This window comes from Bombina bombina, chromosome 1 (genome assembly GCF_027579735.1).
Source record: "Bombina bombina isolate aBomBom1 chromosome 1, aBomBom1.pri, whole genome shotgun sequence".
Classification (NCBI taxonomy): Eukaryota; Metazoa; Chordata; class Amphibia; order Anura; family Bombinatoridae; genus Bombina; species Bombina bombina.
This window is the reverse complement of record NC_069499.1, coordinates 617,622,109-617,766,287: the sequence shown is the minus strand read 5'-3', so window position 1 is coordinate 617,766,287 and position 144,179 is coordinate 617,622,109.

The window sequence follows — 144,179 nt, the reverse complement described above, 5'->3', positions numbered from 1 at the left end:
AATATGGTCAGCCTACCTATAGCCATATATGGGAGGAGAAGTATTTGTTTAAAATATTTTTACAAACATATTCCTCATCTAAAATATGCGCATTACACACAGAGATTGATTTGGTTACACTTTTACAATAAGATAGAATAGAAAATGAAATACATGTGCTGTCAACATTACAATAAGATTGTTTATTAATAAGATTATATGTCCTTGTTCATGTAAAAAGGACAAAAACGCTTTAGATATTGAAATCCATTCATTAACAATTGTGCTCAGCATCACTTAAAGGGACATGATTTTTATTTTTAAAAAGAGGATACACAGAGACAATACTAGTTCAATAAAATGAACACTTTACAGGGATTATATCATTGTATCAATCCTCAGATCATTTGTTAAAGGTGCATCAATTCATGCAGAGTTTATAAACACACACATGGATGTGAAATTTGAAATATACATATATATACACAAATAACAATCTATATATACATATATAAAAGAATTACTATGGTAAACATAATCATGCAATGATAAAGCTTTTAGAAAAATATATAAAGACAAATAATAAAATTACATTGGAGATGTTAATCTTAAAGTCATTTACAATTGTATTACATATATGATTCAGGAAACACCATTATTTTTGGTAGGTCCCTTTAAGGATCAACCAGATAAACTAGAGATTTCAATCAATGACATGAATAAGGAGGACAAAGAATTGTGCAATGACATGTCTTTTATTAGTATGTCAGAAAACATCAACAACGTTTATAAATAATCTGGTAAAGATCAGGAAAATTGGAGCCATATGACAAGGTAACAGAGTGCATCACAGTCCATGAAGAGAGTTGCCAAGGGCCAGCATAGCCCCATTGGAGACATATGACAAGGTAACAGAGTGCATCACAGTCCATGAAGAGAGTTGCCAAGGGCCAGCATAGCCCCATTGGAGACATATGACAAGGTAACAGAGTGCATCACAGTCCATGAAGAGAGTTGCCAAGGGCCAGCATAGCCCCATTGGAGACATATGACAAGGTAACAGAGTGCATCACAGTCCATGAAGAGAGTTGCCAAGGGCCAGCATAGCCCCATTGGAGACATATGACAAGGTAACAGAGTGCATCACAGTCCATGAAGAGAGTTGCCAAGGGCCAGCATAGCCCCATTGGAGACATATGAAAAGGTAACAGAGTGCATCACAGTCCATGAAGAGAGTTGCCAAGGGCCAGCATAGCCCCATTGGAGACATATGACAAGGTAACAGAGTGCATCACAGTCCATGAAGAGAGTTGCCAAGGGCCAGCATAGCCCCATTGGAGACATATGACAAGGTAACAGAGTGCATCACAGTCCATGAAGAGAGTTGCCAAGGGCCAGCATAGCCCCATTGGAGACATATGACAAGGTAACAGAGTGCATCACAGTCCATGAAGAGAGTTGTCAAGGGCCAGCATAGCCCCATTGGAGACATATGACAAGGTAACAGAGTGCATCACAGTCCATGAAGAGAGTTGCCAAGGGCCAGCATAGCCCCATTGGAGACATATGACAAGGTAACAGAGTGCATCACAGTCCATGAAGAGAGTTGCCAATGGCCAGCATAGCCCCATTGGAGACATATGACAAGGTAACAGAGTGCATCACAGTCCATGAAGAGAGTTGCCAAGGGCCAGCATAGCCCCATTGGAGACATATGACAAGGTAACAGAGTGCATCACAGTCCATGAAGAGAGTTGCCAAGGGCCAGCATAGCCCCATTGGAGACATATGACAAGGTAACAGAGTGCATCACAGTCCATGATGAGAGTTGCCAAGGGCCAGCATAGCCCCATTGGAGCCATATGACAAGGTAACAGAGTGCATCACAGTCCATGAAGAGAGTTGCCAAGGGCCAGCATAGCCCCATTGGAGACATATGACAAGGTAAAAGAGTGCAACAGGCACAACAATAAACAGAAAAAAAGGCCAAATGGCAACCATAAAAAAAACATCAACATGTGGATGGAGGATTCTTATCTGCGCCCTTGGAGCATCTCCAGATCCTCCACTTACTGGTCATCCCCTTCATCGTCCTGTGCATGTCCAGCTACAGATTCAAGCATTGAGTTCCACCGCCTCATCTGACGTAGAGTCATATGCTGAACCTGTAGCTGGGCCTGCATGGTGTCGGCCATCCCTCTCAGGACAGCTGCGTTCCTCAACACGGCCTGCTCTATGCATGCTAGACCTTCGAGCGTGAGCCATGTTGAGTCACAGCCTAAAATAAAGAAAAAATCAAATATTAATGATAATTGGCTAGGAGACAAATTTGGAATCCTGGGAGGGATCCAAACAATTGGGGTGCGCTGGAAAATGTATAAATCAGTCAGTGCACAAACCGTCAATAAGATGATTAGATAGATAATGCCAAATGGCTCCTGTGAGACGAGAAGAATGGAGTAAATGCAGTTCCGTGGTGGCTGCTGTTCCGTGATGGCAGCTCCTCTGATCCTCAGTGTGGGGATTCTGTAGAATTAGAGTTGAAAAAGAGGGTGCCACATAGCGTAATAAAGTTTGAACAAAATGCAAGTTGAAATGAATCAAAAATGCTTACCAAATGAATATGCACCGTACTATGACCGGTGCTGACAATCCGACTAACACTCACAGTGGTTAGTACACTGGTGTCTGTAGTATACTGCGTCTGGATGAAGGTCGAGTGATTCTGTCTGACTCCGTGTTGGGTCAATCACTTTCTTTACCAGCGTGATATTGCTATTTTAGATTCACACTGCAAACAATGTGACAGACTTTGACCCTTGCAACTTGAAGATAAAAGCAAAGGACAACTTCCGTGAAAGTAAAAATATATTTATTCCATACAAGTACCGCTACGCGTTTCTCGACCGTAACTGGTCATTTCCTCAGGCATGAAATAATGGATACAATTGATACAAAGTAAAAGCCTTATATGCAGGTGTATTTTAAAAACGGAAGTTGTCAAAGATCTAAAATAACCAATGATAGCTTAGTCGACACGGTGAGTATAATTACCCCTGATTACAGATTCAACTGTGAGTTAACCCATAAAACTGTTAAAAAAGGTCTAATATGACTGTTTAATCTGACATCAAAAAAGAAAAAAACATGGTATTTTGTTATCCATATTGATCGTGTCTGTGTTAGAGTATAAATATGACTGTTTAATCTGACATCAAAAAAGAAAAAAACATGGTATTTTGTTATCCATACTGATCGTATCTGTGTTAGAGTAAAAACTACTAAAAAGAGAAAAAATAAGAAAGAAAAAAAGAAAATAATGCTGGTTAAAAAGGAGAAAGAGTGTTAATAGTTTTGGTTTGAATCTGTAAAGTTTTTTTGAGAAAAACCGAGAGATGTATTGTTGCAATGAATGTATTGGGTATGTATGGCTAAAAGTGTGTAAATTACAAGAGAGGTGGGATTACCCAGCCCTAGGAGAAAAAGAAAGAGGGCGACACATAGCGTAATGCCGATTTTTTAAAAAAATATATAATGTATTAATTTTATAAACTTGTATAATATATAAAAAATGTTCTAATCTCAAATTTACTGGATGTGTGAGGGAGTGATAAGTTTGATAGGAATTCTTCTTTGAAATAAATGTGTGTTAGTGACTTAATTTTAATAGATCACTATGGAGTCCCTATGATACTAAGGCATGATGAATGAAATAAAATCATGGTGTCTGCGGATTTTTGTTTGATTTGATGAATACCCTGTATGTGTTGGGACTTGTGAGAATGAATGTTAATGCAGTCCTATGTGACCGCTGTTTAAACTTATTAAGATAAACTCTATGTGGACCTATGTTATAGAGTCCTTGTATAACTTAGTGATGATGTATGCAATCGTAGTGCTGTGTGCACCTTTGAGTGCGTGTGTGAGATAGTGTGTAAATATTGTGAAAGTTGGTACATCGATCTGTGATGTCAGAATATAATTGCTAATAGAGATTCTGGTTAATGTGAAAATGGGATGCAATATGCGTGTATGAAAAAAGTTTTTCGAAGTTATATTGTACTGTAGTGACCGTGTTAAAAACACTGGCCAATATCGATCATATGATGCCGATAAAAAGAAACATAAAATAAAGGAATCATTGTTACATAAAACAAATGTGCAGGGGGATAGGGACCTGTGTGTCTAAAAGTGGTGTGTATGTGGAAATATTAATGGAATAGGGGATCCTGCTCATGTGATGGATATCTTTTTTGATGTCAGATTAAACAGTCATATTTATACTCTAACACAGACACGATCAATATGGATAACAAAATACCATGTTTTTTTCTTTTTTGATGTCAGATTAAACAGTCATATTAGACCTTTTTTAACAGTTTTATGGGTTAACTCACAGTTGAATCTGTAATCAGGGGTAATTATACTCACCGTGTCGACTAAGCTATCATTGGTTATTTTAGATCTTTGACAACTTCCGTTTTTAAAATACACCTGCATATAAGGCTTTTACTTTGTATCAATTGTATCCATTATTTCATGCCTGAGGAAATGACCAGTTACGGTCGAGAAACGCGTAGCGGTACTTGTATGGAATAAATATATTTTTACTTTCACGGAAGTTGTCCTTTGCTTTTATCTTCAAGTTGCAAGGGTCAAAGTCTGTCACATTGTTTGCAGTGTGAATCTAAAATAGCAATATCACGCTGGTAAAGAAAGTGATTGACCCAACACGGAGTCAGACAGAATCACTCGACCTTCATCCAGACGCAGTATACTACAGACACCAGTGTACTAACCACTGTGAGTGTTAGTCGGCTTGTCAGCACCGGTCATAGTACGGTGCATATTCATTTGGTAAGCATTTTTGATTCATTTCAACTTGCATTTTGTTCAAACTTTATTACGCTATGTGGCACCCTCTTTTTCAACTCTAATTAATGATAATTACACAACAGACAAAATAAAAAGCAAAGATACATTGTCATCATAAAGACAAATAATTCTTTACATTAATTTGTTGACATTGATTATTTACACATGAAATATGTTATTCAGACAGACCTAAACCATTAAATGGACATTTTAATCCAACATGTTGTCCCCTTTAATTGGTTTTTGATGATCCACTTTTACAGCTTGAGTGTCTAAAATCTTGTTAAAGGATTTACATTGTACTTACATTAGCAATTTTAAGATTTTAGTTATACTGTGGTAGTCACACCTATCCTTAAACATTTTGGCGTTGAGGACAAGCTGTGTAAACATTGCAACCAGAAGAAATTACATTCCCACTGGGTTATACAAGAGATAATGTATGAACATTTGTACATAAATTTTTGGATCCAAATAGTGGTGATTGGTATATGTAGTGATATCAAATTAAAGGGACAGTAAACCTAAATATTTTAGTTACTGATTCAGATAGAGCATGACATTAAATAGAATTATTAATTTACTCGTATTCTTTAAATGTTTGAATTCTCGAGCTATATTTTAAATGCAAGAATGTAAGTTTATAGGGCAGGCCATTTTTGGTTATCAACTTTGGTTGTCCCTGCTGATTAATGGATACATTCATCCAACAATAAAGAAATGATGTACAGATTTTTTTGGAAAGAAAAAAAAAAAGGCATTTCTGTGTTTCAATAAAGATAGCAAGAGAATGAAGAATAATTGATAAGAGTATTAAATTATAAATTGGATTAACATTGCATGCTCTATTTGAATCACAAGAGAAAATTTTTAATTCAGTGTACCTTTAAGTATCTTATAATGTTGATTTTGAATGATACTTACAGCTGTGCCTGGGAAGGACAATCCGACACCCAGGATAATGAAGGTTGAGACAGGGGGGAGGGATGGGATTGGGTTGGGGAGGGATGGGATTGGGTTGGGGAGGGATGGGCTGCTGCTCTGGGCTAGCCCGTACAGCTGGGGAGTGGTGAGTTGGGGGCTGGGCAGCTGGGGTAGCTGTACGGGCCAAAAGACGGGAGAGCGGTGAAGGGGGACGAAGGGGCGTTTTTTGGGAGGGACAGGATAGGAAAAATGGGAAGGGCCGGGAGGGTCTGTGGTCTGTGGAGGGGCAGGGGGCTGGGCAGGGGACTGGGCAAGGGGCTGGGCAGGGGACTGGGCAGGGGACTGGGCAGGGGAGGAACAATGATGACCAGAAGAGGAGGATCCATCTGAAATAAATATTATAAATATATTAACATCTCATACATCATGAAATCCAATCAACGCATTTCAACTTGATTATGTTTGCAATATACTTAGAAGTGTGTTTGAATTTCTAAACAATGATGACATGAGGATATGGTATGCATATAGGCACTCAGATGAATATCAATGACTGTCTGCACAATTATAAAATTATTATTGTGGTTTGGCCTAGAATATGCATGTGATATCATGATGGCATGAATTTAAAATCCAAATATTTAAACAAATCCAAGCATATCTTCATGCTGCCTGATATATAAAGGGGGCAGTAGTGTATTTTAACAGACAAATAATATTCCTTTTTAAAGTGAAAAAGCTGTAGACTTTGAATGTCTTCAATAAAATGATTTCCAATAAAGCAACATGTTGGAAACATGTTAGATATATTTCACATACCATCAGACTTCAAGGGAGCCTCTTCCTCCTCCGTCCCACATGTTAAATCAATCTCTGTAAAACATAACATGTTGTGTACACGTTAAGATCAGATATTATAACATATGTTACTGTTGCTCAAAGACACACATCAATGTTGCATTAAAGATATACACACCCAAAGTTATGATTTACATCATTTTGATGGTGCATACAAATGACATTAGATTTGTTTTTCTCAATGATTCACATTTTCAATTTATTGTTTGTATTAATTTTAAAATCCTAAAAGCATAGTACATAGAACATTTAAGATTTCTCATGTGTGTATCACTTGATGATTGTTGTCAAAAATGAACATGGAAACAAACATATGCTATACATCTTCTGAATAACAAAGATGTAGACTAAGAAAGTTTTAATTCTTAATCTTTCAATATTCAAATAAAATTAATATATAATCAGAGGAGGAAATTATATGTTTGTTTCAAATGTTATGCTTCATCAGAATCATGCTCATAATATTGATTACCAATACACATTCAATGACATATAAATGAGTCAATGGACTTACCAGAACACCGCAAAGGCAGCTCTGTGTCGGTGCTGGATTCCTCTGGGCTCCCCACACCAACTCTCTCTATGAATGATATAGATATATATTAGTGAACACATTTGGGATAGCACTAAATCACATCTGTATCGATTTCTAAGAATAATCAACTTGAAAATGTGAAGAATAGAGCAGTCATTAGCAAAAAAAATGCTTGATTGAATCAAGGGGATTCTGTCAAAAATGGTGTATTGAACATATGTTTAATTTCTGACTATATTAGACATCAAACTCATCTCATACGATGCTATTGCATATCTAAATATACCCATTGATCAATGTTCTTAAAAGAATACACACAAACCACATTTTGAATAACAGCTGTTGACAAATATAAACAAAGACATGTGGCACATCGAGCCATTTGTGCAATGTACAGTAATCTTGTTTAGGACACAACACATATTGATCACAATACCAAACCAAATTGATTAGTACAAATATGTAATCATGGTGCTGTTAGAGTATGCTTATATCTATAAAGTAACTCCAACAGTGAATATGTTAATTAAATATCAATATTGTCTAATCCAAAGAATGTAAGGATTAATGAATCTATTGTTTATAAAAAGGGACACTGACATGATTTATTTCAATCATTGATTTCACTGTTCAAACTGTTCCAAATTATTTTATATTGACTCCTATTATAATTTTAATGTTGCTACATTTTAATCTTAAAGGCAGATAAGCAATATTGGATTCAATATTGTTTCTGGAAGGTATCCACCAATCATCAATAAAAACCCAGGTTGGTCAACCAAAATTGAGCTGCAGATAAACGTACATTCTTGATTTTAAAATACATTTAGCAATAGAATATTTCACATATGATTATAGTATTATATTTAAATGTTGATTAATTTTGCATGCTCTATCTGAATGACAACATTAATAATTTTAGCTCAGTGTCCCTTTAATATAAAAATATATTGATTTGACAATGTTGGTGTTAATGAATTCTCTACTCCATATGTTGATGTAATGAATGGGATTGAGTATGCAATTCCAATCTAATATGTTATTTAAGGATATCCTAAGAATTATTTAATTTTCATCTATTAAAGGGACATGAAGCTCTAAATGTGTAATTGTATACTTTTGGAAACTATGTACTACTGTTATCTGAACACATGATTTTAACTTTTGACAAAATGACAATTTATGCATAAAAAAACAGCCGGATAATACCAGTAATGCATTGTTTAACCTAAACCAAAATCAATATGTTTTTAGAAGAACTAAAACAATAGACTGAACCAATGTAGCTCATAAAATGTTTAAACAAAACAATAAAATCACGTTTAAAAAACATTCAATGTAAAATTTAGTTGGCATGTCCCTTAAATGACGTGATCAATTTCAAAAATGGAATCTATATTTTTAAAATCAAAACATATGCAAAAGTGTGTGAATTTTTTAAAAATGTATACAAATAAGATTAAGCAATACACAAGGGAAGAATATAAATTGGACATTCAAAGTATCTTACATTAAAATTAAGACATCCAGAATAGATGGGATATCTTAAATTCGATAAAAATTAAGAGTAGTCTTACAATGTAATCCTATATTGTTTATTTTTTTATTCTTATTTGTAAATATTTTAATAATCCATTTTGCAGATACATATAAATATTGAACAATGTGGATTTAGTATGTAATGTTCTGTCCATGTTTCTAAGACAAATGTCAATTAAAATGAGACATACCATGCTGTGACAAGCCCTGGCTGGAGGATCCAGCACCAACATCCAGATCTGTAATATATTAAATGAGGATTGGATATCATTAATACAAATCATGCCATGTTTAAAATCTTTACATTATTAGCAAATCAATTAAAAACTATTAATCTTTTGGTAGTCCCATGAGTTAATTGTTTCCTCAATTAAATTCATGATAAATATATCCTGTACTCCTATTTTCAATTAGTTGTGTTGTTTACTGTAGCTTTAATTATTTTTTTGTGTTATTTCATTCTCATCAATTGATGGGCATATGTTATTATTTATTTTGATTCTGCTATTTTTTTATTTATTATGGATAATATTGAAAATAAGAATACTGCATTCTTCACATATATAATAATTCACATTTCATTTTGACCAACATGTGTAAAGCAATGCCACTTACAGCAAACCCATGTTAACGTGTATGCGCAATTCTAATTTTCGCGATCATTTTGCAATGATTCCAAGCGGAATTACGCATCCGTCATTTGACCAACATGTATAAAGCAATGCCACTTACAGCAAACCCATGTTAACGTGTATGCGCAATTCCATTTTCGCGATCATTGCGCAATGATTCCAAGCGGAATTACGCATCCGTCATTTGACCAACATGTATAAAGCAATGCCACTTACAGCAAACCCATGTTAACGTGTAAGCGCAATTCCATTTTCGCGATAATTGCGCAATGATTCCAAGCGGAATTACGCATCCGTCATTTGACCAACATGTATAAAGCAATGCCACTTACAGCAAACCCATGTTAACGTGTATGCGCAATTCCATTTTCGCTCTGTGACGCATATTCTGTAGAGAGCAAGAAACATCATTCCTATTTCATGTGTCACTAATCTAAAATCATATATCTAAACATCATATGTAGTGTATGTTGTGAGATCTGTATTGGTTTAGTATCTGACTATATACACATTTTTTAAAAATATAATCAAATATTAAGATATTATATGAAGTTGGATAGTTACCTGGTTCAGATTCTCTATCAGCTCCTCCCAGGCCACCAGACGGAGAAGCAGCTGCCCTGGCCCCCGGGTCAGGACTTTCAGATCCAGCAGCTGGGAGGGAAGAAGAGGAGGCCGAGGATGGCGAGGATCTGAATCTTTTGGGGACCCGGAGAGTGAGGAGCTCGCATAAAGTCACCTCATAAGGGAGTAGGTAGAGTTTCTGCGGGGCCTCTCTTTTGCCCCCTCTTTTACGGGCTTGTACCCACTCCCTTATGATGTTGACTTTTTTTGTCAAGCGCAACCTCATATCTCCGAATCTCCTCATGATCTGATACTGGGTCCTCTGGATGCCACACACCAATTGAACCGCATTGGTGATAGACTCCCAGAGGGCCTTCTTAACAGGTGCATCTGTCGACCTCCTCTTGTTCCCAAACAGCTGGGGATAAAAGTCCTGGACGGCGTGGACCAGTGCAGCGCTCTCCTGCTTGGTAAACTTGGGAGGTTTCATGCCTGCCGAGATGTTTGTAGATAGAATAATATACCAGCAGGCATTAGAGAACTGACAAAGATGGCAACGTGTAATGGACTTTTATATGGTGAAGTAAACATGAGATGCACCATGGGACAAGTTATCTGTACATCTGATTGGATAAAAGTTTGAAATATTGTTATAATGTCTGTGAGACCATCCTGACTCAAGTTGTGTTTGTGTGATGAACTCTGATTGGCCGTTCCTTAATGTTTCATATCTTAGCAAATTCCATACACATACCTCCTGGTGGTGCTGTTACTTCATTTTTCATGTAGAAGTATTTGTAACTCATGGGCCTGTCATGCGGATATGTGTGACGCAGATTTAATATCCGTGATCCGTTAAATATTAATGTTTAAATTCTCTTTAAAATCTAATACTGTCAGATTATTAAATGTTGTAGACATTTTTCGGTTTCATAACGGTCTGTTTCTTTAATACAAATACACATTTAATATTGTATGTCTTTATTGTTCATAAATCAATTTGTTGACTTATTGTGAAGTATTGACATTGCTCTCTTAAATGTATTTATAATGCACATTGATTGTGTGCTATTGCGTGACATTAGACTCTAATGTTTAAAGATGCAAATCTGGTGTTTCAAGATACGTTTCCCACGCAACATTTCTGAATGTTCAAATTCAGGTTATAATGTCAGTAACTTGGATAATCTGTTTATAGATGTTAAACTACAGGTTTGTTTGTTATTAGTAAATAAACCTCGAGCTTGTATTTGTCTGAACTGCTCATATATGTTATTGTGCAATGGCGTCTTTATTTTTAAATAGACATTACAAACAAACAATTGTATCAAATGATCTGTAGAGATAGAAAATTGTTTAGACTTTAAAATGTAACTCAATTTATCTTTGTATTTAGATATCCTCAACATAAGAAATTTAAATGCACATGGTTGAGCCAATCACATAAGGCATCTCTGTGCATCCACCAATCTTCATCTACTGAGCCTATCTCGATATGCTTTTCAAGCAAAGTATGTCAAGATAAGAAGAGAAGTAAATACACTCTTTAAATCTCTTAAAGGGACACTGTCCAAACAAATGTAGCGTTCGTGATTCAGATTGAGCATGAAATGTTAAGCAACTTTATAATTTAATCCGATTCTCAAATGTTAAGAATTATCTTGTTATCTTTCTTTGCAAATCAATAATGATATTTTAGATTACGGACAATTTTGGCGAAAAAATTGGGTTGTCCTTGATGATTGTTGGATAAATTAATCCACCAAAAAAAAAAAAAATCTGTCCAGAGTACTGAAGCAAATAAATTATCAATTTAATGCCTTATTTTTAAAGTAATGATAGCAACATCACGAGGAACATTGATAATATGAGACAATTTATAAAGTTGCTTAAAATAGAATACTCGTTCTGAATGTATAAATCATTAATTTTTTAACTGTCTCCCTTTAAGTATATTTTGAGTTCATGTCCCTTTAAGGAGACATTTCACAATAATGCTTGAAAAATCCTAAACCTAGGCACCTTCCTTTTGCAAAATTAGTATAACATATGAGTAAAGCATATTTAGATTAACTTCTGGATTGTTTTACACACTGACTGAAATATATATTGTAATGGATGTATTTCACAGTCTTCAGCTTAGAGAAACATTAAGCTATATGTTATTTATGCTTTTTGGATAAGATTATAATATTTGAACAACTTAATATGTTTTGTTATTCAATCATTAGATTGTAATTATATATATTCTTGGATTAAATACATATCTACATAGGCTATTTTGAGGCTGATTGTTGGTTGCACATAGATGCCTTATGTAATTGACTAAGATATGTGCATTGATGTATCTTTTTCTAAGTATATTTAAAGACTGAATGTAATTCTATAGTACTTTCTAAATATGTTTAAATTATTTTATGATTTTTTAAAATTCAATACACTATATACTTTGTGAATGTCCCTTTAAGGACCAAAACATTCGGAATGTTGATTTAACATTGTCGAAAGAAACTAAAGGGGAATGAAAATTATATATAGATATGTGATGTCTAACCCAAGAGGTAAGATTTTAAAAACTACATAATATTAATAACTATAGTTAAATGTCCCTTTAAATGACTCCACTAGAAAATAAAATCTATTAACATAGCATCCAATAACTAGCTTGTGCAAAATATGAAGTTAAATGACCTACCATTTTTAAATTTATAAATTTAATAAAATAATGTTTTTAGATCCCTAAGGAAGATACAAGATCTTATAAAATTAATTTTACATTTAACAACACTGTCACTTTAATGTAAGTGAACCACTTCCCCTTCTTAAAAGTGAAACTAAAATATTTATGTCAAATTCTGACTACATATCCGAAATTATTTTAACATCTAAGAATTTCACAAGAAAGGCATCGATGGATCTCACTCCCCAATTAATTTAAAAAAGATAGTTTAATTTAATATTCTCTGAATCAGTGGATTTTCTAAAATGAATGCATAATTTGATCTTATGCATGTGCTTATCAAATAGACAACTACCAGTCATGGGAGTCAAATTGTTTTTTATTGACAGATTATATGGATATTTATTATAATCTGTTCAAAAGAGGGTATTTAATAATAAAATGTTGATTATTACCATTTAAAAATAAAATGTTTTTTTAAAAAAAACAAAAAAATATTCCTGGAAGTCATCAGATGACAATCTGAAATTAAAAAACAAAATTTTACAAAGTTAATACACACGTTGTAAAATATTCATAAAATACATTTACAATCATCTTGTGTCTATGCTCTAACTGTGTGCATAATTTTATCAAGATATTTATGAATTAAATATTTTGATTAAAAACCAAACAAACCATACACCATTATATTATGTAATAAAAAGTAAATTTAGATATCAGAATTTCTAATTATACATAATAATGTATATTACATTTCAATAATAAATATATATGTATGCTGAACATAAATGTAATATTTCATGTCCATTCAAATACCTCTATATCAACTATAATATGTATTCCTTTTTCTGATTGTGATCCCTAAATATCTAATTATGAACAAAGTATGACTAATGTATGTAAGCTACTAATATTCGACATTCTTGCTGTGATTCTTAACTAGCATGCATTGGTAAACCAACCTGGATAATGCATGGTCTTTGAAAGTCAATTCAGGGGTAAACAGTTGATCTTCAATAGGTGTCTTATTCATCATTTCAAAAATAGAGGACTGTGAAATACCATCTAAAAATTAGAAAATAATCTAAGTGTCTGATTGTGATCCCTAAATATCTAATTAGGAACAAAGTATGACTAATGTATGTAAGCTACTAATATTCGACATTCTTGCTGTGATTCTTAACTAGCATGCATTGGTAAACCAACCTGGATAATGCATGGTCTTTGAAAGTCAATTCAGGGGTAAACAGTTGATCTTCAATAGGTGTCTTTTTCATCATTTCAAAAATAGAGGACTGTGAAATACCATCTAAAAATTAGAAAATAATCTAAGTGTCTCCAATAGGATGCCTCCACAGCCTTATTCTATCAAATAGTTGGCACTTACCATGTGAACATGTCTTTGAATGGTTTTCAAGGTCAGCAGATTTGAAAGATAATGCCAGACATGATCCCATTGGTATTCTTCAATTTCAATCTTGTCTTTTTCCAATGTCAGTCTGGGAATTCTTCACTGTCATTCTTCGAATTCTTCCCTTTCAGTCTTTACATGAAGTCATCTCCCTAATGGCATAACATTGTTTTTTAAAATTACTACTACAAGTGTGTGAATCAGTTCTGTACCCCTCTCCCACCCCCCATTTCTGAATAAATTTCTGTCACTAGCTTACTAAGCGTGTGTAGCATCTTGTGTTATGTTCTTTCAAGTGTGAAGATGAGTCATATTGAGCAGAACGGACCTCTAATGTGTGACATTGAACCATAGTCATGCTAGAGGATAGTTATGCTAGAGGATCCCTTTCTGAGTATTTAAATTTTAAGTAATGTGTAAACTAAATACTAGTTTAGAAAATGTATGCCATATGATGTATTTGTGTACAATTCATGCCAGCAACAGTCCATACATTTATACTTACCAGCTGATGTCCTCTTTAAAAACCAGGTGGCAAAGACTCGCTACAGGACCCAATGACCAGAGCATCACCTATATTAATAAATGAAACACATTTTTAGCATTTGATGAACAATCCTAACATGTTTGCACAATTCTCTACTTGTCATTTCCCTAGAGTTCACGTCTATTGACAATACTCCATTCTAACTTCTATTATTTACCGTCTAAAGTGGCGGTTGATGATGTCTGCTCTGACATTGAGCCCCTCGTCCCGGAATGGCCCCTCTAGAACAGGATCATCCTCCTCATCTCTGAGGAGGTTTCGGTGCACCTTGATGCCCTGCAGCATCCCAGCCCGCTGTTCAATATTATGCAGGACACTACAGGCTATAACGATCTTAGCCACCTTCTTTGGGTTGTACTGGAGGGCTCCTCCCGACCTGTCCAGGCACCTGAACCTCATCTTCAGGAGCCCAAACATTCATTCAACCACCTCCCTGGTTCTCTTATGAGCCCTATTGTAGCTCCTCAGACACATCAGTCGGGCTACGCAAGGGGGTAATAAGCCAAGGCCGGCTCATGTACCCAGAATCACCTATAAATGAACAGAACATAATTCAAAATGAATCCTCAAAATAGTATTTGGAGTCCAATAAAAGTTTTTGTACACGATAATCCACTAACAAATGTTTATTTTTTAAAAGAATAATCTAGTTCAATATTATTCTCTATCTTCCCATTTCAGCTAAGACATGCTACATATGCGTATTTCTCCAAAACCAGACCTTGTGTAAAATGGCAACTAAATGGTTACATTGCATTCTCTATCTGAGCATTTAAGGTAAGACATGCTACATATCTGCATTGAACTAAAACTAGATATTTGCGGAAAGAGACAATGACATGGTTAAATTGCATTAGCTAATATCTTTCCATTTCAGCTGACATGCTACATATGCGTATTTCTCCTAAACCAGACCTTGTGTAAAATGGCAACTAAATGGTTACATTGCATTCTCTATCTGAGCATTTAAGGTAAGACATGCTACATATCTGCATTGAACTAAAAGTAGACATTAGCGGAAAGAGACAATGACATGGTTAAATTGCATTAGCTAATATCTTCCCATTTCAGCTAAGACATGCTACATATGCGTATTTCTCCTAAACCAGATCTTGTGTAAAATGGCAACTAAATGGTTACATTGCATTCTCTATCTGAGCATTTAAGGTAAGACATGCTACATATGTGCATTGAACTAAAAGTAGACATTAGCGGAAAGAGACAATGACATGGTTAAATTGCATTAGCTAATATCTTCCCATTTCAGCTAAGACATGCTACATATGCGTATTTCTCCTAAACCAGATCTTGTGTAAAATGGCAACTAAATGGTTACATTGCATTCTCTATCTGAGCATTTAAGGTAAGACATGCTACATATCTGCATTGAACTAAAACTAGATATTAGCGGAAAGAGACAATGACATGGTTAAATTGCATTAGCTAATATCTTCCCATTTCAGCTAAGACATGCTACATATGCGTATTTCTCCTAAACCAGACCTTGTGTAAAATGGCAACTAAATGGTTACATTGCATTCTCTATCTGAGCATTTAAGGTAAGACATGCTACATATCTTCATTGAACTAAAAGTAGACATTAGCGGAAAGAGACAATGACATGGTTAAATTGCATTAGCTAATATCTTCCCATTTCAGCTAAGACATGCTACATATGCGTAATTCTCCTAAACCAGACCTTGTGTAAAATGGCAACTAAATGGTTACATTGCATTCTCTATCTGAGCATTTAAGGTAAGACATGCTACATATCTGCATTGAACTAAAACTAGATATTAGCGGAAAGAGACAATGACATTGTTAAATTGCATTAGCTAATATCTTCCCATTTCAGCTAAGACATGCTACATATGCGTATTTCTCCTAAACCAGACCTTGTGTAAAATGGCAACTAAATGGTTACATTGCATTCTCTATCTGAGCATTTAAGGTAAGACATGCTACATATCTGCATTGAACTAAAAGTAGACATTAGCGGAAAGAGACAATGACATGGTTAAATTGCATTAGCTAATATCTTCCCATTTCAGCTAAGACATGCTACATATGCGTATTTCTCCTAAACCAGACCTTGTGTAAAATGGCAACTAAATGGTTACATTGCATTCTCTATCTGAGCATTTAAGGTAAGACATGCTACATATCTGCATTGAACTAAAAGTAGACATTTGCGGAAATAAAAATAAATGGTTAAATTGCATCCTATAGCTGAACATTACGCTAACATTACAAAACTACAGTGGCAATTGTCAAACTAATTAACCATGTTGTGCACAAATACTCACCAACGAGATAACCAGGGGGCATTTGTCTTTCCTCAAACGGTCTCCACAGGGACGACTGAGCGAGGATGCGGGCATCATGACAAGCTCCTCCAAAATTCGCACACACGTGCATAATCCTCATCTGTGCGTCACAAACATACTGCACGTTGAGGCTATGAAAATGTTTGCGATTTCTGAAGGGCAAGTCCTCAATTGGAGCAATCAGCGCAATGTGGGTACAATCTATGGCTCCCAAGACATTGGGCAATTGAGCAATAGCAAAGAATTCCCGCTTCAGGCGCCTCCAATCACCATCATTCTGTGGGAATCCTATGTATTGCTTACTGATACGTACCATGGCGTACAGAAAGTTATCAAACACCACAGAGAATGTACCTTGAGACAGGCCATGCATGTACATTTCTCCGGATTGAAAACTCCCGGAGGCCAGGACGTATAGACAACTTAGCATCTTACTCATGGCGGGAACAGCAGTCCTTATTCTTATACGTGGCTCCAAATGAGGTTTAAGAAGATCGTAAAGGCCAATGAGCTGTTCGCGATTGAGCCAATACTTATCATAAACCTCAAAGTCGCTCATGTTTTCCAAGGTGGGTCTCACCCTGTAGACACGAGGACCTCGAACCAGACGACCCCTTCGTCTCAGTCTGAGCCGCCGAGGCTGCCTGATTCGATCAACAGCTAGTTCGCCAATAGCAGCACCAGCAGCGTCTACCATGTCATCGTCATCCATCTTTCAGAACAGCGTAACAAGGTATGCACTTGATCTGATGTGGATCACAAGTGATGCTTTGGCCATGTTGTTTGGGGGATTTATAGTACAATTAGTCCAATGGTAGTGAGTTTGTAATGATTGCTAATTGTATTCACTTATTTGTATGTGAGCAGCGCGAATGCGTTCACAGTGGGCGTTTTTTTTTTTGTTTGCTGAAATGTTGTTTTCCCCCAATGAATCTCAATGTGAAAGTGTCAAATATCACACATACAGTGCATGTTTGTAATGTTTGATCATATGCGTAATCAATATTTATTAAACGCGATCTTATAGTAACAAGCACACGTCCAGGCTAACATGAATGAAAGTGCATAGTTGTGTATAATGTGCATCGAATGTGATCTATCAATGTTGTTGCAATATTGTTTGTAAACGATAAAGTAACAGCTGCCATCTGTAGTATTGTATATATAAGTGATTGCCGAGCTGTCAATATTGTATGCGTCCCATTAAAATGGCACTAATACTGAATAACTTCCGGCTGTCATCTGTAGTATTGTATATATAAGTGATTGCCGAGCTGTCAATATTGTATGCGTCCCATTCAAATCGAACTAATACTGAAGAACTTCCGGCTGTCATCTGTAGTATTGTGTATATAAGTGATTGCCGAGATGTCAATATTGTATGCGTCCCTTTAAAATCGCAATAATAATTCTGAACTTCCGGCTGTCATCTGTAGTATTGTATATATAAGTGATTGCCGAGCTGTCAATATTGTATGCGTCCCATTCAAATATCAATAATACTGAATAACTTCCGGCTGTCATCTGTAGTATTGTATATATAAGTGATTGCCGAGCTGTCAATATTGTATGTGTCCCATTCAAATCTCAATAATACTGAATAACTTCCGGCTGTCATCTGTAGTATTGTATATATAAGTGATTGCCGAGCTGTCAATATTGTATGCGTCCCATTCAAATGGCACTAATACTGAATAACTTCCAGCTGTCATCTGTAGTATTATATATATAAGTGATTTGCGATCTGACAATATTTCTTAATTGTCCCATTCAAATCGCCCTAATAATGCTGTTCCAAACTGTTGTTTACGTATATGTTGTATTGTAGTATTGAGTGTTAAATTTCTGAAAGGGGCGGTACAGTCGTGAATCTGTAATGTGTATGGTTGAATCTTCTAATGACGTCATCATATTATTAACCTGCCTATGTAGTTCTGAAATCCTCATGTTGTTGTATTGTACTACATTGTTATTGTGTGCTGAATAAAATATAAATGTGTGCTTTGTGGTTGCGTGATGGGTGATGCGTGTTATGTACATGTACGTATATATTGTGATTGTGTCCCACATATGCTGACTTCTATATAGCGGTCTGGCATTGTTGTTACTTCCCATAAAGTGACATCTGTAATCTGGTGTAATGATGTTCTTCTTGTACGTAATTCCTAATGGTTTATTGTGATGGAATCATGATGTTAAAAGTACAGTAAAATCCATATGTTCTGTTTTGTGATTCCTAGAGCGAATGTAATGTGTTTTTCCCCCATCATTTGAATGCACATGTATGAGTGAATGCTAAAAGTAATGTATGTGCATCCATAACTGATCATGTGTTAAGCCTATGTAGATATGCTGTTGCTGCAAGCATATGAGTTGAAGAAATGAAATGCAATAATAAAGGTATATGAGAGGTGTTTCCCATTGTGTACTGTTTGTGAATCCTGAAATGTTGTAATTTTTTTTGTGTCTGTTTAAATGTGATTTTATTTGTAAAAATGTTTGTTACTAGTGATGTTGATTTGTAGTTGATGTAATGTAAAAGTATGAAACAATTTAATGCTGTTGTGAATATTCAATAAGTAAAATCCATAAGTCCACCATAGGGAAATAGTCATTTCTTGATCTATTTGTCATAGCTGGGTGTAACGCAGATAAGCATGTATTTTTTTCCTATTTCTAGCGCTGGTATTTGGAGTTTTTTTGTCTACGCTATTTGCGTGCATTAGGGAAATCTGTCTGTTGCGTGCACGAGCACGTCTTCCCCATAGAAGTCAATGGAGGCTCCAAATTTTGGTTAATTTTTTTTCAAAGACTGGTTTTCCTCGTAAAGTGAGTGATGTCATGAGTTGTGTGAAAAAGTAACTAAATCGTGTTCATTTTGTAATTAATAACTTGTGTATGTAATGTGTTGTATATTGTTTGTATGCATCGATGAGTGTATGTTTGTGATAATCTTATTGGTTAGATGTAGGTATATGAGGGTCTTTTCCCGTGTGTCAATGTAAGTCAATGGCAAAATGGATTTGTGTTGTTTTTTTTCTAACACCCGAGATCTCGCAACTTTGATCCTTTGTATTTTGATGAAAAATTATTAAATCTGAAAAATAAAGATAGTGTAGTGTTTGTATGAGTGTAAGTGTACTTTGTGTAATATTTGTTTTGTGATTCGTGGATGTTTATTTTGTCGGTAGATGTTAACTACTGGGTCAGAGCTGTCAGTAGAGATTTGTGCGTTGGGTGATTTTTGAGTGTCGGTAACTAAACTCTAAATACCGGAGTCCGTAAAAAACAAGCGTTAGGAGCCTCTAACGCTGGTTTTGACGGCTACCGCCAAACTCTAAATCTAGGCCTTAGTTAATAATAGAAATATTATTTAGATTTATTTAATTAATATTTAAGTTAGGGGGGTGTTAGGGTTAGTGTTAGACTTAGCTTTAGGGGTTAATAAATTTATTACAGTGGCGGCGGTGTAGTGGGGGGCAGGATAGGGGTTAATAAATGTATTATAAGTGGCGACGGTGTAGGGGGGGCAGATTAGGGGTTAATAAATTTAATATAGGTTGTGGCAGGGTCCGGGAGCGGCGGTTTAGGGGTTAAACTATTTATTTAGTTGCGGCGAGGTGCGGGATCGGCAGGATAGGGGTTAATAACTTTATTATAGAGGGCGGCGGTATAGGGGGGGCAGGATAGGGGTTTACTAGGTATAATGTAGATGGCGGTGGGCTCCGGGAGCGGCGGTTTAGGGGTTAATACATTTATTATAGTTGCGGCGGGGTCAGGGAGTGGCGGTTTAGGGGTTAATATGTATAGAGTAGCTTGCGGTGGGCTCCGGGAGCAGCGGTTTAGGGGTTAAACACTTTATTTAGTTGCAACGGTGTAGGGGGGGCAGATTAGGGGTGTTTAGACTCGGGGTACATGTTAGGGTGTTAGGTGTAGACAGCTCCCATAGGAATCAATGGGATGTCTGGCAGCAGCAAACTTGTACTTTCGCTATGGTCAGACTCCTATTGATTCCTATGGGATCCACCGCCTCCAGGGTGGCGGTTTGAAAAACAGGTACGCTGGCCGTAAAAGTGCCGAGCGTATCTGCTAGTTTTTTGATAACTAGCAAAAGTAGTCAGATTGTGCCGCACTTGTGTGCGGAACATCTGGAGTGATGTAAGAATCGATCTGTGTCGGACTGAGTCCGGGGGATCGAAGCTTACGTCACAAAATTCTACTTTTGCCGGTCTCTAGCCTTTGATAACTAAGGCGAATCAGCCTCGCCACAAATACGCTGCGGAATTCCAGCGTATTTGAGGTTGACGGCTTGATAACTAGGCCCCCATATCTACATAGGCTCACCAGATGATCATTGATGGATGCACATACATGCCTTTTGTCATTTACTCATACATGTGCATTGATATTATGGCCAAAAAACACATATAAACAATGAACACATTTACATCATACAACTACATTGGAAGGTTGCTTAACATTAGATTCTCTCTATGAATCATGAAACATAAAATATGGATTTAGTGTCCCTTTAACATCATGATTCACTCATAATATACCATTAGGAATTAAGTACAATAAGAACAGATCATTAGAAAATATTACAGCTGTCACTTTTTGGGAAGGAACAACAATGCTATACTGCTCCATATAAGTCAGCATATGTGGGAGAGAATCACAATACATACATATGTGTACATAACATGCATCACACAACAGCAAAGCACACATTTATATTTGAATCAGCACACAAAAACAATGTTGTTAAATACAACAACAGAATGAGGATTTGCTAACTAGACAGGCAGGTTGCTAATATGATAACATCATTATAAGCTTCAACCATACAGATTACAGCATTGGGACTGTACCGCCCCTTTCAGAAGTTTCTCACTCAATACTACATATATGTAAACAAGAGTTTGGAAGATCATTATTATAGCGATTTCAATGGGACGCGTATAATATTGACATCTCGCGAATCACTTATATATAGAATATTATAGATGTCAGCCGGAAGATCTTCATTATTATTACAATTTCAATGGGACTTGTAAAATATTGACATTTCGCCAATCACTTATATATAGAATATTATATATGTCACCCGTTACTTTATCGTCTAGAAACAATATTGCAGCAACATTGATCGATCTGATTCTATGCCATGTCTATGCACACATTATACACAAGTATGCACTTTCATTCATGTTAGCGTGGACGTGTGCTTTTACTATAACATTACGTTCAATAAGTATTTATTACGCATATGAACAAACATTACGAAGGTGCACTGTATATGTTACATTTTACACTTTCACATTACGATTCATTGGGGGGAAACAAAATTTCAGCAAACACCTAAAAAAAATGCCCACTTTGAAAGCATTCGCGCCGCTCACATACAATCAAGTGTATACAATCAGCAATCATTATGAACACACTACCATTGGACATATTGCACTATAAATCCCCCAAACAACATGGCCAAAGCATCCCTTGTGATCGACATTGTATGAAATCGCTTTTGTGTTTTTGCATACCTTGTTACTTGTGTGTTTGCTCTTCTGCTTAGCTTGGCAAATATGGATGATCCGCAGTTAGTTGCTGCTGGTGCACGAGTGGTGTTCAATAGAATCAGGCGGGCTCGGCATCTCCAAGAGAGACGTAGGGCTCGTCTGGTTAGAGGTCCTCCTGTTCACAGGGTGAGACCCACCTTGGATAAAATGAGTGACTTTGAGGTTTATGACAAGTATAGGCTCAATCACAAACAGCTCATTAGCCTTTACAATGTTCTTAAACCTCATATGCATGGGCTGGCTCAGGGTACCTTCTCTGTGGTTTTTGACATCTTTCTGGATGCCATGGAATGAGTCAGTAAGCGTTACATAGGATTCCCTCAAAATGATGGTGATTGGAGGTGCCTGAAGAGGGAATTCTTTGCAATAGCTCAAATGCCTAATGTCTTGGGAGCAATAGATTGCACCCACATTGTGCTGCGTGCTCCAGAAGATGACTTGCCCTTCCAAAATCGCAAACACTTCCATAGTCTCAACGTGCAGTTTGTTTGCGATGCACGGATGTGGATTATGCAGGTGTGTGCGAATTTCAGCGGGGCTTGTGATGATGCCTGCATCCTCAGACAGTCGTCCCTGTGGCGGCAGTTTGAGGGCAGACAGTTTCCCCCTAGGTGGCTCGTTGGTGAGTACTTGTGCACAACATGGTTAATTAGACAATTGCCACTGTAGTCTTCAAAAACAGTTGTGTTTGTGTGATGTGTAAAATGTGCAGCTCTAGGATGCAATTTAACCATTTCTCTCTCTTTTAGCAAATGTATGGTTTATGTGAAATAAGCATGTGTAGCATGCCCTAGCTTAAATGGGCAGATATAGAATGCACTTTAACCATTTAATTGTCTCTTTCAGCAAATGTCTAGTTTTAGCTCCAAACAGATATGTAGCATGTCTTAGTTTAAATGGGCAGCTCTAGGATACAATTTAACAATTTCTTTCTCTTTTAGCAAATGTCTGGTTTATGCGAAATACGCATATGTAGCATTCCCTAGCTTAAATGTGCAGATATAGAATGCGCTTTAACAATTTAATTGTATCTTTCAGCAAATGTCTAGTTTTAGCTCGAAACAGATATGTAGCATGTCTTGGTTTACATGGGCAGCTCTAGGATGCAATTTAACCATTTCTTTCTCTTTTAGCAAATGTCTGGTTTTTGCGAAATATGCACATGTAGCATATCCTAGCTTAATTGGGCAGATATAGAATGCGCTTTAACCATTTAATTGTCTCTTTCAGCAAATGTCTATTATTAGCTCCAAACAGATATGTAGCATGTCTTAGTTTAAATGGGCAGCTCTAGGATGCAATTTTTACTATTTCTTTCTCTTTTAACAAATGTCTGGTTTATGCGAAATAGGCATATGTAGCATGTCCTAGCTTAAATGGGCAGATATAGAATACGCTTTAAACATTTAATTGTGTCTTTCAGCAAATGTCTAATTTTAGCTCCAAACAGATATGTAGGATGTCTTAGTTTAAATGGGCAGCTTTAGGATGCAATTTAACCATTTCTTTCTCTTTTAGCAAATGTCTGGTTTATGTGAAATACGCAAATGTAGCATGTCCAAGCTTAAATTGGCAGATATAGAATTCAACCATCTAATTGTCTTTCAGCAAATGTCTATTTTAGGGGATTTTCGTGTACGCAAATTAATTGTATTTTAATATAATAATATGAACTATATTTTTAACATTTGTCATTTTGTTTTGTTCATTATTTATAGGTGATTCGGGTTACATGAGCCGGCCTTGGCTCATTACACCTATACATAACCCCACGGACGAGGCCCAGGAGCGCTACAATCGGGCGCACAAGCGGACTAGGGCTGTAGTGGAGAGGATGTTTGGGCTCCTCAAAATGCAGTTACAATGCCTAGACAGGTCTGGAGGAGCCCTCCAATACAGCCCTAGTAAGGTGGCGAAGATCGTTATAGCCTGCAGGATCCTGCATAACATTGCACAGCGGGCTGGGGTGCTGCAGGCCATCCAGGTGCCCCGAGACCTCCTCCAAGATGAGGAGAACGACCCTGTTCTAGAGGAGCCATTCTGGGACGAGGGGCTCAATGTCAGAGCAAACATCATCAACCGCAACTTGAGACGGTAAATACTAGAAGTTATATAGGAGCATTGTGAATATGTGTGAATTTTAGGGAAATGAGAAGTAGACAATTGTGCAAACATGTTAGGATTGTTCATCAAATGATTATAAAAAAATATAATTTCATATTATTATTATCATAGATAGTTTAGACATCAGATGATTCTGGCATTGGGTTCTGTAATGACTTCGCCACCTGGTTTTCAAAGACAACATCAGATAGTAAGTAAATAAACAATATATGGACTGTGGTTGGGGGGAATTTGGCACAATCAGCCATCATATGGCATGCATTTTAATGTAGTATTTAGTTTACCTAATACTAGATTTTTGGATACTCAGAAAGGGATCCTCTAGCAATTAATACTATATGCTTCCAAGTCATATTCCAAGTCATACATCAGAGGTTAGGTCTGCACAATGTATGATTCAGCTTCACACTTGATTGATAGAACATAACACAAGATTCTACACACGCTTAGTAAGCTAGTGATATAAATAGTTTCAGAAATGGGGGGATGCAGAACTAAGTCACACACTTTTATTAATTATTTGAATAACACTTTTTCTTCCATTAGGGAGATGACTGCATCTAAAGACTGAAAGTGAAGAATTCAAGACTGAAAGTGAAGAATCAAAGACTGAAAGTGAAGAATCTCAGACTGAAAGTGAAGAATACCAATGTGATCATGTCTGTGGCATTGTCTTTCAAATGTGCTGACCTTGAAAACCATACAAAGACACGTTCACATGGTAAGTGGCAACAATTCTATGGAACAAGACTGTGGATGCATCCTATTGGAGACACATAGATTTAGTTTTATATTTGTTTTTTAGATGGTATTTCACAATCCTCTATTTTGTAAATGATGAATTAGACACCTAATGAAGATAAACTGATATTTTAAAGATGATTCCCTTTCAAAGACCATACATCCAGGTTAGTTTGCACAATGCATGCTATTTAAGAATCATAGGAGGAAGAATGTTCAAAGAATTAGGAATATATACATGTCCTATATTAGAATATGTTTAATTTAGATGCATTACCCCTACTTTGTGCTAGAGAGGACTCAGATTCTGACCAATCAGACAAATGGATACATTTTATAGTTGATATTTAGGTATATTATTTGAAGGGACATGAAATATTACATTCAATTATGTTCCTCATACAATCCAATATAAATATATTATTAAAAATTGATATGCATTATTTTGTCTAATTTTAAATGCTAATGTGTAATTCAACTATTGATTAGACAATGTAATGGAATTCATTTCAAATTATGGATAGATATAGATTTCAAGTATGAACCTGTTTTTAATATCCAGACAAAAAATACATGTTAGAGCATAGACACAAGATTATTTAACAATTATTAGCTTTCATGAATATGCTAAGACATGTGTTCATTAAATAACCTAAATGACTAATGGTTTTAATATTTATTTTCTTTCTTTTTCAAAGTTTCATCTGTGATGAATTCCCTATTTTTTTTTTTTTTGTAAATAAATTTATTTTCATAATATCTATTTTTCTATGTAATTTTTTATACATATTCTTTGAGACATATCTATATCACAGTAAGATAAGAAGAAATATATCCATCTAATATTCTGACATGTAAACAAAATATTAGTCCCATGACTGTTAAAGTCATCTTTGATGCCTGATATCAAACATACTAATTTTGTTTAATGTATTGAATGAAAAATATCAACACAGCTTATTCAGATAATGTTAAAGTCAAGTATCTTACAACATTTAAGTTGGAGTTAAATACATCCATCTATGATTTTATTGTGTGATTTATAGATGTTAAAATCAGAAAATGTTTATGAAGAGGATATGTAGTATAAATTATACATAACAACTTTGTTCATTTCACTTTTAAGAAAGTGTTTAAGTTACATTAAAGTGACAGTGTAGTTTAATGTTAGATTTACATTCTACTCTCTATAATCTTTCTTAGGTATCCAAAAACATTCTTACACTAAATATAGGTTATTATTTTTAAGGTAAAATGTTAGAAATTATCTTTAAATAAAACGTAAGTTCACATTTATACCAAGCTAGTTATTGTATGCCATATTGATTACTTTTCAGCTCTAGTGGAGTTATTTGAAGGGTCAGTTAACTATAGATATATCAAAAGATAATTTCTAGCAATTATACTCTTTACCTGTTGGATAGATATCACATATCTTTAGGTATTTCCATTCCCCTTTAGTTTAGTTTATTTCTACAATGTTAACTACATATATTCCTAATGGTTTTGTCCTTAAAGTGACATTAAAACCAAAATAGAATTTAAAGATTCAGAGAGATGATACAAATCTTTTAAAACAACATTTAAATGTATTTCTATTATCTAATTAGATTCAGTCTTTTGATATCCTTGTTAAAGAAATAGCAATGCAAATGCATTAGACAATGACACAAGGCATCTATGTGCAACCATCAATCAGCAGCAACAGAGCGTATCTAGATATGATTTTCAGAAAAGAATATCAAGAGATAAAAGCTAATGAGCTAATAGAACAAAATTTGACGTTGTTTTAACATTGATTATCCATCTAAATCAGGAAAGAACATATAGCTTAATGTCCCTTTAACCCCTTAACGACCAAGGACGTAAGCCACACGTCCTCAAAAAAAATACAGTTATTGACCGAGGACGTGTGGCGTACGTCCTTGGTCTGGAAAGCAGCTGGAAGCGATCCTGCTCGCTTCCAGCTGCTTTCCGGTTATTGCAGTGATGCCTCGATATCGAGGCATCCTGCAATAACCCCCCTTGGCCATCCGATGCAGAGAGAGCCACTCTGTGGCCCTCTCTGCACCGGACATCGGTGGCCGGTATCGTTGGTGGGTGGGAGCAAGTCTTAGAGGCGGGTGGGCGGCCATCGATGTGCCGAATGAAGTGGAGGGGGGCGGGATCGGGGGCGGGACAGACAGGAGCGCGCACGGGAGCACCCGCATGCATGGGGGTGGTGGGCGGGCACGTGCACGGGCGGGAGCGGGAGGGAACCGCTACACTTCAGAAAAATAAAGGGTGTTAAAAGTAAAAAAAAACATTAAAATAAATAAACAAATAATCTAAGAGATCTGGAAGGGGTGGGGGGTTGATCTGGAGGGGGAGGGGGGGGAGCTACAGAAAAGGGCAAATAAATAAAAAAAGCACTTTTTTTTTACTAAACTGGGTACTGGCAGACAGCTGCCAGTACCCAAGATGGCGCCCATTAAGGCAGAGGGGGAGGGTTAGAGATCTGTTTGGTGGGGGATCAGTGAGGTTGGGGGCTAAGGGAGGATCCTACACAGTAGCATATGTAAATATGCTAAGAAAACCCCCCAAAAAACCCAAATATAGCTTTTATTTTAGTACTGGCAGAGTTTCTGCCAGTACTTAAGATGGCGGGGACAATTGTGGGGTGGGGGAGGGAAGAGAGCTGTTTGGGAGGGATCAGGGGGTCTGATGTTTCAGGTGGGAGGCTGAGCTCTACACTAAAGCTAAAATTAACCCTGCAAGCTCCCTACAAGCTACATAATTAACCCCATCACTGCTAGCCATAATACACGTGTGATGCGCAGCGGCATTTGGCGGCCTTCTAATTACCAAAAAGCAACGCCAAAGACATATATGTCTGCTATTTCTGAACAAAGGGGATCCCAGAGAAGCATTTACAACGATTTGTGCCATAATTGCACAAGCTGTTTGTAAATAATTTCAGTGAGAAACCTAAAGTTTGTGAAAAAGTTTGTGAAATAGGGAACGTTTTATTTTATTTGATCGCATTTGGCGGTGAAATGGTGGCATGAAATATACCAAAATGGGCCTAGATCAATACTTTGGGTTGTCTACTACACTACACTAAAGCTAAAATTAACCCTACAAGCTCCCTATAAGCTACAGAATTAACCCCTTCACTGCTGGGCATAATACACATGTGGTGCGCAGTGGCATTTAGCAGCCTTCTAATTACCAAAAAGCAATGCCAAAGCCATATATGTCTGCTATTTCTGAACAAAGGGGATCCCAGAGAAGCATTTACAACCATTTGTGCCATAATTGCACAAGCTGTTTGTAAATGATTTCAGTGAGAAACCTAAAATTGTGAAAAATGTAACGTTTTTTTTAATTTGATCGCATTTGGCGGTGAAATGGTGGCATGAAATATACCAAAATTGGCCTAGATCAATACTTGGGGTTGTGTACTACACTACACTAAAGCTAAAATTACCTCTAAAAGCTCCCTACATGCTCCCTAATTAACCCCTTCACTGCTGGGCATAATACACGTGTAGTGCGCAGTGGCATTTAGCAGCCTTCTAATTGATAAAAAGCAATGCCAAAGCCATATATGTCTGCTATTTCTGAACAAAGAGGATCTCAGAGAAGAACTTACAACCATTTAAGCCATAATTGCACAAGCTGTTTGTAAATAATTTCAGTGAGAAACCAAAAGTTTGTGAAAAAATTAGTGAAAAAGTGAACAATTTTTTGTATTTAATCGCATTTGGCGGCAAAATGATGGCATGAAATATACCAAAATGGGCCTAGATCAATACTTTGGGATGTCTACTAAAAAAATATATATATATACATGTCAATGGATATTCAGAGATTCCTGAAAGATATTAGTGTTCTAATGTAACTAGCGCTAATTTTGAAAAATAATGGTTTGGAAATAGCAAAGTGCTACTTGTATTTATGGCCCTATAACTTACAAAAAAAGCAAAGAAGATGTAAACATTGGGTATTTCTAAACTCAGGACAAAATTTAGAAACTATTTAGCATGGGTGTTTTTTGGTGGTTGTAGATGTGTAACAGATTTTGGGGGTCAAAGTTTGAAAAAGTGTGTTTTTTTCAATTTTTTCCTCATATTTTATATTTTTTTTACAGTAAATTATAAGATATGATGAAAATAATGATATCTTTAGAAATTCCATTTAATGGCGAGTAAAACGGTATATAATATATGTGGGTACAGTAAATGAGTAAGAGGAAAATTACAGCTAAACACAAACACCGCAGAAATGTAAAAATAGCCTTGGTCCCAAACGGACAGAAAATGAAAAAGTGCTGTGGTCATTAAGGGGTTAAGGTAAAGTTGTATGAATACAGCCATTGGAAGATATTTCATTCACAGTGGAGCAGGTAATACAAATATGCTTTATTCTCATGTTATCCTAAGTTTGAGAAATGGAGATGCATAGGTTTATGATCAGCAAAGCATTTCTAGGAAATATCTACTTAATTTAAAGATTGCATATTAGCTCATTAAAGGGACGGCAATTAAAAAAACATTTCTTTAAGGATTCTGAAATAAAATATCTTTGTAAATATTAAAATGTACTTATATTATCTAATTTCCTTCATTATTTTGATATACTTTCCTTTACAACCATATCTAGATATGCTCAGTAGCTGAAGATTGGTGGATGCACAGAGATGCCTTGTGTGATTAACTCAACCATGTGCATTGCTATTTCTTCTGTAAAGGATATCTAAAGAATAATCAAAATAGATTGAGTTGATTTAAAATTTTTAAAAATGTATTCTCTCTGGATAAAGAAAGAAAATATTTTGGTGTAATGTCCCTTTAAAATTAAAGACGCCATTGCTCAATAACATATGTGAGCAGTTCAGACAAATCCAAGCTTGAGGTTTATTTACTAATAATGAACAAACGTGTATTTTAATATTTAAAAACAGATTATCCAAGTTCTGTCAATTTATAAATACAAATTACACATTTCAGAAATATAGTGTGGGAAACATATCTGGGAACACGAGATTCGCATCTTTAAACATTCTCTTCTAATGCCATGCACTAGCACACAATCAATGTGCATTATAAATACATTTAATAGAGCATTGTCAATACTAAGTCATGATATTTCTTGAATAAACAAAAAATACATACAATGTTTACTATTTTCCAATAAAATTTATTTAGAGTAAATAAAAGATTAAACATCGAAATGTGTAAAACATTTACTAATGTGACTGGATTATATTTACTAAAAATCAAACAGATATCAAATCTAAAATTAATATTTAACGGATCACGTATATTAAATCTACGTCACACATATCTGCATAACAGTCCCATGAATTACAAATAAGTCTACATGAAAAATATAGTAACAGCACCACCAGGAGGTATGTTTATGGAAGTTACTAAGATATGAAACATTAGAGTATGGTCTCACAGACATGATAACAAAATTTCAAAGGTTTATCCAATCAGATGTACAGATACCATGTCCCATGGTGTATATCATGTTCACTTCACCATATAAAAGTCCATTACACGTTGCCATTTTTGTCAGTTCTCTAATGCCTGCAGCAGGCATGAAGTCTCCCAGGTTCTCACGGGCGGAGAGTGCAGCACTGGTAAACGCCGTCGAGGACTTCTATCCGCAGCTGTTTGGGAACAAGAAGAAGTCGACGAAGCAGAGTATTAGAAAGGCCCTCTGGCTGTCTATCACCAATGATGTTAATTTGGTGTGTGGCATCCAGAGGACCCCAGATCAAATCATGCGGAGGTTCGGGGATATGAGGTTGCGGCTAAGCAATAAAGTCGACCAAATATGGGAGTGGGTAAAAGGCCGTCGGAGTGATGGAAAGCAGGATCTACCCCCACGGAAACTGTACCTGCAACCTCATCACTTTATTGGCCCTCCTCAATCTCCGGGTCCCCAAAAGATTTTGATCCCCTCACTCAACTTCTTCTTCTTCACTCCCAGCTGCTGGATCAGAAAGTCCCGACCCAGAGGCCAGTGAAGCTGCTTCTCCAACCGGTGACCTGGGAGTAGAAAGTCTAGAGACTGAACCAGGTAAATATCAGACTTCATATAATATATTAATATTTGAGTAGATATTTAAGCAATGTGTATATAGTCATATATTCAACCTATATAGCTCTCACAACACACGCTACATATGATGTTTAGCTATCTGATTTTAGATTCGTCAAACATGAAATCTGAATGATGTTTCTTGTGCTCTCCAGAATATGCGTCATAGAGCGAAAATGGTATTGCGCATCCATGAAATGCCAATCATCCGCCATTTTATACATTGACTATCGAATCATACAAAAGTTATAAATATTAATTTGTATCATTCAATATTAACAAATATACAGTTGGAATCTCGTAATACACCCAACTGAAAATATATTTGAAGTCTTTAGAAATGATACTCATCACACTATTATATCCAAATCAATTCTGAATCACGGATGCGCAATTCCACTTTGAATCATTGCGCAATGATCACGAAATATAGAATTGCGCACACACGTGAACATGTGTTTGCTGTAACAGTGGCATAACTTTAGATATGTTGATCAGATCACGGATGCGCAATTCTGCTTTGAATCATTGCGCAATGATCACGAAAGATAGAATTGCGCACACACGTGAACATGTGTTTGCTGTAACAGTGGCATAACTTTAGATATGTTGATCAGATCACGGATGCGCAATCCCGCTTTGAATCATTGCGCAATGATCACGAAAGATAGAATTGCGCACACACGTGAACATGTGTTTGCTATAAAAGTGGCATAATTTTAGACTTGTTGTTAAAATGTATATGTTAATTAGTATATATGTGAAGAATACAGTATCCTTATTTACAATCTTCTACATTATAAAAGCTATACTAGCAAGATCAAAATAACAATTTAACAATCTCTATCAATTGATGACAATGCAATAAGACACAAAATGACTTAAAGCGACAGTCAACAACATAAAAGATTGAAAATAAGAATACATGATCTCTTTATTTATAAATTAATTTAGGAAACAATGAACTCACGTGAATATAAATATAATTTTACTTTGTCAACTAGAATATAAAAATATGATTGTTCGTGTCCATGGCCTGATTTGTATTAATGATATCCAATCCTGATTGAATATTTTACAGATATGGATGTTGTTGCTGGAACCTCAAGCCTGTGTTTGTCACAGCGTAGTATTTCTCATTTTAATTTACATTTGTCTTACAAACTTGGACATAACATTACATAATCCATTCACATTGATCTATATTTATATGTATACTCTCTCTTTTCTTGTTATTTTCAAGGAAGAATCACAAATCAGAGTTGGAATTCCATTGTAATACAAATCTCAATTTATGAGTATTTGAAGATATTCTTTCAATTCTTGATATCTTCATTTTAATGTAATCTTAGGGTCATGCCCATTTAATATTCTGCCCCTGGGTAGTGCTTGACATTTTTGGGCTACATTTAGACAACATCAACACATTTTTACATATGTGCAGATTAGAGAAATATACATCTCATATGCTTTGATAATTTTTTTTATCATTAAAGGGACATGAAAACCAACATTTAACTTTTATGATTTAGACACAACATGTGATTTTCAAAAAAATTATAAATTTCTTCTATTATCTACCTTGCTTCAGTCTATTGTTATCCTTAGTTGGAAATCATATCTAGGTAGGCTCAGGATCAGCAATGCATTACTGGGAGTAACCTGCTGATTGTTTGATGCACAAAATTGCTTATTTTCATTTGTTCCACACATGTCTTCAGATAACAGTAGTGCATAGTTGCTCCTTAATAAAACTTTCAAAGACAATGAAGCAAACTAGAAAACAAAAAGTATATTTGAAAGGTTTTTAAAATCACAGGCTGGATTTGAATCCTGCAAATTAATACAATTACACATCTGTAGTTTCATGTCCCTTTAAGAGCAAAGGATAGTTAAAGAATCCTTAAATTACATATTTGATTGTAATTGCATGCTCCATCCCATTCATTACATCAACATATGGACTAGACAATTCATTAACAGCGACATTGTCAAATAAAGATATTTTAATATTTAATATTAAAGGGACACTGAACACTAAATTTCTCTTTTGTGATTCAGACAGAGCATGCAATATTAATAAACTTTCTCATTTACTCCTATAATCAAATTTTCTTCATTCTCTTGGTATCTTTATTTGAAATGCAAGAATGTAAGTTTAGAAGCCGGTCCATTTTTGGGGAACAACCTGGGTTGTTCTTGCTGATTGGTGTATACATTCACCGACCAATAAACAAGTGCTTTTCATGGTTCTGAAACCAAATATTGCTTAGCTGCCTTATTTTTCAAAGAAAGAAAGCAAGACAAGGAGGGCAAATTGATAATAGGAGAAAATTAGAAATATGCTTAAAATTGCATGCTCTATCTGAATCACAAAATTAAAAGATTTGGGTTCAGTGTCCCTTTAATAATAAATATCTTCATTAATCCTTACACTGGATGAAACAATATTGATATCTATATCAAATATTCACTAATGGAATTCCTTTATATGTAAGCATACTCTAACAGCACCATGATGACATATTTTTACAAATATCTTCTGTTTTGCATTGTGATAAATATGTGTTGTGTCCTAAAACAGATTACTGTACATTGTACAAATGGATCTATGTGCCACATGGCTTAGGTTCGATTTGTCACTATTTGTTATTCCAAGTGTTGTGTGTGTGTATTATTTTCAAAACATGGATCAATATTTATATTTAGATATGTCATAGAATCATATGAGAAGAATTGGCTGTCTAATATAGTAAGAAATCAAACATATGTGAAAGACATAATTTTCTTTACAATCACCTTGATTAACTCATAAATTTTTGGTTCATATTAGTGCTCTATTCTTCACATTTCTAAGTATATTATTTGTTATATTCTCAACTAATGTGATTTAGTGATGTCGTGTTCAGTAATATATTTTAATATCATTAATAGATGTTGTTGTTGTGGCGAGCATAGAGGGATCCAGCAGCAATGGTGACCTGCCTTTGCAGGATTCTGGTAAGACTCATTCATATGTAATTGAAGGTGTATTTTTAATAAATATTATGATCATGATTCTGATGAAGCATTCCATTTGAATAAAACATATAATTTACTCCTCTGATTATATATATTTTTTTTTATTTATTAAGATTAAGATCTCAAAGCTTCTTAGTCTACACCTTTGTGCTTCAGAACATGGCTAGCATATGTTTATTTTTAGTATAAATTTAGACAACAATCATCAAGTGATACACACATGAGAACTCTTAAATGTTCCATGTACTCAGCTTTTAACAATATTTTAAAAATACAGACACTAAAATTTAATTATTACTCATTGATAATTACAAATCTAATTTCATTTGTATGCTCCATCAAAATGATGTAATTCCTAACTTTGGTTCAGTATCTCTTTAATGCAACATTGATGTGTGTCCTTGAGCAACAGTAACATATGTAGGATTTTAACGTGTATACAACATATTATGTTTTACAGAGATTGATGTAACATGTGAGATGGAGGAGGAAGTGGCTCCCTTGGAGTCTGATGGTATGTCAAATATATCTAACATGTATCAAACATGTATTATTGTTTAAAAAACATTCTCTTGAAGAAAAAGAAAGTCTACAGCTTTGGCACTTTAACATTTATTATTCCATTATTTTAACAATACACTACTGCCCCCCTTTCTGTATCATGCAGCATGAACATATGTTTGTATTTTTCGTAAATTTATGTATGATTTTTCATTAATGACATCATGATGTCACATGTATATTTCATGCAAAACCACAATAATCATCTTCTGATTGTCCAGACAGTCATTGCTATTCATCTGAGTGCCGAGATGCAGACCATATTCTTATGCCATCATTGTTTCTAAATTGTAAACCACTTCTAAGTATACATAAAACATAATCATGTTAAAATGTCCTTGATTTAATGATGTATGAGATGTAAATATATTTAAAATATATTTATGTGTAGACTGTCAATTTCAATCCAACAAACATTAATATTCCACAAAATTAAAGCATGCATTGATGAATGTGTCTATTAATATTGGGATGACATACATTTAATCCTAATGTAAAAGCGAGATTCACAACATTAATAGGAAATTTGAATCAGATAGAGATGATTATATTCTTAATCGATAATATGAATGGTAGTATCTACTATGTATATATTCTGAAGAGTAATTGATTGAAGCATAAAGCTTAAAATTAGACCATTAAAGATTACAAAGGCAATCACTAAAATATATATGTAAATCAGTGTTTACCTGGTTTAAAACGCTAGGTGGAGTGGCTATTTCTACACACTCCCATATTATTCAATTTTTGAATATTCTGAAATCAATCGACGGGCAACTCTATTGCATTTCAATCTCAAATGCATACATGCATACCGAAATATTCTCCAAAATATATATTATCAATTCCTAAATATTAACACATAATGTTGACTTTGATAAATATGATTTGTAATCAATTTATGAAATAGTACATGAAAAATAACAGTGAACATTCTGAGTTTAAAGGATCTATTAAATCTTCTAAGTAATTATATTTGTTTCCAATCAATCAATAACTTAAAACATAGTCATTATTGTGACTTTGTATAAATATTTTATGAGAACAAGAATCCAGACTTTAACTAATGTAGAATCTTTCTTTATTTCAAGATAAAATATTTACTGATCTCATATATGTCTATTTTTTATATATTTCTGATGGACCTTTCACTACTGGGCATCAGCCTCCTGCCCCTCCCCAGTCAGAAGCCACTCCCCAGCCCCAAACCACTCCAAGCCCTTCCCAATACTCATGTCCCTCCCAAAAAACATCCCTTTGCCCCCCCCCCTCATCGCTCTCCCCATATTGCCGCCCGTACAGCTCCCATACCTGCCCAGCACCCAACTCACCAGGCCCCTGACTCCCCAGCTGTACGGGCTATCCCAGAGTGGCAGCCCAATCCCATCCCTTTCCCCTCCCCTCCTGCTCCAGACTTTTACCCCAGTCCCCACTTTCATTGTCCTGGGTGTCAGATTGTCCTTACCAGTCACAGATGTAAGTATCATTACAAATCCACATTATAACATACTTTCTTAAAGGGACATTATAGTGATATAATTAGACATAAATTGATTTTTTTAAATCAAACATTTTTTGATAAACCTTTTCTTTATTTGATTAATCTAAATGTTTCCGATCTTCAGTTTTGTGAAATCAACATCCACATTTTTGAATATATAAATGATATTGCTTAGATGTTGTATATCTATTCTGTATATATGACAATATTTTGTATTTGTTATCACTACCCTTTTCACAGTGTGTCATAAACCAAAGAAATATATTTTTCAAGATTGAGAGGGTTTTGGTTTTGTGTTAAGATCTTAAAGAGACAGTATACTATAAAATAGTTTTTCCCTTAATGTGTTTACAATTAGTTTTTGGACCAGCTGCAGAGTATAAAATGTATGCAATTTGCTTGTTAAGGCTTCTTTGTGTATATGAATTAGCTGATTTTGTGTTTTGAAGCCAAACCTAATAAAATGGTTTGAACTTGTAGGTATTATCAGATCTCATTACTTTCTCCTATTTTGAAAATATACATGCTTCTTTATCTCATATCACTCCATATACCAATTACCAATACTTGGATAGAACAATTGAAAATTAACTTTTTCTTACCTTATCTCTTCTATAACCCACTGGGAGTATAATTTCTTCTGCTTGCTGTGTTTACACAGCTTGGCCTCGAGACCAAAAGTTTTAAGGATAGGTGTGGATACCACAGGCTAAATAAACTATTTCAGATGCCAATGTTAGGACAATGGAAATACTTATAAACAATTTAATACACTCCAGCAGGTAAAGTGGATCATTGTGAACCAAAGGGGAGAATATTTTTGAGTAAACTGTCCCTTTAATGGTTTATCTATGAAGAACATATTTAATGTGTAAATATTCTATATAGAATATTTAATTATAATAATGATTTGTCTTTTTATTATTACAATGTCTCTTTGCTCTCTTTTTATTATGTGCTGAAATTAACAATAATTTTCCTACTTTATTTTTGTTTAGGTTGTGACTCAGCATGGTTAACGCTAGAGGCTATAGCACATATAGAGTAGACCATGCTGAGGAACAGTCTGTTGCTGGGAAGGATGCACAACACCATGCATACCCAGCTGCGGATACAGCGCTTGACTCTAGAGCGCGTTCTGCGTCTAGAGTCAATGCATGAATCCGCAGCTGGTAATGCACAGGACAATGAGGGTCGTGCTGATGCCCCATAAGTGGAGGATCCAGAGTTGCTCTGAGGGCACAGATACGAATCCTCCATCCACATGTTAAATTTTTTTGATTTATTGTTGCCATTTGGCCTTTTTTGTTTTTTTGTTGTGCCTGTTGTACTCTTTCACCTTTTCAGATGGCTGTGTTGGCCCTGTCAACTCCCTCCAAGGACTGTGATACACTATGGCACCTTGTCAGATGGCTCCAATGGGGCTGTGTTTGCCCTGTCAACTCCCTCCAAGGACTGTGATACACTATGGCACCTTGTCAGATGGCTACAATGGGGCTGTGTTTGCCCTGTCTACTCCCTCCAAAGACTGTGATACACTATTGCACCTTGTCAGATGGCTCCAATGGGGCTGTGTTTGCTCTGTCAACTCCCTCCAAGGACTGTGATGCACTCTTTCACCTTGTCAGATGGCTCCAATGGGGCTGTGTTGGCCCTTGTCAACTCCCTCCAAGGACTGTGATACACGATGGCACATTGTCAGATGGCTCCAATGGGGGGGGGGGTTGGCCTTTGTTTGCCCTTGTCAACTCCCTCCAAGGACTCTGAAACACTATGGCACCTTGTCAGATGGCTCCCATGGGGCTGTGTTTGCCCTGTCAATTCCCTCCATGGACAGTGATGCACTCTTTCACCGTGTCAAATGGCTCCATTGGGGCTGTGTTGGCCCTGTCAACTCCCTTCAAGGACTTTGATACACTGTGACACCTTATCAGATGGCTCCAATGGGGCTGTGTTGGCCCTGTCAACTCCCTCCAAGGACTGTGATGCACTCTTTCACCTTGTCAGATGGCTCCAATGGGGCTGTGTTGGCCCTTGTCAACTCCCTCCAAGGACTGTGATACACGATGGCACATTGTCAGATGGCTCCAATGGGGGGGGGGGGTTGGCCTTTGTTTGCCCTTGTCAACTCCCTCCAAGGACTCTGAAACACTATGGCACCTTGTCAGATGGCTCCCATGGGGCTGTGTTTGCCCTGTCAATTCCCTCCATGGACAGTGATGCACTCTTTCACCGTGTCAAATGGCTCCATTGGGGCTGTGTTGGCCCTGTCAACTCCCTTCAAGGACTTTGATACACTGTGACACCTTATCAGATGGCTCCAATGGGGCTGTGTTGGCCCTGTCAACTCCCTCCAAGGACTGTGATACACTATGGCACCTTGTCAGATGGCTCCAATGGGGCTGTGTTTGCCCTGTCAACTCCCTCCAAGGACTGTGATGCACTCTTTCACCTTGTCAGATGGCTCCAATGGGGCTGTGTTGGACCTTGTCAACTCCCTCCAAGGACTGTGATGCAATATGTCACCTTGTCATATTGCTCCAACAGGGCTGATTTATTAATATCACTTTTTGTAACGTTATCTTATTTCTTTATGTTTTATGAATTAATATATTATTTGTCCTCTTTATTCATGTCATTTATTAAAATCTATATTTTATGTGGTTAATCCTTAAAGGGACATGAAACCACAAAATGGTCTTTCATGATTCAGATATATAATACAATTTTCAATAAATATAATATTTACATCTCTTATTTAATTTGCTTCATTTTCTTGATATACTTTGCAGAAAGGTTTCTCTTTGCAAGATCATGATTAGCAGAGAACTGAGATTCTAGATGTAGATTGCTTGTTGTATGTATATATATATATATATATATATATATATATATATATATATATATATATATATATATATATATATATATATATGTTGTTTTTGGCACATCCATGTGTTCATTTATAAACTATTCGTGAATTGATGCAACTTTAACAAATGATCCCAAGATTATTAAACTGAGATAATCGATGTAAATTATTAATTTGATGGAAATAGTATCCTCTCTGTGAATCCTGCACTTAATTGTTTGTATTTCATGTCCCTTTAAGTGATGCTGACCACAATTCTTAAGGAATGGATATTCATTTCTAATGTATTTTTGTCCTTTTTACATCAATATAGACATTTACTATTTTTAAAACAGACTATTTTTTGAATGTTGACAGCACATGTATTCCAATTTACTTATATCTTATTGTAGTAGTCTAACAAAAGCAATCACTGTGTGTAATGCGCATATTTTAGCTGATTAATATATTTCTATTACTAATGTTTCTCTTTAATGATCCAACGATATATTGCTAAAGGTAGGCTGACCATATTTCAACTTGAATAAGTGACACATCTGATAAATAAACTTATCATTATTCTTATTCCAAATAAATCTTTAAACATATCTGAAAACATCCCTGACATATGTATTTCTCATATGTCCCTTTTTAAAGCGTAAAGATGGAACACCATAGCTATAGGTAACATATAATGTATAACCAATCCCTATTTTCATAATGTATCTCGTAGCATTATTTCTCATTTAAAGGGACATGAAACACAATCTATTTTCTCATTTATGCATAAAATACGATTTTTAAAGAATTTTCTTTCCATAAATTCGCAAATTTGCTTCAGTCTCTTTGTATCATTTGTTTAAGGAGCAGCAGGACACTACTGGTTTTGAAATAAACACATAGGTGAACCAATGACAATTGGTATATCTATATATGTAGCCACCAATCAGCAGTTAGAACATCATATTTTTCTGCTCTTGAGATAACCTCTAAACACATTTCATCAAAAGATTAAAATTAAATTTGAAACTGAAGTTCAAATTGCAATGTCGTACATAATCGTGTGACATAAAATGCTTGCTAAATAGTTAATAATCCTCTGATTCTAATTAAATATATCCTTATTACCAACAATGGATTCTATTTCATATATCACAGTATTACGTTATCTAGCATGACATTCATAGATAACAATATAGCACATACTAGTTTTTAAAACATGAATATGTTTCTTATTGACATGAAAAGCTGTAAAATGAGTTCTTGGATTGGATGCCATTTTTATGTAATCTCGGATGCGCCATGTTGCTTAAGACGTCACATGCCAAGCTGTAAAATGAGTCCTTGTATTGGCTGATGTATTGGCAGATGAGCATTTGATTGGCTGGCGTTTTTACGCGATCTCGGATGCGCCATGTTGCTTAAGACGTCAAATGCCAAGGTGTTAAATCCATCTGATTGGATTACGTAGTCCCAAAATATTTGATTTTGCACGTAACCCACGTTTGTGAATGAGAAGACAAGTTTAAAACCATGACGAGTATGGATTGTGTCAATCATGTACATTGTTGAACCATAGTTGATAAAGAACACAAAAATCTATTTTGATGGCTGTCTCATTGAAGAAACGAATGAAGGCAATATGTTTTCATGCATAATATATTTTGAGGCAAGCGCAAATCCATGAATATACTCCATCTTGTTTAATATGTTTGTCAACAATATTTTCCTTTTTCTAAATAATTACTGCGTTGTGTTGAATTTTCTACATATCTAATTCCTAAAGATGCGCTTTTGTATTTGAATCAAGTAATCAATATGCATTGACCTTTATCATATGATAAATATATGAGATGCCTACTTAATCTAGATGTAATGTCCTGGGTCTCTTTTCTTAAAGGGACATTATACCCTCATTTTTCTTATCATATATATTTTGTAGATCTATTTATATAGCCCATATTTTTTATTTTATTTTAAATGTATAGTTTTGCTTATTTTTAAATACCATTGCTGTGATTTTCTAACTCCTAACCAAGCCCCAAAGTGATGTGAATACCATCAGGTACTTTCTCCAGCTTTTTCCTGTTTGTGTAAAAGGTCTTTTCATATGCAAAAGAAGGGGGAGTGGGGAGTGTCTTATTTCCCACTTGCAATGGGCTTTCCAGCTAACTTTTCAACATAGCTAAACTGAGAGTTTCTAAGTAAGTCTTTAAACAGTTTTCTCATGGATTTTTATATCAGTATCTGGGCATCTTGTTCTTTATAGTAGTGTCTATTACATGCAGTTCTATGAAAATGAGTGTATACTGTTTCTTTAATATAAATGCTCAGTATTGTGTCATGTATGACTTCCACATTGTTAATCTCCAAATATATTACTGTGAGCATAAATTTCTAATGTAACTCTTAAAAGGACATGAAACCAGATTCCTTCTAAATGAAATGTCTTTCTTAAATAATTCAAACAAACACTATAATGTATCTTTAAGAAAATAGACTTCATTTAACACGTCTAGAGAAATATGGCATACAGGCTTAGTATCCTATTCAAATATTTTCTTGTTTGAACAAGTACGTGTAGATATACCAACAATCCCTAAGGATTAGTATATGTTAGCATATGTTCTTGTTTAAAGGGACAGTCAAGTCAAGCAAAACAGTAATGATTTAAATCTCAAAAAATGCAATTTTTTAAAATATATCTCAAACTTTTATCACCAATTTATCTTAGTTCTCTTGGTGTTCTTAGTTGATATCTAAACCTAGGAGGTACATCTGCTAATTTTTTCGAGCTTGAAGAGTGCATCTAATCTGAATGCATTTTGACCACTAGAGGGCATTTTTTTGTGTTTCATATAGAAAACATTGAGCTCATGCAGTATAGTTGGATTGATCAGTGATTGGCTGAAATGCCGGTCTGTCAAAAGAACAGAAATATAGAAAGGGGATAAACCTAAGCGCCGGAAGGAAAAACCTCTGGGCCTGGGGGCGGGTGACTCCTAGCTAGTACCCTAAAAGGAGAATGTATGAAAAGGTAGTAAACCCAGGCGCCTACCCTAAGGAGGCTAAGGTAAAAGAGTCAGATGAAGTAAAATAAAAGTGATTCCACACAGAAACCACTTAACACAAAACACTTCAATAAGAAATTATATAGCACAAATAAAAACAATGGTATGGTAATAAAATACACTTCATGGATCCATGAGTGGGAGATATAACCTTCAATGTATAATAATAAAAGTACAGCCTTCCATTTATAATAATAAAAATACAGAAATGCACAGCAATAAAAAAGTTCAACAGCAATAAAAAAGTTCAGAATTGATTCAGCAATAAAAAACAGTAAAGAACAATAAAACAATGGTGGTAGTCCTACTCTTCAAAAAATCAAATAAAATAACAGGTGTAAAAATAGTGTAAAAAATGGTGTAGAATATGGTGATAAAAAAAGTGTCAGAGTCCACAATAATTCACAGAAAAAATGTGTCAATAGTCCACGATAATCCACAAAAAATATCGAATTGATGAAGGTGGTTCAACCACCTAGGTGCTAAAAGAATCCAATGATGAACAAGTGAAAAATAAATCCAAATAAAATAGGTTGATATCCGAAAAATAATAAGGAGTCAATATAGTGAAGAAAGGGCGTAGAAATAAATGTCAATCCCAAAATAAATGTCAATCACAAAATATAAATCACAAAAATATATAAGTGGTGCGGTGAGAATACAAAGTCTGCAATCAAAGTGCCATATTGAAAAGTGATCCAAAAAAAAGGAAAAAAGGAAAAAATATTATAAAGACAAATTCGATCCACCTGTGAAAAAAAGAACAAAACAAATATAGTGTAGATGGTCCTTTAAGGTTGACAATAATAGAATAAGACTTACCAGTGCTGGTCTACGCGTTTCGGCCCATGCTAGGCCTTTATCAAGACTGGTTTGTAGGTGCTGGATAGTGGCCTTATACATGGTCAATGACCGGATATAGCAAAATTTGTTTACTTCCGGTTTCGTTATTTTCGTTATCTTTTATATAACCAATAAGTATAATGTATAGATTTGTTATGATTTTGTTACATGGGGGTATTTGTATAGTTTGTAGTGCGACTGGAGTAGCTCTGAACCAGATCTACTCAGTCTAAATCTTGCCTGGTGTTTGATACTATGTTAAGATGATTATTTGATACTGTGTAAAACAAACATTAAAAGCTAGAAATATTAAATACCTGAATAATGTTCGCACTGTATTTTACTGTATGCATGTATTTATAAAGTTACCCTGAATAAATTCTTATATATTATCTACTAAATATCAGATATCTGTCTTTCATATAACGGATTGAAATTATTATACTTCTAGTAAATTTAAAATTCTAGTAAATTCATACTTACAATTTTTACTTACATTTGTTTTACATTTGTTTTACACAGTATCAAATAATCATCTTAACATAGTATCAAACACCAGGCAAGATTTAGACTGAGTAGATCTGGTTCAGAGCTACTCCAGTCGCACTACAAACTATACAAATACCCCCATATTCTTACAACTATCTTTTTAGTTAGGTGGTTTTCTTTGAGGTAAAACCACAGTTTGTAGTGCTTTCATTGCCGCTAAATTCACACCATCATTTAGGGTTAAATTGATAGTTGCTCTTCTAAAAGCAACTATCACATTTGTCCACTATGATTTTGTTACAACAGAAAGACCAAGAAGATTTTATAAACTTAATACTTTTATGAATTACTGGGTGTCATGATGAATGTTTTTAGCTCCGTTTTGATTTGTGACGTCACTTCCGGTCCAAGGTTACTAGTTCGATCTGAGAATAATAATCGGAGGAATATAGTTTGTGGGAGTCAAATGGGATTTCACAATGGTGTATTTTTGGTGATATACAACTATCGATTGAAAATTGCTACAGTTGGCTAACAATAACTAGGTCCGTGAACGGACCAACCTGATTGGTCGTGACGTCACGACATAGGGTATGCGCCTCTAATTGGATGAAAAAAAGGTGTGTCTGAGGTTCCTTAGTTGTTAATGGCATATCATAAAAGTTGCATAATTGGCCCTTTTTAAAGGTGTGTGGCTTCTTCTCTTATTTCATTGGCTGGGAGGGTTCGCTTTGGGACAAGAAAGAGATAAACATAAATATGCAAAACATCTTTATTTTGCAGCGGTATTACATATCATCTGGGCGGAAGTAGACCCCCTCAGATTTAGTATGGAGAGTGTATTATATTGGATACATGGGATATGTTGGTTAACATAATGTTACATAGCGGATAATCCGTTGTCCCTGTTCCGATTTGTACTGAGAAGAATCTTGTAGGTTGCGCACAGAGGAATCTATTCTCTAGCAATTTACTCAATGTGATTTTCAATTTTTTTAAAAATATAGAGTAAGAACTGAGAAAGAGAAGGGGCAGATCTAAAAACCTGATTCTTAAAAATATCTAGTGACGACCTCACTGAAGGGAATTTGTTCCCATAAGAATTTTATAGACGGTGGTCGATTTATAAGTAAAAAGTAAATGAACAATAGGAATTATACGGTGCTGACGGTTTGGAATAATAAATTCAGGCGGTATTACGTGCCCATAAGTAAACAATATGATTAGTAAGATGCTGACGATTTTTGGGTATTAAATGCGGGTAGTATTGAGTGCCAATACTTGGATACCCAGTTTATTAGTGCTCTCATGGGAATAGGCTAGGCCCTAATGGAATGAACTCAAATTACTAACTTTGTAAAATATAGGTTACAAGTTGTAATACTAAAAAGACTAACAAGTTTGCTTCTAAAATGATGGATCTAGAGAGGTCATAAGAAAGTGAATGCAAATAAAGCAATGTAAATCGGTTAAGAAAATAGGTTAGGGGACCTATTTAGTGTCTGACGAAAATATATCAGAGCGAAAATAAAAACATTAAAATATTAAAATAGGGGACTGGATCGAAACAATAGAATGTGTTTTCCTCATAAAAGCTCTTACTAGAGGGCCTACACGGTTAAGAATAAGTAAAAAATCCGGATTCAGAACTTAAATGAGGGCCAGGGGTATATAATTGGGAGGTGTGAGAACTTTGATCTAAATCAGCCTAGATGGTGAACAGCTAATGGAAGTGTAATAAAAACTTTTCTTCCCAAAAGAGTTCTTAAAATTTTTTATAAATATAAACTGTAAGTGCAAAATAATGCAAAATTTTAGAGAGGGGTATAAATAGGAACTCTCTATTTAGTGGTTTACTCAATGAGAGTCGTTTGTTGAAAGAAACTACTATTAATTTCAGACCATATTGAAAAGGTGAGACAGATCTTCTTTATTATTAAGACCTCTTGGATACAGACAGTCTAAGTTGAATATCCACCTTTATTCAGCTGTGAGGAGTTTCTTTTCATAATGTCCTCCTCTCCAGTCTTTTCTAATCTTCTGTATTCCTAAAAAGGTGAGTTCTTTTGTGTTTCCCTTATGTTTATCAGCAAAATGTTTGTATAGGGCCGTATCGGGTGTTCAATTTTTCAATCAATAGCAAGTGCTCACGTATTCTGTCCTTCAAAATTCTCGAGGTTTGGCCGACATATTGTAGGCCACATGAGCATTGTAGCATGTAGATTATACCTTTATCCTGGCATCTGATTAAGTCATTAATTTTGTAGACTTCTTTAGTGTTGTAACAACTAAACGATGCTGCTTTAATGCCTCGCTTGCAGGCCTTGCATGATAAACATGGGAAGAACCCTTTAATTTCTTTTCCGAATACATCTTTTACTCCTGTGGTTTTTTTCTTTGGTATGCTTGGGGCTATTCTATTTTTAAAATTTTTGGTTTTCCTATACATGAACCTTGGTTGTGTAGGTAGTTTTTCACCTATTACATCATCGTCCTTCAGAATGCCCCAATGTTTTCTGAATATATTTTCAATGATGCTTTTATTACCTCTGTATTCTGTAATCATTGGAATATTCAGCATTTCATCTTCTGTCTTCATTGTGGTTTGCTTGTATTTCGTAAGTTTAGTTCTGTCAATGGCCCCAACTTCTTGGATTTTCTGCTCTAGGACTACCACCATTGTTTTATTGTTCTTTACTGTTTATTATTGCTGAATCAATTCTGAACTTTTTTATTGCTGTTGAACTTTTTTATTGCTGTGCATTTCTGTATTTTTATTATTATACATGGAAGGCTGTACTTTTATTATTATACATTGAAGGTTATATCTCCCACTCATGGATCCATGAAGTGTATTTTATTACCATACCTTTGTTTTTATTTGTGCTATATAATTTCTTATTGAAGTGTTTCGTGTTAAGTGGTTTCTGTGTGGAATCACTTTTATTAAACTTAAATTATTTTTAGCCTTCATCTGACTCTTTTACCTTAGCCTCCTTAGGGTAGGCGCCTGGGTTTACTACCTTTTCATACATTCTCCTTTTAGGGTACTAGCTAGGAGTCACCCGCCCCCAGGCCCAGAGGTTTTTCCTTCCGGCGCTTAGGTTTATCCCCTTTCTATAGATCTCTTCTTTCCTAGCCTAACCCAAGCAGCCGTTTTCCATTCAAAATGGACTCTCTGTCTGCACTAAGGCAAGATGTCCTTATAGATGTTAACAAACATACCAAACTTATCAGTATTGAAATTGAGGAAGATGGCACTATAGACATTCAGTCTATTTTTAAAGACTTAGAAAAAATACTAATTTCAGAAGTAAAATTTAAGGCTGAAATCTCTTTTTTAAAGAAATGTTTAGAACTAGACATTATACCAAAGGGACTTATCACGCACAAAGAATGTGCTTTTCCTCTATCCGATTCCATCTCTGAGAAATGGAAAACGGTGTTAGTCAATACATCAAGACAGCTGATTAGGCTAATTATTGAGTATAGAGAATCACTTGCTGTAGAGATGGATCATGACATTAAAGAAAATGAAGCAATATTGCTCAATCTAGAGCACTCTGGTTATGATTCCAAAGATCTTGCAGACAAGAGGGATAATCTAGTCAAAAGAGTGAAAAAAGCCAGAGAAGATGTTATTTAAAAGAAAACAAAAAAACTCATGAGGGAATTAGAAAGCAAAGAAAGCAAAAATAATGAAGAGGTAACCACTACTAATAAAGAGAACATTGAGACAGATACAGATAAAGTTTCATTTGAAACTAGAACTACTACCACACGTAATATATCTAATACCAATCACAAAGGTGAGCCACGCAAGTTAGAATATGATCAAGAATATAAAAGACATCCCTACAAACAAGAATGTTTCAATAATAGAAACTATGATCTAAACCAGACATACAATGATTATGAGACACGATCCAATTACTATACACAACCAGCATATTCGAACAGAGGGAATAAGCCTGGATATAGACATAATTTTAGACAATATAACAATTACCATAGAGAATATGATGACAATAGAGACATGAGACCTAGAGGCAACTACTCTCCTGATAGAAGGAGAGACCCATGGCATAATGGGTGGAACTATTCTCAAAATAGGACCCCAAATTACCAAACAAATCATGTCCAAACCAATTGGAGAGAAGAATAATTCCCACGAAGAAGACACTACCATCATAGGAGGCCACAATGGAACAGGCAAGAAGATTTTAGACCTATATATAACCAACAGAGACAAGAAGGTTACTTTGAAGAATATGGGAAAAGAGATAACTCTCATTATAGAAACAGAGATATGTATAAGACACCTTCGAGAAAAGGAGGCCACACGAAAGTTCAAGATGAACATATAGAGAACATATCTAAAGATGGATATACAAAGGACGAGTGGAGGATTCAACACTGCATCAGAAAAATGGAAGCAAGAGTTGATCCACAAACATCCACCACCACAGTTACTGAGGACTTACCATCTCCTTTTTTAGTGATGGATCGCCCACACAGCAGAGAAAAAGACAAGTCGTTAAAACTACAGAAAAATGTGGGGTCAGAAAAGCCCAGAGTACCAAAAAGAAGACACATCGAGGAAGAAGAGGAGGGGTCAAACTAAATAAGAAAAATAAGGAAAATAAATCGAATTCAAAAGACACTATTTCAAAAGATATCAATGGCATTTTTAACCTCAGTTTCCACACCCTAACCAGAGAGGAAAATTCCGTTCTAAAGTTCGGCCTCTCCTTTGCTCCCACTAGAAGTTTGGACAAATTCCAAACATTCTTTAACACTAAGGAATTTGTGCGAAAACTGACGCTCAAAAGGTTTTTCTCAAGGTCACCAGCTGAGAGATCAGTCTATACACCAAGGGAATATAACGATACCTTTAGACACACGGAACAAAAACCCAAGTCAACATTCTATCCAACAGCCAGTAAGGGAGCCGCCATAGAATCCTTCGAGACTATAGTCTGTAGCGAAATAAGAGACATACAACTGAAAAAATTGAGAATAAGGAAACATAATTTGACCACCCAGCAGCTGAAAACGATCAAAGAACTTGAGACTAACTATGATCTCAGTATCAAACCGGCAGACAAAGGAGGGGGAATCGTTATCATGAACAGGTCAGATTATAAACTAGAGAACGATAGAATACTTAGCGATAAAAAAACATATCGCAAATTGCTCTCCAATCCGACGGAAATATACAAGAAAGAACTACTGACGATATTGGATAAAGCAAAAGAGGTGGGGATACTCACTAATAAAGAGTACAACTATATCAACATCGATCATCCCATCACTCCGGTGATCTATCACTTACCCAAGATCCATAAATCACGCCAGAAACCTCCCGGAAGACCAATCATCTCTGGCATTGGATCACTTAGTTGTAATTTATCTGAATACATTGATCTCAATTTACAGAGATATGTCCGACAATTACCATCCTATCTCAAAGACTCTACCCAAGTTTTAAATCTACTGGAAGATATTGTGTGGAAAGAAGGCTATATTCTAGCCACCTGTGATGTCACGTCATTATATACGTGTATTCCACACCAAGAAGGGTTACAAGGCGTCGAATACTTTCTCAAAAAAGATGTAGAAGTTCCAGATGAACAAAGGGACTTCATTCTGGATAGTATCCAATATATACTTACCCACAATTACTTTTGTGATGATGGACGTTACTACCACCAACAAATTTGTGGCACAGCAATGGGGACCAGGTTCGCGCCTAGCTACGCCAATCTATATATGGGCAAATGGGAGCATATCTTTTGGGAATCCTGCCCAGCTAGCGCGGACCTGGTCCTCTACCGTCGTTACATCGATGATATATTTATCATCTGGAAGGGGACACAAATGGATCTTGACTTTACCTTTGAAGAATTCACATATGTCAGTAGTACTACTGAAGTAACTTTTCTAGATCTGAAAATTGAAGTAATAAAAGGGAAGTTGGAAACCTCAACATACTTTAAGGAGGTGGATAGCAACAATTATATCCACAAGACAAGTTGCCATCACAACAACTGGAAAGACAACATCCCAAAAGGACAGTTATTACGGATGAGGAAAAACTGTTCCACTTCGGAGAAATGGGAAGAACAGGCAAGATTAATAAAATCAAAATTTCTGGAGAGAGGGTACAATGAGACAATACTAGACCAGAAAATCCAAGAAGTTGGGGCCATTGACAGAACTAAACTTACGAAATACAAGCAAACCACAATGAAGACAGAAGATGAAATGCTGAATATTCCAATGATTACAGAATACAGTGGTAATAAAAGCATCATTGAAAATATATTCAGAAAACATTGGGGCATTCTGAAGGACGATGATGTAATAGGTGAAAAACTACCTACACAACCAAGGTTCATGTATAGGAAAACCAAAAATTTTAAAAATAGAATAGCCCCAAGCATACCAAAGAAAAAAACCACAGGAGTAAAAGATGTATTCGGAAAAGAAATTAAAGGGTTCTTCCCATGTTTATCATGCAAGGCCTGCAAGCGAGGCATTAAAGCAGCATCGTTTAGTTGTTACAACACTAAAGAAGTCTACAAAATTAATGACTTAATCAAATGCCAGGATAAAGGTATAATCTACATGCTACAATGCTCATGTGGCCTACAAAATGTCGGCCAAACCTCGAGAATTTTGAAGGACAGAATACATGAGCACTTGCTATTGATTGAAAAATTGAACACCGATACGGCCCTATACAAACATTTTGCTGATAAACATAAGGGAAACACAAAAGAACTCACCTTTTTAGGAATACAGAAGATTAGAAAAGACTGGAGAGGAGGACATTATGAAAAGAAACTCCTCACAGCTGAATAAAGGTGGATATTCAACTTAGACTGTCTGTATCCAAGAGGTCTTAATAATAAAGAAGATCTGTCTCACCTTTTCAATATGGTCTGAAATTAATAGTAGTTTCTTTCAACAAACGACTCTCATTGAGTAAACCACTAAATAGAGAGTTCCTATTTATACCCCTCTCTAAAATTTTGCATTATTTTGCACTTACAGTTTATATTTATAAAAAATTTTAAGAACTCTTTTGGGAAGAAAAGTTTTTATTACACTTCCATTAGCTGTTCACCATCTAGGCTGATTTAGATCAAAGTTCTCACACCTCCCAATTATATACCCCTGGCCCTCATTTAAGTTCTGAATCCGGATTTTTTACTTATTCTTAACCGTGTAGGCCCTCTAGTAAGAGCTTTTATGAGGAAAACACCTTCTATTGTTTCGATCCAGTCCCCTATTTTAATATTTTAATGTTTTTATTTTCGCTCTGATATATTTTCGTCAGACACTAAATAGGTCCCCTAACCTATTTTCTTAACCGATTTACATTGCTTTATTTGCATTCACTTTCTTATGACCTCTCTAGATCCATCATTTTAGAAGCAAACTTGTTAGTCTTTTTAGTATTACAACTTGTAACCTATATTTTACAAAGTTTGTAATTTGAGTTCATTCTATTAGGGCCTAGCCTATTCCCATGAGAGCACTAATAAACTGGGTATCCAAGTATTGGCACTCAATACTACCCGAATTTAATACCCAAAAATCGTCAGCATCTTACTAATCATATTGTTTACTTATGGGCACGTAATACCGCCTGAATTTATTATTCCAAACCGTCAGCACCGTATAATTCCTATTGTTCATTTACTTTTTACTTATAAATCGACCACCGTCTATAAAATTCTTATGGGAACAAATTCCCTTCAGTGAGGTCGTCACTAGATATTTTTAAGAATCAGGTTTTTAGATCTGCCCCTTCTCTTTCTCAGTTCTTACTCTATATTTTTTTAAAAAATCGAAAATCACATTGAGTAAATTGCTAGAGAATAGATTCCTCTGTGCGCAACCTACAAGATTCTTCTCAGTACAAATCGGAACAGGGACAACGGATTATCCGCTATGTAACATTATGTTAACCAACATATCCCATGTATCCAATATAATACACTCTCCATACTAAATCTGAGGGGGTCTACTTCCGCCCAGATGATATGTAATACCGCTGCAAAATAAAGATGTTTTGCGTATTTATGTTTATCTCTTTCTTGTCCCAAAGCGAACCCTCCCAGCCAATGAAATAAGAAAAGAAGCCACACACCTTTAAAAAGGGCCAATTATGCAACTTTTATGATATGCCATTAACAACTAAGGAACCTCAGACACACCTTTTTTTCATCCAATTAGAGGCGCATACCCTATGTCGTGACGTCACGACCAATCAGGTTGGTCCGTTCACGGACCTAGTTATTGTTATCCAACTGTAGCAATTTTCAATCGATAGTTGTATATCACCAAAAATACCCCATTGTGAAATCCCATTTGACTCCCACAAACTATATTCCTCCGATTATTATTCTCAGATCGGACTAGTAACCTTGGACCGGAAGTGACGTCACAAATCAAAACGGAGCTAAAAACATTCATCATGACACCCAGTAATTCATAAAAGTATTAAGTTTATAAAATCTTCTTGGTCTTTCTGTTGTAACAAAATCATAACAAATCTATACATTATACTTATTGGTTATATAAAAGATAACGAAAATAACGAAACCGGAAGTAAACAAATTTTGCTATATCCGGTCATTGACCATATATAAGGCCACTATCCAGCACCTACAAACCAGTCTTGATAAAGGCCTAGCACGGGCCGAAACGCGTAGACCAGCACTGGTAAGCCTTATTCTATTATTGTCAACCTTAAAGGACCATCTACACTATATTTGTTTTGTTCTTTTTTTCACAGGTGGATCGAATTTGTCTTTATAATATTTTTTCCTTTTTTCCTTTTTTTGGATCACTTTTCAATATGGCACTTTGATTGCAGACTTTGTATTCTCACCGCACCACTTATATATTTTTGTGATTTATATTTTGGGATTGACATTTATTTTGGGATTGACATTTATTTCTACACCCTTTCTTCACTATATTGACTCCTTATTATTTTTCGGATATCAACCTATTTTATTTGGATTTATTTTTCACTTGTTCATCATTGGATTCTTTTAGCACCTAGGTGGTTGAACCACCTTCATCAATTGGATATTTTTTGTGGATTATCGTGGACTATTGACACATTTTTTTCTGTGAATTATTGTGAACTCTGACACTTTTTTATCACCATATTCTACACCATTTTTTACACTATTTTTACACCTGTTATTTTATTTGATTTTTTGAAGAGTAGGACTACCACCATTGTTTTATTGTTCTTTACTGTTTTTTATTGCTGAATCAATTCTGAACTTTTTTATTGCTGTTGAACTTTTTTATTGCTGTGCATTTCTGTATTTTTATTATTATACATGGAAGGCTGTACTTTTATTATTATACATTGAAGGTTATATCTCCCCCTCATGGATCCATGAAGTGTATTTTATTATCATACCATTGTTTTTATTTGTGCTATATAATTTCTTATTGAAGTGTTTCGTGTTAAGTGGTTTCTGTGTGGAATCACTTTTATTAAACTTAAATTAGTTTAAGCCTTCATCTGACTCTTTTACCTTAGCCTCCTTAGGGTAGGCACCTGGGTTTACTACCTTTTCAAAAGAACAGAAATAAGTGGTCATTTTCCAGAGACATAGATACAAGGTTAATAACAGAAGTAAAACATGTATTTCTCTAAGTCTTGTTTTTCCAAACTTGATAATGCGTAATGAAGTGTTTTCTTTGTAACCAACAATAATTAATGTTATGACTGTCCCTTTAAGCTGTGTTGTTGGCATCAAAATAGTGATATGCCATCATGTATAATTGCAATGGTCATTTTGTGGGAGATTAGGGAAACAGTTTGGACATCACATCATAGAAACCAATCAATGTAATCAACAAGGATAGGTATGTGATTTTGTTGTCTCCACACACTTGTAAAACACACTCTGCAAACAATCTGCCTCCATGGACCCGGTCCCATAGAAGCAGATTATATACAGAGTGTGCTTCACAAGTGTAAGAAGACCAGATCATCACATAACTAACCATTACACATTAAATAACTAAATTCTTCCCTCTTCCCACAAGACTGAGGCTCTGGGGGGGGGGCAACTGCCCCCTCCCACGAGTTCTCCTAGGAGATGTTTGGGGAAGAGGGGAAGAAGGAGTACTGGGATCACCCGGCTGAGGACGAGATTGAGGATGAGATGGAGGAGGGCCAGGAGCAGATGGCCCAGCAGCAGATGGCCCAGAATCAGATGGCCCAGCAGCAGATGGCCCAGGATCAGATGGCCCAGCAGCAGATGACCCAGCAGCAGATGGTGTGTTATGCGCCTCCCGGAGGACCTGCAATATATCTTTCAGAGTATACAAGATCTCTCTTTGGTCTTGGCGAAGCTCTCTTTGGTCTTGTCAAATCTCATAAATTGCTTCTGTCAGCTGGATTCTGCTTTCTGCCTGTTCCCTCCAGGAGGCACGCATCTCTTCAAGAAAATCTCTTAATATCTGCAGCTCTGCTATCTCCTCCTGCTGGTGCACGGCGGGCTGCTGGTGCAGGAGGGGCTGCTGCAGGGAGCTCTCCTGCAGTGGGGGCTTCTTCAGAGGATGAGGATAGAGGGATTTCTTGCATGTCTCCCGAGGTGGCGAGTTATCTGCACCACTCTCATACCTGTGTGAAGGAGGAGCCTGTGGGTGCTGTGCTGCCTCCTCCCCGGGCTCAGACTCTGTATATTGTAAAAAGAAAGAAATTGAGATATTAGCACAGTTCCAAATAAAGATGTAAATGCTTTTGCTTACAAAAGAATTACAAAGGCAGCCTCATTAATACACTTTCATATACAACAATCAATACGATTTCCACATATACCAAACCGTGTTTCTGATATCTATATGGGCAATCTGAATGTGTTTTTGCGTTTGTTTTCAGTCTGTTTAAATGCACACCTAACCTGTTGACTAGAAACTAATGTGATGGCTTTTCGTGAAATGCAACTTTCACAAGGTAATTGTGAATGCGTTTACGTAATAATGTCTAAAAAAGTGTAATTGCTCTAATCATATCCTTAAATACATTCTTTATTTTTGATGTAAATAGATTATTAAATGATCTTACCAGAAGATGAGAGTGGCAGGTTCCCAGTATCGACTCCCCCAATACTGACTATGGCCACCTCGGAGATGCTGGGACGCAACATTTCCTCCCATCAGGAATATTCCACAATCATTTCCGTACCGCCACCGGTCCCTGTTAGATATTGGTTCTCCCTCGAGAGCTTTCTTTTGAGTTCCATTTTGCAGTCCCGGTAGCGATGCTGTATGGACTTGACATCCCTGTTATGGACCCCCAAAGGCATCCCTGATCTCCAGCCATAGCTTCCTATTCTCCTTAGGGGTGGTCTTCTGAGTCTGCAGCCTCCTAGCCCTCTCCATATAAGCCTCTATGAGGGCCTCCTTCTCATCCATAGTATATCTCGCCTCCCTAGTCAGCTTGGCTTTCCCCTGTGATGTGAACCTCTGTTTCCCAGACTGTGAAGCTTTACACTGCACGCCACTGAGCCCAGCCACTTCTTCATCTTGAACAAAGTGGTCGGGTCCACCCACCGCTTCCTCCCCCCCTTCCTATCCCCCTTCCTGTCCCCCTTCCTGTCCTGTTCCTCTTTCTCTCCCTCTCCTTCTCCCTCTCCCCCTCTCCCTCCCCCTCTCCTGCCTAACCTCCTCTACAAGCTCTTCTCTAACCTCCTGCCTGATGAGCTCTAATAGCTGTGGGCTAATCTGCCCCCTACCCCCCCTCCCAACATACTAAAACAAAAAGTGAATGTGCCCAAATGAAAGGGGGTCAAAATAAATAACAAAAAAATTAAAAAGTGCTCAAAGTGTGAAAGAGATATAAATAAAAGAGGGTAAGGGGTATTAAACAGACAAAAATGTAGAAAAAGACTAAAATGAGGATATGTAAACAAAATCTAACTATGGGATGGGTATGGGCTTACAGGGAATAGGGTATGGGCTTACAGGGAATGGGGTATGGGATGAAAGGGAATGGGGTATGGAGTGTAGTATGAGAGGGGATGGGGTACGGAGTGTATGTAGTGTTATTGATAAGTGTATGTATGTATTGAATGTGTTTGCGTGTAAATGTGTTAAGTATTCAGAAAAAACACTTGCACACTCACCCAAACACACTCTCGCTCACTACCGCTCTCTCACTATCTCACACTACCACTAACTCACTATCTCACACTACCACTAACTCACACTACCACTAACTAACTCACTCTCTCACACTAACACTAAATCTCACAATACGAGTAACTCTCTAAATCTCTCTAATCTCACAAAATCCTCCAGCAACACAGTCAAAGAAACCATGCTTGTAGCGTGCTTATATACCCTATGTAAATGTTTAATGATGTACCGGTTTGCAAAGTAAAGTATGTTCAGGTGTGCTTTGTTTGTAATTAGTATGTGTGCAATGTGTATTAGTTGTGTAAATTTGAGCATGCTCATATTGAGTTTGTATTTGTGGAATGTGTATAAAGCGATGATGTCATAGTGATCGTTTTGCATAACATTGTTCAAAAATATTATCTGTAAATGTAAATGCATATTTGTAATGTTGTAGTATTTGTGAAGTGGTGTAAATGTTTCTTTGTACTAATGTTCCGTAATCTTGAATGAGAATGTTTTGTTTGTGTATGAGTGTGCAATTCTTTTTTTGTGTTGTTTTGTTCCATGTTGCAAGATCATAAGGTATTTATGTATTCCTCGTTTAGTGTAAATGTTGTTTATTCTTTTTCTTTTCCGATTGTGAATGTGTAATGCATATGTGCTATGTTGCGTGATTGTTGTTTGGACATTTGAGCTGTTGTTTTGTTGTGTATTATGTGGAATACGTAATATGACAAAGCAGTGCGTATATCTCGCGAGATCGAGTGTTAGCTGAAAAATCTGTGTTTCTTTCATTTCTCATTGATTTCTATGGGAGAATGTTTAACACTACCGTGATTATGCGTAAAAAATAAACGCGGTAGTTGTGTTACTGCGACGCGTTACAAGGTTGTTTTGAGACTCGTAATACCTACGTTACAAAAGGTGCGAAATGGAAATAAAGTACACACACATATATATATATATATATATATATATATATATATATATATATATATATATATATATATATATATATATAGAAAGCGAAAAAATGCACTCTCAGGACTTTTCCTCAAAAAACCAATTTAATGGAACGTTTTCGGGGTTCACAACCCCTTCATCAGCATGCAAAACAAACAAAATTCAACTCATTTATAGTGTTACATATCAATTACAACATATCAACCTAAGTGTCTCTCCAAAGGAAAAATGCGCCAATTTTTCGAATTTGGAACGCATATTGCGTTCCACAGTGCTATCCGGAACCGGAAGTTGTATTACCTCACTTCCGGTTTACGGAATCAACAGACAAAACGTGAAATAAACGATAAAGTAGTGTACTCTACAATTTCAAACGTATTAATATGACATGCTAATTTGAGGGACTTATTATAACAACAGTGTGCCACCTTCTAATAAGTGCCAAGAAAATTGTGATGGATATACATTGTCGAACGTTGCTACATCCGGTCGGCATAGAAACAGTAACCATGGTAATCATAAACAACTCTGATTGCCAAACGATGCCATAATTTGCAATGGTATGCCAGCTGAATGAAACAACAATATTCATAGTGCCATAAGTAACGTGTACTGAATTATATATAATCATATTGTATATATAAAAAAAGAATACTAGTTTAAAAATTGAATAGTTAAAAAATAAAAATTAAAAAATAAAAGTTGGACCATATGACAGTACAATTGATTGGAATGGCAAGTTACAAACGTAATGTTGCAAATGTGAGCGCTGTGACTCATAATGTATCGCCAGTATATTACAGCAAAGTGGCGTTAAACATATATAATGCTACACTAAATTCGCAAGCAAATGAAGATCATATTAGAGCAGTAGATATATATAACAGTATTATAGGGCTGTGCTATTTGGGCTGCTTTTTCGTTAGGGCACAGTTTTCAATTAGATTAAATTTTGACCATTAGGGGGTAATGGCTTACAACGGCCAAAATGTGCCAACAATTAAGTGAGGGGGGTAACCTTATTTCAGAATTCTAGCCTCCAGTATAATTGCAAGGCAGGGATATATGAGAAGAGGTGATACAGATAAGAATCATGGACATATAAAGCTCATATAGATACTGTCCACCTTTGCAATTTATCCAAGTGGATGTGACTTTTTAGTGTCCGTTTTTAAGACTGGTGGTGCATGTTAAAGCAATGGGTAATGGCTCACGGCGGACCAGGCTTCCACAGAGAAGGTGGAGACAGATGTCCCACCTAAACTGTGCCGTTAGGCACACAACACTTCCCCCTACACCTAGGGGAAACTGAAATGTGTGCCAAAACGGAGCCACCATGTCTACCTGGCATACCCCAAGTGTGTGGCACCCCAGTTGTGGATCACATAATGCTCTTAAAGTCCGGCATGGTGTTCAGGCCACCTGGTTGTATTGTGCCTAATCTGAACATCCACTGGGCCTCTCGTCTCAGAAGTTGCTTATTCCGGTCGCCACCCCGATCCAATGGGGGTATGTGGTCGATTAGAATATAGCGGATGGAAGATACTGAGTGTCCCTTGTTAGCGCAGTGTCGCGCTACTGGCTGTTCGGAATCGCCATTTTTAAGTGCTGTCCTTATGGCGTGGTGATGATTAGCCATACGCTCACGAAGTGTGCCAGAGGTCTTCCCTATGTAGAAACAAGAACATGGACAAAACAATAAATATATAACGTGAGTGGTGGTACACGTTATGGAGTGCCGGATGGAGAATGTTCGATTGGTGTGTGGGTGATGGAAAACTTTGGTACCCACTAGGCCATTACACGTTGTGCATCCCAAACAACGATAGGAGCCCCTTATATTCCTTTTCATCCCTGTTGAGTAACACTGTTTGGGGTCCGTTTTCACCAGAAGGTCTTTGAGATTAGTTCTCCGCTTAAACTCAACCATAGGTCATAGGTTATGGGTAAATATGAGTTTTGGGTCTGAAGACATAATTGGCCAGTGTTGTCGAAGAATTTGGCCGATATTTTTTGTGACTGGAGTAAAAGTGGTGGACATAATGAGCTTGTCACTAGCGTCCCTTTTTGGTTTGGGTATAATTAATTCTGTCTGTGTTAGCCTTGAAACAGATTCCACAGCATCATAGATTATCGGGGTCTTGTAGCCCCTGTTCTGGAACTTCTCACCCATTCCTTTCAATTGGGAGACCCCCGTTACAGGATTCGAATTGTTACGCATTGTTCTTATGCATTGTGATTTTACAATGCCCTTTAATAGGGCTGGGGGATGGCAACTATCTGCCCTTAATATAGAGTTGCGGTCGGTGGGTTTATGATACAATGTGGTTCCTAATTTGTTAGAATCCTTGAAAACTGTCAAGTCCAAGAAATGAATGGATGCAGTGTCAGCTGTCATCTTAAACTTGACATTGTCAGTTGTGTTATTAAACACATCAAACCATTTGTGGAGTTCCTCCAGGCCCCCTCACCACACCAAGAAAATGTCATCTATGTATCTGTAATAACAGATGATAGATACGTTCGGCGTATTCCATAGGTACATGTTTTCAAATTGTGACATATAAATATTGGCGTACGAGGGGGCCATGGAGGAACCCATGGATGTGCCGGCAATTTGAAAATAAAAACTGTTTTCAAACCGAAAATAGTTTTTAAACAGACAGAATTCAATAAGGGACAGTAAGAATCCTACTGGGGGACCCTCATAAAGGGGGTTACCCATGAGGTGCTCTTGTATAGCCTTAAGTCCGTCAAGATGTGGTATGATGGTATACAGACTGTTGACATCCAGAGTGACGAGTAAATCATCTGGCTGGATGTCAACAGTCCGTATTTTACGAATGAAATCATTCGTATCCATAACGTAAGACCGTGTTTCTTTCACCACTGGCTGTAGGAGTACGTCCACATATTGTGCTATAGGTTGGGTAAGTGATTCCCTGGCTGACACAATAGGACGGCCCGGTGGGTGGTCTAATGTTTTATGAATTTTGGGGATTGAATATAAGATGGGTATCTTAGGGTATGTGGTAATGCAAAAGTCACGAATGTGCTCGGTTATGTACCCTTGTTCAAATCCCAATTCAATCAATTTGTCAAGTTGTATTTTGAATAGTGTAGTAGGGTCAGAAGTTAACAATTTGTATGTCTGGGTGTCTGATAATTGCTTCAGGATGTCCTCTCTATAATCACTGTAATCTAAAAGAACAATGGCCCCGCCCTTATCGGCGGGCCGTATGACTATAGAGGAGTCATTCTGGAGAGTTTTAATAGCCTTCAATTCATCTCTTGAGAGATTATGTTTCCATAATGTATTTTTTCTTTCTGTGTCCAAGTCCTGTGTTACCAACCTCAAAAATGTTTTGGTACTTGGACTGCTATTGCTGGGTTCAAAAGAGCTAGGTACACTACATTTAAGTTCAATATGGGACTTCTGTACAGACGAATCTTTATTTTGAAAGAATTCTTTAATCTTAAGAGATCTATTTAATTTGTAAAGGTCTAGTTTAAGATCAAATTCAGAGATTAAAGTGCTCGGCACAAAAGATAGGCCTTTATTAAGAACTTTACGTTCATTATCAGTTAAGGCATGTGCGCTCAAATTGACAATTATGTCCTCTGTCGTGGTCGTCTGGGGGGTCGGTGTCTGATACCCCGCCCGCCTGATATGGGGTCTGTTATGCCTCCCCCTCCCCGAGACCGTGTAGTTACCCCTAAAAAATGACTAGGGGTTGAGTGTGATCTGGGTTCATGTGAGGAGAATTGATCCTGATGTCTATGTTGACCAGGTGGAGTAAACGCAGTGCCAGAGGGGTTCCTATCGGTATCAGTGGAATCTTCACCACTCGTATCTACCGTGTCAAAGTGAACCCGTCTGGTTCTGTGTCTCCTCCTGGTCTGATTCCCCTGTGTGTTGGTCAGCCATTTGTACACTTTTCCCTGCGTGTAATCACTATTGACAGTCTCCAGTTTTTTATTTTTAAATGTGATTAAATCACTCTGGTATTTGTCAATTTGCAATTTAATTTTTGATAACCAGTTCTCTTGGGTGTCATTAGTGAGTGTGATACTATGTAAAGATTCAAATGTTTGTATTTCAGTCCTAACTTTACTAAGGATTACAGTGACCTCTTCAATAACCAATAATATTAGGTCTAAAGAGCACTTATTTAAAATATAACACCACTTTTTTCTGAAATCTGGGTTATCACGCCCAATAGTGGGCACATTGTGGACTCTAAACCCACGGGGAATGTGTCCTGTTCTATAATAATCGGACAGATAGCTGCCATGTAACGCCAAATCAACCTCTCTTTTTTTTAATTTAAGTAAAGAGTAATATAAATTGACTGGGGTCTCACCAATTGTTTTGGAGATGGGTGCAAACAGAATCCGGTCGGCATCATCAGGGGTGTAAGATGCAGTGCCTGTTTGTGCTGCCACGGCCTGGCAGGTCAGGTCTTCCACCTGAGTGTTGGAATCAGAGATGTTGTTATCCTCTGTTCTGAGTTGTGATGTCATGCTGGAGGGGAGCATGTAGCAGTGTGCCGGTGAAAGGATATGAAAAGGAGTTAATTTACTGCAGCCAAAAAAATCCAAGTATACTCTGTACTGTCAGCACAGAAGGAATTGTGCAGTCCAATAATGAGAGCGCTGGAGATGTAAATAAATGAGGTTAAACAAGGGGGTTCACTGGTCAGAAGATAAGTAGTAAGCAATTTCCAGTTCAGCCCACCAGTAGCCAACTCGCCTGGGTGCAATGATATACCATGAAATAGAAGTGTTGTGTGCCTAACGGCACAGTTTAGGTGGGACATCTGTCTCCACCTTCTCTGTGGAAGCCTGGTCCGCCGTGAGCCATTACCCATTGCTTTAACATGCACCACCAGTCTTAAAAACGGACACTAAAAAGTCACATCCACTTGAATAAATTGCAAAGGTGGACAGTATCTATATGAGCTTTATATGTCCATGATTCTTATCTGTATCACCTCTTCTCATATATCCCTGCCTTGCAATTATACTGGAGGCTAGAATTCTGAAATAAGGTTACCCCCCTCACTTAATTGTTGGCACATTTTGGCCGTTGTAAGCCATTACCCCCTAATGGTCAAAATTTAATCTAATTGAAAACTGTGCCCTAACGAAAAAGCAGCCCAAATAGCACAGCCCTATAATACTGTTATATATATCTACTGCTCTAATCTGATCTTCATTTGCTTGCGAATTTAGTGTAGCATTATATATGTTTAACGCCACTTTGCTGTAATATACTGGCGATACATTATGACTCACAGTGCTCACATTTGCAACATTACGTTTGTAACTTGCCATTCCAATCAATTGTACTGTCATATGGTCCAACTTTTATTTTTTAATTTTTATTTTTTAACTATTCAATTTTTAAACTAGTATTCTTTTTTTATATATACAATATGATTATATATAATTCAGTACACGTTACTTATGGCACTATGAATATTGTTGTTTCATTCAGCTGGCATACCATTGCAAATTATGGCATCGTTTGGCAATCAGAGTTGTTTATGATTACCATGGTTACTGTTTCTATGCCGACCGGATGTAGCAACGTTCGACAATGTATATCCATCACAATTTTCTTGGCACTTATTAGAAGGTGGCACACTGTTGTTATAATAAGTCCCTCAAATTAGTATGTCATATTAATACGTTTGAAATTGTAGAGTACACTACTTTATCGTTTATTTCACGTTTTGTCTGTTGATTCCGTAAACCGGAAGTGAGGTAATACAACTTCCGGTTCCGGATAGCACTGTGGAACGCAATATGCGTTCCAAATTCGAAAAATTGGCGCACTTTTCCTTTGGAGAGACACTTAGGTTGATATGTTGTAATTGATATGTAACACTATAAATGAGTTGAATTTTGTTTGTTTTGCATGCTGATGAAGGGGTTGTGAACCCCGAAAACGTTCCATTAAATTGGTTTTTTGTGGAAAAGTCCTGAGAGTGCATTTTTTCGCTTTCTATTTCATGGTATATCATTGCACCCAGGCGAGTTGGCTACTGGTGGGCTGAACTGGAAATTGCTTACTACTATATATATATATATATATATATATATATATATATATGTATATGAGTATATACATACTAAAATATGTATGTCCACTTTGCACCAAATTTGTCGCTACTTGCTATATTTGCAATTAGTCCTGCTCAGAAAAAGAATACATTTACACTATATACAGTAATGTGCTAAAGAGAAATGTTCTTGTTTGTGGACAGAAATGAAATGGTATAAATAAAGTTGGGAAAAACCCGAATAGAAGCAAGATCGATGACTGTTAGTTAACAACAGTCCGATGCTCTTCGCATCGTACTTGACGCTCGTTTTTTTGATGGCTTTTTTGATAAATAAGGAGATTGTATTCAGATCCACGGCCGCAATGTTTGGCGATGTTTAGCGATGTTTTGCGAGCGTATTGACGCCGGCGAATGCAACATAGTTGATGCTTATGTTATCTTATAATTCTGATAACTAGTCATCATAATATATATACCAGCAAATGATATTTCAAGCACCAAACATGTGCCTATATTTTTAACAGCAATTGGAGCAACAACATTTGATACTTGTGTAACATATATAACATATCCAGGAAAAAAAATGCAAAAAAAGTCACTCACAGAACTCACTAGGGGATGAGAATACTCTCAGACCTTTTTTAACCTTGAAGATTAGAAACAGTTGGAGACAATAAAAGCAAGAAACAGTTTCTGAATATGTTTTTAAAATGTAGCTAGCATGTATGGTTATAAACCGTTATATGTTTATAACAGGAATAAATAATAAAACAATCAAAAATTACTATTTACAGAAGAACTTCTTAATTTTAAGCAAACAATAGAAATGCTGTCAGTTATGGAGCAAGCTAACAAAGATGCAAGTTTAATGCAAAAATGTTCATGTTCACATGAAACATTGCCGCAAAATATTATTATTATTATCATTTATTTGTATAGCGCCGCCAAATTCCGTAGCGCTGGGTACAATGATAGGGGTATACAATGATAAAAATTTGTGATACAATACAAAAAATAACAAGACTAAACAAATCTAGCACAGGAGGAAGAGGGCCCTGTTCTGGAGAGCTCACAGTCTATAGGTTTAGGGTGCAGAGACATAAGGTTGGGGTAGCTTGTTAAATCGGTTGTATATGCAGCAGTGAGTCAGGCAGTTCATATACATGTATTAGCTTGGTTCGGATGCAGGATGGAGGAGAGATGGTAAGCCTCTCTGAATAGGTGGGTTTTCAAGGATCGTCTGAAGCTATACCAGGTTAGAGACAGTCTGATGGAGCGGGGTAGAGAGTTCCAGAGGACAGGAGCAGCACATGCAAAGTCTTGGAGTCGGGAGTGGGATGTAGAGATAACAGGTGTGTAGAGACGTAGGTCAGAGGTTGATCGAAGAGGATGGGATGGGGAGTATTTCACGATGAGAGAGGAAATATAGTTGGGAGTTAGACTGTTGAGTGCTTTGTAGGTTAGGGCTAATACTTTAAATTGTATTCTGGAGTGTATGGGGAACCAGTGTAAAGACTGGTAGAGTGGATCAGCTGATGTAGATCGTCAACTTGGTGGATGAGTTTAGCAGAAGCATTCATAATAGATTGAGGGAGGAGAGGCGGTGTTTTGGAAGGCCAATTAAGAGTAGATTGCAATAATCAATGCGTGATAGGATGAAGGATGAGGGAATAAATAAGTATTTTTGTAGTTTTTTGAGTAAGGAAGGGACGAATTCTGGAAATGTTGCGTAGGTGTGAACGGCAGTATTTAGTAAGCGTTTGTATATGTGGGTTGAATGTGAGTTCTGAGTCTAGTGTGACCCCAAGGCAACGGACCTGGGGTGAGGTGTTGAGAATAGAGTCTTCAAAGATCAGAGAAATGTCAGGTGTCGGATGTCTCGAAGAGGGGGGGATAAGAAGCAGCTCAGTTTTGGACAGATTGAGTTGGAGGTAGTGTGAAGACATCCAAGAGAAAATTGCAGAGAGGCAGTCAGAAATCTGGTTGAGTAAAGAGGGAGACATATCAGGAGAGGAAAGATAGATTTGGGTATCATCAGCATATAGGTGGTACTGGAATCCAAAGGAGGCTATAAGTTCTCCAAGGCAGAATGTATAAAGAGTGGAAAGCAAGGGACCCAAGACAGAGCCTTGCGGTACTCCAACTGAGAGAGGCATAGGATCACAAGATATGTTGTTAAAGGAAACTGAAAATGAGCAGTTTGAAAGATATGATGCAAACCAAGAAGAGAAAATAATTTTAAGAATCTAATTCAGTACTATAATGTTCCAGTGTCATGTTTTTATTTGGCAGCAAACAGTGGATTAATTAAAGTGATGGTAAATAATAGAGACATGCACATACTGTACATCACAAAAATGGGAATATGCGAAGAATGCACCAACGAAAATGAACGAAAATGAACACATACTGGGTTATTAAATAGAGTTTAAAGGTATACTGAACCCAAATTTTTCTTTCATGATTCAGATAGAGCATGCAACTTTAAGAAACGTTCTAATTTACTCCTATTATAAATTTTTATTTGTTCTCTTGTTATCTTTATTTGAAAAAGAAAGCCCAGAACCCTGGACAGCACTTGTTTATTGTTGGATGAATGTATCCACCAATCAGCAAGAACAACCCAGGTTGTTCATCAAAAATGGGCCGGCATCTAAACTTATATTCTTGCTTTTCAAATAGAAATACCAAGAGAATGAAGAACATTTGATTATAGGAGTAAATTAGAAAGTTGCTTAAAATTGCTCTATCTGAATCACAAAAGAAAAAAAAATATTGGGTTCAGTGTCCTTTTAATTGTTACCTTAGCGTGCTCTCTGTGCTCTCCAGAGCACATTAATGAAAGAATTGTAGCTACCTATAGCTCTGAAACATTAACATTTGTTTTAATAAAAACAAATAAAAATGTTTAACACAAAATCAGTTTTCATCTTAAACAAAATGAAAACCAAATAGTGCAGCCACCAAATACTTGGGTCAACGAATTTCCTTGAAAATTTGGAACAAAAATTTCATCCAAAACAAAATTTTCTGGGCTGCACATGTCTAGTAAATAATGCTGTTTCCAAATTATACAATGCAATCTACATAGTTATATTACCTAAAGAAACATTAAACTGCTGAGGATGACTACTATAGAAACATAGAATTTGACAGTAGATAAGAACCAAAAGGTTGATCAAGTCTACCCATATTACATGTTACTTTCTCTTAGCATAGCCTTATGCATGTCCCAGGCATTTTTGATTTTTTTACAGTCCCTGTGTTTACCACCTCTATTGGAAGTTTATTCAATGAACCTCCTACCTGGTCTATTATTTTAGTTGCATGGCAAAGAAATAAGTAAGATTAGTCTGTCATGCCCTTCCAGCAGTGAAACCATGCTGTCCTTTGTTTTCTAGGTTGTTTGCCTGAAGGTCAAATCTTTCCTATTAAATAGTTTCCATTAATTTCTCTGCAATTGAGTTCAAACTGACTGGCCTATAGCTAGAAGAATCTTCCCTTCTACCTTTTTTATAAAGAGGGACTAAATGAGCAATTTTCCAGTCTTCAGGAACAGCTTCTGTTAACAGTGACTGATTATATAAATCAGCTAATGTAGTAGCTATCGTGGATCAAAGTTCTCTTAGAACCTTTGTATGAATATTATCTGGACCCACATACTTATTTACTTTTATTTTTGATAAAGCCCTTGAAACCTCTGTAAAAAGAGAAGTACTACTCATATTATAATTTAAAGTAACATCCTTTAATAGAATCTCACTATCTTTACAATCTGTTGAGAAGACTGAACAAAAGTAATAATTTAGGCAGTTTGCTATTTGTTTATCTTCTGCCACTACTATATACACCATCAGCATTTAGTTTTACTATCCCTCCCCTAGTTTTTCTCTTTTCATTGATATAGCTAAAGAAAGTTTTGTCTCAATTTTTTATGATTGTGCTATTCTCTCTTCTGCATCAGCTTTAGCCTTTCTGATAAACTACTATGTCATATTTTGTTGGATTCTCCATTTTTCTCTATCCTCTTCTAAGCCTGTGTGTTTTTTTTCAAGACTGTCTTTTTTGTTTTAACTACATGTTTCTGGAAAACTATATTGGTGTTTTTTTTTGTTTGTTTGTTTTTTTACTTTTACAAACAAGCCTAATGAAGTGTTTAGTTGCATCTAAAAATCATTCTTAAAATAGTTCCACTGTATTTGTGCTCCTGTAATCAGTGCCATCCTTTTTATATAATAATTTAGGTATTTACCCATGTAAGAAAAATCAGAATGATTAAAATCTATTTATTTTTTGCCTGAATATTAAACCAAACACAAAGGCACAATTTTGACAGTCAAATATATATGTAAAATTAAGCAACTCACTCGTGGACAGTACCTCTCAGGTGCTTGAGGGCATGCTGGAGCTTCTCAGTTGACCAGCTAACTGATACTGTGTGAAGCAGGAACTTGGTTATCAGTGACTCTCCACTCCTACAGAAGGAAAACGCAAACGCACATAGCTCAGCACAGATAAAACATTGTTTGGTGCAAATTAATTATATGTCCTGACTTCCATTTGGGGAGGGGCTTTGCGGAGGAGCACGAGCAGATCGTCCGTGGTACAAGGATGGAGTAAGTCAGCATTTCCTTATGCCTGAACTCCATTGCCGGGAGGAGTGCAACCAAGCCGGGGGAAATTCCTGGGTGTTCCAGAAGTCCAAAGCAACTGAAACTGGTCTTGTCGCTGAGACCTGACCTGCACGGTGGAGTGGGCTTCTACGCCAAACAATTGCGGCAGATTCAACCAAGACAGATTCAACCAGACCTACTGCTGCTGAAGTTGAGAGGAGTTCCGAGAGTGGGATCAAAGGTGGATGCCCTCTCCAATTAGGCGAGTAAATGTAAATGACATATACCAAGGCTGCAGTGGATAGCCCTAACCTAGATATCTGATATCCCTCCGATGCAGAGGGTTGGAGTGCAGTGTGATGTCTGATACCACTGAAGTTTGTTGCCAGATTAGAACCTTATGGAGAATAGGCAAATTTGTTAATCTGTGATCCACATATTGGGAGGCGATTTCAAGCAAAAGGAAGCTTCTGTCGTGGTGCAGGTCCGGCTAAACACAAGTATGTGCCATTAGCCAAAATACCACTATTTCTTAAGATTGATAAAAATATTTCTGGCTCGTGTTAGTATGTAAGCTCAACTGTGAACATTTCATCTGCATACTGTTTGTTCTAGGCACTCAGCTTTCAGCTTACCAGTTGTCTGTGGTGTTTATCAAATAATCTCTGGAAAGCAGGACTATCCTTTGTTTCGGCTGTTGCTGGTTGATGGCTTGCTACAACCTGTTCCACCAAATAAGGATATAAACTTCCAAAGCAAAAAATACCCAGACCGGCTCCAATAGGTACAGTAAAAACAAAATGTTTTATTTATTATCCAGTAAAAATATATATATATATATATATATATATATATATATATATATATATATATATATATATATATACACACAAAGGACCAAATGCAGCGCTTATCTAACAGCTGCTGCCAACTAAAAAGTTCTGAAGCTACAAACTCGGCCCGATGACGTCACTGATGCGTTTCAGGTGTTACCCGTAGTCATAGTACTCATCATGGTGCCTTCCCCTTCCTTAAATAGGACTGGTCTCAGGTGTATGCATCAGAACAATGGATCATTTATCTAACACAACAAAAGCAATGATTACTATTGAACACAGAGGTACATTACGTCTCCATTTACATAGCAGTGCAATCAAAATAACAATATAGTTTAATAATATATATACAAATGTTTATATTTTATAACCTAATGTACAATGAAAAGGTTTTAATTTGCTCTCTTATTTATATCTGAATACTCTGCTCCGAATAATACTTATCTGTTCATTTTTATATATTATTATATGTATATTTAATTATATTGGAGTGTTCTAGTAGATACAATTGGAGCTATGCAAAACAGGATATTTATGGTGATAGGAGACTTTTAAGAAGGAAAGAAGGGAATACCCTTTAACAATATGTAAGACCATCTGTCTATAGTTCATTTAATGTAGAGCTCATCTACCCTTTAAGATACACATTGTACATGTCTTATACCTTAATGATTTACATACTCAATTACTTCCCTTGTGAGCATAGATGTCACCAAATAAATGAACTGTACATTTATTTTCATTATCTAGACTCATCGGTTATAATTTATTTCCTACAATGATTTTCTAAAAGGGACCATAATATTTTTCAGTCCCTTAACATAAATAATGGAATCAATAGATCTAAAAGGTTTGGGTTCTGAGACCTAAGTACAAATTAATCAGACTACCAATGGTCATTCCCAATGATTTATCAGATCAAAAGTGGAGTTATACCCCCTTGGTAGGCGTGTCTGTAGTGAAAAAATCCAGAATGCCTCCCTGCGATATAAGATCTTAGTTCTGTCTCCCCCAAGTTTTGGGGGTAGTACTTTTTCAATCGCCTGCCATTTTAAACTTGTTACATTCTTGTTATGGTCATATATAAAATGTGAGGCCAGGGCTGAACATTCTCTTTCATTCTCTATATTGTTGAGATGTTCTCTAATCCTTGATCTCACCTCCCTGGTGGTGAGACCCACATACTGCTTTTTACATAGGGGGGTAGTTATCAAGCCGTCTACTTTTCTGGCTTCGCCGGCCCAATACGTCCGCCTAAGCTCGCCTACCTTCGCCGCCGCGGACCTTAAAAAATACGCCTAAGTTATCAAATAAAGCTGTCAAAAAGCCGCGGGGCGATGAGCAGCGGACTGTGAGAGTTATCACTCATCCGATCTCGCTGCCCTTCGGCTTTTTCCCAGCTTTATTGCTAGCCTGTCACTAAGCACTAACACTAAACTGCACTGTTCTACCCCCTATACCGGCGCCCCGGAGCCTCCCGCAACTAAATAAAGTTACTAACCCCTAAACCGCTGCTCCTAGACCCTGCCGCAACTCTTATAAATGTATTAACCCCTAAACCGCCGCTCCTAGACCCTGCCGCAAGTCTTATAAATGTATTAACCCCTAAACCGCCGCTCCCGGACACCGCTGCCACCTACATTATACCTAGTAACCCCTATCCTGCCCCCCCTATACCGTCACCCTCTATTATAAAATTATTAACCCCTATCCTGCTGATCCCGCACCTCTCCGCAACTAAATAAATAGTTTAACCCCTAAACCGCCGCTCCATGAACCCGCCGCAACCTATATTAAACCTATTAACCCCTATCCTGCCCCCCTACACCGTCGCCACCTATAATAAATTTATTAACCCCTAATCTGCCCCCCCTACACCGTCGCCACCTATAATAAATTTATTAACCCCTATCCTGCCCCCCACTACGCCGCCGCCACTGTAATAAAATGATTAACCCCTAAACCTAAGTCTAACCCTAACCCTAACGCCCCCCTAACTTAAATATTAATTAAATAAATCTAAATAAATTAACTCTTATTAACTAAATGAATCCTATTTAAAACTAAATACTTACCTTTAAAATAAACCCTAAGATAGCTACAATATAATTAATAATTATATTATAGCTATCTTAGGATTTATATTTATTTTACAGGTAACTTTCAATTTATTTTAACCATGTACAATAACTATTAAATAGTTATTAACTATTTAATAGCTTACCTAGCTAAAATAAAGAGAAATGTACCTGTGAAATAAATCCTAACCTAAGTTACAATTACACCTAACACTACACTATACTTTAATAAATTATTCCTATTTAAAAATAAATACTTACCTGTAAAATAAACCCTAAGATAGCTACAATATAATTAATAATTATATTATAGCTATCTTAGGATTTATATTTATTTTACAGGTAACTTTGTATTTATTTTAGCTAGTTAGAATAGTTATTAAATAGTTATTAACTATTTAATAACTACCTAGCTAAAAGAAATACAAAATTACCTGTAAAATAAATCCTAACCTAAGTTACAATTAAACCTAATACTACACTATCATTAAATTAACTAAATAAACTACCTACAAATAACTACAATTAAATACAATTACATAAACTAACTAAAGTACAAAAAATAAAAAAAGCTAAGTTACAAAAAATAAAAAAGTAAGTTACAAACATGTTAAAAATATTACAACAATTTTAAGCTACTTACACCTAATCTAAGCCCCCTAATAAAATAACAAACCCCCCCAAAATAAAAAAAATCCCTACCCTATTCTAAATTAAATAAATTTCAAAGCTCTTTTACCTTACCAGCCCTTAAAAGGGCCATTTGTGGGGGCATGCCCCAAAAAGTTCAGCTCTTTTGCCTGTAAAAGAAAAATACAACCCCCCCCAACATTAAAACCCACCACCCACATACCCCTAATCTAACCCAAACCCCCCTTACAAAAACCTAACACTAATCCCCTGAAGATCATCCTACCTTGAGTCGTCTTCACTCAGCCGAGCCACCGATGGAACTGAAGAGGACATCCGGAGCGGAAGAAGTTAATCCTCCAAGCGGCGCTGAAGAAATCTTCCATCCGATGAAGTCATCATCCAGGCGGCGCTGAAGAAGTCTTCGATCCGACCGATGTCATCTTCGAAGAGGCGCTGAAGAGGTCTTCTATCCGGGCGAAGTCATCTTCCAAGCCGGGTCTTGAATCTTCCTTCCACCGACGCGGAACCACCTTCTTCACCGACGGACTACGACGAATGACGGCTCCTTTAAGGGACGTCATCCAAGATGGCATCCCCTCAATTCCGATTGGCTGATAGGATTCTATCAGCCAATCGGAATTAAGGTAGGAAAATCTGATTGGCTGATGGAATCAGCCAATCAGATTCAAGTTCAATCCGATTGGCTGATCCAATCAGCCAATCAGATTGAGCTCGCATTCTATTGGCTGATCGGAACAGCCAATAGAATGCGAGCTCAATCTGATTGGCTGATTCCATCAGCCAATCAGATTTTTCCTACCTTAATTCCGATTGGCTGATAGAATCCTATCAGCCAATCGGAATTGAGGGGACGCCATCTTGGATGACGTCCCTTAAAGGAGCCGTCATTCGTCGTAGTCCGTCGGTGAAGAAGGTGGTTCCGCGTCGGCGGAAGGAAGATTCAAAACCCGGCTTGGAAGATGACTTCGCCTGGATAGAAGACCTCTTCAGCGCCTCTTTGAAGATGACATCGGCCGGATCGAAGACTTCTTCAGCGCCGCCTGGATGATGACTTCATCGGATGGAAGATTTCTTCAGCGCCGCTTGGAGGATTAACTTCTTCCGCTCCGGATGTCCTCTTCAGTTCCATCGGTGGCTCGGCTGAGTGAAGACGACTCAAGGTAGGATGATCTTCAGGGGATTAGTGTTAGGTTTTTGTAAGGGGGGTTTGGGTTAGATTAGGGGTATGTGGGTGGTGGGTTTTAATGTTGGGGGGGTTGTATTTTTCTTTTACAGGCAAAAGAGCTGAACTTTTTGGGGCATGCCCCCACAAATGGCCCTTTTAAGGGCTGGTAAGGTAAAAGAGCTTTGAAATTTATTTAATTTAGAATAGGGTAGGGATTTTTTTTATTTTGGGGGGGTTTGTTATTTTATTAGGGGGCTTAGATTAGGTGTAAGTAGCTTAAAATTGTTGTAATATTTTTAACATGTTTGTAACTTACTTTTTTATTTTTTGTAACTTAGCTTTTTTTATTTTTTGTACTTTAGTTAGTTTATGTAATTGTATTTAATTGTAGTTATTTGTAGGTAGTTTATTTAGTTAATTTAATGATAGTGTAGTATTAGGTTTAATTGTAACTTAGGTTAGGATTTATTTTACAGGTAATTTTGTATTTCTTTTAGCTAGGTAGTTATTAAATAGTTAATAACTATTTAATAACTATTCTAACTAGCTAAAATAAATACAAAGTTACCTGTAAAATAAATATAAATCCTAAGATAGCTATAATATAAATATTAATTATATTGTAGCTATCTTAGGGTTTATTTTACAGGTAAGTATTTATTTTTAAATAGGAATAATTTATTAAAGTATAGTGTAGTGTTAGGTGTAATTGTAACTTAGGTTAGGATTTATTTCACAGGTACATTTCTCTTTATTTTAGCTAGGTAAGCTATTAAATAGTTAATAACTATTTAATAGTTATTGTACATGGTTAAAATAAATTGAAAGTTACCTGTAAAATAAATATAAATCCTAAGATAGCTATAATATAATTATTAATTATATTGTAGCTATCTTAGGGTTTATTTTAAAGGTAAGTATTTAGTTTTAAATAGGATTCATTTAGTTAATAAGAGTTAATTTATTTAGATTTATTTAATTAATATTTAAGTTAGGGGGGCGTTAGGGTTAGGGTTAGACTTAGGTTTAGGGGTTAATAATTTTATTACAGTGGCGGCGGCGTAGTGGGGGGCAGGATAGGGGTTAATAAATTTATTATAGGTGGCGACGGTGTAGGGGGGGCAGATTAGGGGTTAATAAATTTATTATAGGTGGCGACGGTGTAGGGGGGCAGGATAGGGGTTAATACATTTAATATAGGTTGCGGCGGGTTCAGGGAGCGGCGGTTTAGGGGTTAATACATTTATTATAGTTGCGGTGGGCTCCGGGAGCGGCGGTTTAGGGGTTAATATGTATAGAGTAGCTTGCGGTGGGCTCCGGGAGCGGCGGTTTAGGGGGTAATAACTTTATTTAGTTGCGGCGGTGTAGGGAGGGTCAGATTAGCGGTGTTTAGACTCGGGGTACATGTTAGGGTGTTAGGTGTAGACAGCTCCCATAGGAATCAATGGGATATCTGTCAGCAGCGAACTTGTACTTTCGCTATGGTCAGACTCCCATTGATTCCTATGGGATCCGCCACCTCCAGGGGTGGCGGTTTGAAAACCAGGTACGCTGGGCCGTAAAAGTGCCGAGCGTACCTGCTAGTTTTTTGATAACCAGCAAAAGTAGTGAGATTGTGCCGCACTTGTGTGCGGAACATCTGGAGTGACGTAAGAATCGATCTGTGTCGGACTGAGTCCGGCAGATCGAAGTTTACGTCACAAAATTCTACTTTTGCCGGTCTCGAGCCTTTGATAACTAAGGCGAATCAGCCTCGCCACAAATACGCTGCGGAATTCCAGTGTATTTGAGGTTGACGGCTTGATAACTAGGCCCCATTGTGTGCATGTAACCAGATATACAACATAACTCATGGAGCAGTTTATACATTGTAAGGTATCATATCCCTTCCCTGTCACACACGATGAGAACTTATCTGTTACAATAATATGTTCACAGGCCTTACACCTATTTTTACCACATCTAAAGGTGCCCTTATGTACTAACCATGAGCTACCTGCACCTGTTACTAAAGGTGGTAACTGGGTTGGTGACAACATATTACCTAATGTCATTCCTCTCCTGTAAGAGAACCTACATCCATCCTCTACATAAGCTTTAAGCTTGTTGTCTGCTAATAAAATAGGAAAATGTTTTTTCCACTATTTTACACACACTGTTGTATTGGTTGCTGTAATTTGTGACAAATGTTGTCTTGCACATGTCTATTCTCTCTTCTTGATAGTTATTTTTATCCAGTAGGAGATTATTACTACTGTGGAGATCTGCCTAACAATTTGCTCTCTTGACAATTTGCTCTCTCTTTTAATTGTTCTTTGAGTATCTCACTCTCTCTTTTGTATACCTCTGGATTACTACAGTTTCTCTTAATTCGGAGAAACTGTCCTTTAGCTATTGCAAAGGGAACATGTGCCGGATGATTACTAGCTGCATGTAGCAGTGTATTCTTAGATATAGGTTTTCTGTAGAGTCGACTTTCAATCTTGGTATAATTCATTCCAAACAAGGAAACATCCTGATAGTCTATTTTACTCTCGTGAAATTCCATGGTGAATTTTAAATTCACATCATTTTCATTCAGGTAATTCGCAAAAAGGACTGCTTCCTCCTTGAACCCATCCAGACGAAGATCAGGTCATCTATAAACCGTTTATAGATCCTAATCTTCGTCCTATAGGGATTTCTACCTCCAAAGATGCGCTCAGCCTCCCACCAATCTAAGAATAGGTTAGCGTAAGATGGGGCAAATTTAGCCCCATCACCGTGCCACATCTTTAGAGGTAGAAATTACCCTCAAAAGCAAAGAAGTTATGCTCCAACAAATAACAAATTATCATCAACACATATTCCCTTTGTTCTTGAGTATATTCAGTGTTCCTCAAGAAACTGTCTATAGCTGCAATACCGTGGTCATGTGGTATCGTAGAATACAATGACACCACATCCTTGGTAAGCCAGCCATAGTGTGGTTCCCATTCCACATCCTCAAGTATATTCAACAAATGTTTGGTATCTTGTAGGTAACTTCACAAGCCACTTACCGATGGCTGTATTATCGAGACTACCCACTCAGAGAGGGGCTCCAGAGTGAGCCGATCCCTGACATTATCAGCCTACCCTTAACATCCACAAGTGACTTATGAGCCCTAGGTAAATGGTGGAAGAGGGAAGTCTTAGGATATTTAACTATTATAAACTCGGCCGTCTTTTGATCCAAAAGCCATTTTCTACCCCTCATCCACCATTGACCTAACCTGCTGTGCAAATATTTTAGTAGGATCCCTTGCAAGTTTTAAATACGTATTTGTGTCTTCCAACTGCCTAAGTGCTTCTGCAACATAGGCAGTTCTCAACAGTACTACCGTACTGCCACCCTTTTCTGATTTCTTAAAGACCAATTCCTTCCTATTTTTAAGAGTAGCAGTTGTTGTTTTAAGCACCTTTTCTTTTCTTTTGCTTTGTGACGTAATATTTCTACTTAATTCGGTAAGTTCTCTCTCTTTTGTCTTATGAAAGAGTTCTAATACCTGCCCTCTGCTTTGTAAAGGATAGAAAGTTGATTTAGAGGCAAAAGTATGTGCAATTTCATTCTCCAATAGTAATTATTCATTCAAAGGTCTTGTGATCTCATTATTTGAATTTTCCAGATCTTTTAGGTCCCTGAGGCAGCATAAATCTTCAAAGTTTAGATTTGTATCTCCCTGCTACAACACGCTCTGATCTATTTCACTTCTACAGTCTAGTGTTAGGGCTCTTTCTTCAACTCTATCATCTCCTATTTGTTTATCTTTAGAAAAGTGCTGTTTCAAAGTAAGAGTCCTGACTAACAAACCTATTAAGGTCTATCAGCGTATCAAACAGTTTAAAATCCTTCACGGGTACAAAACCAAGCCCCAAATTAAGAGTTTTGTACTCATCCTTTGTGAGCTCTGTATTAGAAAAATGTATAACATTACCCACTATGGTGACCTTTTTACCCAAAGGGGTGGTAATATATTCAGGGGAACATTCTATTTTGGGGTTTTTAGTTGATATCTTGATTTCTCTATTTGTTCTCTCTGCTCTTTTCTTAGACCCCCCTCTTTCGTTTTTTCCTTTGCCTAAATGAAAAACCTGTTGCATGGTGTCTACCTCCTCCTCATCTAATGTGGCTTTACTTGGTTTGATTACATTTTGTACCATATATTTATTGGCTGGATGTTGATATCTCCTCCTATTACTTCCCCTATAGTGGACTTTAGATCCCCTATACTCCTGTGCCTGCTCATCATACTTTCCTTTATACATATCTCTCTATTAGATATCTCTGAGTGGCTTAGTACTTGCCCACGTCCTATCTTTCTACCCTCTCGCGATCTAAGAATAGAGCCTCTAAGCTCATCTCTCTAGGAGTAGGGTGGAAACTTTCACTCTCTGATATCTCAGTATGCTCTTCAGACTCTACATGTTCTTCAATATCCTCATCACAGGACTCAGCTTCTGTGTCTGAAAAAGTCACTCTTTTATGTCCATTCTGAAAATCACTGGTGTTATCTTTAAGTCTTTGGCCTTGCTCGTTACTGTCGATATTCTTATACATCCTTTTTCCTCTTCTTCCTCTGTTACCTCTTCCTCTTGATCTATATGCTGCTCTATACTGTGACACTCGCTCTTTTCTGTTCCATACAAATACCTGGTCCTTTTTGTAATCCTCGGCATCCCTGATGTATTTACTGTGTTTTACTTTTATAATCTCTGACTTCACTCCTTCCACTGTTGTTCTCAGGATAACATCCATCTCCAAATAAGTTGGATCTTCAGTATGCATATCTAGGTTAACTTGGAGTTCCATGATTTTATCCCTAGTTGTTGTTAGTTCTTTAGTCTTATACTTAATGATTAGGAGGAGTAGTCTTATAGAACACTCTTGTAATACATCATTCCATTCATTTACAAAATCTTGATCATTACCTCAAATGTGTGATATCTCTATAAAGTCCATTTGTCTAACTTTAGACGTGTTTCTTTAAGTTGTAGTTACTCCATCTCAAAAAAAGAGATCTCCAAGTGCTGAGTTTGTGCTACTAGTGGAAAAAATGGTTTCAAACTCAGCACTATGCTGTTCTCTGTCAAAGGCTTTATCTAAGGAATAATACCTTACTTCGGTATTTAATTCCATTTCACTGCTGTAGCTGTGTCTTTAAGGAGAGAAAGGCCGTGTCTATGTAGCAAATCCTAATTAGGCTTTAAATGGTAATCATACTATTGGCAGAGGGGTATCGTAATTATTAAAAAAAACACGTTTACTAGTGATCAAGTTCTTCCCCAATAGCTGTTGCTAGCTCTATGCGATTTTATATTACTAATAGTTATAGCATGTATCTGCTATGGTCCAGTGTGTATATTATGTAAACAAACTATAGATGTTTGCTGTATTCGAGGTACACTCTTATATCACAGAAATAAGACAGATATTCCCTTCTTTCCTTCTTAAAAGTCTCCTTTGACCATAAATATCCTGTTTTACATAGCTCCAATTGTATCTACTAGAACACTCCAATATAATTAAATATACATATAATAATATATAAAAATGAACAGATAAGTAATTATTCGGAGCAGAGTATTCAGATATAAATAAGAGAGCAAATTAAAACCTTTTCATTGTACATTAGGATATAAAATATGGTAACATTTGTATATATATTATTAAACTATATTGTTATTTTGATTGCACTGCTATGTAAATGGAGATGTAATGTACCTCTGTGTTAAATGTTAATCATTGCTTTTGTTGTGTTAGATAAATGATCCATTTTTTTGATGCATACACCTGAGACCAGTCCTATTTAAGGAAGGGGAAGGCACCATGATGAGTACTATGACTACGGGTAACACCTGAAATGCGTCAGTGATGTCATCGGGCCGAGTTTGTAGCTTCAGAACTTTTTAGTTGGCAGCAGCTGTTGGCTAAGCACTGGGTTTGGTCCTTTGTGTGTATATATATATTTTTACTGGATAACAAATAAAACATTCTGTTGTTACTGCACCTATTGGAGCCGATCTGGGTATTTTTTCCTTTGGAAGTTTTGCGCTCATTAAGGACACCCATAGGGCACCTGGTGGAGTATCAAGGAGAAGTGCGGGCTATAGGAGGAAGCAAACTGGATACTCCAGTGTGGAGGCCGATATGCACGCTATGACAGAAACAAGTAAGAAAATTCCATCTGAAGAGTAAGTGCATGTTATTTTGCATACATTGTACACTTTTTCTATCTTTGGGCACTACACCTGATGCTTGCAGATACTTGTGATGGACATACATGTCGTTATATGGCTGATATAAGCTAATACATAGTACGTTGTGCAAAGGCCTAGTACTATATATTATTGAGTATCCTGTAGAAGTTGATAAGTGACTATTGGTGGTTGATACAGCCGATAACTAACAGCAGAATAAAAACTGAGGATTTTTTGTCTCTTACTGATTCTTAAGCAGTGCTCTTTTTCTACTGATAAGGATATAAACTGCTGGATAAACTTTTGTAGTTGGAAGTTTAAGCCCCTTTTGCCAGGACACCAGTGGATTACAGTTCCATACTAGCCTAATAATATTATTTTATAGAGATTTCAAGTTCAACACAACTTAAATCTAAATCACCAGCAATGATGGCCAAGCACCGAGATAGAAAGGCTAAAAATTCTGAGATGGAAATTAGTTTAGATATGCAAACATCTACCCTGACAGGTCAGGACTAGCAAGTAATGATTAAGCATATTTCAGATCTTATTTTACCACAGTTTAATATGCTTAAAAAGGACCTTTCTGGTCTTACTGAAGAAGTTAGACATTTTGCAAACATAATATTAGAGGTAGAGTCCCAAGTGTCAGACCTGGAAGATCAGATGTATCTGGAAGATCAGATGTATTCACAAGAGCAAGTTAGTAGAACCCAATGTGACTTAATTAACTCTCTACAAATAAATGGCTAGATTGCGAGTCTTGCGTTAGCCTTAAAAAGCAGCATTGAGAGGTCCCAACGCTGCTTTTTAATGCCAGCTGGTATTACGAGTCTGGCAGGAGAGGGACTACCGCTCACTTTTGTTCCGCGACTCGAGCATACCGCAAATCCCCTTACGTCGATTGCGTATCCTATCTTTTTAATGGGACTGGCCTAACGCCAGTATTACGAGTCTTGGAAGAAGTGAGCAGTAGACCCTCTCCTGTCAAGACTCCTACCGCATTTAAAAGTCAGTAGTTAAGAGTTTTATGGGCTAACGCCGTAACATAAATCTCTTAACTAAAGTGCTACAAAGTACACTAACACCCATAAACTATCTATTAAAGGGACAGTTTACTCAAAAAATTTCTCCCCTTTAATTTGTTCCCAATGATCCAATTTACCTGCTGGAGTGTATTAAATTGTTTTCAAGTAGCTCCTTTAGCCTTATATTGGCATTTGAAATAGTTGATTTAGCATGTGGTATCCCCACCTATTCTGAAACTTTGTGGCCGCAGGTCCAAGCTATAGATCAGCTTTGTAAACACAGCCAGCAGAAGAAATTACACTTCCAGTGGGCTATAGCAGAGATAAGGTAATAAAATGTTGATCTAAAAGTACTGGTGATTGTTTTATGGACAGATATAAGATGAAGAAGCAGGTATATGTATTGTGATACAGTAATCAGATCTGATTATACATACAAGCTCAACCTATTTTATTAGGCTGTGGCTTCAAAACACAAAATCAGAGCTTTAATATACACAAATAAGCCTTAAAAAGCTAATTTTCATATTTTTTTTACTCTGCAGTTGGTAAAAAAGCAATTGTAAACACATTAAGGGAAAAACTATTTTACAGTATACTGTCCCTTTAACCCGTAAACCGAGCCCCCCACATCATAAACACTTAAATAAAGTTTTTAACTCCTAATCTGCCGACTGGACATCGCCGCCACTGTAATAAATATATTCACCCCTAAACCACCGCATTCCCGCCTCACAAACACTAGTTAAATTTCATTAACCCCTAATCTGCCGTCCCTAACATCGCCGACACCTATCTACATTTATTAACCCTAATCTGCCACCCCCAATATCGCCGATACTATATGTAATTTATTAACCCCTAAACCTAAGTCTAACCATAAGTCTAACCCCCCAACTTAAATATAATTTAAATAAAATTTAATAAAATTACTACATTTAAATAAATTATTCCTATTTAAAACTAAATACTTAACTATAAAATAATCCCTAAGCTAGCTGCAATATAACTAATAGTTACATTGTATCTAGCTTAGGGTTTATTTTTATTTTACAGGCAACTTTGTATTTATTTTAACTAGGTAGAATAGTTATTAAATAGTTATTAACTATTTAATAGCTACCTAGTTAAAATAAGTTAAATTTACCTGTAAAATAAATCCTAACCTAAATTACAATTACACATAACACTACACTACAATTAAATTAATTACATAAACTAACTACAATTAACTACAATTAAATTTAATAAACTAAAATACGAAAAACAACAAACACTAAATTACAGAAAATAAAAAAATAATTACAATTCTTATAAACTAATTACACCTAATCTAATCCCCCTCATAAAATAAAAAATCCCCCCAAAATAATAAAAATCCCTACCCTATACTAAATTACAAATAGCCCTTAAAAGGGCCTTTTGCAGGGCATTGCCCCAAAGTAATCAACTCTTTTACCTGTAAAAAAATACAATACCCCCAACATTAAAACCCACCACCCACACACCCAACCCTACTCTAAAACCCACCCAATGCCCCCTTAAAAAAAAAACTAACACTACCCCCTTGAAGATCACCCTACCTTGAGACGTCTTCACCCAGCCGGGCACAAGTGGACCTCCAGAGGGGCAGAAGTCTTCATCTGATCCGGGCAGAAGAGGTCCTCCAAGCGGCAGAAGTCTTCATCCAGACGGCATCTTCTATCTTCATCCATCCGGAGCGGAGCGGGTCCATCTTAAATCCAGCCGACACAGAGCATCCTCTTCAAATGAAGTCCAAGCGAAGAATGAAGGTTCCTTTAAATGACGTCATCCAAGATGGCGTCCCTTGAATTCCGATTGGCTGATAGGATTCTATCAGCCAATCGGAATTAAGCTAGGAAAAATCCTATTGGCTGATGTAATCAGCCAATAGGAATGAGGCCGCATTCTATTGGCTGATTGGAACAGCCAATAGAATGCGAGCTCAATCCTATTGGCTTATTGGATCAGCCAATAAGATTGAACTTCAATCCTATTGGCTGACTGGATCAGCCAATAGGATTTTTCCTACCTTAATTCCGATTGGCTGATAGAATCCTATCAGCCAATCAGAATTCAAGTGACACCATCTTGGATGACGTCATTTAAAGGAGCCTTCATTCTTCGCTTGGACTTCATTTGAAGAGGATGCTACGCGTCGGATGGATTGAAGATGGACCCGCTCCGCTCTGGATGGATGAAGATAGAACATGCCATCTGGATGAGGGTGATCTTCAAGGGGGTAGTGTTAGGTTTTTTTAAGGGGGGATTGGGTGAGTTTTAGAGTAGGGTGGGTGTGTGGGTGGTGGGTTTTAAAGTTGGGGGGTATTGTATTACTTTGGGGCAATGCCCCGCAAAAGGCCCTTTTAAGGGCTATTTGTAATTTAGTATAGGGTAGGGAATTTTATTATTTTGGGGGGATTAGATTAGGTGTAATTAGTTTAAAAAAATTTAAATTATTTTTTTATTTTCTGTAATTTAGTGTTTGTCGTTTTTCATACTTTAGTTTATTTAATTTAATTGTATTTAATTGTAGTTAGTTTATGTAATTCATTTAATTGCAGTGTAGTGTTAGGTGTAATTGTAATTTAGGTTAGGATTTATTTTACAGGTAAATTTGTACTTATTTTAACTAGGAAGTTATTAAATAGTTAATAACTATTTAATAACTATTCTACATAGTTAAAATAAATACAAAGTTGCCTGTAAAATAAAAATAAATCCTAAGCTAGCTACAATGTAACTATTAGTTATATTGTAGCTATTTTAGGGTTTATTTTATAGGTGAGTATTTAGTTTTAAATAGGAATAATTTATTTAATTGCAGTTATTTTATTTAGATTTATTTAAATTTTATTTAAATTAGGGGGTGTTAGGGTTAGACTTAGGTTTAGGGGTTAATAAAATTTAATATAGTTGCGGCGACATTGGGGGGGCAGATTAGGGGTTAATAAATATAATGTAGGGTTTGGCAATGTTGGGGGCAGCATATTAGGGGTTCATAGGGATAATGTAGGTGGCGGCGGTGTCCGGAGTGGCAGAGTAGGGGTTAATAATTATAATGTAGGTGGCGACGATGTCGGGGACGGCAGATTAGGGGTTAATAAGTGTAAGATTAGGGGTGTTTAGACTCGGGGTTCATGCTAGGGTGTTAGGTGTAGACATAAAATTCCTTTCCCCATAGGAATCAATGGGGCTGCGTTAGAAGCTGAACGCTGCTTTTTTGCAGGTGTTAGTGTTTTTTTTCAGCCGGCTCTGCCCCATTGTTTCCTATGGGGAAATCGTGCACAAGCACGTTTAGCCAGCTTACCGCTACTGTAAGCTACGCTGGTATTGAGGTGAGATGTGGAGCTAAATTTTGCTCTTCGCTCACCTTTTTGCAGCTAACGCCGGGTTTAAAAAAAACCGTAATGGGGGCAGAGCCAACTGTTGAGGAGACAGGACGTGTTTTTATGCAGCTCCTGGTTCTCTAATATACTTACATGGTTTAATGTATGTATAAAAGATTTAAATTTGTATTATGAATTAGCAGAAGACAACTATTACCTATACTTAACTTATGGAAACTATTGATAAATCATCTTGAAAGTCTGGAGCTGATTCTATATACTAGACAGTGCCACGTGGAGAGGTTACATAAGAGTTTAAAGCCAAATTGATCTACCGGCATGGAAGCATTAAAAGTATGGGAACAGCAAACTCAACAATGTCGGGAACAACATTATCGGAGTATGAAGGAGGACCTCATGGATTTCTTAGCAGCCCTCACGCTACCGCGGAGACATGAAGCTTTGAAATCTATCCTGGAACCAAGCAAGGAGTTATGGACCTCATTTCGACTGCCGTTACAAGAAGACCCGGGGATCCCCACTTGTGGTCTTATGGTGAGCCAGGATTATGGGGCTCTAGAACAGACTCTGGATTTCGTTCGTCCACTGACTTTGGACGCCGACCTAGAAACTAAAGAGACATCACACACTGATATGGCGCGCACACGTGCCGACATGTTTCCCACGGCTCTCTCTTCACATCTGGGTTTTACAATTCAGCCTCAGGAGGACATGCTGACTTGTTTGAACTACCGCTTGGAGGAGACTGTGATCATGTCCTCAAGTAGACATGTTCCCTCTGCACGGAGTGGAGACCTAGCCTTGAAGCGCCCCTTCACGGAGAAGCTCCCACTTACTCAGGATCGATCCATTATACAGCTCACCGGGAAGATGATCTCTACTAATGGACTTGAGGTCAGTTTGTGTCGGCTGAAAATAGGAATTGGCCGAGATTCGTGGTAAACACTGTGGTACCGCTTTGGAGTAGGCTGACTCACGGATAATTCCCATAGCAGAAGAGGAGTCTAACACAAAAATTGGTCATACGCTAATATTGGACTGTAAGAATGACGTTGTATTTTATTGATAACAACTGAGGACTCTGTGGGATTCCTTAACGCTACTTTGCTATGCTGCCACTTTCCCCATTTTGCACAACTTTGTTCTGCAGCACATGATCGGTTCTACTACATATTTCCTCAAACCTTAATACCAGCAACCCACAAACTCTCTCTTCCAAAATTCTTCATTGTGGTGTCGTTACTAATCGAATTGACTTTCTTATATAATGTTTTAGCATCTGATGTGGTTCACTTAGTTTATTTTGCTCTGTGTCTATTTGTTATAGGTATCACACTGTAATATATGCTTATATCTAGTAGGAGGGGCATGTACTGATTCACATAGTTCATTATGTTAAGTATTTATCTGTTATCCTATGACTTATACTGTTATACATGTTTGTATCAAGTAGGAGGTACATATGCTGATCACTGATTCATTACCCAGCTCAAGTTACTTCCCCACCAGTTACTCATTTCAGAGTGAGTATTTTATCTAGGGTACGTGACTACAATTTTTTTAGCTCACTCTGAGTCAGATTTAGCTCAGGGATTTTGTTAGCTCCACTCTCTCTAGCTTACTGGGTTATATTAACATTTTAAGTTAAAAATTCCTGAGCCACAAACCATGCCCCTCCTTACTTTTCTTATGGGGGTAATGGTTATGTTAGATGACTGTGAAATCCCAGTTGCATTACAATAGCCTGTTGTGGATTTCACATGAGCCATTCATATAGCACTAGAAGCATACTGGACTGTTTGATATACCATATTTTTGCCATCCTACCTCTGGGAAATTTGGTGGAGCAGCATTATCCATACACACTTATACTGAAAATATAGTTTAATGACCTATTCTCACATCCCCCTACTACATTAATAAGTACATTTTCTGGGCATATTGTACTCTCTTATGGAACCATCACTGCATGGTCTCCTCATGTTTCTCCTCTCCTACCATGCTCTCATAAACCTATGTTATTTATCTATGGTGAATATTTGGATTTACACCTTCATATTTATAGGAGGGTATATGTAATGGTGACTGTTCATTTGTTCATATGTATGTTTATGTGTGGTCTAATCTTTCTCAGAAATCACACTACCGTAATGATATCCTAGACATTTGAATACCATCTTTAAATGCTTCCTCTAGGTAAGATATACACACTCAGACATTAACCTGGTAACCTATAGGGTGAGGAGATATAGTATTTTTTAGAGTCCTTTTTGCTAGCTGTAATTACTTTCTATCTATCCTCCCCTGTATCTAACTCTCGGCATAGGCTCTTTATGATTTGTTTAATGCAGCCCATAAAATGTTTCATAATTTAGCAGCCCATCTTTATTATAAGCAGGTTTTCTCTGAATGTATACTGCTGTCTTGCCCTAGAGGTAATCACTTTATTGGATGTATGCATATTTTGTGATCCTTGGGCAAGATGGATAGTGCTCATAATGAGCTCACCACATATTACATGGCTAATTATCATTCCAGGGTCTGGCAACATTAGGTAGAAGTGTATCCCTTGCTAAATTATATAATGCTAGGGTAGAGTTTTATTTCTGGGCCATTTACATAGCATTACGGATATGTTACATGGTTAGCCTCACCACACACACCTCGGGAATGCCAAAGGGGCAACGGATAGCTCAGTATTGCTAGGTTCCTGAAACCATAACTTTAAATATAGGAATGATAGAGCTTACTACAGTTTATAGTCCCCTCTATATTTTACTCGCCCATAAGCCATGTTAGACTACAAGGTTACCTATAATCTACCCCTTAGATTTTATATTAGTTAAGGGTCTTATTATGTAAGTGGAAGGTACCTAGTATTGGTTATACCAGGTGTTTGATATTTTATGTATACACTCAGTTTACTCTAGTATGGAGAGGCAGGCTTATCTCCGGTTTATGAATGTTTGTATGTATTGTTCTCTTTTAAATAATACATCTGGGGCACACTACATCCTTATATGTTTGTTGGTAACTTATAGTTTATGTTCGAGTCTGCATATTGGATAAGTCATATTGCTGCTTAGTGCTAATTCTCTCCTAAAGTTTAAATAACATCTCCGCATATGATCTCTGTATCCTTGAAATGAGCTCTGGTTTGTTGAGTTTGTTGGTGTGCATTTCAATTCCGATGTCAGTATTCTCTTTTCTTATGATGGAATAAGAAGCTGTTAGGCTCCCACTGACCTTTGCCTTTTCACATTCCAACCATCTATAGGCCCAAGAATCAGACATGGGGTATAACTGCCCCTATATTATGTGTTGGAACAGGACTCAGTCGCCTTCAACTTAAATATCAACCCTCACTTTATAAGAGCCCTAAATAATAACCCCTAGAAACCAACTTATATTATCTATTGACCTCCTTGGAGGAAATTTATGGATGTCCAATTATATAGAGTATCCCCTCACAGGGTATCGCCAGCACCTCACCTCCTATGCATATAGATACTTTCCCCAAAGCTTTCCCACTTAGTTGGATAGGGACTTAAAATTGGCCCCTCAATTGCGTATATTAATTATTATACCCTGGGCAACTTACGTTCCTCCCTATTAACTATATACACAACAGGCTGTCCCTTTGAATTCCACCCCTTTACTCCTATAACATGATCTCTACTTACTCCTTGCACTTTATCTCATAAGGCTCCGCCCCCATTCCCTCCCCCATTCCAATCGGAGCGGCTCTTGCCCGCTAAATTTCCTTTCCCCCTCCCCGCCAACTTGGTCCAAAAGCGACCAAACAAAAGCTAATCCTCACTTGCCCCAATTTTCCTTTTTATTTTTATTATTATCCGCATGAATCGCAAAGTGGAGACCAGTCTTATTATTTATATAACATAAAAATGAGGTTTCATTATCATTTACTGTTTTACTAGTTATGCATATTTTACATTATTACTTTCAATGGCTAGATATTTGTTATAAATTTCTTTACTTACAATACCTGCAATACGAATACCAGATGCAGCTCTATATTACATAGTTATTGTTTTGATGCTCTTCCGGAGACGCACAGAATCCATGCACAGAACTGTTATATTTTTGCTTCTTCACTATGTTTTTGGGTATACAATATATGTTTCAATGTTATATTCTCACTGTCACTGGATGAACATTTTCTGTAACATTTCTTATAACCTCAATAAAAATATATTTTAAAAAAAACAAACAAACAAAAAAAAACCCTGTAATACCAGCGTTGTCTTAAGGGAGCGTTAAAAAAAAAAGGCTCGTTAGCAACGCACCCCTGTTACCGCAAAACTCGTAATCTCGGTGAAAGTTAGAAGAATTAGAGGAATGTTCCCACAGAAATAATTTAAAGATTGTTGGGCTTCCAGAAACTGTTCATTTTCAGGATTTAGTTAAATTTGCAACCTTAGACGTGTCGCAAATTTTAGGCATCCAGTCTCCAGACAAGAACATTTTGGTAGAAAGAGTTCATAGACCGCTTAAATTTAATTCAGGTGGTTCAGCTAAACCCAGGCCAATAATGGTCAAGTATTTGAACTTTTAGGATAAAATAGCCCTTATGAGACAAGCGAGCCCTTCAATGATAGGCCAAGATAAATTCTTCATATTTCAGGAATTTTCTGTAGAAACAATGGCCAAAAGAAGAGAAATGGTCCCTTTCTGTTCATCTCTAATAAAAAAAGGTATTCAAGCCAGGCTTATTTAACCAGCAAAAATAAAATTCATGTATAAGGATGAAAGTTTTTCATTGAACAATGTGCAGAAAGCAAAAAGCTTTTTTCGTTAATAACCAGTTTGACACAACACAATAATATGCAGGTTTTTTTATAATGTTGCACAGGCTATGCCCAAGAGGGGTCATTTATGGGGGGGGTTTTAACCTTTTTTTTTTGTTTTGTTTTTTCTCTTTATTTATCCCTTCTCCCTCCTCATCCCCTCTCTGCCAGTCTGGATACATGTGAGGTGGCTTTTGAAAAAAAAAAATTGATTATGTTTTTATGGGGAAGAAGTTGAATTTACTGTCCTGGAATGTAGGAGGAATAACTTCTCCTGCTAAAAGGAATCTTATATTGAGACAACTTAAGCAATAGAATCCAGATGTGGTCCTATTACAAGAGACCTGTTTGAATGATAAGGAAATTGTAAAGCATGAAAATAAATGGGTCGGAGAAGTAATTGCTACCCCATGTACGTAAGAGAGGCATGGTGTTTTTTCCTCTAAAACATTGGTTTATAAACTTACATCAAAGGTATTAGATTCAAGTGTAAGATTTATAATTATTGAGCTAGAATGTAATGGGACAGTATATGTTATCTGTAATGTTTATGGCACAAATGAGTTGGATACAGGTTTTTGGGATGCTATACATTAAACTCCCCCCTTATATAGACAAGAACCTAATTATAGCAGGAGACTTTAATATGACTCTTTGTTCCCATATTGACAGGATAAGATTAGGCAAGATACTTACAGGTAGATTTAGAGTTCTGCGGCCAAAGGGGTGCGTTAGCTACGCATGCTTTTTTTCCCCCGCACCTTTTAAATACCACTGGTATTTAGAGTTCACAGAATAGCTGCGTTAGGCTCCAAAAAAGGGAGCGTAGAGCATATTTACCGCCACTGCAACTCTCGATACCAGCGGTGCTTACGGACGCGGCCAGCTTCAAAAACGTGCTCGTGCACGATTCCCCCATAGAAAACAATGAGGCTGTTTGAGCTGAAAAAAAACCTAACACCTGCAAAAAAGCATCGTTCAGCTCCTAACGCAGCCCCATTGTTTTCTATGGGGAAACACATCCTACATCTGAACCTAACACTCTAACATGTACCCCGAGTCTAAACACCCCTAACCTTACACTTATTAACCCCTAATCTGCCACCCCTGCTATCTGCTGACCCCTGTTCCGATCAGCCAATAGAATGCAAGCTCAATCTGATTGGCTGATCGGATCAGCCAATCGGATTAAACTTGATTCTGATTGGCTGATTCCATCAGCCAATCAGAATTTTCCTACCTTAATTCCGATTGACTGATAGAATCCTGTCAGCCAATCGGAATTCGAGGGACGCCATCTTGGATGACGTCCCTTAAAGGAACCTTCGTTCTTCAGTTGGACGTCGGAAGAAGAAGATTGATCCGCGCTGGAGGTCTTCAAGATGGAGCCGTTCCTCATCGGATGAAGATAGAAGATGCCGCTTGGATCAAGATGGTTGCCGGTCCGGATCTCCTCTTCTTCCCGGATAGGATGAAGACTTTGGAGCCTCTTCTGGACCTCTTCAGCTGCCGCTTGATAGAAGATTTCAGCCGGATTATGGATCGCCAGCCCCCGCTTGGGCTTGGATGAAGATTTCGGAGCCTGGAGCGATCGGTGAACCTGGCATGGTGAAGATAAGGTAGGAAGATCTTCAGGGGCTTAGTGTTAGGTTTATTTAAGGGGGGTTTGGGTTAGATTAGGGGTATGTGGGTGGTGGGTTGTAATGTTGGGGGGAGGGGTATTATTTTTTTTTTTTTTTACAGGCAAAAGAGCTGAATTATTTGGGGCATGCCCCGCAAATGGCCCTTTTCAGGGCTGGTAAGGTAAAAGAGCTTTGAAATTTTTTAATTTAGAATAGGGTAGGGCATTTTTTTATTTTGGGGGGCTTTGTTCTTTTATTAGGGGGCTTAGAGTAGGTGTAATTAGTTTAAAATTGTTGTAATATTTTTCTAATGTTTGTAAAAAAAATAAATTTTTGTAACTTAGTTCTTTTTTATTTTTTGTACTTTAGTTAGTTTATTTAATTGTAGTTATTTGTAGGTATTGTATTTAATTAATTTATTGATAGTGTAGTGTTAGGTTTAATTGTAGATAATTGTAGGTATTTTATTTAATGAAATTATTGATAGTGTAGTGTTAGGTTTAATTGTAACTTAGGTTAGGATTTATTTTACAGGTAATTTTGTAATTATTTTAACTATTTTAGCTATTGTACCTGGTTAAAATAATTACAAAGTTGCCTGTAAAATAAATATTAATCCTAAAATAGCTACAATATAATTATTATTTATATTGTAGCTATATTAGGATTTATTTTACAGGTAAGTATTTATCTTTAAATAGGATTAATTTATATAATAAGAATTAATTTATTTTGTTAGATAAAAATTATATTTAACTTAGGGGGTGTTAGTGTTAGGGTTAGACTTAGCTTTAGGGGTTAAAAAATTTATTAGAATAGCGGTGAGCTCCGGTCGGCAGATTAGGGGTTAATGTTTGAAGTTAGGTGTCGGCGATGTTAGGGAGGGCAGATTAGGGGTTAATACTATTTATTATAGGGTTATTGAGGCGGGAGTGAGGCGGATTAGGGGTTAATACATTTATTATAGTAGCGGTGCGGTTCGGTCGGCAGATTAGGGGTTAATAAGTGTAGGTAGGTGGCGGCGACGTTGGGGACGGCAGATTAGGGGTTAATAAATATTATGTAGGTGTCGGCGATGTTAGGGGCAGCAGATTAGGGGTACATAGGGATAATGTAGGTGGCGGCGGTGTACGGAGCGGCAGATTAGGGGATAAAAAATTTTAATAGAGTGGCGGCGGTGTGGGGGGACCTCGGTTTAGGGGTACATAGGTAGTTTATGGGTGTTAGTGTACTTTAGAGCACAGTAGTTAAGAGCTTTATAAACCGGCGTTAGCCCAGAAAGCTCTTAACTCCTGGCTCTTTTCTGCGGCTGGAGTTTTGTCGTTAGATTTCTAACGCTCACTTCAGCCACGACTCTAAATACCGGCGTTAGAAAGATCCCATTAAAAAGATAGGATACGCAAATGGCGTAGGGGGATCTGCGGTATGGAAAAGTCGCGACTGGAAAGTGAGCGTTAGACCCTTTAATGACTGACTCCAAATACCAGAGGGCGGTAAAAACCAGCGTTAGGAGCCTCTAACGCTGGTTTTGACGGCTACCGCCCAACTCTAAATCTAGCCGTCAGTAACAAAAGAATGGAGGAAATACTCTTTAAAGCCTTTTGTAACAAATTAAATTTGAGGAATACTTGGCAGATTAAAAATCTGGATAATAGAGCCTTCATTTGTGAGTCCAAGACACACAAGGTAAATTTTCGAATATATATATATTCCTAGTTCCTAATCATATGTTGTATCTAGATTTTAAACCTAGGATAAAGGAAATAGTAGTTTCTGATCATGCAATTATTGCCTTGGGCATAGAGGGAGATAAAGCTCAAGTGAATCCAACCAATAGTTTCTATTTCCCCAAATATTTTTTAAATGACAATCGGCTAGATTACGAGTCTTGCGTTATGAGTAAAAAAGCAGCGTTAAGGCTCATAACGCTGATTTTTTACTACCGCTGCTATTACGAGTCTTGTAGGTACAGCTGTCCGGCACCCTTTTTTGGCCTTACCGCAAATGAACTTACACAATTTGCGTATAGTCTTTTTTCAATGGGACTTCCATAGCGCCGGTATTACAAGGTTTTTTTTTAGGCCAAAAAGTGAGCGGTACAGCTTATCCCGCAAGATTCGTAACGCATTCTAAAGTCAGTAGTTATGAGTTTTACACTACAGAGCTGTAGCATAAAACTCATAACTAAAGTGCTAAAAAGTACACTAACACCCATAAACTACCTATTAACCCCTAATCCAAGGCCCTCCCACATCGCAAACACTAAAATAAAACTAATAACCCCAAATCTGCCGCTACGGACATCACCGCCACTAGAATAAACATATTAACCCCTAAACCGCTGCATTCCCGCCTCGCAAACACTAGTTGAATATTATTAACCCCTAATCTGCTGACCCTAACATCGCCGCCACCTACCTACATTTATTAACCCATAATTTGCCGTCCCCAACGTCGCCACCACTATACTAAATTTATTAACCCCTAAATCTAACCCTAACCTTAAAGGGACACTGTACCCAAAAATTTAATTTTGTGATTCAGATTGAGCATGAAATTTCAATAAAATTTCGAATTTACTCCTATTATCAAATTATCTTCATTCTCTTTGTATCTTTATTTGAAATGCAAGAATGTAAGTTTAGAAGTCGGCCCATTTTTGTTAAACAACCTGGGTTGTCCTTGCTGACTGGTGGATAAATTCATCCACCAATAAAAAAGTGCTGTCCAGAGTACTGAAACCAAAACAAAGCTTAGATGCCTTCTTTTTAAAAAAATGATAGCAAGAGAACAAAGAAAAATTGATAATAGGAGTAAATTAGAAAGTTGATTAAAATTGCATGCTCTTTCAGAATTACAAATGAACAAATTTGGGTTCAGTGTCCCTTTAACACTACTTAACTTAAAAATAATTAAAATAAATCTAAATCAAACCTACAATTAATAACTAAATAATTCCTATTTAAAACTAAATACCTGTAAAATAAACCCTAAGCTAGCTACAATATAACTAATAGTTACATTGTAGCTAGCTTAGGTTTTATTTTTATTTCACAGGCAAGTTTGTATTTATTTTAACTAGGTAGAATAGTTACTAAATAGTTATTAACTATTTAATAACTACCTAGCTAAAATAAATACAAATTTACCTGTAAAATAAAACCTAACCTAAATTAATAAATAAGTTACACTAACACCTAACACTACACTACAATTAAATAAATTACCTAAATTAAATACAATTAACTAAATTAAATACAATGACCTAAATTACAAAAAAACAAACACTAAATTACACAAAATAAAAAACAAATTACAAGATATTTAAACTAATCACACCTAATCTAATAGCCTTATCAAAATAAAAAAGTCCCCACAAAATAAAAAAAAACCCTAGCCTAAACTAAACTACCAATAGCCCTTAAAAGGGTCTTTTGTGGGACATTGCCCCAAAGAAATCAGCTCTTTAACCTGTTAAAAAAAAATACAAAAAAAACCCCAACAGTAAAACACACCACCCACCCAACCAACCCCCCAAATAAAACCCTAACTAAAAAAACCTAAGCTCCCCATTGACCTGAAAAGGGCATTTGTATGGGCATTGCCATTAAAAGAGCATTTAGTTCTATTGCAGCCCAAAGCCCTAACCTAAAAATAAAACCACCCAATAAACCCTTAAAAAAACCTAACACTAACCCCTGAAGATCCAATTACAGTTTTGAAGATCCGACATCCATCCTCAACGAAGCCAGGAGAAGTCCTCAATGAAGCAGCAAAAAGTTCTCAACGAAGCCAGGAGAAGTCTTCATCCAAGCCGGGAGAAGTGATCCTCCAGGCAGGCAGAAGTCTTCATCCAGATGGCATCTTCTATCTTCATCCGGCGCGGAGCAGCTCCATCTTCAAGACATCCGGTGTGGAGCAACCTCTTCCAATGAAGTCTTCTTACAGAATGAATGTCTCTTTAAGTAACATCATCCAAGATGGAGTCCCTTAGATTCCGATTAGCTGATAGAATTCTATCAGCCAATCGGAATTAAGGTTGAAAAAATCCTATTGGCTGATGCAATCAGCCAATATTATTGGATCAGCCAATAGGATTGAAGTTCAATCCTATTGGCTGATCCAATCAGCTAATAGGATTGAGATTGCATTCTATTGGCTGATTGGAACAATGGGGAGCTTAGTTTTTTTTAGTTAGGGTTTTATTTGGGGGGTTGGTTGTGTGGGTGGTGGGTTTTACTGTTGGGGGGCTGTTTGTATTTTTTTTAACAGGTTAAAGAGCTGATGTCTTTGGGGCAATGCCCCGCAAAAGGCCCTTTTAAGGGCTATTGGTAGTTTAGTTTAGGCTAGGGTTTTTTTTTATTTTGGGGGGGCTTTTTTTATTTTGATAGGGCTATTAGATTAGGTGTAATTAATTTAAATATCTTAGGGGTTAATAATATTTAACTAGTGTTTGCGGGAGTGCAGCGGTTTAGGGGTTAATATGTTTATTATAGTGGCGGCGATGTCCGGAGCGGCAGATTAGGGGTTAATAAGTATAATGTAGGTGTCGGCAATGTCAGGGGCGGCAGATTAGGGGTTAATAAGTGTAAGATTAGAGGTATTTAGACTCAGGGTTCATGTTAGGGTGTTAGGTGTAAACATAACTTTTGTTTCCCCATAGGAATCAATGGGGCTGCTTTACTGAGCTTTACGCTGTTTTATTGCAGGTGTTAGACTTTTTCTCAGCCGGCATTCCCCATTGATGTCTATGGGGAAATCGTGCACGAACACGTACATCCAGCTCACCACTGACTTAAGCAGCGCTGGTATTGGAGTGCGGTATGGAGCTCAATTTTGCTCTATGCTCAGTTCTTGTCTTTTAACGCCGGGTTTATAAAAACCTGTAATACCAGCGTTGTAGGAAAGTGAGCGGTGACAATAATGTGCAAGTTAGTACTGCACCACTCTAACCGCAAAACTCATAATCTAGCCAATAGACTGGAGAGAATATGTCATATTATCACAAAATTTAGATTTTCTGGGAGGCATTGAAAAGGGTACATGTAGAGAAAAAGGCAAACATGGTTAAATGGAAGAAGAAAGTAATGGCTAGGGATCTCCAACTAACTAATCAATTGAAGAGCAGCAATGCGGCCCACATTCACATTCCAAATGAGAGCTCTTGGAAAAGTTACAAGAATACTAAAATAGAAAAAGATACATTCTTAAAACAGAAAGGAGCTAAAGAAGACTTGAAAACTATATATTTGTTCTCTGGGTACCAGGGGAGGTCAACCAAATATCTCTCCCGGTTAATTAAGATAGTGAAGGGTGAGAAAAATATCCCAAGTATTAAGAGAGGTGATAAGAGGTTCACATCTCCAGGTGATATTAAAAAGTTTTTTTATGAATATTATCAGAAAATATAATTTAGTAGATAAGTGTAGTGACTCATTGAAACAGTCCTTTTGGAATAAGATCTCCCTTCCAAATGTATTGTTATAAGATGTACAGGAGCTGAACCAAACCATTTTAGCTGAGGAGATTCGAATTGCCATCAATAGGGCAAAATTGAATAAAGCCCTTGGTCCTGACCAGATTCCAATTGAATTTTAAAAGATTATAAAATATGATGTATTAAATATATTACTATCACCTAGATTACAAGTTTTGCGCTATAGAGGGTGCGAAATGAATGCAACAAAAGTTGCGTTATTTCACCATCCCATAGCGCTGCCATTACTAGTTTTGAAAAAGCTGCCTTGTGCAAGCGATATGGTTGCGATGAGCTCCATACCATAAAAAATCCAAGCGCTGCTTTGACATGCTCGTGCATGCTTTCTCCATAGACATCAATGCGGAGAAAGTGTTAGAAAAAAACCTAACACCTGCGATTGCGGAATGAAAAAGCTTTGTAACGCAACCCCTTGATGTCTAGGGGAAAAAAGTTAAGTTTAAACCTTCCACCCTAACATAAACCCCACATCTAAACATCCCTAATCTGCTGCCCCCGACATCGCCGACACCTACATAAAGTTATTAACCCCTAATCTGCCGCCCCCGACATTGATGCCACCAAAATAAATCTATTAACCCCTAATCTGCCGCTCCCGATATCGCCGCCACTATAATAAAGTTTGTAACCCCTATTCCTCCTCACCCAACATCGCCCACACTCTAATAAAGATATTAACCCCTATTCTGCCGCTCCCCAACATCGCCGCCACTAAATAAAGTTATTAATCCCTAAACCTCTGGCCTCCAACATCACTGCCACTAAATAAACCTATTAACCCCTAAACCGATAGCCCCCCACATCGCAAAAAACTAAATTAAACTATTAACCCCTAAACCTAACAACCTCCTAACTTTAAATTAAAATTACAAGATCCCTATCTTAGAATACATAAAAACTTATCTGGGAAATTAAAAAAACCTAAGTTTAAACTATAAATTAAACTAACATTACTATTATACTAAAAAAATAACTATCAATTAAATAAATTAAATTACTCATTAAAAAAACTAACAAACTGAAAAAATGAAATCTACAGTTACAAAAACTTAAAAAAAAAATAATAAAAAAAAAAAAAAAATACTAAATTACAAAAAATTAAAAAATACTAATTACGAAAAATAACAAATGAAATTATCCAAAATAAAAACAATTACACTTAATTTAATAGCCCTATCAAAATAAAAAAGCCCCCCCAAAATAAAAAACCTATAGCCTACAATAAACTACCAATAGCCCTTAAAAGGGTTTTTTTGTAGGGCATTGCCCTAAAGAAATCAGCTTTTTTCCCTGTAAAGAAAATACAAAGACCCCCCCCAACAGTAAGATCAGCCAATAGGATGAGATCTACTGAAATTTTATTGGTTTATTTGAATAGCCAATAGAATTTCAGTAGCTCTCATCCTATTGGCTGATTTGAACAGCTAATAGGATCTCAGTAGCTCTCATCTTATTGGCTGATTTGAATTTCCAAAATCAAATCAGCCAATAGGAATGCAAGGGACACCATTTTGAAAAGCCTCCCTTCGCCACCTGGATGAGGATGGATGTCTGGACTTCCAAAACTGTTAGTGGATAGTCGGGGGTTAGTGTTAGTTTTTTTTTTAAACTTTTTTGGGGTGGATTTTTTTTAGATTAGGGGTTTGGGCATTGTTAAAAGAGATAAATTCCCTTTTAAGGGCAATGAAAATGAGCTGAATGCCCTTTTAAGGGCAATACCCATACAAATGCCCTTTTGAGGCCAATGGGTAGCTTAGGTTTTTTTTAGAGTTAGGTTTTTTATTTTGGGGGGTTGGTTGGGTGGTGGGTTTTACTGTTGGGGGGTCCATGTTGTTTTTTTTACAGGAAAAAGAGCTGATTTCTTTAGGGCAATGCCCTACAAAAGGCCCTTTTAAGGGCTATTGGTAGTTTATTGTAGGCTAGGGTTTTTTTATGTTGGTGGGGCTTTTTTATTTTGATAGGGCTGTTAGATTAGGTGTAATTGTTTTTATTTTGGATAATGTTGTTTGTTATTTTTTGTAATTTAGTATTTTTTTCATTTTTCGCAATTTAGTATTTTTTAATTTTTTGTAATTTAGTATTTTTAATTTTTTGTAACTGTAGATTTATTTTTTTCAGTAGTGTTAGTTTTTTTTAATAAGTAATTTAATTTATTTAATTGATAGTTATTTTAATTTTAGTATAATAGTAATGTTAGTTTAATTTATAATTTAAACTTAGGTTTTTTTAATTTCCCAGGTAAGTTTTTATTTATTTTAAGATAGGGATATTAACATTTTAATTTAAAGTCAGGGAGTTTTTAGTTTTAGGGGTTATTAGTTTAATTTAGTTTTTGGCGATGTGGCGGGCTGGCGGTTTAGGGGTTAATAGGTTTATTAAGTAGTAGTGATGTGGGAGGCCAGAGGTTTAGTGGTTAATAATATTTAGTGGCGGTGATGTGGTGAGTGGCAGAATAGGGGTTAATATCTTTATTATAGTGTGGGTGATGTTGGAGTATGGGGGGATAGGGGTTAATAACTTTACTATAGTGGTGATGATGTCATGGAGCAGGGGAATATAAGTTAATAAATTTTATTAGTGACGGCAATCTCGGGAACGGCAGATTAGGGGTTAATAACTTTAAAATAGTGTTTTTGATGTGGGAGGGTGGCGGCTAAGGGGTTAATAGATAGTCTATGGGTGTTAGTGTACTTTGTAACAGTTTAGTTATGAGTTTTGTGTAATAGTTTTGTTGAGTAAAATTCATAACTACTGCTCTCAGATTGCGGAACGGATCGTGTCGGTATAGGCTGTAACGCAAGCTTTTTAGCCTCAAGGCAAAACTTGTAATGGCAACGCTATGGAAATCCCATGCAAAACGTAACGTTTTTCGGGTGCGGGGCTGACGTTGCATTACAGGCTAAAAGGCTTGCGGTACAGTTATAGCGACAAGAATCATAATGGCTGCATTGCTGTTTTAACGCTGAAATGGCCATTTTTTCAGTGTTAAAACACGAACGCAAAACCCGTAATCTAGGTGTATGTCTTTATAATAAGCATCATTGTGAAAATAGAATGGAGTCAAGCTTTTTTTCTGCTTCTATAATTACGCTTATTCCTAAGAAAGATAAAGATCTGGAACAGCCTAGCTCTTATAGTCCCATCTCATTATTAAATAATGACTATAAACTACCCACCTCTATCCCTGCAGATAGACTTAACAACCTTAACAACCTGGTCCACACTGACCAGACAGGCTTTATATCTGGTAGAAACTCCACTAAAAATGTACGTAACGTCCTTTTGGTTTTAGAACATTACTGGAATAGAACCAACAATTTCAAGAAGTGTAATGTCCCTTTAAGACATTCCACTTCCATCCCTTACCCTCTATAAATAGCCACTTCCTGTATAGATCCTTGCTTGATTATTTTGTATTTTTTCTCATACCTTTTGGAAACTCAGTCTCAACTGATCAAGTCTGATTAAATCTATATCTTAGATTTCACTCCTCCTAAGGAGATCCAGGACGCAATACTTTTCCAACAAGAACTCTTTCATAACCTTTAACAATTGTCTTACTGTTTCCTCAGTGTAAGGTGTTAGCAGCTCTCTCAGTCTGCCTCCGGATCGCTTATACCGGACTTCATCATACCGCCTCCCCTTCTCAGAACCCTCAGGATTCATCTACAGCTTCGGACATACTATCACGCTGTGATAAGTCACACATCTCTTGCTGTACTTCACAGGTACTTACCTCAATAACATATTCGCTGCACTCTTTCCTCCCTTACTATAGAACTGTGAGCAAACCTGTTCACAAAACAGGAAGAAGGTTTCAGATTCATCCGCCATCACAGCGTCTCACGCTGCAATGCGCCAAGTGCAGGAGAACTAAAGGTATTGCTACTTACTAACAAACTGTTGCTTAATTGTTCTTACAAATCGAAACTGTATGCATATTTGCTACTTTATCTGCAAGTCCTCTTATGTATAACTAAGAACTCTCTCACTGAACCTAGTTATAAAGACGCTCATTTACAGTAGCAGTCACATTTCTATACTGCTTTTCTGTTGTGCATTTTCACTGAATTATAACAGCCGAAGTCAGCTTGACTAAGTTTCCACTGATTTATTCTGTGAGTCCTTTTTATAAAATTGCTAGCTCTTATAAAGCCTTTAATAAGAAAAATATTATTAGGTATTAAGAGCTAGCTACAAAACCATATATATATATTCATAGTTAACGAACATAACATAATAATCAAGCCTATAAAAAAGGAATGGATGCTCAGGCCATTAAAACAGAGTTTGAAACTCTGAACCAAAAAGTTGATTATCTTGCAAGGGCACTCACAGACTTACAAACAGAGAACGCTGCACTAAAGAATATTTACAAAGAGATCATAACCCCTAGAAATTCAGATCCCCCTGAACCACACATTAACCCACCTCCAGTATTCCCAGGAAAAAGGTCGGATTTTAGAGGTTTTAAAAATGCTTGCCTCCTCCTTTTTTCTATGAAACCTCGCACCTATCACTCAGAGAAGATAAAAGTGTGTACAGTCATATCCTACTTAACCGGTGAACCCAGGGCCTGGGCCAACCGATTTTTTGAAACTGAAGATGAAACCCTAGATTCACTTGATTCATTTTTTTCCTCCATGGCCTCACTATATGAGGATGCCAATACACAGATAAATGCGGAAACCAAACTCCGAGCTTTGAGACAAGGGAAACGTCCTGTAGAGGATTATGTCACGGATTATCAGATGTGGGCCACAGACACTTTGTGGAATGACATCACGTTACGGAACCAATTCAGACTCGGCCTTAATGACAATTTGAAGGATGAGATATCCAGGGTAGAGATGCCTGACACCTTAAACGGACTCATCAAGCTGGCTACCACCTTAGATCGCAGACTGAGAGAACGCCGCACTGAGAGATTATGCACGGACGTGACTCTAAGGAGACCCATAGCAACTTACATTGACAGAAATACCCCTGTCTCTGTGCCCATGGAGATCGGCGTTATCAAGGCTCCACTCACACCTGAAGAGAAAGCTAGAAGGCGCATCTCGAATCTATGTCTTTACTGCGCTAGTAAGGATCACCCTGTAGCAACATGTCCCATATTGCAACGTACAAAGAAGGGTAAGCCATCACACCTTTACTCTGTTTCCCTACAGAAAGACAATCATGCACTCACTATGGTTCTATCATTGCAGTGGGAATCTCATCAGGTCAAGACTGAAGCCTTAATTGACTCTGGTGCTTATGGTTGCTTTATAGATGCTTCTTTTGTTTCACAAAATAAAATACCTACTATCACAAAGAAAAATCCTCTCTTTCTTAAGGTAATAGATGGTTCTTTTATCCAAAATGGACCATTAACCCATCATACTGTACCTTTACTGATTCACACAATAGATGGACATGTAGAATATCAAAGTTTCGACATAATACCAACAGCAATCCATACTGTCATCCTAGGGTTACCTTGGTTAGTAAAACATAACCCTAGTATTAATTGGGAGAATTTTAAGATTACCTTCACTTCACTATTTTGCAAAAACACTTGTTTTCCACAACAAAACATTGGCACACTACAAACAGCCATACCACCTGAATACCATGACTTATCCGATGTCTTTGATATTAAAGAAGCTGACACATTACCACCCCATAGGACTTTCGACTGTCCCATAGATTTAATTCCAGGTTCAGTACCTCCATTTGGTAAAATATATCCATTGTCTCAACAAGAATTACAGTATCTCAGGGATTATTTAGACGACAGTCTCAGAAAGGGTTTTATAGTACCTTCTGTATCACCTGCTGCAGCAGGCATTTTCTTCGTGAAAAATAAAGATCACACACTGAGGCCCATTATTGATTATAGGGCTCTGAATGCAGTTACCATCAAGAATTGTTACCCACTTCCACTCATCCCCGAACTTTTGGAACGCCTCAATGGTGCTACCATTTTCACCAAACTCGATCTAAAAGGGGCGTATAATTTGATTAGGATTAAAGAAGGGGATGAGTGGAAGACTGCTTTCAGAACCCGATACGGGCTTTTTGAATATAGGGTCATGCCTTTTGGGCTCTGCAATGCCCCGGCAACTTTTCAGAATTTTATAAATGAAATATTCAAAGACCTTGTTGACATCTGCGTCATAATATACTTAGACGATATTCTAATTTACTCTAGAACCACTGCAGAACACATAAAACATGTCAGATGGGTCCTTATGAGGTTGCGTGAACATAAACTGTTCGCGAAACAAGAGAAATGCCTATTCCATGTAAACAGAATTAAATTTCTTGGATATATAGTCACTCCTGATAAGATTGAAATGGACCCTGAAAAAGTATCTGCGATAAAAGATTGGCCCCAGCCTAAAACAGTGAGATCTTTACAAAGGTTTCTTGGCTTCACAAATTTTTACCGCAGATTTATTCGTAACTTTTCTACCATAGTAAAACCTTTGACCAAATTAACTACAACAAAAACTAGGTACAGCTGGACCAACGAAGCTGAGACCTCTTTCCAGTTATTAAAAGAAAAATTCTTAACAGCACCCATTCTATCTATTCCAGATCACACTTGTGAATTTATATTAGAGACAGATGCTTCAGACACTGGTCTCGGGGTGATTCTCTCCCAAAGAAATGCTATAGATGGGATACAACATCCAGTTGCCTATTACTCTAGGATGTTACAACCAGCCGAGTTAAACTATACGATAGGGGATAAAGAATTATTGGCCATTAAGACCGCCTTAGAGGTTTGGAGACATATTTTAGAAGGAACAGATAAACCTTTTATAATATACACAGATCATAAGAATCTTCAGTATTTACGTCAAAGTAAAACTCTCTCCTCAAGACAGGTAAGGTGGTCCCTATTTTTAGATAGGTTTAACTTTTTGATAACCTACAGGCCAGGACATTTAAACACAAAGGCTGATGCTCTCTCACGTTTACATGTGCAAAATCAGAAGTCCGAAAACACCATGACTCTTATACCACCTCACAAAGTCGTAGGTAAGCTTACACCACTCGAAAATGACATCATCCAGGCACTCCAGACTGACGTTATACCTAGTATACCATCCTTGAGAAAGGATCACACTGGTCTTTATTACTACTATGACAAGTTATACATTCCCCTACAACTTAGAACTTACATATTACAACAGTTCCATGATACCCCACTTTCTGGTCACCAAGGTATAGTGAAAACGAAAGAAGCAATCAGTAGATACTTCTGGTGGCCCAAGATAGCTGACTCCATCCAGCAATACATTGTATCCTGTACAGTATGTGCTAGAAACAAAACAGAAAGATTGAAACCTATTGGTCTCCTCACTCCTTTGCCAGTCCCGGATACTCCTTGGAGTGTTATATCTATGGACTTTATTGTCGACCTACCATATTCTCAAAACCATAACACCATCATGGTAGTAGTTGACCATCTCACGCGATTGGCACATTTCGTACCTTTAACTTCTTTGCCATCTGCAACTGAGACTGCTGATGCTTTCATAAAAAACATTGTGCGTCTCCATGGTATACCTCAATTCGTCATTACGGATCGAGGATCCCAATTCACCTCTCATTTCTGGAGGGCCTTATGTTCGGCTTTACGTATAAAGTCTAGACTAACCACAGCATATCATCCCCAAGCTAATGGACTCACTGAAAGAGTTAATGGGATATTGGAGCAGTATCTACATTGCTACACCACTCATTTACAAGACGACTGGTTCTCTTTACTCCCGCTAGCCGAATTCTCATACAATAATTCAGTCTCTACTTCAACCAAGTTAAGTCCTTTCTTTGCCACCTACGGATACCATCCTCAAACTGTCCAGATCTCCCGAGTTCATTCTGACTCTCCAGCAGCTACTTCATACCTCACTAATCTTAAGGAGTCACTTGTTTTTCTAAAGGAACATTTGAAATCTGCTAAGCTTTCGCAAAAACATTACTATGACCTTAGACATAGGGACAGTCCGAATTATAAAGTGGGCGACTTAGTATGGTTATCCACTAAATACCTCAGATTATCAGTTCCTTCTCGGAAACTGGCTAATCAGTTCATTGGACCTTTTCCGATAAAAAGGATACTCAATCCGACTTCTGTTACTCTGGATCTCCCGAGAAAATACAGGATACATCCCACATTCCATGTGGCACTCTTAAAACCTTACGTCCGGGACACTTTCAGGGATCGGCCAAGAAAACCACCTCCACCTATTCAATTGAAGGACCACGTTGAATATGAGTTGGATTCTATACTCGACTCTAGGACTTTCCGTGGTCACCTTGAGTACCTAGTTCGTTGGAAGGGCTATGGTCCTGAAGAGGATTCATGGGTGCCCAAGTCGCATATCCATGCCGATCATCTGTTGGATACTTTTCATGCCAGATACCCTACTAAACCTGCATCCTCGGAGCGGATGCCTTGAAAGGGGGGATCTGTAATGTCCCTTTAAGACATTCCACTTCCATCCCTTACCCTCTATAAATAGCCACTTCCTGTATAGATCCTTGCTTGATTATTTTGTATTTTTTCTCATACCTTTTGGAAACTCAGTCTCAACTGATCAAGTCTGATTAAATCTATATCTTAGATTTCACTCCTCCTAAGGAGATCCAGGACGCAATACTTTTCCAACAAGAACTCTTTCATAACCTTTAACAATTGTCTTACTGTTTCCTCAGTGTAAGGTGTTAGCAGCTCTCTCAGTCTGCCTCCGGATCGCTTATACCGGACTTCATCATACCGCCTCCCCTTCTCAGAACCCTCAGGATTCATCTACAGCTTCGGACATACTATCACGCTGTGATAAGTCACACATCTCTTGCTGTACTTCACAGGTACTTACCTCAATAACATATTCGCTGCACTCTTTCCTCCCTTACTATAGAACTGTGAGCAAACCTGTTCACAAAACAGGAAGAAGGTTTCAGATTCATCCGCCATCACAGCGTCTCACGCTGCAATGCGCCAAGTGCAGGAGAACTAAAGGTATTGCTACTTACTAACAAACTGTTGCTTAATTGTTCTTACAAATCGAAACTGTATGCATATTTGCTACTTTATCTGCAAGTCCTCTTATGTATAACTAAGAACTCTCTCACTGAACCTAGTTATAAAGACGCTCATTTACAGTAGAAGTCACATTTCTATACTGCTTTTCTGTTGTGCATTTTCACTGAATTATAACAGCCGAAGTCAGCTTGACTAAGTTTCCACTGATTTATTCTGTGAGTCCTTTTTATAAAATCGCTAGCTCTTATAAAGCCTTTAATAAGAAAAATATTATTAGGTATTAAGAGCTAGCTACAAAACCATATATATATATTCATAGTTAACGAACATAACAAGAAGCCTTTTAAGATAGACGTGGCACTATTAAGTCTGATTGCTGAAAAAGCATTAATTTTAATAATATGGGACCATTTATTTACATCTTTAACTCAATTCTGGCTGGCAGGCCAATTTCTCAATTTCATGAGACTGTTATATTGTAAACCCTATTCTTATCTTTTAATAAATGGGGGGACTTTCCCCAAAGATAACCTTGGCCAAGGTACTAGTCAAGGGTACCCGCTCTCACCACTCCTTTTTAACCTTTCTATAGAACCCCTGGCTGTCCAAGTAAGACAAGAACTAGATGGGATTATCCTTGGGGACAATAAATTTGTTTTGTCACTCTATGCCGATGATCTCCTGTTATTCTTATCCCAAACAAAACACAACATTCCCCACCTTTTAGATATTATTAATGAGTACAGCCAATTTTCAGGTTACAAAATTAATCAAAATAAATTTGAAATGTTGTGGATTAATATGACCAAGGATAATTTCTCAGACCACCCTTCCAAATTGTAGACCAAATTAAATATTTAGTACTTTACTTAGGTAACAATCCTAATTTTTGGTATACCGTGAACTATTCTAAATATTTCCAGGAAAGTAAATCATGAATAGATAAATGGGCTGTTTTACCCATTTCTTTCTCTGCCAAAATTACACTATTAAAGTCATTCCTGTTCCTATGAATACTATATATAATGCAAAATCTACTATTATTTATTAAGAATACTAATATTAGATGATTTAATAAACTTTGTTTAACCTGTTTGTAGGGAAAGAGGAAGCCTCGCCTCTCTCTACAATATTTGTCCCAAGAGAAGGAGATTGAAGGGTCTGACTTACCAAATATTTAGTTTTATAATTGAGTTATTAAGGTCAAAATTGCAGTAGTTTGATAACAAAGAAAAATTACTACTCTCTCTCGGATGGAGAAGAGAGGTTGATAAGACCCTTTCCCTTAAAGCAATTATTCATCTCCCCCAAATTAGATTACCCTCGGTTGTCCAAAACCTTAGGGTCATTAAAAACCTAGTTCTCACCTGGCAGAAATGCTGTGGTGATTTTGATGTGAACTTTAGATTATCCTGATATCTTCCCAGGTAACCCTGAATTCTTGCCAGGGTAAAGTTTTAAGATTTTCCAGGTCTGGAATTCAAAGGAATTTAAGTATCTAAGCTGGCAGAGGGGGGAACCCAGTTAAATAAGTCTTTTGACCAAATCCAAAGAGAATATGATATCCCTAAACAGCATTTTTGGGGTTTCTGCAGATTAGACATTTTTTTTGCCAAAATATGCAGGAACTTGGTCCAAGTTGGGACCTGGGCCCAATTGAAAAATCTATCCACATATATGGCTGTCACTCTATTACTAATGGGTATAAAATAATTATAAGAAAACAAGGGCATAAATACATAGACTCAATTACTGTTAAATGGCAGAGATTGTTTCCCAGGACCTTGACATGGAAAGAATCCCTCAGTAAGCTTATTCATTTTTTATATATTACTTCTTGAAGGCTAGCTAAATGGAATAAAGATGAGGGCTTATGTTATAATTGTCATTCTATTAATGTAGATATACTACACTGTTTCTGGTATTGCCATAAGATTTGTCAGTTTCAGAATAGAGTTAATTATTGGCTCAACAAATTTTTACCTCAAACACTTGATATTTTGACTCAAACTTTTATTTTTATTTTGTTACCTGAAGATCAGGGTACAATAGAAAACTGTTACCTAATTAAGGAATGTAATATTGCAGTACTGCAAGTCCCCAAATGCCCTAGTATAGCAGAATTTGACCATAAAATACATTTACAGTTAATTATAGAGCAACTTGATGTTGGGGACATGAATGCTAAACAATTCAATATTTATTTTGAAAAATGGTTAAAAATAATTTTGAGGTTTATCTCCACATACAAAAAACAGATTATTTACCCTCTCCGTAAAGCAAAAGTTTTCCAGTTAGTACAACAAGAGCTCCTTCTACCTGCCCACTGGGCTAATGCTGGGAGCGAGGGAAGAGAGGAGGTGGAGAGCAATTAATGGACTTACTACTTTTTTTTTTTTTTCTTTTACCTTTTTGTCCTGTGTCATTTTGATTGTTTATGTTTAGTGTATATTAATGGAAATTCAATATTAATGAACCAAGTACCGACACCTACATTCTAGCTAAAATAATGGCTATATACCTGCGTAGGCTTGATCAACTCCTTTCTTCCTGCATGGAACTAAGCACAATAGTAAAAATGACAGAGTAGCCATTAAAGAAGTCCACCTCCAGTCAAAATGGTCTTTCTCTACAGAATATACGGATCGATAATACACCCTACTCATGGGAAGCTGACTAGAGTTTCACTGATTTACCTCCTTTACAAATGAGAGAAGCAACAGTGACAACAGCAACTGAAGCAACTCCTTCCTACCCGTGTCTGTTAAAGTTTAAGAAAGATTCACTCTCTGAACCTATAAAGGGCTTAATAGAGCAATGCGCAGGATTTAAACATTTTCTGATAGGGGCATGAGTGTTCCAGCACAATTTCCTATGGGTCTAGATTCAGCTAAACTATGGAGTACTTAGTTAGTGGAAATCCATTATGAGTACTTTAATGACCTATCTTACACTACCCTGTTGTTCTCTTGCTGTAAAATGATGCTGCTATGGTTTGATGTACAGCTGCTTTGCTTGCCTCTACAGGGGTATCTTGGAGGAGCATCTTCATTACAGTTTGGCAATATTAGTGACCTTGGCCATCAATCTAGAGTTGCTATGAGAGGTACCCGCACAGCAATTGGCATGGGATGACTGTTTGTCTATGGGGAGCCATTATAGGCTATCATTATGCTCCTTATTTCTTCTCTTCTAGAACTGGCACTTCAGCTGTAAAGGGTCTGTAGTTTTAGACACTAGGATTTATAAACTTAATGCTACTGGATGGTCTCCTTTATCTTTTGTTATCGATTAACAGTAAATGCATGATGGGCTGTGCATAATATGTTCTTACTTGCTAAACATATATATTTTGCAAAGTTTAACTAATTTGCCGCTCTGAAGTTTGTTCAGGTATCCACTATGGGGCCTATTTATGAAAGGCCTGTCGGACATGATCCGACATTGCGGATCATGTCCGGCAGACCTTGCTGAATGCGGAGAGCAATACGTTCTCCGCATTCAGCATTGAGCATTGAGCTGCTGGTGCAGTGCCGCCCCTTGCAGATTCGTGACCAATCGGCCGTTAGCAGGGGGTTGACAATCAACCCTGATTCGATCGGGTTGAATTGCTGCGATGTGTGTCCGCTGCTTCATAACTGGTGTTTCTGGCGAGCCAGCCTGTGCTGAATTTATTACTGTATATTTAACTGGCAGATGTCTTAGTGCCCTGAAAATCTACACTGTTGTGATAGCTATTAAGTGGGTTTTTCTTACTGTGTGGGCTGCATGTAAGTAATGAAATGCTATCTTGCCTCCCCAGCCAATGGATCTAGAATACAACTGACATTAATATTTTAGTCGTAGGGGGAGTTAGTTGTTATTTGATGCACTTTTAGTTGATGTTAGACTATTCCATGTTACCATTAATTTAACCGTCACTACACACAATACTACCGGGGAATGTAAGCCTATGATTTATGTAATACATAATCTTTTGTGTTATCTGAGTACTTAATGTGGTGTTATCAGGATAGACAGCAGTGTTAAGAGGTCATGTCAAATTAGTTTCACTAATATTTATGAGGGAGTGGGTGACGCTTTGTAGCAGGTTGGTGCTTCTGATATATTACACTTCTTGCAATGTCAACGATATGTGAATGCGGTTTAAGGTTCAGCCTCACACTGTCTTAACTAGACATGTGCATGGCGAAAAAATTCAATTTGGTTCGGTTCGGATTGATTCAGATTTTTTCGAATTTCGGTTCAGAGCGATTCGAATTCGGAAAAATTTGAATCAATTCGGTTCAGATTTGTTTCGGATTCATTCGGATTAGATTAAATTCGGTTCGGATTTGTTTTGGATTCATTCGGATTTGAATAAATTCGGCTGGATTCGGTTGGGTTCGGAAATTCGGAATTTCGGTAAGTGTTAGGTGGGATTAGACTAGTATTATGTACTGTACATTAGGTGTAACCCATAGCAGAGTGATATAACCTAATATACTGTACAATACTAGTGTAATCCATGGCCATTCCGAATCTACCGAATAAATCCGAATAAATCCGAATAAATCCGAAGTTATTCGGATTTATTCGGTAGATTCGGCACTATTTTAATTCGGAGATTCGGTTTGATCCGAATCTCCGAATTTGCCTAATTTTCCAAATTTCCGAACCGAACCGAATCGCACATGTCTAGTCTTAACTCTTAAGAGGGTACTGCTGTCTAACTATAGCCTCACTTGTACTAGATTGGTGTAGCTGTGAACCTCAGAGGATCACTACTCCCTCAAGACCTTTTGATTTTAGACTTAAAAGTCATATGTGGTTACCTTATATGTTGCTCTCTTGTTTAAAAGTCATATGTTGTTACCTATCTGTCTGAATCATGTATAGTAAGCATATCTTAACACTTATTGTAAAAGTCTTATTGTAAAAGTCTTAAATGATAATGCATTGTACAGATATTGTGTATGTCCGCTTATCTAATAAAAAGAAATTAAAAAAACAAAAAATTGATAGTATACTAGTGACAGTCATGCACTGTTTTCAATATAGTCAGACACTTAGAAATTATTGTTATTAATTATTGTTGTTGTTCTTATATATTTTACATCCATAGGAAAAGTTATGCTACATAACTAATATACACCTAGATTACAAGTTGTGCGCTAAACATGATGCGTAAATAACGCTAAAAAATTTGCGGTATTGCACTTTACATAGCGCTGTCATTATTACAAGTTCCCAAAAAACCTTCTTGTGTTGTGCGGTATGGTGCGTTAAGCTCCATACCGCACAAAAGCCAAGTCCTGACTTGACATGCTTGTGCACGTTTTCACCCATCAATGGAGAAAAAGTGTTAGAAAAAACCTAACACCTTTGATTGAGGAATGGTGATCGCTATAACGCAATCGTCATTGATGTCTATGGATACAAGAAGGTTATGTATAAATCTAACACCCTAACATAAACCCCTAGTCTAAATACCCCTAATCCGCCGCCCCCGACATTGCCAACACTAAATAAAGCTATTAACCCTTAAATCACTGACCCCCAACATTGCCAACACTAAATAAACCTATTAACCCCTAATCCGTCAACCCACCCGCATCAGTAACACCTAAATAAACCTATTAACCTCTAAACCGCCAACCCCCCACATTGCCAACACTACAATAAACCTATTAAACCTATTAACCCCTAATCCGCCCTCACAACACAAATACTGAACTAAACCTATTAACACCTAAACTGCCAAACACCCACATCGCAAATACTAAACTAAACATATAAACCCCTAAACCGCTGACCCCCCACATTGCAACAAACTAAATTAAACTATTAACCCCTAAGCCTCTAACAACCCGCTATCTTTAAATTAAAGTGACAATATAACTACCTTAAAATAAATCAAAACCTACCTGTAAAATAAAAAAAAACATAAGCTTCAACTATAAATAAACCTAACATTACTATTTTAAAAAAATAAGATACCTAAAATAAAAAATCTAAATTACAAACTGAAAAAAATCTATTACAAAAGATTACTAAAAATAATAAACGAAATTATCCAAAATAAAAAAATTAAACCTTATCAAATAACCCTATAAAAACAAAAAACACCCCAAAATAAAGACACCCCCTAATCTAACACTAAACTAACAATAGTCCTTAAAATGGCCTTTTGTAGGGCATTGCACCGATAAAATCAGCTCTTTTACATAAAAAATAATAAAGTCCCCTCTAACAATGCAACCCCCCACCCACCCAAACCCTAACATGAAAAAGACCTAAATAAATAAATCTTAAGCTACCCATCGCCCCTAAAGGGGCATTTGTATGGACATTGCCCTTAAAAGGGCAACTAGCTCTTTTGCTGCCCATTTAAAAATAAAAAAGCCCTAATCTAAACAACAAACAAACCAAAAAATAGCAACAAACACTAACCCCGACATAGGTACTCACCATTCCTAAAGTCCGGTGGTGAAGGTCTTCTTCCAGGCAGATTCTTCTTCAATCTTCATCCCTGTGTCGCTGAGCCATCTTCCATCTTCATACAGGGGTCGCGGAGCTGATGCTCCGACGTGGACATCCAACATGGAGCCTCCTCTTCATGTGACATCCGACGTGGAGCCTCCTCTTCATGTGATCGTCTGCCACACACTGAAGATTGAATGCAAGGTACCCATTTTATACTGGGGTACCTTGCATTCCTGTTGGCTGAAAATTTCAAATCAATTAATAGGATGAGAGCTTCTTGAATCCTATTGGCTGTTCAAATTAGCAAATTAGGGGTTAATAGGTTTATTATAGTATTTGCGATTTAGGTGGTGGTTAAGGGGTTAATAGGTAGTTTATGGGTGTTAGTGTACTTTATAACATATTTGTTATGAGTTTTTTAGTTTTGTGAAACATTTCTGTTTCGCAAAATCCATAACTACTGGTCTTTGATAGAGGAATGATCGGGCAGGATAAGTCTTAACGCTAGTGTAATAGCCAGACCACACAACCTGTAATATAGGTGAGCTGAATATTCCACACTCAAAAGCCATTTTTTGAGTGTGGAATGGATCGTTAGGGTATAGTCTAAAACGCTAGCGGTATAGTCGTACCGCCGTGACTTGTAATACGGGTGAGCTGAATATTCAGCTCACAAAAGCCAATTTTTCAGCAGTATAGCCGTACCGCACAACTTGTAATCTAGGTGATGGTGCGGTAAAGAGCCTGATGCAAATTGCCAGGTACCCACAATGCCCCCACTGCAATAACAAATAAGGTTTTGATTAGTTAAGGGGTACACCATACTACAATTTGTGTTAGACTGATAGCAAACTAGTGACAGTATAGCCAGCCAAATATTTATTATTGTTGATAGATATGTGAGGCAGAGAAAAATGTATTTTGGTCAAATCTTTTGGAATGAATATTTGTCTGCTACACTATTCAGTATTCGTTTAATTTTAAATGGAACATTTACATTTGTTTTAGTTAAATGAATGTAAATGTTCCTTTGCTACATTTGAAAAAGTTCACCTGTAATGTTATACTTACCTGTAGCATCCCGAAGAGCCATGTTAATCCCAACCTTTCTTCTTAGAACCCTGGGCCACGCTAATAGGAGGCTTAATGCGGCAGCTAACAGGAAGCTTAATGCAGTAGCTAATAGGAGGCTTAAAGGGACACTGAACACAATTTTTTTTCTTTAGTGATTCAAATAGAGCATACAATTTTAAGCAACTTTCTAATTTACTCCTATTATCAATTTTTCTTTGTTCTCTTGCTATCTTTATTTGAAAAATAAGTCATCTAAGCTTTTCTCTTGGTTCAGGACACTGGGCAGCACTTTTGTATTGGTGGATGAATTTATCCACCAATCAGCAATGACAACCCAGGTTATTCTACAAAAATGGGCCGGCATCTAAAGTTACATTCTTGCATTTCAAATAAAGATACCAAGAGAATGAAAAAAAGTTTATAATAGGAGTAAATTAGAAAGTTGCTTAAAATGTCATGCTCTATCTGAATCACAAAATAAAAAATTTGGGTTCAGTGTCCCTTTAACGCAGAAGATCACAGGATCCACCACACTAAACCTCCTGTTAGCATGGCCTGGGACTCTAGAAAAAGTGTCAGGATTAGCGTGGCTCTATAGAACACTAGAGGTAAGTATATTAATCCCTAAAGGTAATTTAAAGAAAACAAATAAATGCTTTAAATTTAGTTGGTGCATTCGTTCGGATATTTGTTTTGTTTTCAACTGAATTTGCGATCGTAACAAAACAAAGGCACATGTCTAATTGCTTCTGTTATATATTTTACACCAAATGAAAAAGGTATGCTAGGTAACTATACAGAGGGAGCACAGAGCAGGCTATATACAATGATATCAATGTGTAGCTACAGGCATGAACTATCAGTATCTAATATAGAGCTGCCATTGCTCGTTACAATCTAAACAGATTTTATGCACATATAAACACAACTTTGTTATACTATTCAACTATTACCTGCATAGGTTAAAACAGTCACAGCATGCAAAAGTATACAGCACTTATGAGCATAATAGGATGCACTATTATCATGGATTGTTCCACATACCTTACACCTCCTTGTCACTGCATTGTAAACAACCTGTATTTGGAAGACGCTGCTGTCTGTGTAGAGCTGACGTCATAGTCATGTGACGGTTTGGTCATGTGATGGTTGATTACATTGTAGAGATAGATGGCAACGATTTACAATATCATAACATCATTGACAACAAATATCACTCACACACTATATTTGATAGTGCCACACTATTCTGACAGATTAATCAGTTAAAGTGAAAATTACATTCAAATCTGTATGGTACATAAACAAGCTAGGCTGCATTAAGTATAGCCAAGTTTCAAATATATACTTGCCTCAAGAATGTATCATTGAAAAATCCTAGTAGTGTGTTAGAAAACTAAATACTGTGTAATAAGAATAAAAGTAAAAACAAAATTAGATGTGTGCTTACATGAGTCTGCTTCTAATTTATCAACCACTAATGTAGAGTATAAGAGTATTAATAGTATGGACTCACATAGGCCTAGATTTGGAGTTTGGCGGTAGCCGTGAAAACCAGCGTTAGAGGCTCCTAACGCTGGTTTTAGGCTAACTCCGGTATTTGGAGTCACTGAAAAAAGGGTCTAACGCTCACTTTTCAGCCGCGACTTTTCCATACCGCAGATTCCCTTACGTAAATTGCGTATCCTATCTTTTCAATGGGATTTTTCTAACTCCGGTATTTAGAGTCGTGGCTGAAGTGAGCGTTAGAAATCTAACGACAAAACTCCAGCCGCAGGAAAAAAGTCAGTAGTTAAGAGCTTTCTGGGCTAACGCCGTTTCATAAAGCTCTTAACTACTGTACTCTAAAGTACACTAACACCCATAAACTACCTATGTACCCCTAAACCGAGGTCCCCCCACATTGCCGCAACTCGATTAAATTTTTTAACCCCTAATCTGCTGACCGCCACCTACGTTATACTTATGTACCCCTAATCTGCTGCCCCTAACACCGCCGACCCCTGTATTATATTTATTAACCCCTAATCTGCCCCCCACAACGTCGCCGCCAGCTACCTACAATAATTAACCCCTAATCTGCCGACCGCAAAGCGCCGCCACCTACATTATAGCTATGTACCCCTAATCTGCTGCCCCTAACACCGCCGACCCCTATATTATATTTATTAACCCCTAATCTGCCCCCCTCAACGTCGCCTCCACCTGCCTACTCTTATTAACCCCTAATCTGCCGAGCGGACCGCACCGCTACTATAATAAAGTTATTAACCCCTAATCCGCCTCACTAACCCTATAATAAATAGTATTAACCCCTAATCTGCCCTCCCTAACTTCAATTATTAACCCCTAATCTGCCGACTGGAGCTCACCGCTATTCTAATAAATGTATTAACCCCTAAAGCTAAGTCTAACCGTAACACTAACACCCCCCTAAGTTAAATATAATTTTAATCTAACGAAATTAATTAACTCTTATTAAATAAATTATTCCTATTTAAAGCTAAATACTTACCTGTAAAATAAATCCTAATATAGCTATAATATAAATTATAATTACATTGTAGCTATTTTAGGATTAATATTTATTTTACAGGCAACTTTGTAATTATTTTAACCATGTACAATAGCTATTAAATAGTTAAGAACTATTTAATAGCTACCTAGTTAAAATAATTACAAAATTACCTGTAAAATAAATCCTAACCTAAGTTACAATTAAACCTAACACTATACTATCATTAAATTAATTAAATAAAATACCTATAATTACCTACAATTAAACCTAACACTACACTATCAATACATTAATTAAATACAATATCTACAAATAACTACAATGAAATAAACTAACTAAAGTACAAAAAATAAAAAAGAACCAAGTTACAAAAAATAAAAAAATATTTACAAACATAAGAAAAATATTACAACAATTTTAAACTAATTACACCTACTCTAAGCCCCCTAATAAAATAACAAAGACCCCCAAAATAAAAAATGCCCTACCCTATTCTAAATGAATAAAGTTCAAAGCTCTTTTACCTTACCAGCCCTGAACAGGGCCCTTTGCGGGGCATGCCCCAAGAAGTTCAGCTCTTTTGCCTGTAAAAAAAAAAACATACAATACCCCCCCCAACATAACAACCCACCACCCACATACCCCTAATCTAACCCAAACCCCCCTTAAATAAACCTAACACTAAGCCCCTGAAGATCATCCTACCTTGTCTTCACCTCACCAGGTATCACCGATCCGTCCTGGCTCCAAAATCTTCATCCAACCCAAGCGGGGGCTGGCGATCCATCATCCGGTGGCTGAAGAGGTCCAGAAGAGGCTCCAAAGTCTTCATCCTATCCGGGAAGAAGAGGCGATCCGGACCGGCAACCATCTTGATCCAAGCAGCATCTTCTATCTTCATCCGATGACGACCGGCTCCATCCTGAAGACCTCCACCGCGGACCCATCTTCATCCGGCGACGTCCAACTGAAGAATGACGGTTCCTTTAAGGGACGTCATCCAAGATGGCGTCCCTCGAATTCCGATTGGCTGATAGGATTCTATCAGCCAATCGGAATTAAGGTAGGAATATTCTGATTGGCTGATGGAATCAGCCAATCAGAATTAAGTTCAATCCGATTGGCTGATTCAATCAGCCAATCAGATTGAGCTCGCATTCTATTGGCTGTTCCGATTGTATTTACTTGTAACAGGATCTTATTTCTATCACCTCCATGTTTTAAGGGAGAAACATGGTCGATCAACACAAACCTTAAGTCGGATGCATTATGGCTGGCATCCAGGAAATGTCTCGCAACTGGCTGGTCACTTTTTCTTGTACTGATGGCAGTACGAATTGCAGATCTATGGTTGGCCATGCGAGTTCTTGCATCATCAGATGTTTTACCGACATATAATTTGCCACAGAGGCAGCTAAAAAGATATACTACATATATAGTTGGCAGGTAAGGAAGTATCTGATGTTGTACTTCTTATTCCTGTACAGGTGACCGAAAGTAGGTCCAGGTAGCATTGAGTTACAGGTGGTACACCCAATACAGCAAAATGAACCGGTTTTGTTAGATTGTAGTGAAGGAGTTTTTCTGTAGCAATGTGATGGATCAGTTTTTATTAATAGGTCTCTTAAACTTGTATTTTGTTTGAAGCCAACTCAAGGAGGTTCCCAATCATTCAATGGGAGAGTAGGGTCACTTCGTACAATCTGCCAATGCTGGTGCAAAATTTGTCCAACCAACCTTGTGTCTGGACAGTATTTTGTAGTGAACATCATACGTTTCATGGTTTGTCTTACCCACATCAGGACTATCATACAGCTCTCTGGCTTGATGAATCATTTTAGATTGGTATCCTCTTTCAATGAACTTAGTGGTCAACTGCTCGAGTTGATGTTGTTTGACGATCTGGTCACTATTGTTTCAAATGACCCCTGCATCTGAACCTTTTTGGTGGCCTTCAATAATGCCTGGGTGGCAACTTGAAGCATGGAGATCCGAGTTTTTATCTGTGGGTTTTTGATACAATGTGGTGCCAAGTTTCTGGTCCTGTCTGAATATCCTTAAAATCCAAAAAGTCCACAGATACATGATCATATTGGATTTTGAACTTAACTGGACTACTTGAGTTGTTCAAGGACTAAAACCACTTGTTCAATTCATGTTCAGTGCATTTCCAGATGATGAAAAGATCATCTATATATATATTCGAAAAAAAGAAGTTTTCCAGGGATAGGGCCAGATTGGGCTTCAAGAAAATAATCCACATAAATAGCCAATTTTGATGTGATAAACCCTATGGCAGAAACTATGGGTCAACCAGGAGGGTGTATGCTGTTTTTATGGACCTTATACAAACAGTTCAAGTAGGTACAGCATAATCAAGCACATGTGCATGTTAAGACACAGGTTACTGCCTGTTCTCCAAGTATAGGATTCCACAACAGATAGTCCACAGCACCAATTATTCAATGCACTTTATTTAAAGAATAAAATTAGCAACGTTTTTGGGGGTGATCCCCTTAGTCATGCATAGATTAAACAGACTTGTGAGCTGCCTTTTAAACATTTATTTTTCATGCCATTATGATCAGTTTCTAATGTTTTCCATCTAGTGGATACAAAAGGTATATATTCTCTGGCAGCTATAATAAAAACAAACTTTAAAAATTTAAACATAATTTTACATTGTTTAACAAACTTCCTTTTATGATACATCTACTCAATTAAAGAAATTTAAAAACATTTTTTTTTATTGTTGCCTATTAATAATGGAATGATGAAAAATGTTACTCACTACCAATAGCTCATATGTAAACTGACAGATTGTAGTCCTTATTTAAACCTTTGGGAACTAATGCTCCCAGTTTATTTATCCACCACACCTCTTTTTGTTTCAATAATCTTTCACTATCCATACCATTTCTTGGAGGCTGTATGTGTTCAATAATTTTCCATCTCATCTGACTAATTTGATGGCCCTTCTCTATAAAATGTTTGGATAGGGGGGCTTCAAGATTGCTACATCGAATATTTGAGTGGTGCTGGCTTATTCTATCCCTGACTTTACGAGTTGTCTCCCCTATATAAACAAAGGAACATGGACACTTAATTAAATAAACTATATGTGTTGTTTCATATGTGTAGTATCCATTGATCTTATATTTTTTACCATCATGTGGGTGATATAAATTTCCCCCTTTACTTATACAACTACAACTCATGCAATTGAGGCAGGAATTGCTTCCTGTTTTCTTCCTGTTTAGATATGTTTGTCTCATACTCTTCCCCGGACCTATGTCAGTTCTTACTAAGTGATCTCTTACGTTTTTCACCCTTCTGTGTGCCATTAAGGAAGGGGATTTTAATATTTCAATTTGTTCATTGCAATCCCTTAGTATGTGCAAATGCTTCTGGATGATCCCTGAGATCTGATTGCTGATGGGACTGTACTGTGATACAAATACCATTTTCCTCTTTTAGTTTTATCTCTGGGAATAATATCCTTCTGAATTTCTTTCTTTTGGTCAATCACTAGTTTATCTGGGTATCCTCTATCAACAATTTTTTTTTTTTTTACATTTCTTGCTATCTTTTATCCAAATTTTTACCCAAACTCACAATTCTATTAACACAGAGACGTTGACTCTTAGGAAGAGAGTCCACTAAAGATCTGGGATGGAAACTGTTATATTGAAGGAGTATATTTTTATCAGTCTCCTTCACAAATAGATCAAAAGTTAAATGATTCCCACCTCTATAGACTTTAGTATTCAAAAATATGACGATCTCCTGACTGTAATTCACAGTGAACTCTAATCCTACCACAGAAGAATTGAGTTCAGAAACAAACTCTAAGACAGAGTCCCAGTGTCACCCCACCATATGCCAAAAACATCATCTATGTAGCGCCACTACACGGCCCCATATTTGATAAAGTTTTCTTTTTATAGATATTTTTTTCTTAAAATTCATTCATGAAAATGTTGGCATATGATGGGGCTATGGGGTCCAATGTTGCCCCATCATATGCCAACCTCTTCATGAATGAATTCAAAGAAAAAATCATCTATGAAAATAAAAGCTTTATTAAATATGGGACTGTGTGGTGGCGCTACATAGATGATTTCTTTGGCAAATGTTGAGGTGACACTGGGACTCTCTTAGAGGATAAAAAACACTGATTCTGCACACAAAGGGTTAAACTTGAAGAAAAAAAAGGCAAGAGACCTACCTACCGGTCCCAGATATGTCCCCACTGCAATACGCAATATAAATGTGCAGCCAGTGTAATGCACTCGCTGCAAGAAAAAAATTATTCTGCACACAAATGGTTTCATTAAAACTTTTTGTTCCCCCTAACAAAGGCAGGAGACCCAGCTACCAGTTCCAGCTATGCATCCACTGCTATATTAAGCTACAACTCTATAACACTAAGGGCCAGATTACAAGTGGAGCGCTAATTAACATTCCAACTCAAGCGTTAACTGTAAGAAGTTTGGCTTTTTGCGCTCGTTGGGTTGCACTCATATTACGAGTTGAAAGACTAATCCGAAGAGCGCAAAAGCTAAGGTTAGAATATTGCACATGTGTTCGTGTATTCCCCCTTAGATATCAATGGAGAAAAAAACTGGAAAAACAAACAAACACACAACTCGAGTGTAAATATGATCACATATTCTCATGTGCGTCAACCAGACTTGAAAATATAATTTAACATTTCAATGTTCTTCACATTGCAGAATATATACCTACATACACACATAAATGATTATATACAGGTATAGATATATATATATATAGGTATATATAGGAATATCTATTTATAAATACTCAGAACATGTTCTGTTATGTGCAGAACATTGGAATGTGAAATATTAACAGTACATACATAGTTAAAACATTTATTAAATATGAATATTGCTTAAATATGTTTTTAATTGTTTTCATCTACTTAACTGCAAAGGGCTCCAATGCACTTCTATATATGTCTCTATATGTATACATATGTATGTATGTATGTGTTTATATGTGTATAAATGTCTGTAAATACATACACACATATAAATATATACACTCACCAGCCACTTTATTAGGTACACCTTGCTAGTACAGGGTTGGACCCCCTTTTGCCTTCAGAACTGCCTTAATTCTTTGTGGCATAGATTCAACAAGGTGTTGTAAATATTCCTCAGAGATTTTGGTCCATATTGAAAAGATAGCATCACGCAGTTGCTGCAGATTTGTTGGCGGCAAATCCATAATGTGAATCTCCTGTTCCACCATGTCCCAAAGGTGCTCTACTGCATTGAGATCTGGTGATTGTGGAGGCCATTGGAGTACAGTGAACTCATTGTCATGTTCAAGAAACCAGTTTGAAATGATTTGAGCTTTGTGACATGGTGCATTATCCTGCTGGAAGTAGCCATCAGAAGATGGGTAGACTGTAGTCATAAAGGGATGGACATGGTCAGCAACAATATTCAGATAGGCCGTGGCATTTAAACAATGCTCAATTGGTATTAAGGGGCCCAAAGTGTGCCATGAAAATACCCCCACATCATTACACCACCAGTCTGAACAATTGATACAAGGCAGGATGGATCCATGCTTTCATATTGTTTACGCCAAATGCTGACCCTTCTATTTGAATGTCACAGCTGAAATCGAGAATCTTCAGAACAGGAAACGTTTTTCCAATCTTCTATTGTTCAATTTTGGTGAGCCTGTGCAAATTGTAGCCTCAGTTTACTGTTCTTAACTGACGGGAGTGGCACCCGCTGTGGTCTTCTGCTGCTGTAGCCCATCTGCTTAAAGGTTCAATGTGTTGTGTGTTCAGAGATGGTATTCTGCATACCTTGGTTGTATCGGGTGGTTATTTGAGTTACTGTTGCCTTTTTATCATCTCAAACCCATTCTCCTCTGACCACTGACATCAACAAGGCATTGTCTTCCACACAACTGCCACTCACTGGATATTTTCTCTGTTTTGGATCATTCTTTGTAAACCCTAGAAATGGCTGTAGCTGAAAATTCCAGTAGATTAGCAGTTTTTGAAATACCAGCTCTTCTGGCACCAACAAACATGCCACGTTCAAAGTCCCTTAATTCCCCTTTCTTCCCCATTTTGATGCTTGGTTTAAACTTTAGCAAGTAGTCTTCACCACATCTAGATGCCTAAATGTATTGAGTTGCTGCCATGTGATTGGCTGATTAGCAATTTGTGTTACCAAGCAATTAAACAGGTGTATCTAATAAAGTGGCCAGTGAGTGTGTGTATATATATATATATATATACACATATGTATGTATCTCTATGCTAAAGTCCTTTGCCTGCCTTTTTTTCTAATACTTGAGATTTAATATCTTTGAGCCCTTATAACATTTTTGTAAAATAATTGTAAAATAATAATTGTAATAATAATTTTATTAGATGGTGTTATTATGAGTGTACGTTTAATTTGTAATGTATTTTTGATGTGTTTTGTCACATTTTTTTTATTTTGCAAAATAATTAACCAGAACTCTGAGAACACGCTAACCTAATGAGCGTTAACTTGAATTGCACTCAAGTGATGAAGTTTACTTTCAACTTATAATATGAGTGATAAACCTGATGCACGGAAACACAAATGATAAACCCCTTATTGTTGTGCATAAACATTAGAAATGCTTGCGCAATGTTAAATGCAGACAGCGTATGCTGTCCACATTAAGCGATGTCGAGCAGACATGATTCGCTACAGCGAATCATGTCGGCTCAACATTTAATAAATCGACCCCATAATCTGGCCCTAAATTATTAAAGAATAATTATAAATCCCTGGTCCCTAGAGTAAAAAATGCAGTATTTGCAGTTTCACTGCACTGCAAGAAGAAATCTTATTTTGCACAATTTTTAAACAAAAAAAGCCCAGTAAGCTGAGAGAGGCACAGACTACTGCACTCATCAGAAGCTGAAGTAAAAGTGACTAAAAGATGGTTGATATTCACTAAGACTCTCACCTCCCTATGCTAGGTTAAAAGTGGATTGGAAAAGTCTTGTTGGTATTTAATGACTGACTTGCTGACCCATACATCAATCGTTTAGTAATATACTGTCAGGGTTGGACAGGGGAAATTGTACACATGAATAATCAGGCTCCATGTACATCACTGCAAATGAATGAGCTGATTTGTCCTTTCCTGTGTTCTCTGCCCCGTTTCTTGATGCGGAAAGAGCCTAACAAAGGCAAAATAAATGTGACTAATAAGCATGAAAAGTTACTTGTCCATTGCTATACAATTTCCATTCATCTACTTATTATGCAGATGAATGCGCCAAATTTCAGACTAATACATATGTTTGAAGATGAATTCACGTCTACTAACTTCCAGGTAGGAATAAGAACTGCATGTACCTTCAGATATAATGTCCCTGAATGGAATTATATGTTTTATACTGAATCATATAATTTCTGGCCATGCATTCTACAAAGACTTATAACAACATCTGCAAGATGACTAATGCTTGCCATTTTAGCAGAGTTTGCTGAGTCTATTCAGCATGGAAATGGCATTGAGTCAGTTTGCTACAACATCTGTCAGTAAAGATTAAATGTAAAATATGTGCTACATTCTTTATGCATTTTATGCTGCCAACTTGCATGTTGTAGGAATATAATTAAATGTTTTTGCACCTGGGATATAAAAGCATATTTCTTTTACTTGTCTTCAAATTGAGAATATGTTGAGTCACACTGTGTCTGACACACTAGATTAACACTTTTTAAAAGCAAAACATTTTACACTACATTCATGTGGTGAGCCAGCAGAAAATGAGATTTAATTAATATTAACTCTACTTTGAGCAATATAGCACATATCTAAACTAGTTCTGTCTATAACTGGCAACAACTAATGTATCTGCAGGATGGTAAAATTTGCAGAAAATGCCCGTTCAGTACATCAATTATGCTTTTTTCCCTACCTGTTTATGAGTCATATCCCCTGGCACCTAAGCAAATGAGTGGGAGAGCAGTGAGCATATTTACTTTGCAAATATTTTTAATTGATTACAGAAACAATGCATATATTTCAACATATAAAATATAAAATTGGAATTCCTCAATTTTCTGCAAGATCAAGACATATCACATCCTCCTAAGTTTATTGGCGACTGTAATGTACTTTATTTATTTGAGCTACTAGATATGACAGTATGCTTAAACTGCAGTTATAGGCGCCCATTTAACAAGCTCCGTAGTGAGCTTCTGGGCACGTGTTTCTGGCGAGCCTTCAGAACCTTCAGAGTCTGCAGCTGGTGCAATGCTGAATACGGAGAGCGTATTGCTCTCCATATTCAGCGAGGTCTGGCGGACCTGTTCCGCAGTGTCGGGTCAGGTCCGGCAGACTTTGTTAAATAGAGGCCATAGAATAAACCATTCACATTAGTCAGTGGTTGTTTGACATTTTATAAGGTTTTATATTTTGAACAATAATGTATTGTGGTCCTATTTATTAGATCAAGCTACTATAAATATATATGTTTGTGTGTATTTGTAAGTGTGTATGTATATATGTATGTACACATATATATACTTACACCTACATACACAAATACATAGAAACATACAAATACCCACACATACTTATATATATTTGCGTTCTTCATAGTCCAACATCTTGTCATATAACATATTCTTTTTTATCAGTTTTAAACATTTATTTTAATTAAAAAAACATATATTTTTACTTTTAACATGTATAAATATGACTGGAATACTTATTATAATATGTTTAACATGTGTCTTATATACTTTTATTGTAGCCCTAACACTTCACTTTAGGGAGCATATCTATCAAGCTCCATATGGAGACCGCTGCTCCATAACCTGTCCGCCCGCTCTGAGGAGGTGGACAGATATTGCCGCAATTCAACCCGATCAAATAAGGCCGTTTGGCCACGAATCTGAAGGGGGTGGTGTTGCACCAGCAGTTCACAAGAGCTGCTGGTGCAATGCTGAATGCGGAGCGTGTATTGCTCTCCGCATTCAGCGAGGTCTGTTGGACATGATCCGCAATGTCGGATCAGGTCCAACAGGCCTTTCATAAATAGGCCCCTAGGTCTCCAGCTGTGCTAACTTTTTAGCTCTGTTATGTTGTACTCACCACTTAACTTGAGTGATGTTTAACAATGTTACACTGTCCATTGTAAATATAGGGCAAACTAAAAATGTCGGCCATGCTAAAATTCTCTGATAATTTTTTTTTTAACCATAGACTTGTAATACCAGATTACACACTATTCTTACTGCAGGGTCACAATATGGACCTAAAGAAAGCGCTACACAGGACATCCCCGCATAATCTGAAGGAACTTGACCTTTTTTGCAAAGAAGAGTGCAAAGAAAATCCAAAGCCTAGATGTGCAAAATGAATGGAGAATTATTCACAAAGAATTACTGCTGTAATAAATGCAAAAAGTGTTTCCACAAAGTATTAGTTGGACAGGGTATATAGACTTAGGCAATCAGGGTGTTGTAGATATTTTTTTTATTATTGTTTAAAATGTTCCTAATAATTAACTATTTGTTTTCATTCTTTTTTGCTGGTTGGAAGATCACATTACAGATGGAAAAAACAGACATTTACTTTGTTGTTATTTCTGTCTACATTTAAAAAACCTGCAATTGGGGGGCGTGTTTTAGCCGCGGCCATGATAAGAAGTTCTCTCTGAAGCTCCTGTAGAAATGCTAAAACCATAGCCGATTTTTACTACATATTCACGTCTTAGCTTTTATCTGAGGCTATCTACTGATGGCTAAAAACAAGTGGCTTCAGGCTATGGGTATAGTTTTCTGCCACCTACTATTTAACCTGCTACCATGACGAAAAAACTTTAGACCGTGGCCTGCGGCCTACAAGAAACGCTGCTACATCCCCTTCCCCCTGAGTGCGGGGGTTATTAGGCTCATCATGGACACAACTAATGGAGAAGAAAACCAAAGAATGTTACGCACTCTTTTGATTCAGTTGGAGCGCCAAATGAGTTGGCATTATTCAGATATGTGTGCACTGTTGAGGAGTGAAGATATGGTGAAACCTACAGCATATGCGACGAGACCGGAACCTAATATGTCAGCTAGCCCTCAGTTGAACAAGACACAAGCCTCCAAGAGTGAGCGGTTAGTGAAGCCTGTGTCCTCTACCTTTATTTGCTTGGAGAAGAGGAGTGAGGCTCAGACGGTGGTACCTACGGTGATCGGATTGCCTACACTAGCATACCCACGGGTGAAGCTACACGCAGTCACACTACCTTCCGCAGAGAAAAGGACAGAGAGCACAGCAGCCTCACGGCTTGGTAGTCAGGTACCCGTCACCGCATCGGATCTGTCTCTTAATAAGCAGGAGGGAGAAATGGCTTTGATGGGTCTTAGGAGGGGTGCGGCCGACCCGCCGGGGAACTGTCGGATCCCTGATTGTCTAGGGGAGCATGCCTTAGAGGCACTCTACCCCGTAATGTACCGGTATGCACTTTCAGACATAATGGGAGCAGCGCTCTCTATAGATCACACTGGCAGTCATGCTCTAGAGACCCTGTTTATCAGTATTGCTCCCTCAAGATGCTACATAGCACTTCTGCTTGACCATAGCCTCGTGCTAGGATTATGCTCCCTGTTTCTGGAACACTTATCCCATCACTGCAGATGTACTTTCCATACTCTCACCCACCGAGAGGAGAAGGTTAAAACTTTTGCCTCCAAGGGATAAAGAAAAACTATAACATAAGATTTGTTTTGCATGCAGCCGTTAGTTTATGTTTCATTTGTTTGTTTCTGTGTATTCATGGTCCTTAATATTGGTGAATGCTATTTCTACCGACATGGTGTATAATGTTTTTAACCTATTTGCAGTTCTTTGCAGCCCTTACAGTTAAGAGTTATGAGCCATTGTTTTTTGTTTTTCTTGTTTTTTTTTGTTCTTGTTTTCTTTCCATTGGATGATTCCATTTAGCGCCCCTTGGATGATGACTTCAATTGGATGGAAGACTTCTTCAGCGCCCCTTGGATGATGACTTCAGCCACTGCGGATGTCCTCTTCTGTTCCATCGGTGGTCGGCTGGCTGAAGACGGCTAAAGGTAGGATGATCTTCAGGGGGGTAGTGTTAGGTTTATTTAAGGGGGGTTTGGGTTAGAGTAGGGGTATGTGGGTGATGGGTTTTAATGTTGGGGGGGTGTATTTTTATTTTACAGGCAAAAGAGCTGTTTTCTTTGGGGCATGCCCCGCAAAAGGCCCTTTTAAGGGCTGGTAAGGTAATAGAGTTGTTAACTTTTTATGTAGAATAGGGTAGGGCATTTTTTTATTTTGGGGGGCTTTGTTATTTTATTAGGGGGCTTAGATTAGGTGTAAGTAGCTTAAAATTGTTGTAATATTTTTTAAATGTATGTAACTTATTTTTTTTTAATTTTTTGTAACTTAGTTTTTTTTAATTTTTGTACTTTAGTTAGTTTATTTAATTGTATTTAATTGTAGTTATTTGTAGGTAATTTATTTAATTAATTTAATGATAGTGTAGTGTTAGGTTTAATTGTAGCTTAGGTTAGGATTTATTTTACAGTTAATTTTGTATTTCTTTTAGCTAGGTAGTTATTAAATAGTTAATACCTATTTAATAACTATTCTAACTAGCTAAAATAAATACAAAGTTACCTGTAAAATAAATATAAATCCTAAAATAGCTACAATGTAATTATTAATTACATTGTAGCTATCTTAGGGTTTATTTTACCGGTAAGTATTTAGTTTTAAATTGGAATAATTTATTTAATGATAGTGTAGTGATAGGTGTAATTGTAACTTAGGTTAGTTTTTATTTTACAGGTAAATTTCTCTTTATTTTAACTAGGTAGCTATTAGATAGTTAATAACTATTTAATAGCTATTGTACCTAGTTAAAATAAATTTAAATTTGCCTGTAAAATAAAAATAAATCCTAAGATAGCTACAATATAATTATTATTTATATTGTAGCTATATTAGGGTTTATTTTAAAGGTAAGTATTTAGTTTTAAATAGGATTAATTTAGTTAATAAGAGTTATAATATTTAGATGTATTTAATTAATATTTAAGTTAGGGGGTGTTAGGGTTAGACTTAGGTTTAGGGGTTAATAATTTTATTATAGTGGTGGCGGTGTAGGGGGGGCAGGATAGGGGTTAATAAATTTATGATAGGTGGCGACGGTGTAGGGGGGGCAGATTAGGGGTTAATAAGTTTAATATAGGTGGCGACGGTGTAAGGGGGGGCAGATTAGGGGTTAATAAGTTTAATATAAATTGCGGCGGGGTCCGGGAGTGGCGGATTAGGGGTTAAACAATTTATTTAGTTGCGGCGGGGTCCGGGATTGGCAGGATAGGGGTTAATACATTTATTATAGGTGGCGGCGGTATAGGGGGGGCAGGATAGGGGTTACTAGGTATAATGTAGGTGGCGGTGGGCTCCGGGAGCGGCGGTTTAGGGGTAAATACATTTATTATAGTTGCAGCGGTGTCTAGGAGCGGCAGTTTAGGGGTTAATAACTTTATTTAGTTGCGGGGGGCTCCGGGGGCGCCGGTATGGGGGGTAGAACACTGTAGTTTAGTGTGGGTGCTTAGTGACAGCTTATCAATAAAGCTGGGAAAAAGCCGAAGAGCAGCGAGATCGGATGAGTGATAACTATCACAGTCCGCTGCTCATCGCCCCGTACTTGGTGCGCGGCTTTTGGACAGCTTTATTGATAACTTTGGCGAGCGTATTCAGGTCCGCGGCAGCGATGAGAGGCGAGCTTAGGCGGGCGTATTGGGGCCGGCGATGGCAGGTAAGTAGACACGTTAATAACTAGAGGCCAAAATGTCAATATATTATTATAAACTCTATTTCACATAAATGAATAAAAAACGGAAACTAATATTCATAAACCTCTAAATATATTGATACCAATAATTGCTACTATTAAAAAACTAATACCGTGTAGCTTTAAAAGTTCCTCTAACTCATTGGTCCTAAACAACCTTACAGATTGATCCTAAAAAGTATTAACATATAACCTAACAAACAGCGTATCCTCAATTGGACATCTTATATTTTCGCAACCAGTTGTTACATTAAATCTATGGATACAGGTATAAGCAATCACCCTTATTTAGGGTGTCTTTGCAAATAATCAAGTCAGGTTCACAACCTATATGGAGCCACAATAGTTGGTGGTATATATTCCGTTGGTTGAAACAACTGTACCTTAATATTCAGATGAGTTGTGAAATCCAAATGCTTTGATTATTTGCAAAGTCACTCTTAGAAACCCTAAATGAGGGTGATTGCTTACACCTGTTTCCATGGATTTAATGTAACAACCGGTTACGAAAATATAAGATGTCCAATTGAGGATACGCTGTTTGTTAGGTTATATGTTAATACTTTAAAGGATCATTCTGTAAGGTTGTTTAGGACCAATTAGTTAGAGGAACTTTTAAAGCTACACGGTATTAGTTTTTTAATAGTAGTGATTATTGGTACCAATATATTTAGAGGTTTATGAATATTAGTTTCAGCTTTTTATTAATTTATGTGAAATAGAGTTTTTAATAATATATTGACACTATATCTAGTGTTTTTTAATGTGAATAAAACAATTTGTGTTATAATAATTATCAAACAATGACATCAAGATATAAACATATTCCACTACAAAATAGATATGCTCTATTAGAAAGGGATAATGATAGGTCAAGTAATTATGGATATAAAACACAAATAAAACAATACCCCAGTGAGTGAAAGATTGCACAATATCAACCTAATCCCTCAATATATACAGATTATTTTTAGAGAGAGGCCCCTACACAAACAGACAACCTATATTAGAGCAAAGGGACCAAAGACAAAGTTAGATAAAAATAAACCATTTAGGAGACGAGGAAAATGGGGGAGAGGCTTATATAAAACCAACAGACAAGCAAAAAAGATAATTTAGAATAATAAGGAAAACGGCATCTATAATTTAAGTAAATATACATTAAAGGATGAAGAGAAAAGTATTTTACTTAAAGGCCTTTCATTTGCGCCTACTGCAAAAATAAACAAATTTAACATATATATAGATGCCAATCAATTTATTAGATCATTAATGCTGAAAAGATAATTTACTAAAAAGCACTAGAATGTGAAGTACAACAACAACAACAACATATAAGACCCATTACAGATACTAATGGTTTTATCCATTCAGGACTGAAGAATAAATCAATCGTTTACCCCAAACGTGAGAAAGGCACAATAATTGAAACCTTTATAAAACTAATAATGAATTATATAAAAAACTATACCAGAAAAGAAAATTAATAATGTTAAATTTAACTTATCAAAGAAACAAGAAAATCCCATTAAAGAATTGGAAAATAATTATGAAATTATTTTTAAATTTGCCTATAAGGGAGGGGGGATCGTTATTTTAGATAAAACACACTATATGAAAATCTTTGAAGATTTACTCACAGATGTTAACACTTACAAAAAAGTAAAATCAACCCCACCACCTTTTATACTTGGCAGTTAAAAATCCTATTAGACAAAAATAAAAACTTAGGAGTAATTAATGAACAAGAATTTGATTTTTTATTCAAAAGATACCAAGAATACAGTTTTTTTTATATTCTACCAAAAGTTCACAAATCTTTAACAGATCCACCGGGAAGGCCAATAGTATCTGGCATAGAATCAATCACGGCAAATCTATCACAATATGTCGACAAATACTTACAAAAGGATGTAGTCTCACTAGAATCCTATCCCAAAGACTCTACAGAAGTTATACTTTATTGGAAAATATAACATGGACCGAAGATATGTGGCTAGTAAGTTGTGATGTAACATCACTCTATACTATCATTAAACATTCACAAGGAATTGAGGCAGTAAATTATTTTTTGAGTAAGGATTCAAATATTAAGACTGAACAGAGAAACTTTATTTTAGAAAGTATTGAATTTATACTAAGTCACAATTACTTTCTTTTTGATGATTCTTTTTATGTACAAATCTGTGGGACTGCAATGGGGACAAGGTTTGCACACATCTATGCAAATCTCTTTATGGGATTATGGGAACAGTTATTTCTAACCACGCAGGGGCTGGGTGCAAAACTAGTCCTATATAAGAGATATATAGATGATGTGCTTATAATTTGGAGAGGCACACAGGAATCTTTTGAGGAACTATTTGAAAATATGAATAATAATGATTTTAATATTAGATTCACAAAAGAAAAAAGAAAAAACAGACTCAATTTTTTAGACCTTGAAATCTATATTGAAAATGGAGAAATTAATACAAAAACTTATTTTAAACCAGTGGACAGTAATAATTTTATACATTCCACCAGCTGTCATCATCAAGCCTGGAAAAATAATATCCCTAAAGGACAGCTAATGAGGGTTAAGAAAAACTGTAGCAAAGATTATGACTATTCTATTCAGCCATAAAACCTGAAATCTAAATTTATAGAGAGAGGTTACAATGACCAATTTGTGGAAGATAAAAGACAAGAAGTTGGAAATATGGACAGAAGGTCCTTATTAACTAAGAAACATAGGCCTAGATTTAGAGTTGGGCGGTAGCCGTGAAAACCAGCGTTAGAGGCTCCTAACGCTGGTTTTGGCCTACCGCCGGTATTTGGAGTCAGTCAGGAAAGGGTCTAACGCTCACTTTCCAGCCGCGACTTTTCCATACCGCAGATCCCCTTACGTCATTTGCGTATCCTATCTTTTCAATGGGATCTTTCTAACGCCAGTATTTAGAGTCGTGGCTGAAGTGAGTGTTAGAAATCTAACGACAAAACTCCAGCCACAGAAAAAAGTCAGTAGTTAAGAGCTTTTTGGGCTAACGCCGGTTTATAAAGCTCTTAACTACTGTGCTCTAAAGTACACTAACACCCATAAACTACCTATGTACCCCTAAACCGAGGTCCCCCCACATCGCCGCCACTCTATTACATTTTTTTAACCCCTAATCTGCCGACCGCCACCTACGTTATACTTATGTACACCTAATCTGCTGCCCCTAACACCGCCGACCCCTATATTATATTTATTAACCCCTAACCTGCCCCCCACAACGTCGCCTCCACCTGCCTACACTTATTAACCCCTAATCTGCCGACCACCACCTACGTTATCCTTATGTACCCCTAATCTGCTGCCCCTAACACTGCCGACCCCTATATTATATTTATTAACCCCTAATCTGCCCCCCTCAACGTCACCTGCCTACACTTATTAACCCCTAATCTTCCGAGCGGACCGCACCGCTACTATAATAAAGTTATTAACCCCTAATCCGCCTCACTCCCACCTTAATAACCCTATAATAAATAGTATTAACCCCTAATCTGCCCTCCCTAACATCGCCGACACCTAACTTCAATTATTAACCCCTAAACTGCCGACCGCATCTCGCCGCTACTGTAATAAATGGATTAACCCCTAAAGCTAAGTCTAACCCTAACACTAACACCCCCCTAAGTTAAATATAATTTAAATCTAACTAAATAAATTAACTCTTATTAAATAAATTATTCCTATTTAAAGCTAAATACTTACCTGTAAAATAAACCCAAATATAGCTACAATATAAATTATAATTTATTAGAGCTATTTTAGGATTAATATTTATTTTACAGGCAACTTTTTATTTATTTTAACCAGGTACAATAGCTATTAAATAGTTAAGAACTATTTAATAGCTACCTATTTAAAATAATTACAAAATTACCTGTAAAAAAAAATCCTAACCTAAATTACAATCAGATTGAGCTCGCATTCTATTGGCTGATCAGAACAGCCAATAGAATGCGAGCTCAATCTGATTGGCTGATTGGATCAGCCAATCGGATTGAGCTTGAATCTGATTGGCTGATTCCATCAGCCAATCAGAATTTTCCTACCTTAATTCCGATTGGCTGATAGAATCCTATCAGCCAATCAGAATTCGAGGGACACCATCTTGGATGACGTCCCTTAAAGGAACCTTCATTCTTTAGTTGGACGTCGAATGAAGAGGATGGATCCGCGCCGGAGGTCTTCAAGATCAGCCGCTCGTCATCCGATGGAACAACATAGAAGATGCGGCTTGGATGAAGATGTTTGCCGGTCCGGATGTCCTCTTCTGCCCGGATAGGATGAAGATTTCTTCCCGAAGATGGACTTCTTCATTTGCCGCTTGGATCCAGACTTCAGCCCGAGGATGGACGTCACTCTTCAGCCCCCCGCTTGGGCTTGGATCAAGACTTCGGACCCTCTTCTGGACCGATCGGTGAACCCGGTGAGGTGAAGACAAGGTTGGAAGATCTTCAGGGGCTTAGTGTTAGGTTTATTTAAGGGGGGTTTGGGCTAGATTAGGGGTATGTGGGTGGTGGGTTGTAATGTTGGGGGGGGTATTGTATGGTTTTTTTTTACAGGCAAAAAAGCTGAATTCTTTGGGGCATGCCCCGCAAAGGGCCCTTTTAAGGGCTGGTAAGGTAAAAGAGCTTTGAACTTTTGTAATTTAGAATAGGGTAGGGCATTTTTTTATTTTGGGGGTCTTTGTTATTTTATTAGGGAGCTTAGAGTAGGTGTAATTAGTTTAAAATTGTTGTAATATTTTTCTAATGTTTGTAAATATTTTTTTATTTTTTGTAACTTAGTTCTTTTTTATTTTTTGTACTTTAGTTAGTTTATTTAATTGTATTTATTTGTAGGAATTGTATTTAATTTATTTATTGATAGTGTAGTGTTAGGTTTAATTGTAGATAATTGTAGGTAGTTTATTTATTTTATTTATTGATAGTGTAGTGTTAGGTTTAATTGTAACTTAGGTTAGGATTTATTTTACAGGTAATTTTGTAATTATTTTAACTATTTTAGCTATTAAATAGTTCTTAACTATTTAATAGCTATTGTACCTGGTTAAAATAAATACAAAGTTACCTGTAAAATAAATATAAATCCTAAAATAGCTATAATATAATTATAATTTATATTGTAGCTATATTAGGGTTTATTTTACAGGTAAGTATTTAGCTTTAAATAGGAATAATTTATTTAATAATAGTTAATTTATTTTGTTAGATTTAAATTATATTTAATTTAGGGGGGTGTTAGGGTTAAAGTTAGACTTAGCTTTAGGGGTTAATAAATTTATTAGAGTAGCGGTGAGCTCCTGTCGGCAGATTAGGGGTTAATACTTGAAGTTAGGTGTCGGCAATGTTAGGGAGGGCAGATTAGGGGTTAATACTATTTATTATGGGGTTATTGAGGTGGATTAGGGGTTAATACATTTATTATAGTAGTGCTCAGGTCCGGTCGGCAGATTAGGGGTTAATAAGTGTAGGTAGGTGGAGGCGACGTTGGGGGCGGCAGATTAGGGGTTAATAAATATAATATAGATGTCGGCGATGTTAGGGCAGCAGATTAGGGGTACATAGGGATAATGTAGGTGGCGGCGGTGTATGGAGCGGCAGATTAGGGGTTAATAATAATATGCAGGGGTCAGCGATAGCGGGGGCAGCAGATTAGGGGTTAATAAGTGTAAGGTTAGGGGTGTTTAGACTCGGGGTACATGTTAGAGTGTTAGGTGCAGACGTAGGAAGTGTTTCCCCATAGAAAACAATGGGGCTGTGTTAGGAGCTGAACGCGGCTTTTTTTGCAGGTGTTAGGTTTTTTTTCAGCTCAAACAGCCCCATTGTTTTCTATGGGGGAATCGTGCACGAGCACGTTTTTGAAGCTGGCCGCGTCCGTAAGCACCGCTGGTATTGAGAGTTGAAGTTGCGGTAAATATGCTATACGCTCCTTTTTTGGAGCCTAGCGCAGCCATTCTGTGAACTCTAAATACCAGCGGTATTTAAAAGGTGCGGCCAGAAAAAAGCATGCGTAGCTAACGCACCCCTTTGGCCGCAAAACTCTAAATATAGGTGATAGAGTACAGATTAGGTTTCAAATAAGTGAAATTAGAGTGCCGTTTGTTACTAATTATAATATTAATCATACATTGACAGAGAAGATTGTGAGAAAACATTGACATATGTTAAAACAGGATAAAATCATAGGACCCATGATCACTAATAAACCCCAGTTCATATTGAGAAAGGCTAATAATTTAAAAAATATGCTTGCACCAACTTTTATAAAAAAACAGAGCAAAAATGATAAAGATTTGATATGAATGGAAATAAAAAAATTTTTGTTTTTTTTCTAATATGTAAATCCTGCAGACACTCTAAGAAAAGTAAGTCCATTATTTAAAATGTGAATAATAAAGAATTTAAAATGCACGACTGTATTAGATGCACAGATAAATATATACACCTAGATTACGAGTTTTGCTTTAGGAGGGGTGTGGTGCTAACGAGCAGTTTATGCTCACCGCTCACTTGCAGACAACGCTAGTATTACGGGTTTTTAGAAACCCGGCGTTAAACGCAAAAAAAGTGAGCGAAGAGCAAAATTTTGCTCCACATCTCACCTCAATACTAGCGCTGCTTACATTAGCGGTGAGCTGACTAAACCTGCTCGTGCACGATTTCCCCATAGGAATCAATGGGGGAGAGCCGGCTGAAAAAACCTAACACCGCCAAAAAAGCAGCATAAAGCTCCTAATGCAGCCTCATTGATTCCTATGGGGAAACACATTTTATGTCTACACCTAACACCCTAACATGAACCCCGAGTCTAAACACCCTAATCTTACACTAATTAACCCCTAATCTGCCAGCCCCGACATCGCCGACACCTGCATTATATTATTAACCCCTAATCTGCCACTCCAGACACCGCCAATAGAATGCAAGCTCAATCCTATTGGCTGAGTATAGGTTGTAAACCTGCCTTGATTATTTGCAAAGACACTCTTATAAACCCTAAATAAGGGTGATTGCTTACACCTGTATCCATAGATATAATGTAACAACCAGTTACGAAAATATAAGATGTCCAATTGAGGATACACTGTTTGTTAGGTTATATGTTAATACTTTTTAGGATCATTCTGTAAGGTTGTTTAGGACCAATGAGTTAGAGGAACTTTTAAAGCTACACGGTATTAGTTTTTTAATAGTAGCTATTATTGGTACTAATATATTTAGAGGTTTATGAATATTAGTTTAAGCTTTTATTAATTTATGTGAAATAGAGTTTTTAATAATATATTGACACTATGGTCTCTATTTAACAAGGTCTGGCGGACCTGATCCACACTGTCAGATCAGGTCCGCCAGACCTCGCTGAATATGGAGAGCAATACGCTCTCCGTATTCAGCATTGCACCAGCAGCTCACAAGAGCTGCTGGTGCAACGCCGCCCCCTGCAGACTCGCGGCCAATGGGCCGCCAGCAGGTAGGTGCCAAGCAACCCGATCGTACTCGATCTGGTTGATTTCCGGCAATGTCTGTCCGCCTGCTCAGAGCAGGTGGACAGGTTATGGAGCAGCGGCCTTTGTGACCGCTGCTTCATAACTGCTGTTTCTGGCGAGTCTGAAGACTCGCCAAAAACACGGGCCATAAAGCTCCTTTCGGAGCTTGATAGATAAGCCCCTATATATCTAGTCTTTTTTAAAGTGAATAAAACAATTTGTGTTTTTTAAATAGTGCTGGAAGCAATCACAATAGTTTCCAGATGCTCTCAGGGTATTGAAGCGATGCCTCGATATTGAGGCATCATGTAATACCCTTTATGCAGTGGCCCTCTCTGCATTGGCCAGTGATGGTGCTGATCATTGGTGGTGTGGGAGGGTAAGGATGGAGGCGGGGAGCGGCTAATCCCCGGAGGGGGGGGTGCGGGGGGGAAACGGTGGGACCAATATGTCACGCTACAGGCATACAAAAAAAATATTGAGCTGCCGCGGCAGTGAAAGGGAAAGAGAGAGAGAGGGGAGGAGGGGCAATGAGGGGGATCTTATGTGGAATCGGTTAAAGGAAAGGAACCTGGGAGGGGTGGGGGGATATGGTATTGAAGGGGGCAGCTACTCTACAGAAAAAATGGATCTTCTATTTATTTATTTATTTATTTATTTTTTTTAAAAAGAGCCTAATTTGCAGCAAACTGGGTACTGGCAGACAGCTTCCAGTACCTACGATGGCGGAAAATAGGTAGAGGGGGAGGGTTAGAGAGCTTTTTTGGGGGGATTAGGGAGGTTGGGGGTAAGGGGGGATCCTACACTGCAGCAAATATATTTAAAACAAATATTTTTTTTTTAAAAAAGGCTTTTATTTTCATACTGGCAGACTTTCTTCCAGTATTTAAGATGGGGCTTAGCATTGGGGGTGGGGAAGGGAAGAGAGCTGTTTGAAAGAGATGAGGGACTAATCAGGGGTTGGGATGTGTGAGGTGGGAGGCTAATCCCTACACTAAAGCTAAAATTAACCATACAAGCTACATAATAAACCTCAATACAAGTGTGATGCACAGCTGCAATTAGTGGCCTTCAAATTAGCAAAAAGCAATGCCAAAGCCATATATGTCTGCTATTTCTGAACAAAGGGCATCTCAGAGAAGCATTTAAAACAATTTGTACCATAATTGCACAAGCTGTTGGTAAATAATTTCAGTGAGAAACCTAAAGTTTGTGAAAAGGTTTGTGAAAAAGTTAAGATTTTTTTTTTATTTGATCGCATTTGAAAGTAAAATGGTGGCATGAAATATACCAAAATTGGCCTAGATCAATACTCTGTGTTGTCTACTAAAAATATATACAGTATACCTGTGAAGGGTTATTCAGGGATTCCTGACAGATGTCAGTGTTACAATGTAACCAAAAAAATGGTTTGGAAATAGCAAACTGCTACTTGTACTTATTGCCCTATAACTTGCAAAAAAGCAAAGAATATGTAAACATTGGGTATTTCTAAACTCCAGAAAAATGTAGAAACTATTTAGCATGGGTGTTTTTTGGTGGTTTCAGATGCGTAATAGATTTTGAGGGTCACACTAGAAAAAGTGTGTTTTTTTTCAACTTTTTCATTATATTTTATATATTTTTTTATTATAAATTATATGCTATGATGAAAATAATGATATCTTTAGAGAGTCCCTTTATTGGTCGAGAAAAAAGGGTATATAATATGTGTTCAGTAAGTGAGTAAGAGGAAAATTACAGCTAAACACAAACACAGCAGAAATGTAAAAACAGCCCTGGTCCTTAACGGTAAGAAAATTTAAAAATGGTCTGGTCACTAGGGAGTTAAATAGTTGTTGTTATTTTTGTCATGTTATAAAAATATTTATTTATGTTTTATTAGATAAATATGTAATAAAAGACAGTAGCAATACATTTATAGTTTTACATAACTGCATGATTGCAACATCGCTCCTCAGTGCTCCTCGGCTCCTCTCGCCGGTCCATCCTGTTGCTATGGCCGTTGCCATGGATGCGGTGGTTCCTGTGGGTGTGCAGCAATGATGTCATCGCTGCATGCCATTTCCCCTTTGATGCCTGTCTATGAGTCCTCTTGGCGCAAATCTGCACCTATGTAAGTACCTGCGTTACTTACCTTCAATGTCCAAGTATAGGTTAGTCTTGTGCCTCCTTGGGTGCTATTATTCTGAACTGTTGTTACTTTGATTGCCTTATTGTTACTGAACTCTGCTTGTCTGACCACTCTGCTGCTTTACCCTTGAATTCCTGGATAACCTTACTGTTACTGAACTCTGCTTGTCTGACCACTTTGCTGCTTAACCCTTGAATTGCTGGATTGCCTTATTGTTACCGAACTCTGCTTGTCTGACCACTCTGCTGCTTTACCCTTGAATTGCTGGATTACCTTACTGTTACTGAACTCTGCTTGTCTGACCATTCTAATGGTTTACCCCTGAACTGCTAAACTGCTGGATTGCCTTTTGTTGCTGACCTCGGTCTGTTCCTGATCATTCTACTGATTTACTCCTGAATTGCTTAACTGCTGGATTGCCTTTCTTTTGTCGAACTCTTCCTGTTTCTGACCATTCTCTGTCTTAATCTTATTGCCGTGAAGGACTTTCCTGTCTACCGTGAGTATTGCTTACCTCATTTCTTACACTCACTTTGTTCTGGGATATTTCCTTATCGTTCCACTTGACGCCAGGATAAGACTACTGGCTAAGTTTGGTCTGATAGGGAAATATCCCTCAAGCATTACAATGATGTTTAATTTTGTAAAGTTAAACAAGTGCTGTTATGTAAAACTGTGAATACAGTATTATTGTTTAAACAAAAAATATAAGATGCCAAAAATGCCTGTTTAACATCAATACACTAATTAAAGGGATATGAAACACACATTTGTTCTTTCATGATTCAGATAGAGCATGCCATTTTAAGCGACTTTCTAATTTACTCCTTTTTTCAATCATTCTTTGTTCCTTGGTATCTTTATTTGAAAAACCTGAAATGTAAGTTTAGGAGACAGCCCATTTTTGGTTCAGCACCCTGTGTAGTCCTTGCTGATAGGTGGCTACATTTAGACACTGACCAGCAAGCTCTACCCAGGTGCTGAAACAAAAATGGGCCAGCTCCTAACCTTACATTCTTGCTTTTATATAAATAAAGATACCAAGAGAATGAAAACAAATTCATAATAGGAGTAAAATAGAAAGTTGCTTAAAATTGCATGCTCTATCTAAATCATGAAAGTTTACTTTTTACTAGCATATCCCTCTTAACCCCTTAACGACCAAGGACGTACGCCATACGTCCTCAAAAAAATACGCTTAACGCCTGAGGACGTATGGCGTACTTCCTCGGTCTGGAAAGCAGCTGGAAGCGATCCTGCTCGCTTCCAGCTGCTTTCCGGTTATTGCAGTGATGCCTCAACATCGAGGCATCCTGTAATAACCCCCCTTGGCCATCCGATGCAGAGAGAGCCAATCTGTGGCCCTCTCTGCACCAGACATCGATGGCCGGTTTCGTTGGTGGGTGGGAGCCAGTCTGGGAGGCGGGTGGACGGCCATTGATGGGCCGTATGATGTGGTGGGGGGCGGGATCATGGGCGGGAACGCGGGGGGCGCGCGCACGCGCGTGCACACGCGTGCACGGGGGGGGGGCGCGCGGGCGCACGCATGGGTAGGCAGCGGGTGGGAACCGCTACACTACAGAAAAATGATGTGAAAAAAGTTGCAGTAAGTGCCAAAAATATCTAAAGTATATCGATCTAAGAGATCTGGGAGGGGGTAGGGGGTTGGTCTTTTGGGGAGGCAAGCTACACTACAGAAAAATATTTTAAAAAATAATAAAAACAAATGTTTTACTATAAACTGGGTACTGGCAGACAGCTGCCAGTACCAAAGATGGCTACTAATAAGTTAGAGGGGGATGGTTAAAGAGCTGTTTTGGGGGGTATCAGGGAGGTTGGGGGCTAAGGGGGGATCCTCCAGAGCAGCATATGTAAATATGCCTTTTTAAAAAAAATGTTTTATCAAGGATAGCTTTTATTTTTTAGTACTGGCAGACTTTCTGCCATTACTTAACATGGCGGGGACAATTGTGGGGTGGGGGAGGGAAGAGAGCTGTTTGGGAGGGATCAGGGGGTGTAATGTGTCAGGTGGGAGGCTGATCTCTACACTAAAGCTAAAATTAACCCTGCAAGCTCCCTACATGCTACCTAATTAACCCTTTCACTGCTAGCCATAATACACGTGTGATGCGCAGCGGCATTTAGCGGCCTTCTAATTACCAAAAAGCAACGCCAAAGCCATGTATGTCTGCTATTTCTCAACAAAGGGTATCCCAGAGAAGCATTTACAACCATTTGTGCCATAATTGCACAAGCTGTTTGTAAATGATTTCAGTGAGAAACCTAAAATTGTGAAAAATTTAACTTTTTTTTTTTTATTTAATCGCATTTGGCGGTGAATTGGTGGCATGAAATATACCAAAATGGGCCTAGATCAATACTTAGGGTTGTCTACTACACTACAATAAAGCTAAAATTAACCCTACAAGCTCCCTACATGCTCCCTAGTTAACCCCTTCATTGCTGGGTATAATACACATGTGGTGCGCAGTGGCATTTAGCGGCCTTCTAATTACCAAAAAGCAATACCAAATCCATATAAGTCTGCTATTTATGAAAAAAGGGGATCCCAGAGAAGCATTTACAACCATTTGTGCCATAATTGCACAAGCTGTTTGTAAATAAATTCAGTGAGAAACCTAAAGTTTGTAACAAAATGTGTGAAAAAGTGAACATTTTTTTTTATTTGATCGCATTTGGTGGTGAAATGGTGGCATTAAATATACAAAAATGGGCCTAAATCAATACTTTGGGATGTCTTCTAAAAAAAATATATACATGTCAAGGGATATTCAGGGATTCCTGGAAGATATCAGTGTTCCAATGTAACTAGCGCTAAGTTTGAAAAAAAGTGGTTTGGAAATAGCAAAGTGCTACTTGTATTTATTGCCCTATAACTTGCAAAAAAAGCAAAGAACATGTAAACATTGGGTATTTCTAAACTCAGGACAAAATTTGGAAACTATTTAGCATGGGTGTTTTTTGGTGGTTGTAGATGTGTAACAGATTTTGGGGGTCAAAGTTAGAAAAAGTGTGTTTTTTTCCATTTTTTCCTCATATTTTATATTTTTTTTAAAGTAAATTATAAGATATGATGAAAATAATGGTATCTTTAGAAAGTCCATTTAATGGCGAGAAAAACGGTATATAATATGTGTGGGTACAGTAAATGAGTAAGAGGAAAATTACAGGTAAACACAAACACCGCAGAAATGTAAAAATAGCCTTGGTCCCAAACGGTCAGAAAATGGAAAAGTGCTGTGGTCATTAAGGGGTTAAATCAGTGGCGTAGCGTGGGGGGGGCCACAGGGGCGGTTGCCCCGGGCCCATAATTCTGAGGGGTGCTTCCATCCTCAACTTAGCAAAGGGAAGAAGGGAGGCTAAAAAATCTGACAGGTGCCCAACTCTGTTCTGCGACCCGTCAGGAATGTGGTGATGTCACGTCACGGTCGCACATTCCGTCGGGTTGCAGATTTTGATGTCTCCAGAGACTGAGGAATTTGAAGTGACTGTGAAGTGTGAACTGAAGTGTTATCCGGACCATTACCTGCTACGTCACTTTGTCCATCCCATTCCTAGCGCGCAAGTCAGGAGGGAAGAAGAAGAAGAAGAGCAGCAGAGTCAGACTGTCAAGCGCACCGCGACTAAGGTAAGGTATCAGGACCAGACTTACTTATTGCTCTGCTTTTGCCTGATACTAGCAACACGCAAAATGCAGCTTAATTATGGTTATATTATTACCCAACAAGTAAGTTCCCTTCCAACAAAGGACCCAGAGCGAGCTAGAATGCCATGCATTGCCCGGGGCACTTTTTAAGGATCTCTAAGCAGAGGGTGGGGGAGGAATCCTTAAAAATTGCAATAAATCTCTTTCAAATCCACCTACCCGTGGCACTGGTGGCAGCATGGCTGGGCTCTGCCTTTCTGTTAACCCCAGTTACCTAGTTAGTGGGAATGTGGGATGGTGGGGTGATCAGAGACCATACTTTCATGTTTGACCGGTTTACAACTTACGCCATCTTGTCCTTGCACAAAAAAAAGTATATTTGTGACAAAAATGAGACCTTGTTTCCTGTATTTGATTTTTCCCCTCCATGATCTTCCCAGGGCAGAAGTAGATTTAGGGATTTGTGTTCTCTCTGGCACCAGGATTGTGCTGCTCACCAGGCATTTCACTGTGTTTGTCTCCTATCATAGGAGTCCTATGAATTCACAATCTTGAATCTATTTCTTGCTGGACTCCTGAGGTGTGGACTTTTACCGATTTTTAGGGTGTGGGTGCTCATTGCCTTTTTTATATACATTAAACCCACCCTTTCTGCATTTAAAGTAAAAAAATAACTATAATTTGTGTTGGTAAATAAATTTAACAGCACCCCCTAAATACCATACACCCTCCCCCCATATATGTATGTAATGCTGGGTTGTCTGTCCCATGCCCCTTTTATATTGATTACTTAATTGTTATATTTATTAAGGTAAAATATATACCCCACTTTTATATGTCATTGGCACCCAAAAGACAGTCTGCCCAGCAGGGACAACCTTATGTAACAGCTGCCAACCTGTGTGTCCCCTTTTCCTCTTTTTAACGACTTACCAAAAACCTATTGCACCCCATATACAATATGGGGTGCTGCAAAGTGGGGGTGGGTGCACCCTGTGGTCTGCAGTATTTGTACCATGAAGTTTCACAGATCAGGGCATCACCACCAGATGGGGGTTAAGGGGGGCTTTCCCCCATGTGTAAAACTAGAATAAATCTTAAAATGTAATATTGTATATATTTGCCCAGCTCTGGAGAGCTGCAGGCTCCTAGATTCAAATCAAATTTGCCAATCCCATTCCCTACTGTACTGGTGGAAGAGACTCCGTCAGTGCTAAAGGGTTAGTGGGGGCGCAATACTTGCCTTGCCCTGGGCTCTGACAACCCACGCTATGCCACTGGGTTAAATAATATTCATTCTACAAGAAAATACATGTAAATACAAAATTACAATATTTACCCCTCCTGTGCTATTACACCCAGTAGAGCCTAATCCCGCTACACTATTAACCCCTTCTGTGCTCTTAAAGGGACACTCAAGTCAAAATTAAACTTTCACGATTCAGATAGAGCATGCGATTTTAATCAACTTTCCAATTTACTTCCATTAAGCAAAATATGTACAGTCTTTTTATACTAACACTTTTTGAGTCACCAGCCCCTACTGATTATGTGCAAGAATTCATAGAATAAACGTATATGCATTTGTGATTGACTGATGGCTGTCACCTGATACAGGGGGACCGGAAATAGACATAAAATGAACTACTCATTTGAAATTTAGACTAAGGGCTAGATTTATGAAGCCCTTACAGCAGCCCTACGGCAGCAAGTTCTCACAAGAACTTGCTCACCGTGATTTATCAAGCAGCGGTCACCAGACCGCTGCTTGATAACGCTCTTCGCCACCTCTAAACTGGTGAAATTCAATCTCCTCGGTCGAATCCGACCTAGGAGATTGACAGCTCCTGCCCGTGCGTGATTGGCTGTGCGCGGGCAGGGGCGGGATTGCACGCGAGCGCAAAATTGCGCTCGTGTGTAATGCCAAATACCTGCGGGTAATTTCGCCAAGCCACAAGCGAGCTGAGGCATACAGGGGCGTGTATACGCGCCCCTGTACGCCTCAGCTATAATAAATCTAGCCCTAAGTTCTATTTGTTGATTATGCAAACTTAACCTCTCTATACTATTAACCCTTTCCACGCCCTTACCCCGTTTACCTTAATCCCTCTACACTATTAACTCCTTCCATGCCCTTACCCTCAGCACAGCTTAACCCCTTTATATGTTTAAGCCCTTCCATGCCTTTTACCCCAAGCACAATTAACCCCTTTACACTATTATCAGAAAATGATCTGTAAAAACAGAACAAATGTAGTGCAACAAAGTGCACAGGCGATCTAAGTGCAGATTAAACAGATAACAATTTATTGTAAAAAGGTAAAAAGATGTACACTCACAAGTATACCCTCAAACATATGAGGTATGTAAGAACGTAGGTTAAAAGTTATCCACAAACAACGATCCACATAAGGTATTACGTCCCTTGTTCCCCTTGATGCTGTGTATGTCCCCTTAAGTGTTTTCAGAATATTGACGTTTCGTCTCTTTCAAATTCCCCCAACACTAATGGTACCTCGGGCTCCAGGTAAGGGACTCCCCACAAGTGTTTTTTACAAACGGAGGTGGTGTAGCTTAGGTAGCAGTCCCTCTGTTAAAAGTTGGTTTCAGATTTGCCGCTACACATCGCTCACCCACGTGCTCCGTGACGTATAATGGGCATGGCCTAATGCATTTCGCAGGGCTCCTCCATGCTTATACGCCACGGAGCATGTGGGTGAGCAGTGTGTAGTGGCAGATCTGAAGCCGGCTAATTACAGAGGGTCCTTTTTCGTTGCAAAGGACCATTAAAGTGCACAACTGATGAAGAAAAGAAAAGGATCCATTGGGTTTTTTAGTGGCCCTTAACATTTTTTTTTTGCCATTGCCCCTATTTATTTATTTTTATTTTTTTTATTTTAAATTAATCACCTGAATTGTAGTGAATGGTGTGTATTTTTGATTATTTTTTTCCCAAGGTTTTTTGTTAGTGTTTTCTTTAGGAAGTTTTTTTGATAGTGGCTTTCTAAGAGGGTTTTTTGTAATTGTTTGTTTTTTAGGAAGGTTTTGTGTTTGTGTTTGGTTTGTATTTTTTCCTGGGAACTGCTTTGACACACAGGGGCAGATTTATCATCGGTCTGTCGGACATGATAGGCTCAGCCTGAAGGCTCGCATGGAAACAGGGGCCTCAGGGGCCATTCGGCCCTTGATAAATAGGCCCCCATGTCTTCACAGCAGAGAAACACTTTGAACACACTGGGTTAGATGTAAAAGCCTTGGCCTGTTTATTCACAATTTGTAGGTATACAGTTTTAACATAAACAAAAACAAAAATAAATCCTTGCACAATGGTACTTACAAAACAAAAAAAAACGTATCTCTAACTAAAGTTGTGTGGCTATTCCCCACAACTGTAAAATTACAAACAGATTTCAAACCTCACAGGCCTGGACAGCAGCACAACTCCATAGCCTTTGTCTTTTACATACAGGTTCCAACTAGCAGCCTCAGCACACACTATTCAACAGGAGTTAATTGACCTTAATGCTGCAGGAGAGAAATCCTTAACTTGTGTGGATGATACACAATTAATAGTACATTTTCAATTCCACCAAGAACATTGTAGAATCTCTTTACACTATACTGTAGTCTATTAAGTGTGCAATAGCATTATATCTGAAAAAACAATGTATATACGTTATTGCTAAAAAAAAAAGTATATATTTATATACACACACACATACATATTGTATACACATATATATATATATATATATATATATATATATATATATATATATATATATATATATATTTCCAAGTATTTTAATTCAAAACACATTAAAACATATTAAAATTGAATAAAAATGATATTGCATGTTTCAAGGTATTTGGCTGCGAAGGGCTCAAATGTACATCAATAATTTTCAACTTGAGTGCAGCCTAAAATGTTCAACTTGTAATATCAGAGCTATTGAGCATAGTCATTATATCCATTGAAAGTATAGGTTGTGCTACAGCAATGTTGTTCACACTAACCTTTATCTGGCAAATGGACTTGT